Source organism: Corvus kubaryi, unplaced genomic scaffold, assembly GCF_017639235.1.
Source record: "Corvus kubaryi isolate FWS band 111438036 unplaced genomic scaffold, C.kubaryi_AGA036_p1.0 65027, whole genome shotgun sequence".
NCBI classification, from domain to species: Eukaryota; Metazoa; Chordata; class Aves; order Passeriformes; family Corvidae; genus Corvus; species Corvus kubaryi.
Window position 1 is genome coordinate 5,417 of NW_024581704.1, and position 129,994 is coordinate 135,410.

At 39.5% G+C, this 129,994-nt stretch overlaps 1 protein-coding gene and 1 long non-coding RNA gene across 5 annotated transcripts; both read right to left on the reverse strand.

Moving 5' to 3' along the window:
* Positions 1-41,243: 41,243 nt before the first annotated feature.
* On the reverse strand, positions 41,244-50,550 carry LOC121672888. 2 transcript variants are annotated; one of them, XR_006019074.1, is made up of 2 exons: positions 44,503-50,550; positions 41,244-43,012 (listed from the first exon to the last, which is right to left on the reverse strand). It is a non-coding gene; the product is annotated as an uncharacterized LOC121672888 (long non-coding RNA). The 2 variants fall into 2 exon arrangements; XR_006019073.1 differs by having other exon boundaries at positions 41,244-43,027.
* A 50-nt stretch (positions 50,551-50,600) lies between these two features.
* On the reverse strand, positions 50,601-121,374 carry LOC121672887 (CD109 antigen-like). 3 transcript variants are annotated; one of them, XM_042045789.1, is made up of 33 exons: positions 121,209-121,374; positions 120,715-120,875; positions 106,217-106,245; positions 102,392-102,622; positions 102,123-102,248; positions 95,610-95,649; positions 95,031-95,115; positions 92,596-92,692; positions 91,401-91,536; positions 90,456-90,565; positions 88,524-88,763; positions 88,088-88,189; positions 87,935-87,997; positions 86,268-86,444; positions 85,244-85,396; positions 84,439-84,513; positions 83,937-83,997; positions 83,283-83,415; positions 82,396-82,513; positions 79,554-79,667; positions 79,131-79,349; positions 78,311-78,455; positions 77,390-77,566; positions 73,253-73,334; positions 71,752-71,980; positions 71,071-71,236; positions 69,790-69,980; positions 67,275-67,430; positions 67,124-67,189; positions 61,900-62,036; positions 57,586-57,742; positions 57,061-57,163; positions 50,601-54,724 (listed from the first exon to the last, which is right to left on the reverse strand). In XM_042045789.1, exons 1-33 carry the CDS (start codon positions 121,274-121,276, stop codon positions 54,534-54,536), a joined length of 4,338 nt encoding a protein of 1,445 aa, XP_041901723.1. In that variant the 5' UTR covers positions 121,277-121,374; the 3' UTR covers positions 50,601-54,533. The 3 variants fall into 3 exon arrangements, with proteins under 3 accessions (XP_041901723.1, XP_041901724.1, XP_041901725.1); XM_042045790.1 differs by lacking the exon at positions 79,554-79,667; XM_042045791.1 differs by lacking the exons at positions 106,217-106,245; positions 121,209-121,374 and having other exon boundaries at positions 120,715-120,802.
* Positions 121,375-129,994: the final 8,620 nt, after the last annotated feature.

Genomic DNA, 129,994 nt, shown 5'->3' on the forward strand with positions numbered 1-129,994 from the left:
AATGATCATGGAAAGTACAGGGGTGAAAGTGAGAAAAATACTTTTCCCAAAGTTAATCTACTTATTTTTGGCTATTTATATGACAACAAAGTAAAACTTTTTCCCCCCTAGCAACGTTATATACATATTATATGTATATATGTGCACTGGTAACATCCTTGCATTGATTAGACCTAGAGTTTTGTTATTGATTTCATTAGTTTATTAATTTGGCCTTTAAAATATTTATCTGGAAGTTAGAAATATATCATATATATAATAAATTATCACATTTTAACTTGAAAATACAAACATCTGGAGAGATGTTATTTTTTCCCATCATTGCCTTTATAAGGATCCTTTTCACACATTCTTCTCACCCTTGTATAATTTTCTTCCCCACAGAAGTCCTAGATGTCCGACAGCTCTTCTACCTTCCTCTTCCCTCACTTCTCCTTTCTATGTCTGCTCATATATAGCTCCTTCAGCTACATTGCTGTCTCTGGCAGGTTTTTGCCTCTCATGTTTCCATTTCTGTCTGACATTCTACCCATCTGGATCACCAGACATTCTGGGTCCCCTATTTCCCCACTTTGCTTGTGGGTGATGGTCCCAGATGTTCAATTCCATCCTTCTTTCTAGATCATTCCTACCAACAGTCTCCTCCCAGCCTCAAATTCTTTTTTGCCAACCATGTTGACATTGCAACTGTGCCAGCTCATCCCAAAGATACGATAATCCATGATACTATTCTCTGTTGTCTCTCATATACCTGAAAGTCTCTGCACAGACAAGGGCCTTGAATCAATGTACAACTCTCAAACTATTCTTATCTGGAGAGCTCTTAGGGAATCACCACCAATCTTGATGTAACCAGGCATTCCCTCCCAGGAAATAAAGGCAGAAGCATCAGGCACCTGTGTTGCCCTAGACACCATGACTGCAAGGCACGCTGCATATTCACCTTGAGATTTCCTGCCTGTATGTGCTATATATATTGAACATGTAGAACACTCTCATAGAGCAACAAAGGCAAAGAAACACACATTATACAAAATTTTAGGTGTGTGGTATGCTTGATGCAGCTGGAGAGTGTGTCTTGATCATCGAGTGGGTATCATTAAAGGAAACTTGAGGGGCCATCTGATGGTTGTGGTTAAAGGAGGCTCAGAAGGGCTGACCACAGCTGCAAGACAAAAGCACAAACAAGCACCATGGCCATCCCTGCCATTATGCATTTGTTGCATCTGCCGACAAATGCAAACAAGAATGTGCCCAAGACCTCAGCCTTGAGAAAAGGTATGGCAAAACAACAGTTAAAACTATTTCCTTGTTGTGTGGCAAAACCAAGAGAAAATGTGATTAAGTCAGAAAGGGGAGAAGTTATGACTTCAGGAACTGGTCCAACATCCTGTAGACAGTAGCCTGGATAGTTTCACTGGTCTGATCTATCACCCACTGAAGAGGTCTGGATTCCAGGAAGGCCAGATTAGTCCTGATTCCCATTTGGTACATGACTTGTACGTACAGTTGGAGCAAAGTTGAGATGAGGACACAGCAGTCCCTTGTTTGCCACAGTTCATGTCTTCTTCCACAGATTTGTACTGAAAAACAACTGGGCTTTGCATGACAATGTTAAGTTTCACCATCTCATCTTTGTCAGGATCTATAGAATATAGATGGTACTGTAAATCCCATTTTTGCTTCCAGTTGGCTTCCAGACTCCATTTTTTTCCTCCATTGTCTGGTATAATTCTTTAATTTGTGGTCCTGCCCAGACTTCATTCTCACTCCTAAGAAGTGTCCTTTTGACCTCCTTTCCCAAACTGAGATATTCTCCTTACCCTCTTAGCTCCTCAATTGCTCCTAAGCTTTTCTCTAACCATCTCAGTAATCTTTCAGTGTTAGCTACTGTTACCTTAGCACCTAGAGTCTCTGAAAGTCTTTTGGGGTTTGCCTTGTCCAGTAATATCAAAAAAGTCATTTGGGATACTAAATTTCTCCCTGGTTTTCTTCTGTTTTCCAGAGACAGTTAGCTGAAGGGTTCGCATCTAGTCATTAGGTTATATGTTGGGAGTTTTCAGGATGAAAGAAGCATTCTTACTGACATCTAAAAGTCTCAGGATAAGGGAACTATTAGGTAACAGGTAAGCAGATTTCTTCTCTGAACAAAGGAGACAGGAAGTCTTAGTCAGGCCTGGATTCCTTGTTAGATCTCTCTCCTACTTTAAACCTCTGTCATAATATGGGAAGCAATTATATGGCATCTGATTTGGAAAGATTAGCAAATCATACTGCTTTAAAATAATCCTGAAACTGAAATTTTCTTTTTAAGTCATGTATGGAATTGATAGGAAAAACATTGCTTCTCTGTAATAGAATTAATTAGTTTTATATACTAGAAAAGAACAGAGATGAGAAAATAGTAATTTTCAAATGCTTCCTACTTAAATTTCACCATAAAGTTGGATAGACATATTTTAATATCCTGACACTATAAAGCTATCTTGTGCTTATGTTGGCCTTTTTTTTTTTTTTGTCATTGTCATGAAAATAAGTCATAAAAACATATCCATAGTCTTGAATTTATATTAAGATTGTAATAAATCTTAGACACCTCTATACTGGAGATGGAAAAACTGATGAGGTCATCTCATTGAAGTCCCTGCCAATGAAGGAATATTTTCTGCAGTGTAGTGTCCACTGATTTATAGCCAGATTGGACAAATGGCTTAAGTGATGGTTTCCGTTCTGAGAGCTACTAAGAGACCAGTAATATGAAATATATTATGGAAACTAACCTGTGCACATTTTCCAGAAGCACTTTCATATCAGAAATATCTAGTCAATCATATTTGTAATATATTGAGCAAATAGATTGCTCAATGTGTTGAAAGTAAAACAAAAGGACACTTACAAGGATGAATAAAAAAATGACCACAACTTTGATTGAAACTGAAGTCACTATTTTCCACTCAGTGGAACAGAGCTGTAAATCAGTTCTATCTCACAATCATCTGGGGTCAATATAATAATCTCTAGTAGTTTTGAAATTAAAGAGGGGAGATGGAAATTACTTACACAAAACACTCCTGGTCTCAAGATGACGTTGTGTCTGCTTTACCAGCAAACAATTCTGTGATGGGATTTTAGGGTTGGACTCCCTGTTCATTTTAAAGTCCCCTGTACACCCTCTCCTATGCACTGTGGTACCTGGTGGGATGGTTTGTGGAGACAGTCTGAAGATACAAACTTATAGAGTGTGTGTAGAAAAAACCAACAAGGCTCTTTACTCCAGGATTTTTTTCAATTTCAACAAAGCAACAGACAAGTTATTATTAAAAAAAACCAAACAAAAAAAAAAACCAAAAAAAAACAAAAAAACAAAAAAAAACCCAAAACACAATTGATATTTTTAATCTATTTCCTTTGTTAAACATTAAAAATTTTCACCGAACAGCTGTTATATACCATGTCTGGTTCCTCAGAGGAAAAAGTGTGACAAAAAAATGACAATAAATACTCACTTAAACATAGTAAATTTGCCAAATGAGTTCTGCCTAATGCAGTCTCAGAGTGGAACCCATGAACTTCCAGGATTTTCTTCAGATCTATTATTCATAGTCTTTTTGGCAAAACTTTATATACTTCTGCTTTGGAAAACTTCTATTATGGCTAATTCTAGTGCATTAAAATGAAAACCAATAGATGTTATCATCATTTGCTTTTAAAAAAAAGAAGAGGACCCAAATATATGGAAAATTATGTGAGTCCAGTTCAGGACCATTAGCTTCATATTCAGCTCAGAGACCAGCATTCTGTGATGCTATTTTTTTGTGAAACTATAAACAGAAGGAGGAAAATTGCAGAATAAATGTTTAAACTTAGTCATAAAAAATCTTTAGGAATAATTAGCTGGAATACACAGTCAGCTCCATGAAGTGAACTTGGAATATCAGCTGTACAAAAAATAAGCTGATTTAGATGAAGACCAATCACTGATTTTTGCCAACTGCATGGCTTAAACAGCCAAACTACTATGAACAGTATTGTTCTCTTCCTCAGGACCAAAAACAATTTCCCACAAATCAGGACCTTCTGGACACTTTTTTTTAAGATATAATTAATAAAGTCCATGCTCAATACGATGGCACTTTTTCCTAATTGTTCAAAAGTTGGGGATAACATGTTCTATTTATTTTTTAGTAGGAGTCTGATGAGCTGCTGTTTATGTTACTGCTCCCAGACCACAAACTTTCAAAACAGGCCCAGCTGCTCAGTGTCAGCTGTGACCTTCCACTGCTCATGAGCACGTTCCCAAGCCCAAAAGCTTAGAGGTCTTGGAAAGTCATCTTTTTCAGTCTTAGCAGACATCAGATGCATGCATTAAGCTTTCATGTCTCACCCACCCATTGGAGGCAAGTGAAAAAATCTGTGAAATCTGATGGAATTAGTCTTATTTTCATGTCTCCAAACAATTCCAAGATCCATCACCTCTATAAGAAACACAAAGCCTTATGAGAGGAGCCAGTGGAAAAGCACTGCTGGGATCTTTAAGGTCCCTTCCAACCAAAGCTATTCTATGATTCACACTGCTGGAAAAGCATTTAGGCAGCCACCATTCTTCATGAGCACAGCTATTTAATCAGAGACCACACCCTATGTTATTATTACTGTTATTAGTATTATCATTATTACTTATAATCATGTCTTCAACATTCAGAATAGGAAACAGGAAGACATAAATATCAAATATGCAGATGTAATTTGCCAAAGTTCTAGAATATCCGAGTAAAAGCTCTGAATTTATTCCATTTTATGAGGATTTTCTGCTCAGTATTTTGAATTCTGAATCTCCATTTAAACAAAAGTGATGGGATGCAAGAAAAATGAACACTCAGAACCCACATTATTTCTCTGCTGAAAAATCCAATATACATAAGGCTTGCAAAGATAAAAACAAGTATCACTCGTTTGGCACTTTTATTTCATCCTGTGAAGGAGACATTTTCCTTGTAGCCTGCATGCTGGCTGCTAACATTTCACAACGGCTGCAGATTGCCTATACTCTACAGCAGCTGCCATCCCTGGATTTCTATTAACCTCTTCAAATATCAGTTTAGTCCACTTCTATCCAGTACTTCAAAGTGGATAATTTTTAGTTCTATACTACACCTCACCTTACGCAGTGAAGAGGTCGCCTCCACAGAGGAAAGGAGCACAGGGGAGCAATGGCGAAGGAGGGAACTCCAGTAACACCCAGCCCCAGCTCCTCTCAGGCCCATCAGAGGAGAGCAGGCAGACCAGTGGAGAAGCCCAGCTGCTGGGCTACCCACACTAACAGACATTCTCCTCATCAGCCAGAGAAGGGAAGAGGATGGTGACATTGACGATTTTGTGTTTGTGCAGGTGACGAATGTCTGTGTCTATCTGTGTGACCCATGTGCTGCTTACAGGGACCCCTGTGTCTGTGTGCCTGCTGGGAATACATGCTCCGCCTCACTACCTGCTGGACCCAGGGTTTGGAGGTGCAGCAGCATCACCTCTGTCAGGCTACCAGATTCAGCATCTCCTTTATGTGCTATATAATCATCTATCTCCTTCCAGCAAAAATCAACTCAGTTATTCCATTTAAAAGTTCCCTTTCACACACTGTGCAGAGTGAAATGCCTCGCCTTGGCTGCCACATACAGTTCTATACAACATTTCTACAAAAGGTGCTGAGGTATGCAAATACCAATACAAAGCACATTCACTATCACTGTCCTTATGCTCCCACAAAGCTCCTGTTTTAAAATTGTGTATATAGAGGCTGTTTTACAGAGTAGATGATGTACAGATATGTTACTGGAACCCAAAGCAATGCTTGTGCTGGAGCAAACTTTCTGTCCAGAAGACAATTTTTTAACAAGGTTATCACTTTAAGTAAGAGTTTATTGTCACATTTCACATTTTTAACCTTGTAGCAAAACCAGTATATACCCTCCCTAGAAGAGATTTTCTTCACAGGAATATCCCATGGCAGAATTTTTGCTCCTTTCAAGCTCTAGAAGTCTTATTATTGCTTGGAAATAATAAAGTTGTAAAAAACATGAATTTATTTAGTAAATTTTAGGGAGCTGTGAGACAAGAAGGCGGAAGGCACCTGGAGGAGACTGAAGACTGACTCTGCTCTATAGGGACAGTAAATTATACAGATGGGCTGGGGACAGACAGGCTGGGAGAAAAGGATACTATAGGCTTGCTTAAGTTGAGAACAAAAATATTTTGGTCGACTCCAAAAACTGCAGAGGTTGATTACAAGATGGTAGCTCAGAGATATTCCCAGTTGTTGATCAGTCTTATTGAGGACAACAAAACTAAGAAAAATGTTCTCAGAAATGTTTTAATTGGATTTCAAATCCACTGAAAAACAACATCTTCTCACAGTGTTTGCCTAGTACATGATGAGAGCAGCATATTTTACATGTATATCCACTTCTGTGATCTAAGATTGAGTGAAGCTGGAAGATCTCTGATCTGTGTGGATCAGAGCAGACAGCACATACCATCCCTACTTACAGATTTGAGACCTCAGCTACAAAAATCTCAATTTCAGAGGTACTACATCAGAACTTCATTTCACAGATTCCTCCAAGGCAGTGGAGCATTAAGGATACAAATAGAATTAGCAATGTCTTTTAGCCATGGTTGTCTTTCAAAGGCTCATTGACCTTATAGTTATTGTTCTTCATCCTTGCTGTCTCTCCACAGGCTCAGTATAAAACAAGGCATATTGCCATGCTAATCCCCATCACAACCTTCTGGGACCTATTCCTTCACATGGATAAAAATTGTTGTTTGAGGAATATTGCGATTAACACATGGAGGCAGTCACTAGACCTTTCCTCAAAAGCTATACACATACACAGGAATACCCTGCAGGAGTTAGAATAGAGCATATCTTTTAAAACAAACCAACCCAAAATTATATAATACATGGTCTGTCACTCTGCTTCTCTAGCTGACAAGCTATTTATAGAGTAATGAATACTTTACTCTTGGATGAACCAAAAATATAATAAGTGTTGCAGAATTATCAAAGCACAGAAATATGTCTAATCAGTTCATCTTGTTTCCCTAGAGCCCTTTTAGTCATAGTGCTTTTAAGATCTTTTCCCTAATATGTTGCTTTGGATGCATTTTTGAAGAAAATGGAATTTTAAAGTGTCTGAAGAGCCAGATCAGGTTGTGATGTTTGTTTGGAAAAGGAAATGGTCCCCAGCTGTGTCTGCTATTTCAAATGTTTGGGGGGAATGATCTCCAATACACAGCACAGGTTTGCTCTGGCTGTTCTTCACATTTTCTGCGCTGCTAATTGAGGATGACCATGAAACACATCTCCTCAGAGCAGTTCACAGGAACCACTCAGAGAGAGGCTTCAGCTCCTCTATCACAAATGTGCCTTGGAGACTGTGTTTTCTTTAGAAATGGGTACAAAACACAAAAGCTGAGCCCTGGATTCAAGCACTTTCAGGTTTGAGTGTTCTAACGTTTGGCCAAAAGAGGTAACTAGCCTTTTATTTAGGCTCCATAAGGGTTATTGAGATGTATATCAATATAAAATTCTTTCTTTGGTTATTTTTCTGTTCCAGCACATGGCCTCTCTGAGCGGGAGATAGAGCACTACCAGAGCAAGTCAGCACATCATAAGCCGTGATTGAACAGGAGGAGGTCTTCACACAACCTTCACTCAACCTCTTAAACTAATTTCAACACAATGTCAAAAGTCTAGAACTATCGCACACATTCATGTAAGAGCTTTTAGTCAGGGACTATGAACCTGCCTCAAGCAAAGTAGTCCCAGACTTCTGGAGAGAAGATAACTGCAGGGAATGTCACTATCTGCCTGATATTTTTATTCACCTCTCAAGCACCTACTGCACCACAGGCAAAGGCTGGGTACAGCACCAAATGGAACATTGTTATAACACAGAATCCATATAATTTGTAATACAAATTGCTAAAGTGATTAATTTGTGTGTTGACTTCGCACAGATATTGAGGTATTTTGGAAAGTTCAGTACATTTCTATTTATCTTTCATGTCCAAAATACAAATTTACTGACATCAGATAGGAAGAAAACAAAACAGATTTTAAAATTCACAGGAGCTTCTCAAAGGTTGCTTGGATTTGTTCTGTATTTCTTTTCTCTCCATGTTTCACTGAATATTTTAGAATTCCTGATACTCAAGCATCCTTAGGTCATGTCTGTCTTGTGAAACTAGGTATATACCTGCTGAACATCATGATGTTTCAAGCCCAGCTGTATGCCTCCAGCATCAGAAACATCTACAAGTGCATAGGAAGAATCATGTACAGAATGCCTTCTGATAGACTGGGCTGCAGTAGTCCTGCCTTGTACCTACTGCATCCAAACAGCTGAGTGAGACCTTGGGCTGGCAATATGTGATCATGCCTGCCTGAATTCTCCTTCTTGAGGTGTCAAGTGCTTGAGCTAGGCCGCTTCTGTGTGTGTCTCTGTTCACATATTTACCCACGAAAGACAAATGATAAATGTGATCTTGTGAGTACTCAATGGTTCAGTCTTTGGGCATATACTAATCCCACTCTCGGTGCAAACAGCTGGCTTTAACTTCCCAGTTCATTCTGCCTGGAGGCTTCCTTTCTCTCTAGCATAATGGTGTATGTGTAATTCTTAAGGACAGGTGAAATAAATGGTTTATTGACACCACCTTTGTGAGCCCCTGTGGGCTGAAGCTGCCTGCGCTCTGAGATGACCAGACACAAGAGTCACATTTACTACGACTGTAGCGGTGCTTGCCTTTAAAAGCTCACAGGGGAGTAGACTGAGAGGGGCTGGGTTGCTGTTGGCACAGAAAGACAGTCTGCCATCACAAACACCAGCAGAGCCAACAACTCCAGGGCTGTTTGATCCCCATCGAGGTGTCAGATGCCAAGCATTTCTTTGCTATCATGTATTTTTTTAAGGATGTGCTGACTGTCCATACAAACCAATAACACACGAGTCTTTGCTGGTCCTTGTGGAGCAGGTGCTTCTGCTTGCAGACATCCACTATCTTTATCAGCTATTTGGGCTTTGGAAAACAGCACACATTAACAGAGAGATAGGGACCTCTTGAAGAAACAAAGTCATGGGCCTGAGCAATGGAGCTGTTAATAGTCAGTATAGAGATTGTGTTAGCAGAAAATTTTACATGCATGCACCAAAATCACCTTTTTGTACTACGAATAATAATTGAAATTTTATTTCTGCTGAAACTATTTTGTATTTCTGATACAAGCTGAAAAATTATTGGACAGATGTTGATCCAAGAATTACATATCCTTATAAGCAAATGTTTGCGTAACAACTGAAGGGTGATTTATGAACTATAATCTAAAATGTACATTATTTTTGAAATATTATAACATTACACCGTAGTGAAAAGAGTAAGGATGGTGAAATGCAGCACTAACAATCTTTAGCTGCAGAAGTCTAGTTTTGTATGAGCCAGCGTGTGCCCAGGTGGCCAAGAAGGCCAATGGCATGCTGGCCTGTATCAGCAATAGTGTGGGCAGCAGGACCAGGCAGTGATTGTCCTCCTGTACTCAGCACTGGTGAGGCTGAACCTCAAATCCCGTGTCCAGTTCTGGGCCCCTCACTGCAGGAAGGACATCGAGGTGCTGGAGCATGTCCAGAGAAGGGCAATGGAGCTGGTGAAGGATCTGGAGCACGAGTCCTGTGAGGAGCAGCTGAGGGAGCTGGGGTAGTTTATCCTGGAGAAAAGGAGGCTCAGGAGGGACCTTATGGCTCTCTACAGTCACCTGAAAGGAGGCTGTAGCTGGGGTTGGTTGGCCTCTTCTTCCAGGCAGCCAGTGACAGGATCGGAGGAACTGGCCTCAAGCTGTGCCTGGGGAGGTTTAGACTGGATACTAGGAAAAACTTCATTTCAACAGTAGAACAAGCCCAGGGCAGTGGTTGATCTGTTGAGCCGTCAGCCCCAGAGATATTTAAAAGACATGTAGACGTGATGCTTTGGTACATAGTTTAGTGGTGGGCCCAGTAGTGTTAGGCTTACAGTTGGACTTGGTGGTCCTGAAGGTTTTTTCAGCCTGAACGACTCCATGATTTAGTCCCTAAGTAAGACAAACCCAGTGCATAACTTGTACTGTGAAGACAAACATACTTACTCCTCGTAGCACCCTTTTCAGAATTATAATGTTTATGTATCTCAACCCCAAAAAATGCCATGAGACAGAGGCAAATGTCTCATGTTTAGGTAAAATGCAATTTCTGTCATCCGAGTTTGCATGTAAAATAAACTGAATCAATAGTCTGAATATATAGTGATTCTAACGTTCATCTTCTATTTTTAAAAAGTCAAATTTGCCTGCTGTGGGCTCTTACATCAGCCATTCTTTAAATTAATTAAATAAACATATTAAATAAACATATTAAGTGCACTAACATGTACATTTTTCTCCAAACAAGTAATACCAGACCCAAACACAATAGTAAATAACAGTAAAAGATAGAGAATATTAAAAGCATGGCTCTTGTGAGAAATGTCAGCAGGAGCCACAGACGTGGCATGGGATGGCATTCAGCTAAACAGGTTTTCCAGGATAATGAGGCCCATAAAAATACAGCTCCACAGTAAGTAAATCTCATCCTTTTTTTTTTTCTTCACGTGCTTCAATAATTCATGATTAATCCTTGATGTGTACATGCCCCTGCCTGCTGGCTCCAACACTGACTCAGCTCTCCAAATGGCCACCAAATTAATCCAAAAGGTTCCACATAAAATGCTTTGACATTTTCCAGTAATTGCTGTATTTTATAGTATGTTTTTCTCTTGCAGGTCATGTTGCCTGGTCAGCTCCAATTTGCTCTGTGTTTATCATTATTGCAGAAAAAGAGTTCAATGAGTGAAAAGTCAAATAGCACAGACACTCCCAGACTCAAACTATGTTATTTGACAAACATTCTCCAGCCTAACAGAGGCATCTATGGCCTTAATTAATCCAAGAACCAGCTATATTAACATCAGTATGAAATTCTGTTTGAACCTTAAAAATGCCAACTCTAAGCATTTATTCTGGAATGCTTGGCCATTTCAGACAATGACAACTTATTGATGGGAGGAAGGCAGGCGCTTTTTCCAGATGAGTGGAGCAAAACTTGGTGCTACTCATTGTTGTAACTGGATTTAAGAGTGCAAGCCTCCCTTCCTGACTTGTACAGACCAACTCTTCTCCCAGGTGATAGCAGACTGGAAAAGTGTGTGTGGATGAGGACTTGCAAAAGAGCAGAGCCTGGAGAATTCAGCCCTGCATCACTTGCATAGAATTTCCCAGAAAATTGTATCATCCAGATCTGTGCTTATAGAGGACAACAAGATAATGGCACAGAGAGGTAGACAGTTGTATTAGAAAAGGGTGGAGTCATCCTGGAACTGTGAATTAACTCATGTGACAGTGACAGAAAAAATATCTAAAAACAGATAGAAGTTGTTACTGAAAGGTTTCTTTTGAGAAAATAAAAAGTGTAGGATAGATATTGTGAGTTTGCAAGGTCATCAGTTTTGAGTAGTGCTGGTTTTTATGTATATGTATCAAGTTTTTAGTGGCTTTCCACAGTGGAACATTCTCTACACACTGGGCACACACCAATCAGTCTGGCTTTCTTCACAGCATTCTCAATGCAAACATGATAAAGCCTTCATCTGCTTAGTCACACTATAAACAACACCAAGCAAATAAATTATGATGTACAATAAAGCGAATTGGGATGAAGCTCATTTGCTGAGTAAACAACCACTAGAGCAGTAATAGCAGCCATTTATCCAATGTAAGGGCCAAAATCAAAATAGACAGGAGATTTGTTATTACCATAATCCTTGGTCTCCGCAGAAGCCCTAATGAAGTAATTCTTCTTGTGATTTTTGGCTGCTGATGTTTTTTAGAATTACAGCAAACATACTAACTGAAGGGTTCACAAAATAAATCAAGACCTTCAATACAAGCCTGTAGCAGAGGCTCCATTTATAAGCATGGTAGTGCTCTAGGTTCCAGATATTCCAAGCCTTCAGGCAGGACAAGCAGTCACAGTCTCCACAGCACCTTTTTGGCCTACACAAGCTCCCTTTCTGTGGAAAATAAGAGTTTATGGAGGGTACAGTGATGTGAGCTTGGGTGTGCCTGTAGCTGTACCAGGCACCCACAGCTAGAACCGTTTAGAGTCTTAAGTCTCACCTTTGGTTTGAGCTATCCAAGGCTGACAGTGCTGGAGGACATTGTGAAGCTGTCTTGTGATTTGTGGTGTGGGGGTTAGATATTCTGTGAGCCCCACCAGGACTGTCCACCCCTGATCTGCTACCTGCAGCAGCATGTGCTCAGTCTCAGAGAAAATGGGGAAATTCCCTTCCTCTCCTGATTCTCAGGTTTCCATCTGACAGCAAAAATGTCCTCTATCAGAAGTGTTCCGCAAGTCAGTGCTTAGCAGTGGAGCATCCACCCTGACATAAGAGAAGGTAGGGAGATACATGGAATTGCTGAGAACAGGGCTCTCTGATCCAGCAGAGGTGGTCTCCAGCCAACAAATACACAACAGCAGATAGAAGATTTGGGAAAAGAAAAAGAAGACTGGGATGGTATCAAACTGCTCCTCCAGGCTATGGAGCATCCCGACACCTGGAATTCTGCAAAAGTTCTATCATTCACAAAACTTGAGGGGAAGCCTATTTGCCCAAGAACTGCCTAGAAACAGGTAGGTACTTCTCAAAAGAGTGGCTAGGATATATAAATCTTATTATTTTTATTTTCTCTGGACTCTGTGAAGTTTAGTGATTTCTGAAGGAATAGGTTACAATAAAAAGTTAATTACACCTGTTAAACTGGATTCTCTGTTATAATTTATATGGAGTAACTAGGAAATTATAATTCTACAGTGGTCATTTGATCAACCAATAATTTATAAATACTTTCCTATTATTTTTTTCTGGAAAACATAATCTAAAAATATTTATGCCATAGCTAAGGCTTAGTCTAGTGAAAAAATTAACAAAAACTCCATTCCTAGAACTTTCATCTGTGTTTTCCCATACTTGGGTTTCCCCTTTTTTCTGTTTGGCCATTTCTCACAATTAAACCAGTCCTTTTATTATATTGCCAGATTGCCCTCAGCTTGTTTATTTTAACCTTGACATCATACATTTTATTTTATGATTACTCAACTATAGTATCCAAGATGTAAACTGATTTTTATTGTCTGGAAGAGGAAATGTAATATGAAACAGTGACAAAGAGAACCTTGTTAAACCTTATTTCAGGGAAACCCTTGCTAAAAACATAAAAAAGTGCTTTTTTCCCACTTCTGTTGCTAGCTAAAAATAACTATACCTCACTATATTTTCTTTTAGGCACAATGAAGTGCATTTTGGGCATTTCATTCAAGCAAGTGGAAAGAATTCTGAGAAGATGTGCAAAAGTCTACCAAAAAAAATTAAGAAAACACAACTTGAGAACTTAGGGATGTTTGGTTTAGAGGGGAAACCACCTGTTCTCTACAGAGCACGTCTAGGAGACATGGCATAAGGAGAGCACAGCTAAAGTGATTTCTCTACAGTCAAAACATTAGAGAGACTTGTTTTCTGGTTGTTCAGCAATAGAAATAACCACACTTCTTCAGTAAGGATTTCTCCAACGTTTTAACTTTCTCTTGCCATGAAGTAAAATACCTCTTTACTTGGGAACATTATTGCAACAGTAATTTTGTATCTCACTATGTGTTGCATATGTGGTATTTAAATAGAGCAGAGTATAAGGTTGTTGGTTTGGGTGGGGGAGTGTTTAATTTTGATAGGATTTGAAAATTAATCAGTGTTCATCTCACCAGTTAACCAGAAAAAGGATATATATGTGCACAGCTACAAAAAAAGAGTATCTAGAACTCTGCCTAAAAGCTGTAGGTTTGTTTTCTCTGTGGTACAAATGCACATGTGATTTTCCCTTCTTCTTTTTTTATAACCATAAAAGAAAATTCATGAGACTTGTTCTAATTTTTTTTCCTGTGGTGAGAAATCTTACTTATGAAAAATCTGAATTATTTTTTAATTAATACAATAATATTTTCATAGAAAAAGAAAGTATTTCTAGTCTCTACATTTATACATGCTGAAAATGAAGTTCCTGGATTTGAATCTACTCTGAATTTACATGTACACAACAGGATGAAATTAGGTCCTTCAATTGCAGACAAATTTTTAAGTCAAATGCTGTTGCCCAAATTACTTTCTGATTATTTTGTAAAATAAGAAATCTACAAGAAAGTTGCATATGTTGTGGCTTTTCTGTTTAACACATTCATGATTTTTAGGCTCCTGATGAGATGGACTAGGAATCTTGGAAATTAGAGAATGCAGGTCTGTTTCTTTGTGTACACTTTATCATACCAAAACACATCTTAGTGAGAAACAACTAATAGCTACGCAGGGTAAGTGCAGTGTAATCTATGTGATGACTACATCACATAATTTAGAACTCTAAATTGCAGTGCATGGGTTTACGTCAGCCTACACTGATTTTTTTTTTTCCCTTGAGCAATAATTTCTTTAGCAAGAGAGACAGGACTGGTTTTAAAATACCTTTTGATGTACCATGGGTCTATAAGCCCCACAAAAAGAAATTCATGGGCCAGGCAAGTGAGCCCCCTCCAATTCCCGTGTGTAGGGGAGAGCTAGGCATTACTGGCTGTATCTTGAAGGAGCCAGGATGCTTTTTTGATAACCAGAGAAACACTGTCAGATTCGCCCCCATTGAGGCAGGGATTCATGTGTCCCACTATCCTTTAAACAAGCCCTCTTTTGCCACCCATGTGGTGGCCTCTTTCGTTTCCAATGCAGCCATCAGTGACCCTGTCAACACAGCCTCACAGGGGGAGAGCTCCTCATGCTCGAGCTCTCAGCAGCACTGACAAGGCTTCCCTGTCTTTGGCTCTCTTCTCTGCCATTCATGACTTTGACCTCAACTCACCCTGGAGCTCACTGCTGTGAGCCCCTCCAATAGGTACTTCTGATAACCCCCAAAAGAGCTTAATTCAGTTCATCAGAGGAGCAAGTTGGGTGGTGAAGTACCTCATTTTATATGACCCTTCACTTTCCTGCTCTTTCCTAGAGAGACAGATCAGTTTGGCCATTGCTGAGTCTGTGAGTGGCTAGAATTAAGGCAAACCCTTAGGATCTTTGGTGAAGGAGAGATCTGGTCTATCTTTACTTGGCATCAGCTCAGTGATTCATAATAAAATCATTCATAGCATTTCTTTACAGTTGCAGCAGGCTGAGGTAAAAGCTGAAACATAGAAGGTGCTGCTTGCACTGCCCCTGGAAGCTGTTAACTTTATGAGTTGAACAAAACTGCTGAAATGGTGCCAATTTGCATGGTTACAACCAGTAATTCTTCAATGCCTTCCCTTTAGAAATAGGCTATTGTTTACAAGAGACCGACTAATCTAACCCATTGCATAGCCCAGCCTCTACCAGTTATCATCTATTAATAACTCATGTAGGGAAGTGTTTTCAGCTATCACACATAACGAACCCATTGAGATCCTCTGTGTCACCTTTCCCAGCCAGCGTGCTACTCAGCAGGGGATGGAGGGAAGTGCTGCCTGTCTCGATGGAGGCGCCCATGAACCCAAATGTTGTGCTGAAACAGAACTAAATGACAGGACTGATGGCATGTCCACAGAGCAAAATAAAACACCATGGCTAGTGCAGAGGAAGCAGCAATAGCACTTTTGTTCTGCTGAGGAAAGGAAAACAGACATACTTTGGCAGACCACATCATGTGAACCCAACAGAGCCCACAAGGAAAAATGCAATATTGTAATCACCACTTTCCCATGTGGTTTTCTACACAGCTTGTGTCCTAGCACTACAGTGTTTTAGAGTTCAATGCTGCTTTTTAAATTAAACTTCTACGTACTTTCATTAGATTATAACTGTGGAATGGAAACAGTGTCCAAGCTAACCCACACATGCTTTATTGTACCCTGGCTTTCACATGCACACATTCTGAACTCACACACGTACACACAGCAGCCTCATGCAAACAGTTTCTAAAGTACAATAATGAAGCTTAGTACACTTTAATGGTACCAAAATTACCATTAAATTCACAGACAACAGTCTAAATCCCTCTATTTTTCAAACACAACTTTAACAACCTCTTAAACTTCATATAGCAAACATTATATTATATAATTTTAAATAGTTTTATACCAGGAACATTACAGATTTCTGCCGGAATGCAACATGAGTTTAAATTTGGTGTTTGACAGGACACCTGCTTCATTCTGATTCAGTCTGTCTGGATAATTACTAACTGCTAATTCCCCCATAAATGCCACCTTGGTGCCAATATTTTCTGGCTTGTGATAATCAAAGGATTTGCATTCATTCTTTTATTATATCTTTCCATGTATCCACCAATTTATCAAAGAAATTAAAGGAGGGAAAGGATAATAAAAACTAAAATTATTTTATGTTTTACAAGCAAAGCTATATTTGCTCCTAGTAGGAGTCTTGATCATCCTGAAATTTTTCACAGTGGTGGAATGATCAGGTCAGCATTGAATATTCTTTAACACCCCACCTTCATTTAGAATTTATAAACTCTAGTACTGATCAAGTTTTCCCTTCAGCTGTTAATAACTTGCTAAGCTAGTGCCACACCTGAGAGATTGATCAATCTCTTAAGTATCTTTGAGCTACCTTCTGATAAAATATTTACTTTTTTAGTGTATGTTAATAACAGAGGTCGGTAAATGGCTCAACACTTTACTGATAGAGTGGAAACACCAATATTACCATAATGTTTAGGGACTAAAGGTCTAGGAGAAATTGATGGACATTGCCAGAAAATTTGATAGTTATTTCCTAATGACAGTATTTAGTTCTAATTATACCCAAAATATATTATTCAAAAATATCAGGTCAGAAAATTTAGGAAATTTAAGATTTATTAAATATGTTCTACACACACAAACAGATGATGAATACATCATGTCTCAGTGGGCAGACTGTGCCTGTGACAGAGATAAAATTCTTTAAGGTTTCTACCAGTAACTGTGCTATTCAGAATGCTCCTAACTACAGTCCATATGAAAACAAAAGGGTTCAATCAAAATGAAATTGATACAAAAGAGATTAAAGTGGTTTTCCACTCCCATTAAAACTCAAAAGAACACTTACATTCCTACCAGAAATAAACCTGAAATACATGGAATTTCTAAATCCATGCAAGACTAATTAATAAATATAATCCAGAACAAAAAAAAAATTGTATTAGTTAAATTCTGAGTTCTCAGAAGTTAATGCACTTAAGCAGCTTGGTGGGGATCAGCAGGCAATACCCACGGGGACTGATATAATGGAGCAGTAATCGCTGGATCTCTGGACTGTCCAAAACACTGCAGAAAAGGGCTTGAAAGTGCAGCTTTATTACATCAAATCTCTTGGTCCAAGCACTTAGCCAGCACTGTCTCTGCCAACTCCATTACCAAGTTAGTCACTCATATCACTCCCCAAAAAGGAAATTCTGCATAGCACTATCTCAAACTGTTCAGCACAGGTTTTGACAAATGATTTTATTTTCTCTGTCCTTTGCCATGTCTGCATGCACATTTTCATAAATAACTTGGAGATAAATAAATAATACACAAATATAAATAAATGCAACCACTAAGAAAAACTGAGACAATACAAAACTAAGAGTGAACTAAACTATGCTTAGATCCATTATCTAGCACAGAACATCCTGTATCCATGTTGCTCAACTTCCTTTCCCTCCATAATGTGGTGACCACATTTAAGGTGCCTTTTATTCAGCCTGTGCAATCTCTGGTCCATATCAACCCCGCCCATACTCAAACATCACTTAAGAAATTGTTAGCCAGCTTGGACCAAAATCACAACCATGACTGTTTTAACAGTTCATAAATCTCACAAATTATGGAGATTCTTGATACCAAGATTATACCTTGGCATGCTTAATCATCACATATAACTGTGCCTTGAGACGATTTATCAGAGATTAATTGCCAAACTGGAAATCTCAAGGAATTCTACAGGAATCAACAGTTGTTGCCCTTGTGATCTCAGTGATGAATAGAGCAGTGCCACTGAAACTGCAGGTGATACTGGAGTAGGGAAGTGTAGGTTACGGGTTTCGGGGTTCTGGGTCCAGTCGGGACGGCCGGACGTAGACGGATGGAGAGATCTCTATAGGCAGGTCTTGGGACACAGTCGGTTTATTGTAAAGGGCGTGGGTATTGGGGCACTGCTCAGAGCTGCTAGACTCAGCTCTGAGCAGGCCCAAGAGAGTAAGCAGGTGAGAGAGAGAGAGAGGGTGTAAGAGCAAGAGTGGAAGTAAGAGTAGAAGTGGAAGAGAGGAATAGAGAAGAGAGAATCAATCAGAAGTGAGAATGTCTGAAGTCCTGGTTACAATACAATAAATCATCTTCTGTACTGAATATTCTAATTGTCACTAACCAATCTAATACAAGATACAAATCCTATAGCATTTACATACAGCCTATAAGAGTCCTTATATTACCATAGAGTGTTACATCTTAACTTCTAAAAACTACTCTTTGGACCCCTTCTGCTGAGCTAGTAGGGTCTGCTCTGACCCTTGGACCTGTTTGCAAGCAGAGGGTATTGTTTCATCAAGAGGGGATTACTTCAGTGGCCATACCATTGTTTTCTAGTTGTTCAGTAACTAAGACCTGGTATTTCAAAAGTGGCTTTCATTTCGATGTTGCCTGTAGTTTTCATATTCCCAAAATCTTTTGTCAGGCAATCATATTTCCAAGGTTTTCCTGTTCCATCTTCCCCAACAGGAAGAGCTGAAATAAAGTTTGTGATAGGCAGAATGGGAATTCTGATGGATCTTCACAAAATGAAGAGCTGACCTCCCAGGGTGCATTCAGGCACAGCATTTCCAGCTGGGCAAGGGAGGGGATTGTCCCGCTCTGCTCTGCACTGGGGAGGCCTCAGCTCGAGTGCTGGGGGCAGTTTTGGGTGCCACAATGTAAGAAAGACATTAAACTGTTAGAGAGTGTCCAAAGGAGGGCAACAAAGATGGTGAAGGGCCTTGAGGGGAAGCCGTGTGAGGAGCAGCTGAGGGCACTTGGTCTGTTCAGCCTGGAGAAGAGGAGACTGAGGGGAGTCCTCACTGCAGTTACAACTTCCCTCATGAGGGGAAGAGGAGGGACAGGCACTGATCTCTGTGGTGACCAGTGAAGCAATACTGTTCAAGCAGATCTAGCCCTAAATGAGGTTGGACCACAAGAGACGCTCTTACTTGCTGCTTACTTACAAGCAGTCTACTTGCTGCTGAGAGCTATGAAGTACTCTGAGCAACACAGTTGCCCCAGTGACCCTTCATTTTTGTAAACAAGGAGCATGCCAAGGCTCACTAAGCAAGACAGGAATGAAATACACACAGTTTAGTTCTCAGATCACTAAAGAACCCTGTAAGTCAGGTGCAACTGTACCTGGGTGCAATTCACATACTCTTAAGATAATTAGCACCAAGCCTGCCAGAGTTCAAGAAGTGCCTGGACAATGCTCTCAGGCACATGGTGTGATTCTGAGGTTCTGTGCAGGGTCAGGAGTTAAACTTCAATGATCCTTGTGGGCCCAGTCCAACCCAGGATATTCTCTGATTCTGAGTAGAGCAAAGTGATACATGCTCAGAAACAGTGAATTATTTTCATTAAGCTTCAATCAACGCTTTCATGTGGTGTAAGAATTTCCAGGAGAAAACAATGATAAGCCAGAAGTTGCTATAAAATGCCACTCAAGTTTTGGAAAGTCCAACCTAAAAAGTATCACTCAAATATCTTTCCAGCAGCTCTGCCCTACCTAGATAAATTGTTTAAATTATATTGAGACATCACATAGATATAGTCTAGAATGCAGTAAAAATGGGTCTGTTTTTTTCAGTCAGCCTAGAAACAATGTAAGAGCTACAAATAACTTTATATTCTGAGGTCAGTAAAGCTGCTGGTTTCACTATGTCATTTGCAGCATAAGCTCTATTTGAAATGGAGAAATCTGTGAATAAAATTAGTAACTATTGCAAGAGCAACCATTTAAATTTTAAGGGCACCCACTCTATCAGAAATGGCTAATAGTGAAAATTCAAACATGTTAGTTGAAAAACATCACTTACATTCAGTTAACAATCAAATCCTGATATAGAATCCCTCTTCTTGCAAAGAGTGGTTTTGTATGAAAAAAAACCAAAACAAACCAAAAAAAAAAACCCAGGTGGAAGAAGGAGTGGAAATATCTTCAGTGTCTGGCACAGGCTGTGGCAATATACTTTAAAGCTATTATGAATTACTATTTCTTCTGATATATGGAATTCAGTGTTTTCTGCCTCTCTGTAAGATGACCTTATTTTACGTCAAATTGGAAACATATGATCTTCCTTGTATTATAAAAATAAGGGGTTTGTATGACTAATAATTCACATAATTCATACAATTTCCAGTAAAAATAGAACTTTAGAATTTTTCCTGTGGTCATTCAGAAATAAACAGAATACTTTACACATATCAGACTGATGACTACAGAGAATGTTTTCTTTTCTTGAAAAATAGACAGAGAGAAAAAAGCTGATTGAGATAAAATAGTAATAAGCATTCCTTCAAATTTTCAACACAGATGTCTTGTTCAATGTATTAGACTCTTTTATAGTGCTTGAGAAATCTACTGGAGAGGAATTCACTGATTCAACAGATAATTATTTCTTTCCATTGATGGAGCACACAGGACAAGGACTCTGACCCAAAAGCAAAGCTGGAATTTGTTTTTGAAAGGTTAGAAACAATTATAGTTGGATTTCTCATTTTGCTTTTTGTTCCTAGAGTGAGGGTTTAAATTGCCACAGCCCTTTAGGTGCAGCAACAAAACATTCTGTTCTACATGGGCAGAGGGAATTCTCTGGGCACTGGGATCAGAAACTGCTGCCAAATCTGCCAGCAACGTCAATCGATGCACTGCAGATTAGGGGAAAAAAAAGTTTTAAAGTCCAAGTTCATGTGAGCCTCACTGACATCTTGAGGGTAGGTGATGGCTCAGCTGGTATGTTTGGCTTACAAGCTGCCTTGAGAGCACCCTCGGTGTCTATAAGAGCAAAATCCCTCTGGTACAGCCGATGGAGCGCCAGCACATCTGCAGTACCTCAGTAGCTTTCTTAGCTTGGTTACTGCACCCTACTTTCACTACATGCCCATACAGCTGACCAGGTCTAAGCAACCCCCAGGATGTTACAGTGTGAAAATAATGTTTGGCATTAATTGACTTTCCTTGCTGGTGTTTTCACTGCTCACATTCAATAATAAAACTTCGAAATAGTATTTACTTGAGATATCACAGTGAAATAAATGCAATGTCCAGCTCAGACGGGGTCTGCTGCCTCTTGTGCAAATTGCTGTCAACCAAGAAAAACTTTGAAAAAAATCGTGCCTAGACAAATGCCACATCAGCATACCCAGAGTTTAAGGAAAATTGGTACTGATAAAACATCTACAAACTCTAAGGTTGTGATTAGTCAGATCATGAGGCCAAAAAAAAAAACATCTAAGTCACAGCTTTCAAGCATACACTTTGGAAAGACAGGACATTGCCAATGAAAAATACCTATATTTGAGTCTGGTTTTAAAGTCCCCCACTTCCCACTGAGTTCTCATAAATACAAAATCATCAATTGTGTAACTTGCAGGTATTTTCTTTTAAATACCATTTATTTAAGGCATATTTTCTGGCATCACAAAGGCAGCTTCCTTTGTTACACCCTCTTAAAACACAGAATATAAAGTGCATGTGTAAGTATTTATGCTTTACAATAATATTTTCATCTAAGTAGTCAATACATTAAAGATCGTACCCATTTGAGGGAATAGATGCTACAGAAAGATAAATATGATGAAAAATAAAATGTGACTAGGTTCTCTGGCCTTGTATACAAGGCAGAATTTCCTATATCATTTTATCAGTCTAAAAACCCTGTCTGTTTTAGATGAGCAACAATGTGTCAGAACAATCCCAGGATGAGAGAATCATAGAATCATAGAATCATCAAGGTTGGAAGAGACCTTTAAGATCATCCAGTCAGATCATCCACCCAGCACTGCCACTGTAATCCCTGAACCACCAAACCACGTCACCAAGCTCCAGATCCAGACATCTCTTAAACATCTCCTGGGATGGTGACTCCACAACCTCCTGGGCTTCAGCAACTGCAGTTTCAGAAGACTCAGCTCCCTAGTGCATCCATGGGAAGCTGGCATGAAAAGAAGTCTTGGAAATACCAGTGCAGAGCTAATAGAACTATTTTTTATCATTGTTTCAAGATATGGGTTTGGTCCTTAGATTCCCATTACAGCAGAGGTAGTGCAGAAATCTCTGAACATTTGGTCACGTGCCTCACGATGGTTTCTATAGCATGGCATGCGCTCTGCTCTGTCTCAGGTAGGTCCCAGCTGTGCTGTACTGGGCTGGGTTAGCTCACAAGGCCAAGAACAGCCAGAAAAGAAACTTAGGAAGGATTCCCAAAAAAATGGGAATCTTCTACATAATACTCATTTAGGCTTCTTGTGTGGTCAAAAGAGAACTGGTTTATGGTGAGTTGAGATGAAGTATTCTCTGGAGTCTCTAGCAACGATGAAGAGTCTGGACAACTGATTTTCAGTGGATACTTTTAGATGATTGGAAATAGTGAGATGCATCCCACCACTTGGACTGATCATTTGTGGCACAGAATTCACAATGACTTCAGCTTTGCTTATTGAGTCTGCGCAGGAGAGACCTAGGAGAGAGCTCAGGAGTGTACAATGGGACCCTACTAAATTCAGGATTCAGCTTAGAGATAGGAAGGAAAATGGAAGAACATTTAAGTAGCACATTCCCTTCTGCAAATTATCAGTCCCAAAGCTGAAATACAACTCAAGAGCATCACCAAGTGACTACAGATTAAAAGTGTATTTTATAACATAACTCCTGTGTATATTCAGATATTTCCTTTGCGTGTTTTTTGACATCCCCACTCATTCTCACTCTCTTTTGGATGGTTGGTATTTACACCAGTAGCAACCTTTCTCTAACCTGATCCCACACTGACTTCATTCCTCTAATAATATTTACAATTTATAGATTCAAGACAAAAAAACCAGAACACCAGAAGGGTTTTTCAACACATCACAAAAACCTTTATCTTGGTCCTGCAAGACATTGTAACACTGCACGCAGCAACAAGGCAGGTATAAGTTTGCCTTGTGGTTCCTGGAGAAATGGAAAAAAATTAAAGAGATACTTCCCAAATCTGAAAGAAACTCCCAGATTATTATTTTCTCACCTCTAACTAATTCTGCTTTTCCATATATTTTTTTGGCTTCTTTCAACGAGCAAAGAAAACTGACAGAACACTTAATGGAAAATCAGTGAAAAGCTGTCTAAAGCATGTGGGCAGTACAGTTTCCTCTCCGTTAATGCTACCTGTGGGAATCAGTTAGCTGCTTACTATGTTATGACTACATTGGAATCTCCTGCACTTGTACTGTGAGAGACTAAAACTTTAACATTCTGTTCTTAATGGAAATTACTCGTAGTATATGTTTGTTGATGAATAGTTACACGCAAAACTTAATGAGAACACAGAGCTATAAAATAACTTCATATATCTCTAATGGCAAGAAAAACACATTTTAGTTTTTCCAAGGTGTGCATCTCACTGTTTCAGATAAAAGTCTAATGTATTTTTCATTTTTTATATAGTAAGATCACTAAATAATATCACTTTGAAAATGTAGAGACCTGACAAGAAAAAGCTGTCAACAACAGCAAACAGACAAATATAAGGTAGATCAAATTTAATTTTGTAGGGTTCAAATCCTGCTGACCTTGTACTAAGCCCATAAACTTATTTTTCTTGGTTCTGCTAAGAGTCTTTGTGAACACATCACCCTTGCAGCAATTTCTGGGGGGGTTATGTCTGTACTACAAAACCCTTTATCACAATTATTTACCAGCTGCTGTCAGTCCTCATATAATCATATTTGAAGGCTGACTAAGCAAGGTTATACACAGATGTGAGAGAGGAAAGTAGCCACAACAAATGGAGGTGGAGGGGAGGACTGCTGAGAGGTGAAAATTGGGCTATTTAGCTCTCTGGGCAAATAAAGGTCAAAGCATGCTGATGGCGAAACTTGATGCAATATTCAGTCTTGAACAGTAGAACCCATATTTCATTACCATTGCTCAGCCGTCACAAGTATAACCCTGATATAAAACCCCCATTGTCTACAATCGTAACTCTGCCAGCAAAGTACAGAAGATAGCTCTCAGTTTGAATGCTGCAGACCTCTCAGGCTGCTGTAAAAGAGATTGAAGCTACACAAGAGTAACTTAAATTTTCCCCATGCTTAAATCATATCCACAGAATTACTCAGTGAACATGTAATAACTTGTCAAACTCCACCAATTTGGATGGTTGTCTGAATCCTAAGGTTGTTCTGCTGTTACTTATCTAGTCAGGCTCAAAGCTTGTGAAGAGCTGCCACACCTCTCCTGACAAAGATGTCACAATCAGAAGGGCATTACTTACCATGCAACTAAAATTGGGGGAAAATACAACATTATGATTTTTCTTGCATGTTCTAAACAGCTTACTGAGAAAATCCCCTGCACAAAAACCACAACTGACATGGTCTATGAAATCACTTGGTATCCTTCTCACTTCTGATTTAATTAACTCAGCTGGACTTTGCCATCCAAATATGAAAAATGTTGGCTTTCATATTTTGGAACGTGAGAAATGAATAAGCAATGATGTGAACTAGGCAAAGTGCAAGCAGACCTGGTCCAAACCTCTCTGCACTGTCCCAGCAACACTGACTTGCCACAATGTGCCCCGAGGCTGCCAATAATGATGAATTTTGGCATTCCCCTGTTATTTTTATATTGGCTAAACAATTCCATTCATTTCTTTTTGTGACCTTCTTAGAGCTTGTGTCACAATCCCCCATTCTGAAAAATCTCAGAAAGAACAGCTGATTCCTGGAGTATTGTTTGTAAAAAAAACCTTGCTAAACTTTGCCCCAGCAGCAAAAAACTCATCCCTCAACTATTTTTTTGCCCCAGACCACTCTTATCAAATTATATTCTTATTACATATAATTAATATAGACAATCACTAACATGTACACTAACCATCTCATTTCAGGCTATATCTCAGACCTAACACCAATTTAAATTCATGCCTTGAACACGAATCATATTTTGTCTGCCAAGCATTGCTTAGGGCAAGAACAATGCTTGAAAAAAATCTCTCAACTTTGTCTTATGCCTTTTAGGCATCTTTGATGTTCAGACACAAAAGTTTTCCCTCTCAGCCTGACTTCAACAGAAGGTTGCTGCTAGTCAGCCCCTTTCATGTTCCTTTCCAGCTGTCTAAAGGCAGATTGTCCTGGCAGAGCAGCTTGTTTTACTCTTAAACATCTATCCAGATATTTCTACATCCTTTTCTCAGTAAATTGATTCAAAGAGTTTTTTGTAGTTGGTATCTTAGCAGCATATTACTGCTTTTGCATAAAATGTTCCACTCCGCTCTCCCACCTCTCCTTTCTGTTTCCACAGTCTGCAGTATCACAGGGTCTGCCTGCAGGTACCTGGCATTTCCCCAACCTCAGGCAGCACCAGTTTGTTGTATTAGTCTGTCCAGCACCTCTGGACAGTGCTCTGCCATCATATTCCCCCACCTTCCCTGTGTTCTGCACTCTCACTCTGTTGCCACAAATGAGCCAAGCAGTGCAAGCCTGGCACTTAGGATCTCCTTGAGCTGATTGAGTCTTTTACTACATCCCTTTCAGCAGCTGCTCCAGCTCTCCAGCAATATCAGCCCCGTGTTTCTGCCCATCTCTCACCTTTTTGCTGTGTCCTACGTTTTAAGCAATCTTCTTAGTGACTTTCTTTCTGGAGTTGAACTGAAGAACTGCTGCTCCTCATGACTGCTTTCCTCTCTCCCACACCTATGCATCTCTTTGATTGTTCAGACTCTAGATTTAACCAGCATTTGCTGCAGGAGCATAACAATGGTCCAACCAGACCTTAAAGTTCTGGTCATTTTATTTACTGTCCCCAGGTGATCCATTGTGACATTCTGGAGGTGGGGTCCTGGCACCCTTACAGGTTCCTCTAGAGTGCCCAAACAAGTCTACCAGTTGCCCAGAAATACCTATTGCAGCAACATGAAGATCATGCGTCTCAGTTCAGTATGAGACTCAGTCACCTTTGTGTGCTGTAAGGAGAACTTTGACTCAGAATTTCCTGGCCTCCAAAAGAGGGTCCAGCGGTCAGCAGCTTTTCACTTAGGAGCCCTCTTGACTCTTCTTGGTCACCCAGGTTATCACACCAAGTCAAGATGCAGCATCTCAGGGCATTGGAGTTGCTCCCTAACTTCTCCTGTGGAGCAGATATCATTTTTTAGGGCTTTGTAAATCAACATTTTAGCTGCTGATCTAGTCTCTTCATTCACATTGTCTGCCAGTATGTAACATTTCCTAACTGTCATTTTCAAGAATGGTTTTAAGAAGGGAGCAAACCAATCTGCTGCTAAGTGGCTTCCACTGTAGAAGTACATTTCTCTTTCAGAAGACATAGTTAATATTCTTCTTTATGGATGCCTCCCTAGATTGACTGAAACTTCTCTTATTTTTAGTCACTTATTATCACCTTCCAACCAGCCACCTTTCTCCAGGGCAAGAGCAGTACTATACCTTGGTTTTCATTGTACTAACACTTTGGAGATCCATTCCTATTCATTTGAAACAGTTTGCTTTTTCTTAGGCTACTCTGTCTTTCCTCTGCTTCCTAGTGTCAGAATTCCCACACAACAGAATAATTTCTAAATAAATTGTGGAGAACATACATCCCCAGGAGGAAACACTTCTTGGGTTTTTGTACAAGGACATGATGATGGTTAATATTTCTATTCACAATTTGAAGGATCACTGGGTCCTTCAAAGAAGGATCTTTATCTGATCCTAAATCTTTCAACTATCTAAGCTATGGTAGCCTTACCATGAGCAAAAACCCACACCTCATAATTTCTAAGTCTGTGGGAACATATAAGCCTTTACATTATTTCAATGACATTTTCAGGGCAAGGGTTATTCGAATAAACCCTAAAGATAGGATTTATCATGTAGAAGGATTACTTGCAATACATTTCCTAGAAGATTCTTTCCACAAGTGATCAAACCAAAACAAAATTAAAAAACAACAGCCTTGGATTTTTTTTCTCTTGTTGTTACAGTTTGTTGAACAAACTTTGATGCCAAAAGCATTATTATTTCCCATCTGCTAGAGAGATCTGGACTATCAGTAGACGAGTTAAAGCTTTCTGGTGACCCTCTAAGCTAGGGCTTGTACAACAGAGAAATTGAAAGAATAAAGCAAGTTGTCTCCCTTGTTGTTTCAACTGCTTGATTACTGTGTGTTCCCAAATACCTGAAGAAATAATTGTCACCAGCAGACAGTCTAATCATCCTGGATCTGAGGAAAAACTAAGACCCACCTGAGATGTCACAGCTCACATAAGCTGTTTCAGTTACTAGGAAAATCCCAAATGACGATTTGAAGGTGTTAGGCTAGAACAAATTAAACAAGAGTTTTACAGTGAACCTCTTTAAATGGGAGGGTGTTCCAACTTATGAATAACTACAGAGGACCAAAGGTGTTGTATCATATCTTCCAGTACACATCATGTGTTAAGTCTCGATAGGCAGATTTATCCAATTTCGTTTGATATCTGCTGTCTGGAACATGCTACACCTGTGAGACAGACCCCATGTGCAAAGCATGACTTGTAAATGAAAGCCAAATGTGGATGGAAATAGTGCTTGCCAGTCAGAACATGTGTTTGGGGAAAGCACCAGTCAGAGCTGGTGCTTTCCCCAAAACTGTTGCTGCTGATCTCTTCAGGCTCCTTTTGAGAGAGTTGTACATGTATGGGTTTTGTTACTGACAATTCTTTTGGCACTAAGGTCCAATAAACACCAAGAAACTTAACTTATTAACTACCTTTTTGCACTTCTCTTATGCCAGCCACAAGTTTAATTTGTATAGCTCAGTCACAGCAGTTTCTTGGGCAGAAGATGAGACTTCAGGATTTCTAATTAAATGTGTTCCTCTCATTACCATCATAGGAATGGTGGCCAGCCAAAACTGTCCCTTGGTCTCTCCCACAAGCATTACTGTGAAGCATGGCTTGATGCCCACCACTAAGCAGAGCAGGAGGGTATTTAACACGAGGAGGTCTGTTTCTCAGTTTTCACTCCTGCATTCTCTATTTTGTAAGGAAAAGTGAGGCTTTGAAGTTTTATGACTAAGAGGGCTCTTCTTTTCTTTCCAGTTTTGTCTGGTCTTGCAAACACAAATCTGATACACACATTTTTTTCTTTTCCTAATTGACTGTCTCCCAATAATCTGGCGTTAAAAAGCATAGGAGCTATGTAAACCCATGGAATTCAGCAGCAACCACTGGGTGCAAAATAATCCTACCAAAAAAAATCTTCAGAAAAAAAATTACTTTTCTTAAGACACAGAGTTTCTTCTGAGAATGAGGAAATCACAGCTGATCACCAAGAAAAGTCTTCAACCCAGATATTCTAACAGATTCTGTATTTAAAATTCTGCTCAGGTGTCTCCATGTGCTATTCAAAAAAGCTGGCTTGTAATATACAAAACACTCCAAAACTGAATTGCCCTTGTTATTATATTTGTATGTGTATGTGAAAGGGAGTTTTGATCTCCTGAAGATTCAAATTCTAATTCAGCAGCAGAAATATGTGAGCAAGCCTCCTAAAACTAAAGTTTTGTATCCAGGAAAGAAAGTGCCATTCTGATCTAAGGGCTAAACAATTTCTCCTATTGCATTCCATGCCAGAGGTAAATGCTGTACATTTTTCTTGAAAGAGAACAAATACTGAAGAAGGTGCAAACAATATGGATGCAGACACAAGCAACAAAATATATTGAAACAGCCCACCACCCAGGCCACAATTTTTAGAAAATATTGGCCACATTTTCTTGTGATACAACTGTCACAAATTCCACTGAAGTCAATTCAGGGATGAAAGTCAATGAAAGCAGTTTACAGTATCATAGCATTTGTCACAGGTGGTTGTAGATACAAAAATGCTGCTAGCAAGGATTTTCTTGCTATTTTCTAAGTCCGTGAGAGACTTTTCTCTCTCATAGAAGAGGTAGCAGAGTTCTATAGACAACCAAGCCACCTGCTACCTTGAAAAGTCTTGTTTATGGTATAGTAGAAAAATGTTTTGACAATGGATGTTTTAGGATTTTAGCCAATCACCCCAAGGGGTGGCTGGTCCTTTGTCCAATTAGACTATGAAGGAAAAAGTCTATAAAAGAGTTTGTAAAATAATTAAATAAATCAATCTTGCTGCACAATTCCTGCCTGCTGTATCTTCTCTCCTCCTCCTCCTCCTATGGCTGCGGGACATGGTGATATATCCTAGGGCCCAGGCCTGGGGTAATAGGTGGTGGGTGGGAAGAATAAGCTTTTCTGTGGTCATTATCTCAAAGAGCTTTTATGGGCCTTGTTTGGAATACCTGAATCCCAAAGTGAACGATTGCTGAGAGCAGGAAAATCATAGAATATTTTTTTAGGACCTATGTTTCATAGAATGCACTCTGTTTTTCTTCATGTGTTGGTATCAGGATGAGAGGTGTTTGCTTCAGCTATTTAAAATATTGCAGAAAGGATTTTTTTGCTGTGTACCCATACCTCAGCTAAATAAAGTGCTTGTTTCTCTGTCTCTAGAAAATCTGCAATACCATGAACTGAAGGGGGAGTCATGAGTGGTGGAGAAGTCAGAGGGGATTACACTTTTGTATCCTTTTGTATGCTGTTCAAATGTTGCTTAAAAGTTTTTTAAGATCTGGGGACTCAAAGGTCAGTTGGGGGTTAGATGTGGTAGTGGAAAAATATCTGGCTGGCATAGTGCATGGAATGTGTTGCAACGGCCTTGAAAAACTCTGGAAATACAAAACTTAGGAATTTTATAGAAATTAAGGAGTTATTGGCAACATTTTTGACAGAAGACAGCTCAGTGGAAATATCCTCATCCCAAAAAACTCCTGATGACATTTCTGGCTCATTTGTTTTTATTGCATGGCAATAGACTGACATCTAGTGGGTATGGTCTTCTTAGGAATGCTGGGCCTAACCAGGACTGGGAAGAAATTGTCTGATCTAATAGGTTTTTTTTTATTTATGTTATAATGGAACAGTACATTTTTGACTAGACAAAGACTTTCCTGGAAATTTTTCTCTTACTTTTTCATAGGAAACCACAATTTTTCCATCATTTGCCATTTTTGGCTGAAAGCTAAACTGAAGTTTTCTTGGTTTTTTTAATAAAGTTTAATGTTTTCAGTTTCACACTGAAATTTTCCAAGCAGCTACCTCTCCAGTCTCTGTCCCTGTGAGACATCCATTGCTGCTCTACCATGTAAATCCTCCTCCTTTTTCTTACAGTTCAGGGAAACAGAATGAAGGCGTCACAGTTGCACAGCAGATTGTTTGCCTTTTCTTACCCACAAAAGCCATCTTGGTTAATATTCTTTTGGTTTGGACCAAGGACACAGCATCCAGCCTGAATATCTGTGAAAAGGGTGAGGATTTATCCCCCAGGGAGACGTCCATGGGCACAGCAGGACTACGAAGCTCACGTCTCAGCAGCTCCTGTGACGAGGTGGTGCTGGGATATGGCATTCCCTGTATGATCTCTGCTTTGTGGACCAAGAAAAACACATGAAAATGAAAGCCTCTGTCACTCTCCCTCTCCCAGCAACGTGGCCTTTCCCCAAGTGCTGGGTTTCTCTCTGAGTGATGACTTTATGAACCCTTGTAATAAAAGCCATCTTTTCCCTTTGTTCTGCACTTCCAATCTGTCATTTCCACCCCAGGTGTGATTAGTCCTGTTGCTTACTAAAGGGTTTTCCCTCTCAAAGCTCTTTTCTGAGGCAAGATGGGGGGCTTGGCTGTAACCCCCATCAGCCCTGGTGTGGCAAGGCTGGACCACCCCCACAGCCACCACTGGATAGGAGATCAACATGTGCTGTCGGGGCAAAGCTCAGCTTCCCTGACATCTGCAAACAGGAATGATTTGGGAGTTCTTGTTTCCCAGTGAGTATTTTACTGTGTCAAACCAGCGAGAGAGAGCTGCATGGTTTGGAGAGCCTCAGTGGGAGCCCTGAATTGGGGAGTACCATTCCTAAACCACAACAGCTGGTCACCCCTGAATAACTAAAAAAGCAGCAAGACTTTCTCTGTACCAGGGAAAGGACACCCTCGATATCCAGCTGGGATGGTGGCTCAGCAAGCCAGTTTCTGACAGCACAGGGCATGAAGCAGAAGACCTGAGTGCCTGGGTAAAAATAGGGGGAAGGCTGTGGGGACTGAGAGCTGTCTGCCATGCCCTGTGCCAGAGCCACAGGCAGCGAGCTCCGGGCACAGCCGCAGTGAGGGCTGCACTGCTTGCTGAGACACGAACTCCCTGAGGGCTCTTACCAGCTGCTTTATTCTTTTTCCCACTGCAAATGCCAGAAGTACAGATTCACTTGCCTTTATTTCACTGGGATCTCTTCTTGAAAGAAACAATGTATGTAATGCTGGTGTTGTAAAATATATGGACTCAGCTGTTCAAAAGTCTGAGCAAAAGAGCTTTATTCAGACAGGAAACTGGGAAATGTTGGTGAGAAGAGTCACTGAGTTTTTGCACTCCTCAGATTTATTCAACTAATAATTTTGTTCAGCAGACCAATTTGACTATAAGCTTGTGTTGTTTAAGAGTAGCTGAGACAATAAATCATATCATGTATAAGAATTAGCATCCTTTGCTATAGAGGAGAGTACAAATAAGATCTGTCTTAGAGGGAAGCACACAGACATTAGAGCAAACAACGTAGTAGTTCAACTGTTGCAGAAAAATTAGTCTGGAAGAAATAATTGCCAATTAAATTTGATTCAGTTTGGTTACATATTCACAGAAATTGCTGTGGTCCATGAGTCTTCTTATCTTCTGGTTTCTGCAATACAGCAAATATTTTTCCAGGCTTGTTTTGATGCATTTTTTATAGTATTATTTCATTCCTGGAACTAGAGGAAAAATGGATGAGGAGCAAATTTCCAGCACTGCTGCAGCTTGGAATTTCACCTTGATGGTGAAAAGCAGTTGGATCCAAGCTTGGATGGAGACCAGCAAGAGGTCTAACAGGTGCCCAGCCTGTTAGAATTTGTAAACCTTCTTTCCTGCAGCCTGAAAATACCCTGAATATATGTTGGATGTACTTTAAACCGTAAACAAATGTGATAACACTGCCATTTTTTCCTTAGACATTGATCCTGATAATTCAATGTAAGCCATTACATTCATTAGATTTTAATGTGATTTTTGCCCTTAGCTATAGTAGCCACAGTAACAGTTTGGATATCTTTTAAATATTGGAAGACCAAAGGTCTCGGTTTACAAATCTTCTTAAAATGACCCAGCATTTTCTTGGACAGAGGCAGGCAGTGGTGGCCGAGCAGGTCGGTACAGGCTGGCATGCTGCCTGGCCCCGGGGCCAGACGTCCTGCTAGCACTCAGATTGTCCTCCTGGCATTCCTCTCCAGCCTTCAGAGCAGAAACTCGTGTTTGATTGCATTCAAAGGCAGATTGTCTTTGTTGCTTGGCCCCAGTCCCTGCAGCAGCAGAATGTCCTAATGGCTTTTGCAGACTCAGAGCAGCGCTGTTCTGCCATCGCGGCGGGTTCTGATGTCAGGATGTCTGAGGGGCAGCACGCAGGTTAAATAAGGCTACTGTGCATGCTGAGAGCCTTTCTCTTCCAGGAGCAGCAGTGAATGTTTGCGGTCTCATCCTCCCTGAAAGCTCAGTGGACTTTTTACTGGTGGCAAATTCCTCAACACCAGTCTCATCAGGATCAAACAGAAACAGCTTTCTGGGCTCAGAAAAAAATAAAGACCAAACCCTGCCAAATGCTGTGTCTGGAGCAGTTCCTCCCTAAATCTCCATGGGAATAGGATGGGAAAACAAGGGAACATAATGCCAGTTTCTGAACTGTTTCTCCATCCTTCATATCTGTAAAATGCTACAGATAGAATCCCCATTTAGAGAGACATAGAAGAAACAAAAACCAGAAAAAGCAAATTTACTTTGTTAAAGTGAAAGTCTATAAACAGGAGATAAACTCACCTTTTTTTGCTTCCAATGCATTTAACTACTGATAATAAAAAGCATCCCCACCTGAGCTGGGCTCAAATCAGGCACCTATTTCTGGCAATCCATTCTGACATTTCCTTTTACCTGGGGACACAGCTCTTCACAGAAAATGATCCCTTCCTGATTAAAGAGCCAGGCCAAGAAGGTGAGTCTTTTCTGCTGCATAGCTCTTGCCTGGGCCTGGCTTCCCACAGGATGCAGTTCTAGATGGCAGAGCCCTGGCCAAAAGCCAGCTCCAGCCCTGCCTGCCTTGCCAGCAGCAGCAACCAAAGGGTCCCCCAAGACCCAGCCTCAGGGCTTGTCAGAGTGCTCCTGTCGCCCTGAGCTGCACCCCATGTAGCAAAGAAAAACAAGGAGAGCCCCAAGCTCCCACCTGCCAGCCTTGCTCTGAAGGCAGGTGTGTCCCTCAGAGCACTTTGAAGTAGGCTGGTTTTGCTGTTACCATGGACTGAAACCAGCCTAGCACTGCTTTCTTATTGATGGCATGGATTGTGGCTGTCAGGCACTCCGGTCTACCCACTCCTCATCAGATGCGTACTGGATCAAGCCCAGAGAGGGTCTAGAGTGCACTGAGCCTCACAAGATAAAAGTTTTAAGAGTCTGACTTCAGTTCACCATGCAGTGCATGAGGTGAGCTGGCAGGAGCTTCAAAAATAAACAGCACTGAGTGGGAAACCAACAAATGTCACCAGGGCTTTCATGTCAGGGCGTGGTGCTCTTCCCATGTTGCTTCTGTGCCTTGAGATTTTAGGATTTTCCCCCATTCCTTCAGGACTCATAACCCAGGTCCCTGGAGACAGGAGCCTAAATATTTCTTTTTAAAACAGGAGCAACGGTTCACTTGCTTGCTGCCTTTCCTTCTACTCCTCATCTCTGCCCCTCTGCAGACATGGCAAAAATAAAACCCAGTTGTCTCCTCTACTCCTCTCCCACCTCACTGTCCTCTTGCTGAGGATAGGATGCTCATAAAAGAGGGAATGAAAAGTTGCCCTGCCAGCATTATTCTCAGATTTGTGTAGCATCCACAACTCGGAAGGCACGCAGGCCACATAAATGAACAACCATGGGATGTGACGAGGACGATACACCAGTGACAGTCTGATTTAAAAGTACTGACTCCTCTGACTGGAGCTGCCAGCTGCATTACGTAGCATTTTGAGACATGAGGGGTTTGGCTCTGGGGAGGTGATTCTGGCTGCTTGTGCCGAGCAGTCGGAAGAGCCACGCTTTTGTCTCGTTTCCTGACAGGTGTGTGCCTGCCTTTTGCTGCTTGGATTTGCATCAGGGTGTCTGGTCAGCATCCCAGCTGCCAGGAGGAGATTAGCAACCTCTATGGCAAAGTTTGAATTTTCCATTTACCAGATGGCTAAAGGATTGCACTCTTGTATTTATTTTTTTGTTTGGATATGAACTTTGGAATGCAGGAACAGCCTGTGTCATCTGGAGATGAGGTGATGGTGCTGTGCTCTGCACAGGGCAGTGGTTTGGTTCTGCTCAGAGGCTGCAGCTAATCAGCTCAGTCTCACCTCTGATGAGGTATTTCCTTTCATGGACATACCAAATGAAGGCTCTCCACAGACTTGCACTGGCAATGAGCTGTCTTTCAGATCAGGTTTATAAAACCTGGCTTGGTAAGCCAGGCATTTCCCAAGAGACATCCTCTTTTCCTCACAGTATCTGGTCAGAGCTGCCTTAGCAATGTGCTGTTGCTGAGACCCACTTCTGCAGGAGCAGAAGCATAGCAGGAAATTCTCTATTAGAGCTCAATATCTTGGAAAATCTCCCCCTCCCCCACCAAATTTACATGCAGTTATTAGTCTCTGAGTGGGAATTGTATTCCTTGCCTGCAAGGAGGTGGGTGGGAAACAGAGGGACATAAAACTGCAGATGGCAGAGGGGTGAACTCATTTCCTTCCTTCTGATCTTGCTGTTTCGGGGCTACACTCAAGGAAATGGAAAGTGATCATTTTAATACACTTAGAGTCTGGCAAAGGTGCCAGAGCACTGGGAGCACTTTCTCTTATGAACACCTATATAAATAAAAAGCCTTCTATGGAAAGAAAGGAGAAGCAGATTCTCAAGGCTATCCTTGCTGCTACTGCGATTGGCAAAAAAAAATCTGCTTCTGAATGCATAGGTGAGAAACTGTACCTCTAATTTGTGTCAGTTTATGCAATGAAACTTTGGGGTGACTTTTTTTACCCATGAAGAGTAAAACATATCCCCAGTCCAACTGTCATCCCAACACCAATTTCATTAAAGGAACAGAATGGAAACTTTTGGGAGCAAGAATTCCTGCTGTTAGGCAACAGCAGTGGTCGAGGGGTGATTATTGAAGTGCAACACTGGTTTAGCTGGCAGACAAAAGCAGCACAATGGCAAATACAAAACTTCTAAGAACAAGTTAGACAAATGTCTATCAGGCATGTCAAGTGGGCATGAAAGCAATGGAAATAATGATCAGCTTAAGTTCCCAGCAGCCCTGATTTCTGTAATTCCTGGGATGTTCTGTGATTCTTTGGTCACAAGTACAGCAAAATTTTTAATTATGACTGTGGCAAATCTAGACATAACCAATAAAACAGTTAGGATTTTAATATTAGAGCTGTTTGTGCAGCAATTGGCTAGAGCTGGGCTGGGAAGATATGTGGGTAAGGGAAATACGTGATATACCGGGTGGTCTTTCCTCATCCTCCAAAAATGCCTTATGTTCCTAATTTTTTTCCTATCTCTATTAATTATCATATTTATTTGAAACAGTTTTAGAAGGATAAAGCATTATTCAATGGAAAAAATTACTAGAGGTCTGTTGGAATCTCTCCATGAACGTCTCGTCTGTAAAAATTACATCAGATCAAGGAAAAGGAAAGTGATCCAAGCAGAAAGGCATTCACAACAGGTGCAGGGAAAACTGGACAGCATGCTACTGATCCCATCTGCCAGCTATGGGACACACCACAGTGTGCCCCAAAGGTCTGTCCTCACTGATCTTGGACCACAGAGGAGAATGGCACTGTCAAAGGGTCCTGATGCCTTTCCTTTTTACTTCCCTGGGGCTCCCATCCACCTGCCTGTGCTGCTTACATCCCCAACAGCAGAGCAATAAAAGAAGCAGTGGTATTTCATGTGGGATCACTGAATGATTCCAAGCTACCCAAACTATTCTGGAGCTCATTTGTTCCCCCACTGTTATCTCTGAAGTGCAGTTAGATGGAGTCTCCATGTTAGGAGCATGTCTCTGAGCCACTTTTGCTTCTGCGCTCCCAGGAGCAGCTGTCCCACAGAAAGTGTGTTCATTCATCCTACAACAGCATTGAGCTGATGAGATGGGACAAAGTGGCATGCTAGGAGGAGACTCACTTCTGGATGGAAATGAAAAGAAGTGATCATGACAAACAACACTGTTTAATTGTTTGGTAAAAAACTAAGCATTGAAGAACCATTTAAAAAAAAAGCCAGTAAAACACACTGTTGGTCATCACCTCTTTGTGCCTTCTTCAGCCCAGCCCATATGCATAAAAGATAGATTATAGAGGCTAGATGTCAGAAGAAAGATCTGTTCTAATGAGCAGAATTATGTGGATGTAAGTGAGATTCCCAACATGGGGACTAAATGGAGAAGATGGTGGCAAAGTAGGCTCTCAGACTGTTCTTGGAGGAGTCCAGTCAGCGGCCAGAAGGGATTATCTACTGCAGCTGGCCTTGGGTCAATTATCTGGAAAGCCTCCTACAGGGCTGTGTCCCCAGCATCCTCTTGGCCTCAGCAAGGTCACAGGGATGCCTCACTCTAGTGCAAATCTCCACATGGTTGTTCCCAAGCAGACATGGACCAGGCCACATCCTCGCACCCCAGCCAAAGGCAGCAGAAGATACAGGAGGTCAACACTGCTGGAAACCTGGCCTTGAAGTCACCTCTGTGACTCCAACTGCTCTGGAAGCCAGCAGGTGCAATAGCTTTCACCCCTTTGTCCTTCAGAAATTAATCATTCTGAATATGTCTTCCTTGAAAATGCACTAACACTTATCCTCATGGGTTCTTCAGGCTGATTAGTACTAAAAAAAAAAAAAAGCACTGCATGCCTGACAAGTATTAGAATAAATGGTGTGAACAGTAGAACAGCGTGTGCTGGGAAAGAGAACATCCAGGAACCTTTTCAAGTTGGCAATTATGCAACTTAGCAGAGGAGACTGATGACATCCCAGTAATCCTCGGGCCCTCTTCACACCAAAAAAAAAAAAAAAAAAAAAAAAAAAAAAAAACCAAAGGTGAAACAAAGCCCACACCATTTCAGCTGGATGAGAGAAAAGGAACAGAGATTCATACTGTCAATACTTTCCAAACTCTTCAATTCTGAAGAGGATAGACTGAGCTCAATTTCTGCAGATGAAAGAAGGAAACTGGAGAATTATTGCAGATGTCTACTGAAAAATCCTAAGACTTGCATTATCTTCACCACAGATGGCAAAAAAATGAGGAAGACAAAAACTGTATCTGACAGAACCTTGAGAAATTAAAGACAACCGTCATTAAAGAACTGTTATTGGTTCACAGTACTTTGTATTCCCAGAGCAGGAAAATGAGCTAGAGAGAAAAAACCAGTGTGGTGGAAGAAATAAACAAAGATATGCTTTCCAATTATGCTCTAAAGAGAGTTAGAAAATCCACACAATGGAACTGAAAGGAAAGAGAAAGAGGAGAGAATATGAACTGCTGAGAGTATGCCAAAATATTAGTCATCCCTTGAGTCTACCCTGAAAGGTTAGTGTTGTTTTTAAGAACACATTCCTTTAAGGAAAAAAATAATTTCCTAGCAGAGGTAGTTTCTGGATGGTCATAAACTCTCTCAAGAGAAACGGAAACCCCAACAGTGAAGTCAACAAAATCGAGGCAGGAGAGGAGGAGGAAATCTGCACAGGAGTCCTCAGGACAACCCCAAGAGTGACCTGCTACTGGAAGGGAAGAGATATGGAAAAGCCTGGCAGAGAGCAACAGTTGAGTAGGTAAAGATCTGGGTGGGAAAACGTCAACAAGGAAAAGGAGTAGAAAACAGGTAAGTGTTTACTAGAGATCACCTCTCTAGGATAGATGACATTAGAGAAGGCTGACTCACTCTTGTCTAGTTAAGGTTTGAGTAATCTGAACTATATGAGATTTTCATAGAGATGGAGAAGACAGGCCAAAATGTTGTCACCTGCCCTGTGGTCCACAATATAGAATTTTTGAATTTTCAGGGTCTCTAACAACACTTAATGATCTAAGGCTGTTATAGAGGAAAGAGTCCCTCCTGCTGGTTCTATATCACGCTCTCAGCCCAGCAGTGTCTCCAGGTCACCTCATTTTGCACTGGAACCTGACCAGTGCAATAAAGAAAACATCACTAACTTTGCAAGTTAAAAATACTAATTTCTAAAAAAAATTTAACTTACTAAGAGGCTATATATTTCATTTTTCTGGAATTGTAACTGGCAGAATGTTGCCCAGGAGGGAAGCATGGTTCATGAGCTAGATGGCAAGTCTCATGCCTCCCTGAAAGGAAGACTGTGAACAGAGCTCATCAGTCTGAATAACCACTATGCCAGCACCTCATCTAGAAGCCTCAGAAGTTAAAAATTTCTGAGTGCTCCTAAGCTCCTCTGGCATGCCTGGGAATTAAGGGTGCCCAGAATCTCTGGATGAATCTCTGTGTACCATGACAATTTGATCCACTGTCATCTGGAGAACACACCACCCTTCCCACTGAGTGGCCAAGGCTGATATTTGGCTTGCTGGAACCATTTAATGTGTTAAACAAGTTTTATTGCTAGGCATTCTTTAACATTGGAAAAAATTAATAGACTCAGTCATTCAATATGTTATGAAGCAAAAATGCTGTTTTTCGAGGTAAGTGATGATACTTCATATGAGTTCAGGAAGAAAGAAAGAAATTCTGTAACATCAGTCTGTATATTCAGTTTATCAATTCTAAGCAATGGGTCATTGCTATGATCAACAGACATAAAGACTCCTGAAAAAAATTAGTTGCCTTTCATCACAACACTTGCAGCTAAGTTTTTCTAATGTGTTCAAGTTTCTTTTGCTATCTCCCTTCTTAACAGTTAAACTTTTCTCAGTCTGTTTTTCAGTCTACAGACAGCTGAAGTGAAGGACTATTTTACCAGACAGTGTGCATAGTGCCAAACCAATTTTCAGCACACTTTAAGTATATTCATATTGTGGGAGTCAGTGAGAAAGTCTGTGTGCAAGAAAATCCAGTTTGCTTTAGCAAATCCATAACATTAGTCCTGCAATGCGATCCATGTGATTACTAGCACGGATGGAAACATTTTGTTGTGCAGGGACTAAATGGAGTTAGAAATCTTAATTTAACACTACCTCATTCACACTCTCGAGAAGTCACATCATGGTGTTATGTGATATTGATACAAGATGAGAATTTAAACCAGTTTCTAACATACAGTTCATCAACAGTTTGACTGAAGCTGCTTTTTGACAGCAACATATGCATCTGCTAATATCAAAGGTGTTCTTCATTGTTTTATGAGTTTGGAGCCCTGAAACCGGAATTTTAAGAACTGATAAACACATACTAAGCCAAAATCAGCTGTTTCTCCTTGGGAGGTTTTGGGCTTAAGGTTTTGGTTTTCAGTAGCTCTTTTTTCTGAAGCAACTAACTCAATATTGCCTCTCACCAGAATCCAAAGCTTGGTTTTTGTTTGAATGCCACTTTTTACAATTTTTTATGACTTTGGTGCAAATCTTGATCTATTTGAGGCTTTTAGCAACAACAAAAATTTTGGTTTGTCATAAGACATGACTTTGGACTATATAGTTTCTTGACCCAGAGTCCAGAAATTTAAAAAACATTTTTGTGAAAAAATTTCATTAATCCTCAATTCAAATTTCTGTTCCATAGAAAATCACTCCATAAGAGGATAACTGTAGCTGCATTTTTAAGTATATATTGGAAGATGAAGATTTCATGTGGTGTAAATCTTAAAATTCAATCTTTTACCCAACAGGTGTGTTTAGGTCTCCATCATAGCAGACATTGTCTAATTCATAACAAGAGAAATATGCACTACCATAACTGGACTCTTTGAGGTGATATATTGAGAAAAATAGTATTTTTTTCAATATCATCAAAAGGGTTCAGGGAAGTACAAATACACACACCCCCCCCACACACACCACTCCTCCACCTCTGCCCTCCACCAAGGTTCAGAAATATCAAAGACTAAATCAGTGATGAGTTTTATTTTTCTTAAAACATTTTTATTAAATGAGGTCAGGAAGATCATTTAAGGAAAACCATCACAGCTCGGTGAATCTGGAATATTTGAGTCAAATCTGAAACTCAGCTCACTGAAATTTCCAATCTTCTGCTAGGTGAGTTAGACTTTTCTACAATTCCAGCAAAGTTTTATGGTCTTTTCCCTAGCTTTTTGAATTACAAGTTTTACAGAGTGAAATCATTGCCATAAAGTGCTGAATTATCACATTGCAAAGATATGTAGTGCACTCATCAGAAAACGCTCTCAAAACAGAAATCTCTCAAGAAAATCTTAGTTTGAAGGTTCACATTCAGCATCAAAACTGAAAGGAAGTGAAAGGCAAAACCAAGAAGTTCTGAGAAATTTCTGCAGCTATCTCCTAGAATTATATCAACATGATCAATATTCCTTCTTTTCTCCCAACGTGCTGGCAATAATAAACCTCGGGCCCAAACAGCTTCCTGAGCCATCTTGAATTCTCAGCACTGGAAGCTCAGGAGGCCCTTGTGCTTGTGGCTTTGCTTGGCAGATAAAACATCCTTTCTAATGTGCATTCACATCTTCCTTATTTTCCTGTTGTTTCAAAATTCAACCCTTTCAAACAAATGCTCAGCTTTTGCAACACTTTTTAATAGACCTCCCAGCTGTGAAAAAGTACAAAATTATCAAAGCATGAACTATCAAAAATACTATCTGCTAATTCCAAAGGTTCATACACACCACATACCGCATACAGAATGGTACATAAAGCATTCTGAAGTACAGCAGATAAGCACCTATCGTTTTTAGCGAGACGCCATTGTACGTAACTCGTAACTCAGACCCAAACATTTCCCACTATGGTTGGCTGATAAAGATTTTCCCAGTCCTGAAATACTTTGCTTCCTAAGGCCTTGCAATGAGGTCAGTCTCTTGGAGGCATCCAACTGTTGGCTTTATTCCAGTATTCGGCAACACACATGCCTAAGGTGCAGGAGCTCTCTGGAGCTAACTCCAAACTGAGTTGCTTTATCACCCCTTCTCAAGCTGCAAAAAGTCAAGTACTAAACCACTGAAGAAATTGCACTGTTCTGATATTTCCAAATTTCAGAAAAGAAGCTTGGTGACTTCAATGAAGTTCAGGTTTGATTCAAATTTTCCAGTGTTCTTAAATTTTGGATTGTTTCTGTCTCCTTACCACCCCCATCATTCTTCTGGACCTCCTCCATTTCTGAATCACCTTCTGCATGGCAAGGCAGTTCCAGAATACTGTGGTCATCCATTATATTTGTGAAGACAGTATTAGTCAAAGAGGAGATGGAGCCAGAAATTTTAGGGTGCTTTTAATTTCTTACATTTCTCAGGTTTTTTTGTGTGACTTTTTCACTCTCAGGTTCTGCACAAAGGAGATGGAACACCAACTATCCAAAAGGGAGAAAAGCTAATCAGGGTAGTGACACATTCATTTAATTAATGTTTTCCTTTCAAAAGCACAACAATTACATCCGCAGGGCTTTGACATTCAACTACATTAAAACCCTACTATTTTCCATGGAGAAAATAGAATGTAATGATGAAACTTCTTTTATGAATAGTATTTCTTTTTAAATCCATTTTAATTATATTTCCAGAATAACTATTTAGTTACATCGGGGAGAAATAAAAACAAAGGAAGGCTTTTTTAAAACATTTACAAGGAAGCAATCTCTCATCCCCAAATTTGCATTTACTTCAAAATTTTATGGCTGAACTCAAATCCCATCACAGTCCTTCCACTGAACCTTAAAATCAATCATGACACCACTACAGGTCCTAATCAAAGTAGTCCTAATGGTCTTTACATGCCTTTAAAGCACCTGCCGTGCAAAGCAGGAAAAGCCCCAATTAATTACACAGTAAAAGTCAGTTCATAGTTGTGGATGCTTTGTAGCTTTAATGAGATTCAAAGACAAGATGCAAGGATTTGGTTCAGAATTTTGTCTTCACCAGGGCTCTACCAGACACATACTACGAATCAAGATTGATCTCCCTGCTGCTTTGTAGTTGTCACACTATTTCCTCATGTCCCTTCATCTGTCCAGATCCTTCTGTGTCCTCCGTGTTCCATGTGTTGACAGGGAGTTTTCTGGAGTAGGGACAGTCGTTTTCTCCATGATTGAATGACACCTGGCACAGGTGGGTCAGGACCACTGAGCAGGACTTCTCAGGTGTCCCAGCTAGCACTCAATGCAATCAGTGGCAAGAGGACGTGCACCAGGTCCTGACCTAGCTGAGCATGCTAAAGTGACAATCGCTTCTCCACCACACTGTTCGAAATTGGACATTTTGTGCCCATGCCTGAAGTTTCACATTAGTTTAGCACCTGAAAGGTTTTCCAGAAGGTTGATCTGAAGCGGAACCTGTTTTCAGAAAATCTGTTTAGAAAATTAGTACATCAGTTACAATCACATACAGGAGATTTTTCAAAAGGGGAATTTGTTCCTCGTGGCATCTGGGGACTAAAATGTTTCCTGAGCTTTTGAAGATATTCTCTTTGTTTGCAAAATCTTTTAACAAATATATCTGGTATACTTTGTTGGATATGCTTTCCTAAAACCAGTTATAAATTCTATCTATAATTAAATTTAAAAGAAAAACCTGTTTAAAAAAGTCTTTGGGTACTGAACTGCATGTCCTTAATTTAATTAAGGGATATAATTTTGTATTAGGATTCTACACAAGACTTACTGAAATACTTGCAGATCATCTGGAAGATTGAAAGGAAACTTGGTAAGTTCCTGCGGCTTTGGAACCTTGTAATAGGACGGGTTAGGCATAGGATTCAGTGGAAACAGACAGTGGCTAAACATGTACTTTCTCCAAACTGCTAGCATTTTCCAAATAAGCTAAAAAAATGGGATTTTAAATCACAAATTAAATTAAAACCTCTTCTGCCTGAGCATTAACCTCCTTCATAAAAGATGGTGGTACATAAGCTTTGTTTGCTTTGCTGTAAATAACAAAAGAAAAAATAATCTAACAGTGTAGTAATTTAATTTTTCTACCTCCTTTATTTTCTCTGCTTAACTCATGTATGAAAAGACTTGCACAAAAACTGACTGCTCTAATAAAACCAGATAAAATCTAATACGGCATGCTGAGGGCTGAGGAGAACAACTAGAATTACACCAAGCTCTTTGTTGGCATCAGGAGAAAAAGGATTAAAAATACCTTTTGTCACCTGTTTTCAAACCCTGCCAGGCTCACCCACTAGGCATTATGTCAATAATGTTATGTCAATACTGTGTGTGCAAATTTTTTTCATTTTGCCTATTGGCAAATTTTTTTCTAATCTGAACTTACCAGTAAGCTCTTATACTTAGGTCACTAAAGATCAGTGAGCTCATTTTCAAAGGAGCAGATCATTTACAGCTCCCTGGATCTCAGGGATTTTCAGAAACCAAGAACTGAAACTCATCTGTATTTCTGATTCTGAAATATTCAATGTAAATACTTGAAGGCAGCCTAAAAAATCAAAATATGTACAGCTGGTGGACGAGCATTACATCAGGACTTTGAAAAGGTGCCTCAGCTGAGACTCCGTGGTGGCCTCCAAAGAAAATTCCATGCCTGACTCTGTCTGTGCTCTGTGTGCTGCAAGGCTTGCACTCACTTGTGCTAGTGATTACTGCCTTCACCAAGAACAAAAAATTTTTTAAAAAATTAATAGCACAGCAGCTGACTTTTTAAATTGATGCAATCAACTGTTTTCCCAGACAGTAAAGCTAAAATGACTCAAGGGCAGCATTGGCTGTATGGTATTTGCTGTGACCCAGCATCATGGCTTCTTTCAGAGGATCAGCACCCCAGAAGAATGGAAATACAGAAAGTATCAAATGAGTGTGCATACCTTGTCAACATTTATTTGGAGATGCTGAGATGAACTGCCAGGATATCAGACATACATCACTGAGCATTTCTGTAAATTGAATCTGCAAGGTGTAATCAAACATCACAGCTGTAACCAGCACAGTCACAAACACAACATTTAAATCTCTTTATAATGATGAGGAGCTGGGTGTTGAAATCTAGAAACCTAAGATATTATTTGGACTGACCTTAGGAACAGCCTGGGAGAACAGCACCTGTAGCACGTTTATGCAACTCCAATCTCTATTTAGGTTACCTGGTCACAATTATTTGTTTCTAGACAACCCCTAAAAGACTCAAAAATTCAGATCACTGTGTCTGTCAGCCCTTCTTACAGGACACCTGATCCTCTACTTTCTAATGACGCCTTTTCAAGAATTACTTTCATTCTGCACATACTATAAACCTTATTATAAATCAGAAATCAAATCAGTTACTTTTGGAGGGAATTATGGCCTAGATTTTCATAATCACCACATAACTCCTCTATAACTCCAGTAAATTCAAAGTTTTTCAGCACTTCCCTTAGCATCAGCAGAAAGTTACACCTCGTGCATTTCAGTAAGTCTCTTGTAAAAACTGTCCAGTGCTGTGTGATAGCAGTAGAGCTTGCAGACATCAGCTCATAAGAAAACAGGTCCAGGAAGGACATCAAGAGATTACTTATTCCATCTCCACCACCTAGACAGTCTCACACAGATCTGGGTCATTATTAGAAGGTGTTTGGCTAACTTGCTCTTCTTTCTGAAGAAAGAAGCAGGCTGTCTCCCACAGCAGCCTGCCCCACAGTTTGTTTCTCCTATTAGAAAAGTTCTCCCTGTTGTTTGAACTGAAACTTTCTTTCTGCAATTTAATCACCTGGTTCTAATCTTACCTATTATGGTCACAATTAAATAATTATTCTCCTTAATTTTCAAGGGTTTGCAAAATAGCTAGACATAGCTGAGAGAGAAATACCTTATCCACAGCCCGACCTCCCCAAGATTCAAGGAACCCTAATTCATTCAATCTTCCCATGGTGGCTGAGCTTCCTAGACAATTCTTGTTCTCTGCACGCAGAAGCCCCACAGCCAGAGCACTGGTTTCCTGTCACAGACTTCAACAAAGCACAGCCAGTAGCTTTGAAGGGCATCATATGTCTCCCAAGTGTACTCTTTGTTTATGCATCAGACTCTGTTTGCCTTTTTGCACTGCAGCCTGTCGTCATTGACTCTCTGCAGTTGTTTACAGCAGCGTGTTCTGCTCCTGAACATCCCTCACAGAGCCATCCACACTGCATGGGACATGGAGCAAGAGGTTTGTGTTCAGGCCAATAAAATGCAACTTGAATACACATAGGAATGTTTTGTGACCTGTGAAACAAGATGTGTACTGTCAGCCTGCAGAGTCAGTTTTGCTGCCCCTAGCACAGAATACTGATCTATACATTGATCCAGCACCAACAGTCCAACATTATTCTCAATAAAGTTTTGCTCCTTCTCCCGCTCTTGCCTTCCTTCTTCCACACAGTCATCTTTCCTTGTATCTCTCAGACAGACTCACATCCCACTGCCAAAGGTATGTTTTGGCCAGAGACCAGGCACAGAGGCTGGCTGCTTCCCCAGGTGGGAGACAGCCACTCTCGTCCCTGGGCGTTGGGGTGAGACTGTGCAAACAAGTGCTCTCTGCCAGGCAGTTCCTGCTCCAGGCAGCTGCCTTTGTTCACTGCCCCTCTCCTTGTGACCTCGTGCCTGATGCTTCCCAGTTCTGCTAGCAGTTCACGTAACTTGTTTTCAATCACCTCCAAGGAAAATGGCTATGTTCAAACCTCCTGCAAGCCAGATGTGCCCCACTGGCTGCCAGGTGAAATCTTTTAATCTAGAGGGACTTGGAGTTTAGGATTGCATTAGAGAGTGTTCCTGCATACAACCTTGTGCAGCATTATCCCAGCTCTACTTCTTGAAAAAGCAGAAGAATAAAGTCATTATGAATGAGTGGAAAAAGAATGAAACCAGAGAAGCAGCTGAGGCAGAGCTGTGTCAGTCACAACAGGCTTTGTTTTCCCTATAATGTGGAGTCTCATACTCCTTTGGTGAGATGTACCACTTTGAGACCACACGCTGAGCTTCCTCACAAAGAATTCACACCTTTTTTTTTTTGCTTCTCCTGTATCCTGTAATAAAAGTCTTTCAGACTGTGGTTGGTCTCTGTGTATTGGAAAAATGGTGGATGGAGTTGAGAAAGGAACCATGAAAGCTGTAGCATTCAATCTTAAGTGGAGCAAGCAGAGTATGTAGCAATGGGAAAATCACTCCTTACAACTGTCTCACTAAAACTTCATGTTGTTAAATAGTAAAAGTGTTCATGTTTTCATTATTCTAACTAAGATTCTATTAAAATCAGGAACAGAAAAACAAGACCTAAGCTGCATGTGAACAACTGATCAAGGACAATGATCATCCACACAAACAAGACACATTTATCATATTGACTCCCATCTAACATCCAGCCACCCCACCCTTAAATAATCACTACGGGGATGATACATAGTTCATGCCTGAAATCAAAGTGTGAACTATAAGGGAAAAATCATATGGCACCTCTCTGATACATGCTCTTGTACTGAACTTAGAATGCAAAGTACAGAGAGAGCTCTGGCTTAATTAGCTGCCCACTGAGCTAGAGTTGGCTGCTATCTATTTTCTGCGCATGAAAACACAGAGCTTTGTTAGTATATTATTTCCACGTGTTTATATTGCCATCCCTGCTCCTTGATCCAGCATTTTAAATGAGCATTCCTGTCTAAAAAAAAATATAACAGAATGTCTATCCCCTTACCTAAAATATCCCTCAGCTCAGTCCTCCCTTTCCATCAGTGTGAGCCAGAAAAATCCTCAGGGAAATCCATACAGTCTCCCTGGTAGGCAGCTGTTGAAAATCAGATCAAGATGCTCTTATGTCGTTTTATTCCTCTTTATTAGGGATATGATTTCTCATCCTTTGCTTCAGTCATATTAAAATCCTCACTTACCTAAGTAGCCGTGCCTAAGATCGTGGCTGATTTCAAGACATGGACACCCAGCTAGGGCCAGACTGGCGTGCGCTGCCACAGCACAGGGAGCAGGGTACTGCGGTCTGAGCGTGAGCACCACCACCAAGCACATCCTCTGCTCACGGCTCTTCTAAAGGTGTCCAAGGCTCAGGAGAAAGATGAGTCACCACTTATGCACTACTTACACATGCATCTGCCTGACACTTCATGTGTCGGAAGAGATGGTATGTCTGCACCGGTATTTACACTTAAGCTCTGCTTGCCTCTTCATTTTACCTAGTTGCTTGCTCCAAAACCACTACTAGAGACTGGTCCATCATCAGAACATCTCATGTTCCAAATTTGCTTTATTTAGGACTATTATCAATATTGAAACAGAAAAAAATTATGAGAGAAAGCCTTACTACAGTCTATCCACTGTTCCTCCTCATCCACACAGCCCATCCTCTTACCATAGAAAGCTATTAGGTTGGTTAAGGATTATTTCAGCTTCATAAATCTGTGCTGACAAGTCTTAAGTGTTTTTATTCATCCTGAGTTTGAGTTGATAGCTAATTCTCCATGAGACCAAAGATTTTAGTCTTTACAGGCCATAAAGGCTCTGAAGGAAACGGTAGATCTGTGAGACGTGGGAACAGAAATGGCTACTGAACTTACGGGCAAGATGGTGAGGGGACAGGGCAAAAGAGGTAAGTGAGGCTGAGCAGATCCTGACTTCTGAGTTGAAATGGGCCAGGAAGCTCTTTCAAGGGCAGGCAAGAGGAACAGCAAGAGAATTGTAAGGAAAATTAGGAAAAGACAGTGTAATGGAGACAAAATTCTAAACCATGAAAAACGGCTGTGGAAATAGCAGATCACCTGAAAAAAAGTTCTGCACATCAATTCAATTACGTTTGTGTAAAGTATTTTGGCATAAAAATTTCTTGGTGCTCTTTTACTTCCACTTCAGCAATTAGCTGTGTCTGAAGGATTTGCTCCTGTTCACACAAGAGCACAGTTGCTGATATTCTCCATGACCACAAGGGGCCTACCGGAACTGAGCTCATCACATAACATGATTATGCTACATCTGTTACAGATACCAGAGAACTTTGCAATAACTCCATGTTGAACAAAATAATAGACTTTTAAAATGAGTGACCTTAGTCACACAAGTCCCAAACAGTGACCTGCAGATTCACTGTTTACAGCCTGGCCAGGGAAGCCACTGCTGTAAAACTTTTGTAAAATTTTATTTATATTATTAAATTCTGAGCTTTAAAACACAGATGAGCCAACCTCTAAAAAGTGCTCAGGATGGGTAGTGGTCAGCAGTGCACAGAAACTGCGATCTACTATAAGTAGCTGCATTGTTAAACAAGCAAACATTAGACATATATTATTAAAAGTCATCTTTAATAGCATTTAAAAATAGCTATTGCAAACTTTATTTGAAGAAAAATAAACAATTCACTATCTTCTAAAGTCCTTTGAAACAGTCAATTTCCTTAACATTTGCTTTATTACTTGAAAAGAGAAGCTATTTGCATAGCTGGCATGTTAGTTCACCTCTGTTTGCTCAAAACAGCTCATAAAAGCTCTCTTTTTCTACCCTTTCTGATTTGATCAGAAGTGGAAATGTGAATGATGATCCTAACTTAGATCAAACTGGGTATCTGACTATGTCTCAAGGCAGTCAAGAATTTTAGTTCTAATTGTTTAAGGCTTGACATGGAAAGAGATGTGCCAGTCAGTAAGATCTTACACCTGCTTATGTACTTCCACTGAGCCAGCTTTTTTTTTTTCTTCTTCTTTGTATTTAGTATCCCACACAACCTAACAAAACTAAAAACCACAACAAAAAAACCTAGTTCATAAAAAACATTATAGGATCTAAGCAAGGCTGATGAAGTTTTTGGGTAGCTACTAAGAAATACAATGAATTATTTGAGATAAATCTTAAACTGGACTACTGGTGACTCAAATGCAGCACATAAGGAATTAATGCTCATACCTATCTGAAAACAATCTATCTATAGGAAAAACAATCATTAGATTAATCAAATACAGCACACTATCAGCCTTTATTGCCTAGAATAGCAATAGTGCAATGGCATTTCCATTTGGCACACAGAAATACAATAAACTGAATAAGAAACAACATGGAAGTGAAATATTTTGATAAGGGGGAAAGGAAACAACTGCTGTTGTATTTTATAAATAAATTAGGCATCTAATTTCAAAATCTTCAAATCACATAGAGATGGTTCACTGCATACAGACTTATGGTAGAAGAAATGTTATAACAAAAATAGTATTAGTCATTAGAATTAAAATTGAATCCTCTTTCTTAGCGTTTTAGATAGAAAAATTACACCATTAGGCACTAGCTGCTTTCTAATATATTCTTTCCTAAAAACAGAACATTACACAGCGCTGTTGGTTTGGGCATTTTGTGAAGATCTTGGTTTATGCACATACATTGCACACTGTAGCACACTGCAGCCTATAATGGCTATGTATACGCATATGCTTTCTGCAGGATTCAGCTAAAATCAAATATTGTCAATATGCATACCAACTTGAACAACATATTCAGTAATATTCCTAGGATAATATTTTGAAAACTGAGTAAAACCGACTTTTGCTTCTTAGGTTTGATTGTCAACAGTGATTTTCAAGGCAAAAGAGAGGCCTGTAACAGAAGGACATGGAATTGTTGGAGCAAGTCCAGAGGGCCATGAAACTGATGAGGAGTGGAGCACTTCCCCTGTGAAGACAGACTGGGAAAGTTGGGACTGTTCACCTGGAGAAGGTTGTGTGGCAATCTCATAGCAACCTTCCAGTGTCTGGAGGGGGCCTACAGGGAAGCAAGAGAGGGATTCTTTTGTCAGAAACTGTAGTAACAGGACAAGGAGTAATGACTTCAAACAAAGAAGGGAAACTTAGGTTAGATATTAGGGAGTTTTTTACTGTGAGGATATTGAGACACTGGAACAGATTGCCCAGGGAGGTCGTGGATGCCCCAACCCTGGCAGTGTTCAAGGCCAGGCTGGATAAGGCCTTGAGCAACCTGGTCTAGTGGGAGATGTCCCTGCCCATGGCAGAGGGGCTGGGACTAGATGATCTGGAACATCCATTCCAACCCCTTCACATTCTGTGATTCTATAAACACTGGATCTGGCCCTCATGCTTCTCCTACACCAGTCTGGCATTTCCCCCTTTTATCATGCCACTGATGTGCACAAGCCACAAGCTCCTGCTTGTGATGTGAACGGGAGCATGTGGTATGGAAGCAAACTGGGAATACCTGCACTGCTTGTGTTTGACACTAGTGCCAGGGGAGTTCTAGATTGAATATTAGGAAAAATTTCTTCACTGTTAAGCATCATAACAGGCTGCCAATGGAAGAAGCGGTGTCACCATCCCTGGAGGTATTTAGAAGGCATGTAGATGTGGCGCTTGGAGACACAGTTAGTGGTGGACTTGGCAATGCTAGCTTAATGATTGGACCCAATGATTTTAAAGGTCTTTTCCAACATAAATGATTCTATGGTGGTGCCATGCTGGGAACTAAACCAGCCACAGAGCTGGCCCAGCATGCAGACTGTGAAGTGCTCTAAACCTGTTAAGTAACACTCATTCCCTGTTCTGTAAAACAGCATCTAGTATAGATGAACTCTAAATGACACCCACATTAAAACCTGTAGAGGAAATCTCAGCCAGGATCATGGATGACAGCAGAAGTAGAATTTGGGGGGAATACCTTTAAAATGCTTTATAGTTCAGTTTTGGACTCAGTCCTAGCCCTGGACAGACCATGTCCACTGACATGGCTGAAAAGGGCATGGGAAGTACCAGAGCACATTCAGATTTCAATGAAACAGCAGAAATGTTCAGGCAATACAACATGAAGGCTTCACCACAAAACACCTTTACCTGACTGTTTTTAGCATCACTCCTTAAAGCTCCTTGTAGACCTTGTTGCTAAAGAGTTCAAAAACATCTTTTGCTACAAGATTTCCTATTAACTTCGCTGTGAGCATGGCCCCCCTAACATCCAAAACGGATGTTATGAAGCAATGGGGATAATAAATATGCTGAGCATTTGTGTAAAGGTTCCCACACAATGATGAGGAAAGAAAAGAAGTCACTATGCCAAATAATATTCCATTTCTGCTGCTCCATTCACTGCCAACACAGCATAAATTTTATCTTCTGCAACTCAAAGCACCAGCCACTACTGCAAAGTGACTGAAGGCACTGATGCAGGAATGTTAAAGGCCACCTGGTGTAAACATTTGTTTGAAGTCATACAATGTACATTGTTCTTTTAAAATAGCTTGATACAGATGCAGATTTGGATGTCTGCTATAATATGCCTGCTGTAGAGAAAAAAGTAAAATAAAAGAGGATGTTTATTCACTGACTCCAGCAATTTCCCTGACATGGTGCATTATGACTGATAGTTCTTAATATAGTGTGCAAGGAAGCCAAAAGTCGTTTAAAAACATGTGTTGTTTGTCTCAAAAACAAATGTAAGGGAATACTAGTAAAAGCTGCACTGTCCAAAACTCAACTAAGCAATTTAAATCCGTTTTTCTTGGAGGATATTCAGGACGATTGGACTGCATGCAAAACAGAACTAATTTATTCCTACTATCTACTGCAAAGGAGTAATTTATCTCCACCTTTATCCTACGATTAATCAGGTACCAATGTGCCTATTAGAAGCTCTGCTGGAAGTATGCGAGCTTTGGGCTCTTGAAATTATATTAAAGGGAGGCAAATGATGTGTCAAGTCTGCTGTTCTCAAAGACAAGAGAAGACCAACTTTCATAGGTCACAAGAAATCAAACCCACAGCAAAACACATCCCAGTTCAGATGAGAATTTTTTCCGTATCTTACACTTGGCACAGTTTGATCTAGGCTCCCATAAATGAATAAAGGATTTGAGATGCAGAGATGTTTTTTAAGTCTGTTATCTTCATTTCTCTTAGCTCTGGACCCACGTAACCAAGTTACATGGCTTACAGAGGGTGAGACCCTGCTCACTGACGAAGCAGTGTGTTTGGCTTCAATAAATACATTACTTCATGTGGGTTAGAGCAGCACACACTGCTCAGGCACTAATTAACTACTCAAAAGGCTAAATCCAAAACACACCAAGGACAAGTAAAACGCATTGAATGGGCCATGAATAACCAGGCCTAAGCGCTGCCTCAGAAATAGGACAGAACCCCAAGTTTGTGAAAAACATTGCAAATTCCAAAAACAGGTGAAGTAAAACAAATAACCCCATCTAAACTAGTTCTGCAGTTAAAATCTATACATTGGTATTAGAAGGCACTCGCAGTTCAGGAAGTTCAGGCCTCTTCCCATGCTACTATGCAAATTTTCCTTTGTGAACAATTATAGATGAGCATAAATACAAAAATATACATTTTAAGCAGTAGCAAAAATTGAATAAAATTAGAAATTTCTCAAGGAAAGTGGCTGCCATATTATTACATGTGCACAAAAACACACTCCGTCTCAAAAAGTATGAAAGAAAGGAAATCAATAGAAATTATAATTTCCACCTCTTTTAGTCAGCATGACAGCTATTAACTTCATTTTAGTAACTATGAGTGTAACAGCTTGGTTGCTTTATCAAAAAGAAGTAAGCATTAGATATTACAGGTAGTGTTCAAGAAGGACAGATTGGCTGCCAGACAGGGAAGGCATTCATACACTCACTCAGGGGCAATAAGCTCCCAAGCTCACACACTTCCGTATCCACAGAGATCTCTAATTCTCTCCATGTGCAAAGAGCAGGTTTGGGTGTAAAACTGCCTGCTACTTTTCACCATCCCTCTCCTCCATTCCATTTCAGCAGAGCACTTGAGCACACATAGATGCGCTTAAAGTTAAGCAAGCATGTGAATTGTTTGGCTGGACTGAATGCTTATGCAGCCCATGCCTCCTAAAAGCCTCTCCCACCACCAGCAACAGGGTGCACATCCAGGGCCACCAACTCACATGGCACTGAGAGCAGTAAACAACTGTTTGGGTTTATGCCACTCGAACTGTTGACAAGATGACACTGAAAGCGCAAGACAAAAATGATGCCCCAGAGTGACATTTCTAGAAGACATCCAAAAACCAGAACACGTTCAAAGCAACCTTCCTTCATCTGGCCATAAATATATGCCAGCTGACACCAGCATTCTCATATGGAAGAAGAATTGCATTTGTTTCTGTATAACCCTGGAAAAATGAAGTCTGAAAAACACTCTTTGATGCATTTACAGTAAAAAGCCTTTCAGAGTAAAATGCATGAGAACATCCTGAGGCCTTATTTTCAAGCAGGATTAGCTTAGGAATTGACAAAAAAATCCACCTTCTCTCTAATTATTAAAAAAAAAGAAGACTGACAACTTTCTGGAGCATTCAGCAGTTTGTAAATGCAGTACTTTTTGGCTCTTGGATCTGCTCTGAAGCCAGCTCCTCCTTTTTTTTTTTCATATTATGTCCCATGAGAGCACACAGAGAAATTCAGTATTAATTTTAAGTGTCACATCTTCAGAACAGAACAAAGTGAGCTCTGATACCAAGCTCCTATCATTGCTTATCAATACCCTAATGGAGAAGCAGATAGTGTTTTGGAAAAGCATGGTAAACTAACATGCATCCCTAAAAAACAAGCACAGCTGGGGTAAAAACAAAGTGGGAATATGGAGCTAAGTTTACATTTTATCACACTGCTTTCTCAGTAATTCTGTGCTTCTTCAGAAAATAAGTTCAGTATGAAACTACCACTTGGAAAGGTTTTCCCAGCAGACACTTAAAGAAGTTTTCTGGCACAGCCAGAAATTTACCATATGGGCCAGCCCAGTTCTCCCTGAACACAGCAGGAGTTTGGTCATGATAATCACTAAAGATGGGCTGGTATCTGAACATAAAATTTTCTTTGGATAATTTATGGAAACCTTAGATGTGAAACATAATCGGTTTCCTTTTACAGCACCCAACTGCACAGGAAGTTTACATGAAGGACAAAGAGCACACAGAACAAGGAGGCCAATGAAGAGTGCTGAAGCAAGGCTGCAGAACCATCTCGGTGGCAAAGGTTGCAGTCGTTTTCACAGAAGTCACAAGAGGTTATACTTTGCATTACTTCTGAATTATAGCTTCTCACTGCTCTTCTCCCTGTTCAGAAAAGTTAGTTAACGTTAGTTAATGAACTTTGAAAACTGACCAAGAACACAGCTTCAAAAAGGAATCACTTTTAAAGGATGCACTAAACTCTGATGCAGACTTCCTCATACTCTGCAAAACACTTCCCAGAGTTGGTATTTAGGCCCAGTCATTAAACTTTCTTCTTCACCCAGAACACCTCAATGTATTCGGACCAATGCTTGATGAAAGGCACACTCTCACAGACTCAATCGCAGCTATTAGACACATCTGTTCACAAACCTTGGACAAACCTTTTTAAAGGAATTTTGCCCCTACCTACATAACAAAGGAACTCAGATGCTTTACCTGGCAGTATGCTGGCTATAACAATAAGAGTGAGCTCTCTCCTAACTGATGCTTTCTCTCGCTATCATGTTTGGGAGCTTCCACTTCCTGAATCTGGGACTGCTTACCTCACCTAGGTCCTGCTCGTGTATTTTACTCTCCTGTTCCCCAAAGGGTTGCTACAGAGCCAGACTAGAAGTCTGACAAATCATACTCATTTCAGAAACATCACTGCATGGTAATTGCTCACAGAACAAGCTTTTGCAGTTTCCTACCGTGGCTTTTTTTCTTTTCTTCCTTCCAACTAGAGACCTTGCAACTTCTATTTTTAGTAGTAGCATTTTTAAACTGAAATGATATTCAGTTTCATTACAAGCCTCAGGATATTTAAAAAATATGTAATTTTATGGGCCAAAATGGTTACCCAACAGTGACACCTGACTACTTCTAAAAAGTGAGGTAAGAGAATACTGCTGTTCCGGCATCCAAGCCAGCTCTTACACCTATGCCAGTTGTGCTATCTGCCACAACGAAATCACATTTATCAATAAATGCCACAGCAGGAGACCTCTACACATTTCCTAGCTCTCAATATGACATGAATCTGACTGTCATCATCACATAAAATATATCCCTGTAGCTTGGGTCACCAACGACAACAGTGATGGAAAACAATAAATTAAAATCAAAGCACATGCCTGTATTAGACAGGATGGAGTTCTCCCAGAAGAACTCAGTCACGGCATACATATATATGTTGACCAATAATGTATCTACGCTATATAGTAATAGGAATGGGGTCTTGTAAACTAATACTTGCACAAATAATTTCCTTGAAGTTAAAGAAACTGCAGCACCAGTTACATAACATGAATTTTGGTCCTTAATATTAATATTGCTAACTGAGAATTTATGGACTGAATTTATTTAAATACAATAAAAACTTACCTGTGACTTTACAATACACATATTTATTAGCCTATCTAATAGCATTCTTATACAAGATGTGGCCCTGAGCTCTTCTCCTAGGAACTGCAAATTCATTTCGGCCATAGATTCTACATCTTATGTGTTTCTCTCAAATAAAAACTTGCTGTAATTTTTTAAGCCACTAGCCCTTAAAACATGCTCTAATTAATGGTGAGTGTGCTTACAACGACCAATTTCCTATTTTACTTTAAAATTCTGTGAATGAACAAGAATTTCAGCCTATATAGATTAAATGTGATCATCTAGCTAAAGTAGCACACATATTTGGTTGTCTTTTGTACTGTGCTAAAAAAACATGAAAAAATTGTATTGTGCTAAAAAAATGTACAACTTTCTTATGCCTTATCTCAAACCAAGCCCAAATCCTTCATAATGTACCAGGTGGTTCATGCAATGAAAACCTAGTATCCTCTCCAGCAGCCTGTAATTTTTTCTTGCTTTTAATTTTGCCAAAGACCTTTGTACACTGTTGCCCATCTCTAAAACACATGCTACACATACAAAATACCAACTAAAAAAAAAAAAAAACACAAAACAACAACCAATAAAAAAAAAAAAAAAACCCAAAAAAAAAAACCCAAACCCCCCCGGGGGGGGGCCCCCCCCCCCCCAAAAAAAACCCCTTTGAAACTGTTTTTCCAATGTACACCTTTTTTAGGTAACAACAGAAGTCAAAACATTGGCATTTTCTCCAGTGAAGAACTCTTAGTTTAAGTAAGAAACAGATGGTAAAGCTACTCGAGAGGTTAATTATTAACTTGGTAAGTGAATCACAGTGAAGTTCCTGCTTCATTTTGACAGTTTTGGGAACACACTGGGCCAGAGTTTAGAACAACTGAGGAACCAACCCATTAGGACAACAGGTATGGGAAAACACTACTACTTGTTAGCAAATTGGGCATGTTCATGTCCAAAAAGACTACAGTTCAATGCAGCTTTCTCTTCACTAAAATTTCTCCTATTTCTACAAGAAAAAACTTTCTTTTAAACTTCTGAATAATTAAGTCCCATTTGAAATGACTGACACTTACTAGGTTCATAGTAATCCACTACAGTCACTGAAGCATCTTGGATATTTGCCACCTTGAAGTCTCTCACAGCTGGAATATCCACACAAACCTGTGTTTCGTTTAGCTAGAAAAAAAGAGAAACACCCTGAGAACCCTGGGGATGGTGGCTTCATGGAAGAGGTAAGGACTTTTAGCTTAGCAGTAGTCCATTTCTAAAGGCTTAAGAGTCAGGATGCATAGGAAGATGCTTATCTCATTTGCAGTCTTTTGGTCAAATTACAGACTTCTTGAAATGTCTGCCTTCTTATGTGTGATTTTTAAGAGGCCTAATTCAGAAACCCCTTACAAATACAACTGAGTCGCACCTATCCAAGCAGTCTCACCAAAAAATAGAAGAACTATTAATTCAACATAAATAGCAGATGTTGATTTCCCCGAAGAATACAATCATAACGTCGTTCCAAATTTAAGCCTAACAATGTTAGAATCAAGATTAACATCACCACAAACACATTTTTTTGGTTTTTTTTGTTACTTCCAACTTACAGAGTCTAAGTATAGGTTGACTTTTCCATTGTCTTTTTCCGTCTTCTTAACTGTCTTGTCTAATGGAACAAAATCTGGTGACAGAGAGAAACCACTGAGTAAGCCAACCTCCATGAGGACCATACCACTTCTGGAAGCCGTGCCAGAGCCAAAGTACCTTTTCAAAGCACAGAGACAAAGATACTTTTAGTAGAAATACAGTAGCCCACTCTCCAAAGAAAACGTTTGATCATCTTTAAATCCCAACTAACGAAGTAATAATGCTTAAGAATATTTAGGAAACAAATGGAACAAAATACTACCAAGGAAATTTCTAATAATAAAGAGCTAATAATTAATTTCTCAATTATTTTGCCTGTTAATTTTAACCACATATGCAAAAGCTGGTTTAGCACTGAGAAAACTGCAATACATGAATCATACGAGAGACTACACCAACATCAGGAGGAACTTTCAATCGGCATCTATTACTACAAGTTTATATTACAAATACGCAGAAATTATTTCAATTAAGCATGTTTCTAAAGAGGCAATTAACTAACTGCTGTAGGAATTCTTGTACTGAAATATATATATTTCCTCTTATGCATGCTTTGTTTTGCTTTTATTCATTTTGGAGGCCAAAATACAGGTGTATACCCCAAAGAAGTCTCCCAAACCTTTTTCTATTTTCTTCATAGAGATTGATGGTTCCATTAAAAAGGCATCACCAAATTATTTCTCAAAGTTTCAGTTTTTAGAATGCATAGCCATGTTATTAATGCATATTTGGAAAAAGATTTAATAAGTCGAGTCCCTTCTTTTTTCCTAAATAACGCTTATTATTACATCTTCTTCCAATGTGAAAACCAGATGCTGGAGTAGAAAGGTTTGCTCTATTGAGCAAGCCTTGCACACTATGGTGCCTAACAGATGCATCAAAATATATTTATGGTGCTCTGTGCTACAAGTGTCACCTAAATGACCTGCAAAAGATTCTACTGCTTTAAATAAAGCAGGTAGCAGAGAAGTTTCCCCGGCCTTAGCATGGCAGGTAAATTGTTACTGTTCTGCCAGAATAGAAGCGTCTCCAATCCTCATTTCAAAACCCTGGCAGTATTGAAAGTAATTAAACTATTTCTTTGTAGAGCTGGGTAGTTAAAAAAATATATAAGAGAAGAGTTGCTTTCAAAGCAATGCTGTTAAGCCTGGCTGATTCAAGGCAGATACAACTTTGAAAGAAATACAGCACAATTGCTGACTTCAGCTGGCTCCTAAGATTAGAAACAAATGAAACCATCTGTTCGATGATGTGCTGTGCCAAAGTAGCTGCTATTGAAAACAAGTAACTGAATTGGAACTGGATGTAATTATTTCTGCATAATTACCAATAAGAGGGGAATAAAATACCCAAGCTGTCTAGCCAGCCTGGGGTGCTACTAAAACACCAACAGGCAACCAAACTACCTTGGTACTGTCAAGAAGTGAATTAGATATATCCCTAGAAGTTAAGAGGAGGATCTGGCTCTCAAAAAGGAGGAGAGGCAGCCTTGGGGGTGGGTTGTGGTACCATCTCTTCAACTCCACAGTCTCTTAAAAAAAAGGAGAAAAAAAAAATCATCATGCAAGAATGACCAGTAAGACAGACTTGAAACTTGTGCCTGAAGAAAACTCATAATGTTTTCAGTTGAACTTTATGTATCTGCTCTTCAGCAATATGAGATCAGGGTGAGACCCTCTCACAGATGATGCAAAGAAGAGAAAACAACACCAAGCTAGTGTAGGCAGAAAGCAGAAATGAGAGAGTAAATGGAACCATCAGTAATCAATTTCCCATGTCTGGAAAAGGTATGCAGGCAGTAAGACTGAGAAAAAACTGGCACTGCCTCCCAGAGAGTGAGCTAGCTCCTCTAACCAAGAACCACTTCAATTTGAATGAGGCATCACCTGCTCTAGTGTCATAAATTATACCCAGTTAAGATGACCATAGCCAACCACTACCAAGCTGGATGAGAGAAGGTGGATATTCTCTAGATTAAAGAAAGAAAAGAATTGTGAAGTTGAAGCCTTCAGTACCTGACTATGTACATCCACAGCTAGATGCATACCCATAGCTAGACTATACATACCCACTCGTTGAGATTTCAGCAGTCTTTCTGTATTTACCTCTTTTGGTTTCTCTACTAGAAAGCCACATCATGTTAAAAAGATCGTAAGTAGACCAACTTTAAACTAATTTAGGAATATAGATAACGCATATATTATATATACAATTTATAGGGAAAAGAAGAGGAAGATGACTAGTCTATCAAGCTAAGCAATCAGAGATGAAGCCGTAGCCTAAGCAATTTAAACAGACTTACTCAAAGTTGTATCAGTCCACTTTCCACAATAAGAGTTGATGGAACTAATGTTGGAACTAACTAAATGTTCCAAGTTGAGGCAGCTTTTTAATGTCACTAGATTTCCCCCTATTCTTTGAACACTTTGCAATTAAAGCATCATCACCCTAGAGACTTCCCAGAGAAATGGAGCACTTCTTCTCCATGTTTTTAAGTAAAAGGTCGTAGCTAGAAAGTCAGATTGCTCAGAAAAGACTTACCCCAAACCCAGCATGTAAGCCCTTTACATATCAGGAGTTTGTGCTACACTTTAGAACACTGTTGACTTCATAGAAAAGTTTAAAAGAGAACAAGCCCCTTCTGTTTCAAGAGCTCTCATGTATTCTAGTGTCTCTGCCCACCATCTGCGTCACTGAACTGGATACCAGAAACATATACAAACAGAGCTCTGGCTTTATGCCTGCTGGCTATTTCCTAAATTAAATCAATCCTCTGTACTGAAATCATATTCTCTATAGCTGATTATTTGTATGATGGTGTCACCTAGAGGCTCCATCTCCAGTCACAGCTCTGTTGTAGTAGGCAGAGTGTAAGAATAGTTCTAGGCACACGGTGCACAAAGTTTAAATAAATAGTAAAAAGAGGGCATGGATGAAAGGCATGTAACAGTAATCATGGTGGATTAGGTGGTACTTTGCAAATCTTGCACTTACAAGGAACCCATTATAATGTCACAAGAAAACAGTGTTTCTAGAGGAAGTATTCACAAACAGATGAAATCCTTAAATACAACAAATACAGTCATCTCAACAACATCCTTGTTGATAATAAAAGATAGAAGATAAAAACCATAAACATATAGAGAGAGATAAAATGCCCTATAGGGTTTCGTATGAAATATGCAGTGGTCTTTAACTTCAGTAGGACGTGCATACTGAAGAAACTGCCAGAAAATAAACACCTTCAAATATTCCTTTTAAATATGTGTATGAACACTTCCACAGCAAGCAAAATGGAGGCACAAAGCAGTCAAAGAAATAACTTGGTTGACTGGCTGACCTAGGAATATGCAGTTCAATGCTGCCTATTCTCACGTGATCCAGATTCTATCCAGGTAACACCAGCTGGCTGTTCTATGGTTCCCAAGATAATACTTGAGCAGTCTCACCTCAATTCTTAGTAGCTGATTACTGAACATGAAACATCATCCCAGACGCACACACTCTCCCATATCCTCCTGCCCCCCTCCCCATTGTTCAGCAAAAAGAACAGAATTAGCCTGAGTGGAAAACTCTTCACCTCTTTCAAATCTAGAATCATGTATTGTATTCTATTACCAAGTTCTTTAATACTGGTAAATGAAAGACCACAAAGTTAGTTGCACAATAAGGCAATGTGAGTTTATCAGTATGTAAATATGGATTTTGACTCCTGCTAAAATTGTTCTGAGCAAAGTTTATCATATAGATGACCAAAGAATAATTGCTTTACTTCATGGTGTTTTCAGCACTTCAGAACTTCCTTCTCTCTTTACAAAAAAACCTATCTACCTCTATATCAAAAGCAAAGGATTCTTTTCTTGAAAGGTAAGAGTAACAGGCACTTGTCCAGTTTGCTACTACAAGTTAGAATGTGGAAGATACTGGTTCAATTTTCAAGTCTGTCCACACTCATCCCTATAGCCCAAAAGTACTTGCACCAAAGAAACCTTTGAGTTTTTTTCTTGTATTTCATACAAACTTTTCCACATACCTCCATCTTTATGCATACCAGGAAAAAAATATCACCTGGCCAGAAAAAAGTGACTTATGAATTGCTTCTTAGTTTAACTACTACCATTTGTGCAAAGCAAGTTTTATTCTCTTCAGTTATACATTTACATCCCATACATTAGTAAATACATATGAACAAATGGATAATTTAGTTTATTTAAAGTAATCTAGAATTGGTATATACAAAGATGTGTATAAGATGCTCCAACTGATTTACCTACCTTGTGCACACATTCAAAGTTAAATGGTTTTTATCGTCTCTATCATCCTTTACATCAACATTCAAGTCAAAGGCTTCTTGATTTTGGACAGATCTGAGCCTCTGATCGGTGTGTTTTGTGTTGTACACAACATTGAGCTGTGGATTTCAAGTACAGACGTGAGGTGACATGTAAAGCAAATCAGAGTGTTTAAAAGACTAAGTTGCTAACAGTATAACACCAGAGAAGTGTTCAGATGAGAGAACACATGTGGACTCAAATCTGAGTCTGACAGTCAGACTCAAGTCTGACAGCTGCACATCAGGTCCATAGGAATTCTGTGGAAAAAATATCCTTTTCGAACACTTCAAAATGCAGCAGAACCAATGAATTAGCAGGACACAATTGAGGCAAACACAAGGGAGATGGAGGCCAACCAACAATTTTCTCCCTAGTAGCTGTCTGCTGGTTTATAGTGAGTTACTTCCTGACAGTGCGAAAAAGGATGAATAAAACCAGGTTAAAAGAGAGGCTGTATATAAAAGCAGAGCAAGAGCAAATACATAGTGTATGTACAGAATATGTCATCGGTCTTCATGTCACTGCATTCACACACTCAAACCAGACGAGGAATAGCATGTTACTCCAAACTCAGAATACCACAGCCTTCTTACAGTTAAATAGTTTCATCATTTGGTTCATCTGTACAAAGATAAAACTACAGATTTGGTCTATCTAAAGGACAGAGCTCTCAGCCTGTGTTTAGAGACAAGGATGCGCAGAATAGTGTTAAATGCTTTGTACGGGTCCAAACAGATGACGGCTGTTGCTCTTCCCACCTCTGCCAATACTGTAACCCTGTCGTGGAAGGCAAAAAAAATTTGTCAGGCACAGTTGGCCATTAGTGAAGCCATGTTAGCTGTCACAAATCACCTCTTCAGTTTCTTTGTGCTTTAGCATAGTTTCCAGGAGGATCCACTCCATGATCTTGCCAGGCACCAATGCAAGACTCACCGGCCTGTAGTTTCTGGGGTCTTAATTTTTTCCCCTCTTTAAAAATGGGTCTTATATTTTCCCTTTTCCAGTCAGTGAGAACTTCACCAGATTGTCATGACAACAATCATTATCCATTCCCTCAGTCATCCAGATAAAACACATAGCATGGTGAGAGGGTTCTTCTTTGATTTTGGTAGAAAAATAAGTAGAAAGAGGCAAAAATCCCCTTGCAAGACCCCAACATGCATTTTGCTTGGCTAAAGAAAAGGGAATGAAGAGTGCTTCTGAAAAATCACAGTCCTTCTACAATGGTTTCAGGTAGCAAACGGAAAACTGTCAATCCAAATTTAAAGGCATGATAGAGGCTTGTCCCAAGTTATAGGTTAGCTAGTCAATTATAGGTCTGTGCAAACAGAGGAGTCTTTAATTTCTGATTTTTGCTTTTGCTGCCATCTCTCTCACTTCTTGATACAAAAACTATGCTCCTTCTTTCAATCTCTACACATACTTCCCATTGCCCTGTCCAACACTGCTGAATTTAGCACGTTGTGTGAGTGTAGAGCCAATTCTGTACAGGCACTCAGGGCGACTGTGAAGATTTATCACGTACAACTGCTCCACAGGAGAAGGCAGTACCAAGGATGAAACCAACCTAGAAAGCCTGCCAGTTAAAGGCATGCAAAAAGCAGTGCCTCGACAATCTGCCATCATAGAAACAAAACAGTTTTAACTTTTGCCAGAAAAAGCTAATGAATGAGAATTTACTGCCAAGGCAGGATGTTCTGAAACCACATACTGAACAGGTCAATCAGCTAGTATTTTCATGGAGTAAGTTATTGCTGTTATGGTCTGAATTTCTTTTCCCGATTTCTCCTGACAATGAAGGAAAATGTTTTCACAACACAGAGTTTAATTAAAGCCTTCTTTTATATACACACTCACTTTGAGGACAGAAGGCTATTATACAGAAACTCACATTAAATTAACAAAATGACCAACTGCATTCCTTAACTTTTAAAACACAACTGCCAAAGCTGAAGGCAGAACTGGTCCAGTCTTGTGAATAGTGCAACCAGTTCTGGTGAGAGACCCAAGGAGAGAAAATTAAAAGCTAGTGATGCTTGTAATAGTAGCTGACACTATCAACTACCCTACACTTCTAAAAATATGGTACATTTATAGTGCCCTAATCAATGCCTATCCTTCTTCAACTAGCAGCATAAATGAGCTTGACTGAGGATGTGAATTCAATGAAAACATCTCCAATATTTTTTGTCCCTCTTTGAGTACTTAACATCCATTCAAATGGTAATGCAGAAATAAGTGTGCATTTCATCATGTACCTATTACAGCACCATCACACTAAATAACATTCAGTTCCCTGCATAAGCCTAGTAAAAACGCACTGAGTGGAAAAAATGGTCAGTGCTTCCAGTAATGAGTAACAGGGGATTCCGAGGGTTTTTCCTCACTCCCTCTCTACATCTGATCAGGAGATCAAGGAAATCTTGTTCACCTATCCACAGGTGGGTGGATACAGTATGGGTAGGGGTTCCCATACCCACCCTTGTTTGAGCCTGTCCACCCTCCCCTAGTTGGTAGTTCTGGATTTCAGCAGCATTCTCCTTCCTTCCAAGAAGGCATGGGCCCATGCCAATTATTTTAGTCATGCATCAAGAACAGTTCACAGTCATTCTACACAGCAGAGAGGTGCTTCTTTCAAGATTTTCAGCAGGCCTGCTAGGGAAGATTGCTTTTTTGACTCCTTTCTCTAGAGCCTCTCTCGTAATACCCCAACCCATCCTCTCCTCTCTCTTGCAGAGTCAGTGTCTTAGGTCACCCATGGTATATACTCACATAATGGAGAGATGAGCTAGGAAACTTGGTTGACAGCAGGACCAAAAAGCTGTAAATAAATGTCTGCATTTGCAATCATAATATCCAAAAATAAATACATTTCATGAGATCCTGAACGATCAGGACTGAATGCACTGCCAACTTGCACACACAGACAGTGAGATTTCACCAAAAAAAAAAAAAAAAGGTTTTTCCTAAGAATCCATTCTGTTGGGAAAGCAGACGTTTCCATTAATGGATTTAATCTTGTGTTGTGTGATATTTAAATGAATTACTGTTTTGACATGCTACATTTGGCAAGAAAGTCAAATCCCAGAACAGTGATTCTTACCACTGTACTCTGGCAGGCCCAATACAATGAAACACAGCTGAAGAAATGTGATTGCAATGTCATATGCTATCTGATTTATTAAATCTGATCCAGACCTAGCTTGCGTCCGGGAAAAAGAGAAATCTCATTCAATGTCCTCAGTGCTCTTTCTTTTAGAATACCAGACCTGCCAAAGAAAGCAGAAGGAAAGAACTGATCTCAGCAAAGACAAGGTTTTGGAGGAACTACTCCAGGGTGTGAAGTGCACTATTCGGAATCAAGTCACAGCATCTATGACTCAAAGCTTCAGGAAAAGAGGTGACAGCACAGTGACCTAAATGAACAAGGTTCATTAGCCTTGGTTCCTGAACAGCAGTTCTTTGTGAGCACACTTCCACGTTCATGCAACGAACCGGGAACTTAAACCCTGATGCTATACACCCCCAGGGAGTGCTCCCACCACAGTCAACTGGCTATTCTTGGTGGAAGACTTCTGCCCAGTCTTCACCAGACATGCTGGTTTGAATGTAAAATTTTCCTGCTGGAAATAACGTAATTGGAACCAAGGTGTTTTCAAAAAAGGTATGAAATTTCAATGTATCAGTGTCTTCCAGCAAGAAACAATTTGCTGAAAAGTTTTTGATCAGCTCACCTGACAAATTAGCTGACTTAGTATTAGGGAGTAGTTCTCAACAATTATTAGGGTTAAGTAGTCTTAACTGTTCTGGAGCTCCACTTTGTTACATTCCACACACACACACTGAAACCATAGATGTGGTAACGCAGTCCTGCTGAGATGTTCATTCCTATCTTGGCCTACAAACCTAAATCTAAATCATCCTCTGAAACTTTTGAACTTCACTGTAAACTTCATTTGTACTTCTGGGAATTAATAAACATGGGTTGTGATTTATGGCATTGTGTGTTTTGCAGACTGGTGGTGAATGAATGAGGTGTATGTCCAGCTTCTGTTCACTGCTGAAAGGCACCTGTGAAGACTTCTTTGAAAAGGTCTTTATCCCAAAGATAAAGATATTTACCAACCATCATCAGGCATTTTTTGCTTCCCAGATGCATAAGAACACTAAAGTGAAGGACAGATTGGATGGAACTTGAGATGGAATCTGACCTGGCATAAAACATGGAGACAATTAAAGGTGGCCTTAGATCAGTTTTCTCAAGTATGACTAGGAGTCCAGTAGGAACTCTGGTTTTGTGACACAGTCGGCAACTTTAAGTTTGCACTTTGAATAAAATGAGTCTCTCATGCTCAGAGACTAGTATTTCTGCATTATTTGTAGCTTTTCAAAGGCCTTCTCTTTCACCTGTGTGGTTCCAACCCATTATCATGGAGAGGGCACCAGGGAAGTGAGATCCACTGCTGGCCATATCAAGTTAGATCCAACACTGTTTTCTTCTGATATGGTATTTCTCCTTCCACTCTCGGCCACGCCCTCACTTTTGGTCGATGCTAAGTGTCTGTTATTATTTGTAGTTTGCAGGATCCCTTGACTCTGTTTTTCATGCTATTTCAGAACACTGTAAAAATTGCTAGAGAACCTGGCTGTAATAATCTCTTATTTTTAGTTTTTCTTGCATTCTATTTCAATAAAAGGAAAACTCTTATAACTAGCAGTGCAATCTTGTTCTCTACTGATCTGTGCTTTACTATGGTTTACCACAGGTTCTCAATGTGGCATTTCTGCCAAGTCCACACACCTCTTTTACTCTGAAATCTGTGCCTGCCAGCGTACCACTGCAGTCCCCTGTCTTGCAAATGGACATTGCAGTTCCGCAGGAGGAGAGGATTGCTTTGATACAGCTTTGGCCCATGGAAGTGCCCCAAAACTGTCAGTCATCCAGCATTACTTAAAAGGCCAGACCACTTGTCAGAATAATAACGTGAATATGTCCATATTTCATTCACAGTATTCCTCAATTAGTAAACTGCTTTGCTACTGTTTTAAGACATTTTGGAAGACTGTTCCTATTAACATGTTCTATAAAGCTTCCAAAATACACTTTCCTTGCAGAAAGCATATTTCTAGCAAGAATACCTACCTGATTGCCTGCATTGCCTACCTGAAAAACAGCAAATCCCATTCCCTCCGCTGACACTGTAATTGTCATTTGTTGTGCAGGGGGAATCTGGAAGAAAGATGAGTAAACCAGTATTTTCAAAGTACTTTCGGTCAGCAGACTTTACAAAAGTATTCCTCACTTTTTACAGTACCTCCTTGGCCTGAAGCAGGAAACGGTTTCGAGTATCAATTGAGAATGTTTCTGGCACTTCCAAAGAAGGGGCTGTCACTGTTATATCCATTTCTGTTTTGCTTGCTGCAGTGAGAGCTGCAAATAGACTCAAGGCTTGTAGAGCCACCACTGTGTCCTGTTGAGAGAAAGAAACCCTTCAGTATTGAAAAGAAGCAGCTGGCACAGCACACAGACTATGCCTTGGGGAGCTTGTAGTTCCTGCATAGACCCATTTGTTGATTATGCTGGAGTCTTCATGCAGCCATCTCCACATCTCTGGATTCCCCTGGCAGGAAGGTCCCAGCACAGAAGAGAGATAGCAACACAAGGCAAGAAGTTAGCTACAGTGGAAATGGAAAATGAGGTGGGACCCAGCTAAGGAAGTTTTCCTCTTGTGCAAGGTACCTGGAACACCTGACAAGCTGAAAAACACAAGAGTCAAGATTACACACCACACCAACCATGGAGAAAAACACAGAGGAAAGTAACGATACTGCTACTTCCTAGATTTATTTAGTGACTATGCATTAAATATTCAGTACTGCAGAGGAGTTGTTCAGGGTGTGTTCATCATTGACAAGCTACAGGTCTGAAAAATTATTAACATTTATTTTAAAAAAAGGCTGAAATTAATTTTATCAGACACTCAACAACAATTTCAAAGGGTTTCAGCCCAGTTTACACTCTGTATTTGATCCAAAGGTTTTGTGCAATTGTTTAACCACTGCAAAATATACTTACAAACACACTGGCATATATGTATCTAAAATTCTTTTTTTTCACCTTTGTGCGTGATTGTAGGCTTAGCTCTCCAGGTTTTGAACACAAGAGGTGGAGTTTGAGCATTTGGTCCAGCACAGTTTAGGGAATGAGAATTTTAACATCCACTATTTTCTGGGAACAAATACAGTAATTAAATTAATGTCTCTAATCTTCTCAGGGATTTTTGCTGTTCATGCAGTTCATTTTGCACTTACTTTTAACCAGTCAGAGTGAAGAAATTGGCCTTTCAGGCTTGACATACAGATACTTGATTTACTATTAGGCCACTTCTAGTAACAAAATTCTAACATAACAGGAATTCATTCCCTACAACATGGTGACGGTACCATACCTTAAGGGGCCAGCATGTGCTGACTTTTTACTCTAGCAGGTAACAAACCCACTCTCCTTCCCATGCCACATCCTTGTGTGAGATGACCTGCTTCACTGATTTCTTAAAATCCAGAAAGATCAGCTGATTAGCAACTCAAATTCCCAGTAAACTGCACCATGTATACAGATTATGGTGAATTACCACACCCTAACTCATAAAGCATCACATATGCAACGTAATACTTTCCTCCTTATTGTTCAACAATATATTAAGTTTCTTATGTAATAAACTCTTTTAAAGCAATCTTAGAAGTTAACTAAAAAACTATGGAGTCATTTCCACAAATTAAAAAAGGCATCTAGGAAGACACTGGAGTAATTTTGAGATCAAAACAGTTTAGACTATGGAAGAACAAAATGATTAAGTTAATTTCTTAATTTTACCCTCAAGGGTAAATGATATGTTGCTAGATTTTCAAACTTTTACGTAAAATAGGTTTCTGAACAATAAGATTTTGTTAACTCATTTAGTGCTTCAATCAACTTCTCCAAAAATAAGCAAGAATTAACACATTAGGAAAGCACTAATAACTCAGGGGAACCCACCTGGTTCTTAAATTGCATTTTACTCAGAACATATTTCTCTCAGATTAATACTAACCAACATCTGAAAATAATGAAGGATAGCCTGTACACCTTGGTACCAAGCAGCATTTTACTGTGACCAGCATTTGCAGTTAATTTAAAAGCTAGTTTGAACCAGTGCAATCCAAAGTACTATCTAATTTTTTTGGATGCCAGCACAACTTATAAGATGTGGCTTTAATAACATGGAAACCTCCTGGAGATAGTGAAGATCTTCCAAATTTCACGGCCCATCAAAAATCTATGCAATAATAAGGACAAAGTACATTATTAAGTTAAGACCAACTGCCAACAGAGGGATTAGGTTAGGCTGTTCTTCTAAAACCTACTCCCCTTAGTTAAACGCTAAGTTAATAGCCTTTCAGGAGTTTGAGGACCCGCACATGGTAAGAATAAAAAGAGGTTTCTCTCCTTGGAAAGAAAGTAAGCATAGATGTTTCACCATACTTATTTCAAAAATATGTTTAATTACTTTTCCATGGGCATCACTATTTCTTCTTAATTTGTTTTGTTATTAATACGTTATGTAAAGAAGGTCTCCCTCTAATTCTCTTTTTTATTAGACTTGCCAAAAATACTAAAACTGGCAGTCCAGGAGTAAGATGCCAATAACGCAGGCTTGTACGTAACCAAGGTAGCTACAGCAAAACAAAACTCAGTAATTACTATGTAAAAAATGGTCCTTTTTTTTTTATTTTTAAATATACACTGCTCATTTAGAAAGTATAGCAAAACCCCTTAAGACAAGATATTACCTGAGTAGATGAAAATCCCCCAAGGTGATTTCTTTGATGACTTAGCCATTTCATAATAGGGATCCCCTCAGCTAATCTGTCTTGATGAAAGTGAGAGAGCAGAGCGTATGCTGCAAGTTCAATATCAATGGACCGTGGCTGCCATGAGTCAGAAATTTCAGAAGCAGGTGTTACCCAGAAACGAAATTCTCCTGTAAAAAGAACCAATAATAACCTCAGATCCACAGACTGAAGTCTTTGGATTTCTGGGAAAGTCTTAGAGGAAACCTCTTCATTAATGCTTACACGTGGGCCCTAGCAAGGATCTATGAAATCAAAGTTTAGGCATGTGTTCCATGAAGGACTGACTTAAGTACTTCCTTAGCAATGTTTGACTCTAGATACTAAAAAAGCTGGAGTCCAAACAGTCACTCAATTGATTTCAGTGAACTTTACATTGATCCTTTCCTTGTCAGCCTGAAGTGCTCACATAAAAGAGCCCTTGTGAAAAGGCCACCTTGTTACAGTGCTCCTTTCTCTCAGGACTAGAGAAGGCACCTCAGGCAGCACAGCTGCTCACTAGACTCATTCTTGAGTGGATCCTTCCCAAAAAAATGACTTCTCGTCCCAGAAGTGACTGTCCAAAAGGCCTAATTCAGTAAACATAGAGGGACACTCAAGAGGCTCTGTTGCTAGGCTACAACATGAATTCCTCTGGATTTTTCAAGGGACAGTTACTATTTTGAGCCAAAAACTTCCATTTCTTATACTCCATATGGTCTGTTCCTCCCCCAAATTAGGAAGAAGAATTCAGCTGTGCTAAACTTGAAAGACATTAAACATACTGAGATGACAGGTCCTCAGGGAAAGTGCAACAGACCTCTGTATTGCCTTACAGAAGTCCAACACTTCACCTCTTCATTCTAATACTCATTAGCCCCCAACACCCTCCTGATCTCTCCAAACTACACTGGAATAGTTAACTTCATCCATCTACCCCTCTTTAACCATGCTGATCTTACGAGTGTGCATAACAAAATAGGAAAACTGACAAGTCGTTCTTCAACAGCATCACAGTACTCCTATCAGGAACACTGAGACTGAAAGCACAAGCTTTCTTGTGAATCGTCATTCATTTATGGACACTTCTCATTAAGGCTGTCTTAGAACTTCTTAGCTAATTCTCTATATCATACTCAGAACAGATCTGAATTCTGAATATACAGCTGTAGATATATGATAGGCATTTTTCAATTTGACAAAAATCTGTCTGTACAACTGAGTAAGATACTTGTGCAGTACCTTGGTGTTCTGCTCTCTGGTTCAGCATATTCAGTGCTTCCTTTGCTTTTGTACTTTTTGCCCAGGACAATGCATATGTCACAAGTGCCAATGTGTAATTATCTGAAATGCCTTCACCTAATTTATCTTCTAGAAAGTTTGTAGCAGTCTTGATGGCATAAGCATGCTGGAAATGAAGATAATATTGAAGAATATACAGTGAATAAAATAGATCTTGGAATAGTAAATGTAAAAGAAAAATTCGTATAGAACCAGAAAAATTATGACCAAAAAATAATGAGAAATCTCTTTGAGAGTCACAGACACGAACCTCAAAGGCAAGCCTTTTGATCTGGCACTGTCTTTATGAAAATGAGTAATTTCAATTAAATCAACTGGAATTACTTAACATCTTTAAGACTAGTTTCCCCCAAGAAATTTCTTTGCAAGTTCTTGGACTAAAGTCATGACAATATTCTTGCTAACAGAAACTGCCTTTAGATTTTGCAAATACAAAATTGAAGGGCTTAACACAACTTTGCATTGTTTTGAATAGTTAAGGGATGTTCAACAAAATGAGGTTAAATTTTGCCTGTGTTCAAATATCCCTCTATTTCTTTAAAGTACCAAGTGTTTGCCATGTACTATGAAAATTTATGAAGCATTCCTGTAACTACGAATCACACTTATGAATTCCAATACCTGTTTATCTGGGAACCCTAGGAGGGATGACATGATGTAAGCTGTGAGAGTAATTGGATTACTGGTGCCTCCTTGAAGATCACTGTGTAACACTTTCCCAGGCTCCTGGAACTCCCCATTTAATTTCTGATGACGGACAATCCATTTAGCTGTATCCATGAGTACATCCTCGTCAATATCTAAGAATGGACGAGCTTGAAGGAAACATCTCAATACAAAAGCTGATAACCTTGGGGAAAAGATTCATCAGGTAAGTCAAAATTAGCCAGGCATTACAGCTTCCTCTGTTTCAGATGATGTAAGAATACTGTAAAGCATAAGGTGTTCTACACACCCCTCCCAAGCAGAGTAAAATGAATGCCTCACCCAGATAAGCAAGTAGACTAAACTTAACACACCAAAAAATGAAGATATATCCTTGTTCCTGAAGATCACCCCTTCTCCAGCTGCTGTGCTTCAGAAATAAATACAGAGTATAGATTCTAAGTCTGCCAGCACATGTATATCTTTATTCAAAGGTTGCTCTCCTGCCTTCTGCTGCTAGACAGAAGTTATAGTTTACAAAGTAATGCAGTTATGAGTGTGATGTTAATTACCACCACTATCCCTGTAATGACATCCTTGAAACAACCTTTGTTGTTTTATTATTAATAATCCCAAATTATCTCTCGACTCCGTCTTTCCAAATGTGCATTCAGGTAACTTGTCACTGAACTATTTAAGTACTAGAGTTGCCAGTACTGGCAAATCCTGCTGATATCAATGAAAGATGCCCACTGACTCCAGAAGAAAGTCTCTTTCAGTGGCACAGTAACTGGGATGGTTCTAAGCAAAGACAGAAGCATGTACTGGAATACATAAGTACATCTAAAGTGAGCAAGGGTTAGCTGAACAAAGTGGTGGAACCTGTCTCCGTTATCTATTTGGCTTCCACAACTATGCTCTGTATGCTTCCTGGAGTGAAACACAGCACTGTAAAGATTTTTTCAGCTGTGTTTATAGTCTCAATAAAAGGAAATGTGAGAGAGGCAAGTAGAACAAAATTTTTACCACCAGTAACTCTGCTCACCCCCTACAAAATGTCTCAGTCAGTCTTCAGCCTCCAGTACAGAGATAACTGAAAATCTGCTTGAAGCAGGGATGATCACATAGCCCTAAATGGTTTCAGTCAAGTGCAAGAATAACTAATTCAATTGTTATTCTTCATTCTTTTGAGGAAAGCAACAGCAAAAACTTTCAGACTAAACTATTTCCCTGGTTAAAATAATTCATCTTTTTTTTTTTTTTTTTTTTGCAAAATTAAAAAGCCTCACCCTAATAATGGCTTTGACAATATGTTATCCAGCAAGAAAGACCTTAGAGTTGGCCTAAACACCTAATGAAAACCAGGCAGAAGGCTAATACAGCTGGAAACTTTAACCAGCTTCACAAAAACTTTTCAGATGCAGGGAAAATATCTAAAATACTAAAATTCCACAATGATTCTGGCAGAACTACTCACCATGTGCTCCCAGAGGGATCTTCATTTCCAAAGGCACTAAAAGAGCCATCATCCCTCTGGAAAAGCAGCTCTCTTTGGTAGCCTGAAGTGGAAAAGTAGAGACAGGTATTGAACACATTCCTCTCATGCGGGTTCCAACACAAACTGGAACTGAAACTGATGATATGAAATAAGGCACTTTCTAAGACTGAGAAGGGCAGAACTGAAGCTTCTATTTCTTAAAACACCTCACAAATATGCAGGAACACACAAGACCATGCAGAAGATGATGAGGAAGCAGGCAGCAGTAACACAAAGGATCCATCTACAAAAGGAGAACCAGAAACTCCTGCTGCTGCTCATCAGCCACTCAAGCAGTGCAGAGATGTGCCCCCAGACACCCGGGGTTCCAGGACCAGAGCAGTGAGAGTAGAGCAGAGATGCAGCTATAGTTCAGTGCTTTCATCACTTTGGGGATCTTGTGTACCTACAGAAATGCTCTATCTTTACAGCATAAAAGGAACAACAAGCAAAAACTGTTGTCCAGCTGGAAGAGCAAGGCTACAAGTGCTGCTGGAAAACCAGACCTCTTCTTCAGGTGGCTTTTGTCAAATCAACAGTCTTGCTATCAGAAAAAGCAAGTTGGAAGAGGCTGTTCTGAAACAAGAGAAAATTTTCAAAAGACCTGAAGGTCCTGAAATCCTGAGAAGAACCATTTCAAATGTTATCCTAAGATTTTTCAATATCCAGAACAAGTGCAGCTTTCTCCTGGCTACAGGACATCCAAAATAAAAGGGCCTCAAAGGCTCACTGACTGCTCGCAACCACCAGCAGCATTCTCACTCGTGGATGACTTCAGCACAGAACCAGGGGTTCATTAATGTTAGAAATGAAGAGCTTCCTATGATTTGCTAATCACAGTAGTTTCTGGTGTCTAAAGCCTTTCTTCCCTTACATCTTGCCTGCCATTTGTGTATCCAGAACAGTAACGGCATCTTTTCTTTCCCTCCACTTTGTCTTTTCCCTTAATTTTACTATTTTAGCTATTATAACTAAGAAAGTATACTCATTAATCAAAGACCTGATAGATATGCACACAATACAGAATCAGGCAGAAAAACTTTCAGGCAACCATCAGTAAGTCCTACACAAATGAATTCACACAAATACATCCAGTGAGGTCCATCCAGCTACAACCCTGTAAAATGTTCCTTCCTTTCATTAACCACCCACTTCCATACTATCCTGTCTGTACATAAACAGTGAGTGAACCATACCCCCTAATTACTGAGGAACAAATGGCCTGGTCCCTCAATCTAAGTGCCAGTGTAAGATGAATTCCTAATTAAGGTCTCTCTGTAATAGAAGAGAATGAGATATAAAGCTGGGAATCTGAACTGTTACTATAGTATAACTGGGTACCTTCCCATGTAACCCCAATAGCAACAAATTTTGCTTTTGAGTCTTCTTTAGAAGAGTTTGCAATCTAAATTTTTGCTTTACTATAGGTTTATTATGTATTTAGCATGATAGTGGGTAATTACATCACTAAAACTGGTGAGTCTTTCAGACACAGACATACCTGTCATCTCAGTTAATGATACTAAGTAAAACACTCTTAAATGGAAGGGGAAAAAAAGGAGGAACGAGTGCCATTTCTCTCCAAGAAAAGCAAAAGTCACTGTCAAAGTTTAAGCCTCCAAATAATGTTCTATGAGGAGCACAAACACATCTATATATACAAATATACTGCTCCTTCTTCAAAAGTATCTGACTGCAAGGTCTGAAAACAAGGTCTTCTGCTTCTTTGCAGAACTGGCAATGTACAGCAATAAGTATTATAATCACCATCATCCTACTGGTAGTGTAAAAGCACTAGAGTACAACTTTCAGCCTGCTTAACAAAGACTGCTGAGCAGCCCTTACACAGGCACAAATTCATCTCAGAATGTAAGACTGGGAGGGATCAGAAAGATGAGCAGAACCAGAGAGAGAGAGATCATCCAGCTATTTCCTACATTCTGTTTGCTTTCGTCTCAGCGCCAACACTGCTGCAGTCACGCAAAAGTCTCCCAACACAAGCGTATCTAACATGGGAACGCCTGCAGAAATGCTGGAACAGGAGGCCTGGAGGCTGCAAACCACCGCACTTGGTCCAACAGACACTCAATCACACGTGAAAAATGATACTTCAAACGTCAACACATAAAAGTGGGAAGGCAAGGAAAAGAAGGATCCTATTATGAAGATGTTCACTACTATTCCCAGAGGGTTGGCTGGAACCCAAGAGATGTAGGAGGCTCACTGAAAAGAGCTCACAAAGCCGAAAGAGGAATGTATAAAGATGGAAAGGACTTCAGAAAGATGTTCAAGACTGAAGGATCTTACATTTTAAACAGCTTGGAAATTCTGCTCAAAATCTTTCCCTCTTTGGGTCTAACAACAAAGCTTTCAGATGTATCAGGTGTTTTTCATTTCAGAAAAAGTGATTTAAAGATGGGATTTGTCATTACCAGAATTAAGAAATGTGCTTAAAGGGCAACTTTTCTTTGGCTTTGCCTTTGTTCTAAGTAAATAAAACTGCTAAAAGAAGGATCATATAGCAGTTTCTGCTAGCTATATGATCCCTTCTTCTCACAAGCATTTAGCCATAAATTAATTATATTTACTTCAGATTCTGAGGTTACTTTTTCAAATACTTGGTGAATTACGACATGGGAAATAAAGTATGTTTTAAATTAAACTTCATAACAATCCTTTCAAAAACTGAGTCTATAAAAATTATATCTTAAGCTAAATTTCAACTTGAAGATTACACTTAAAAAAATCGAGCAACAACAGAAAATAATTATTAAAATAAAGCAAAAATACCAGAATATTTTTTAGATTGCGGTTATTTTCTATCTTAAGGTTACAAGTATTTCAGCATAGTTATTGTTTTGGCACCTACAGTGTTAAAAACACGTACCTCAATTCAAACCCTCAGAAAGAAGTTAAGAACACAATACACTTTGTATGTAAGTGACATTTAAACATTTAAATTTCAAAGCATTCATTTGATTTGAAACAACTTAAATAAATCCACTATTGGAAAACTTTAGAAAATTATGATACCAAAGCTCAGTCTTAAAAGAGTGATAGATTGCTTACAAACTTCAGAGTAGCTGTTTACATAACACATCTCTTCCTCCCCACTGCAATTTTCAACTAAACCATGTAGTAGCAAGGGTTTAAAAAATAATAATAAAAAAAAAATCATTTAACTGCTTTGACAGAAAACTGGAATCTTGATGAAAGGAAAATTAATTTTGAGCTGTGCCTTTTCCAAGGGAAATGTCAACAACTTTAAAAAAATCAAACAAAAAAGACTTAGAGAGAGTAAACAAAAATTGAAAATGTCATCACGATGCTTTAGCAGGGGTGTAGTTCACACGGGGCTGGTGTCAGTGCTGTCTGAGAACCAGGCTCTCAGCATGGAGACTGACACGTGGCGCGTGTGGGACACCACAGTTAGATACTGTCTGATCCAAAAGCCAGAGTGCAGCTGTGGTCTCCAGACTTTGTGATGTTCTGGAGTATCTCCCCATTCCAATATACAACAATTTCCAACTAAAATTTTCCAGCTTTTGATTTCTAGCACAGAGTTCACTTCTGACCAAGTCTAAAATTTCTGTGGGTAAAAAAGCCAGCCATGAGAGCAAATGCCACTCCTTGAGCTCTACAAGGACATGTCAGGATGGTGTCATTGAAGACAGGGGATGAATGTGGTTCACTCTGCTCACTGACTCATTTTAAAGCTCTGTGCCTCAGGCAGAGATCAGAAATGTCTGCTCACATGGGGTTTTATCAAACAAGAAGTAACAACCATCTTGTAAATCCATATGAATTATCTTCTAAAATGCATTTGTCATCTGAAAAAAAGTAATTGTACAAAACCAACATTTTTTTTCTGAGAAAACTTGCCCTTGTAAACAAAATAATTTACTGTCTAATTCTGTCAGCCCAGAATAAAGAGAAAAAAAAGAAACAATGGTTTTTCTTCCAGTTCTCATTGACACAAATTGAACAACATTTCAAACACCAGATGAAGAGTCATAGGTATCTTTTTACTAGGAAGAGTTCTTAAAAATCTAACATCTTTCTTTAAGGCATACAGACCTTTTCTCAGAAACGACACAGCTTTTGATCTAATATCCTCTTTCAACTGCCTGGTTTTAGTCAAGTATTGCAAAACATACACATTTGGAGCAAAATTGATCATATTCTGTTCACCACAGCCATAAGGCATCTTAATCAATGATGACAAACCATGGATAGAAGGCCCAAGTAAATCACCTGAAAGATAAAATTTAATCAAAATAAACTAAAGCTTATTGCAAATAAATGCATACCTCACACATAAAGGGTGGTATACTCTAAACTGGGAGAAAATATGATATATTGGGAATGTTTCTACTAAACACCACTAAGCAGGCAGAAAAGATACTTCATCTACTGATCAACTTTATGCCCACTGACCCAACTCCCTACAGACCTTTCCAAACACAGAGCAATTTCAAACAGCTACCATTAAAAAATAAACAAAACAAAACAAACAAACCAAAAAAAACCCCACAACACCAAAAAACCAAAAGCAACCCAACAAAACCCCATAAAACTAAAATCTATTTAATCCAGGAAAATGTTTCAATAGTGGTATGTATTTGAAACTTCATTTATTTCTTCTCTCACCTGCAGTTATCAAAGCCCCGGTGTCACAGTAAACAACAGTTAGTCAGGTTACAGGTTTCATTCTGCAGACAGCATAACTACAACAGAATACCAGCAAACTTTGCAGGACCTTCTTGACTAAAATCCAATCTCTAACTCCGAAAATACCTTACAAACACCATATTAGCACAAATTAAATAAATTAAAGGAATTAAAACACTCCATCCATAAGGTCTCCCTATGTTTATCCTAATGCATGATGGTAAATTACTGTGACTTAATGCATCAACCTATTTATATTGCAGTTAAATAACAATTAATGCCATAATTAATTCCCTAATGATAGCAACAGAGTAAGATAATTCTTACCAACAGCAGTGACCTGCACTCTCTCACTGTCACTTACAACATCCAAAGGAAAAGTGAATTCCAAAGTTTTTGACACTGCTTGTCGTTTATTCCCAGTCAAATCCAAAAGGACTGTCTGAGAATATGTCTGTTCCAATCCTTCAGCCTATGAAGATAAAGACAGGGGGGCTGAGTATCCTTCTGTAGTTGATCCTGCCCTGAGCAGGAAGGTTGTACCACTCCCTTCCAACCTCAACCATTCTCTGATTCTATGATCTTGAGCATTTATTGTATGATGAGATGTACAACTGTCTACCACCTTCCACTGAAATGGAGCCCAACACAAATCAGACATCCAAAGCTAGGCAAGTCTTATCCGTGTCTGGTTTACCAGAAAGCCTGGAGGCTAAAATTCCAGCACCAGTAGCAAAATACAGAAATGTTCATCTAAAATAGGCTTTGAATGAAAGCCAGGTGTAAGGTAAAATCAATTGCACTTATCCAAACAGTTACCTGGTCTACTCTCCACAGGTTATTAAATTAGCTATAGCACCAGGGGTTCAGTGATACACAAATAGGTTTCATCTTGCTTTCAAGAAGCGTTGGACAAACTATCTGTAGTTGAATAGATCTATGTGTTCATTCCTGGAAGGGGATCTAAAGAATTTTAAAGGACAAATTATTTTAAAAGAAGTGTTTTCTACTTAAAGCCACCTGACCCCAAACTGACCACACAAAGCAAGAGGCAGACAAGTACACTGGGTTGCCTTTTTGCCGAACTATGTTGCCTGTTTTCAGGAACAATTTACATCAAGAACAAGCCAAGCTACAGGTTGTTTACCTTTACTAAAATTTTCTGGATGACAGCATCAGAAGCAACAGATGATATTGCTGTCACTTTGATAGGAATCTCTCCCAGATGTTTTGGCTTGATTGGAAATTGAACAGTTTTTCCATCTTCACTTGGTACAGATATAGACTGTTGATTTGCTGTAGCATTTATTTCATTGGATGTTAGAATAATTTCAAAAGCATCATTCATATCCAGGATCACAGTAACCTGTAAATACAGTAATATTTGCAATACAAAGTGTTAATTTTGAAAAGCTGCTTTCATAATCTGCCACCTGTTTTGTGTGTAGACAAGTAGGTCTGCCCACTAAAGAAAATACTCCAGTTCTCACAGAGAAAGGCATGGTCTTCCTCAGTGATGAAAACCCTGCAGTATCAAGTAACATTCAAAGATAAAGAGATTGTTTTTTACCTCAGCTTCTTCTTTCAAATAATTAAAGATGTTCACTTCCAAAATGAACTGCTCTCCTCTGATGATGGAGTATGGAAGGTTCAGGAAAATGAAAAAAGGTTGAAAAACTTCTAGCTGCAAAACAAAATCAGTCATGAACCCCTACAACCTAGACTAGAAACTAGAAAGAAAATTACTATACAACTTGTCTTCTGATCACTTTTAAATTCAGTGATAGAGTACGTTTAGTTGTACTCTACAGCTGACAAAACACATTACTGCGGGGCTGAAGCAGAGGGCAAAGATGCTTCTGGTCGTAAGCACCTTTAGAAACACCATTCAGACAAGAGCTGCTGACAGCTTTGACAGGGCAGCCCCAACAGACGCAACTGAATTAGGACTAAGAGTCTATCATCTTGCAAGTTTGGAAGCTGTGAACTGTCCTGAACTCTCATTAAGGTAACTGAATTGCTTTGAGTACACAAGTAATGAATGATTAAGACTCTGTAAGTTGACCTATTTTCATGTCAATACAATAATAACTAACTAACTCACCCAAATTCTGTAACTCAACACCACCTTACAGTGCTTTTTTTATTTAGTAAGATTAATCTTAACGTAAGTTCTTTAGTTATACTTCTAAAAATATGTACTTTATTAATTAAAATAAAAACTGCAGAAATATACCAGCAAGCAGTTTCTTTTATCTGCGAACAGAGCATTTTGAAAGAAATCTTTACCCTAAGAAATCAGTGTTAACGTCTCATCAAGCTGAATGGGATCAAAATTTCACTGTTTATGAACAGCTGTACAATAAGAATGGCTGGGACATAATATCCTTTATAAGCGAAATGTCAGTTAAAAATTATTTTAATCTGGTTTGCATTTAAAAAAATCTTCCAAGTGTTTTGAGTTTCAGAAACAAAAATCCCTCAGCTTTTCTTTTCTAGCTAGCAAATATTCCAATGCTTTCTGTAAAAAAAAAATTTGTTTGCTAAAGCTCTCAGTGTCATAAACTTCTTTAGATATTAAACATTAGAGAAGTTCTGATGGAGACTTTTTTGGTTAGTTCATAGTAAAGGCTTTCCCTATGCACCTATTTTTTTTTGTCTTTTTACTTTAAATAAAAACTGAAGTCTTACACTCAGGGATATGCCAGTATATTACAATAAAATAAAACTGAGTAAAATTATTGACACTCTGTGTAGGAGAAGTCAAAAAAAAAAAAAAATTATGCAAAGCAGTACATGACATAAAGCACGCAGATGTCACTTACTTCCTTCCCCCATTACATTTTTCATGTCTTTCTTTTAATTGCCTCTCTGTATGGTACTGATTAACATGTTTCAGCCATATGGAACTCTAAAGCACAACCTAAATGTCCCAACAATAGTGAAGTACTGAGCAGTGCATGGGGGTGATTATAGCTAAATTATTATCTCAACATCTGTTCTACTTGCAGCCTTCTCACATTTGAGGATGAGAGGCCAAGTGTGTATTTCCACACAGTTTTAATCAGAAAACTATCCTTTTTTCTGTCCCATCTCTGCCAAGCCAACCAAAAGAAACAAGAATAAGGATTCCAGTCTCAAATGAGCCTTAGCCACAAAATCCAGACTGGGCTCCAAATTCTGTAGTGGGGTTCAGATCAGGGTGTTCAAAGCACAAGCTCTGTGTCTGGTATAGAAGCCAACTGCGAAATCTCGACCTAGATCTCAGTTTGGATCTCAAAAGTTCTTCCTCCCCAAGAATTTGAGGGCATGAGAACTTAAATGGATAAGCTAGCTGTCTACAAGCTATGCTTCCCCTAGTCCAGGAACCAAGGTGGAAATCCACGGCCCACTGCTACAGTTTCAACCTTTCTAAACCTAGGTATGTGAGTGGAATTGTCTCTGATAGGAACATAGCTTCTCTAGGATCTTTACATAATGAATGGAAGGATTATTCTATGTATATAAAATACTAGCTAAATGAGACTTCATTAATTCCTGTTTTAAACAGGCTAAACAACTCTCTTTAAGCAGTGGTTTCCTTGAATACAGAGTGATCCTAGGACAACTGAACTTGTACACTGGGAATCTCAGGTTAGAGATCTAACCTGAGGAGTGCTGAATTTAGCTTAAACTGCTAAACTCCTCAAACACTTGGAAGCATGAAAAGAGCCTCAGGACACAGAAATTTGGGAGCAAGAAGAATCTCATCCCATGGCTAGCTCTCAGGGTCCACTCTGCTCCTCAAGCTAAGTCATCCAAAACTTAGCACCTATCACAGATCACAGAATGGTTCTGTTGCGAGAGACCTCTGGATAACATGTAGTCCAAGCCCCCTGCAAGTTTATCTAGATCAGGGGTACCTGTGTATTCCAGGACTGCTTTTGACAGATAAATTTAGTCTTAAATCAGCTCTCCTGTTCTCCCTCCCTGGGGTAAGTGTTAGCCGTAAGTGTTAGCAGAGCAGCAGACAAATGCCTCTCACATCCCAGCCACCTCTTCCCTGCATTATCAACTCATGGAATGCTCTCTGGGAAGAGCCAAGAAAACATGCAACACTGTTCCCAGATAGTCATTCCCCCTTTCTACATACAAAGATTTTGAAATGGGCACATCCAGGAAGTACTCTTCTCCAACAGAAATAGGCATCCAAATATCTGTGTAAAGTCTTAGATATGTGCATGAGCCGGAAGGGAAGGCAGATATAGTATCATACATGTCTTCAGTGATGATGTTTTCTTTACAGTTTGAATACACGTGGCCTCTCAGTCTCTTTATTAGTATAAGGAGGTGCTGCTGTTAGAACTAAATCAGAGTCCAGCAACAACCTACAGTGTTACCAGCCTTAAAGGAGAACTCTAGTGAGATGGTACCTCCACCGGGGCAGTTGTCACTCCAAGCCCACCGTTTTCAGAGATCACAAAAGCACTGGCTACCCAGGATGTGATGGTATCAGGTACAATGGCATCCATTGTGGTTTCTGTGTCAGATCTGATGGCAGAAGGGGAGAGCAGACTTTCAAAACCATCCATTTACAGACATCAGTAAGTTGTCTGATACACACGTCTAAAATACATGAAAAATTAAGTCCAAATTCCTGGAAAGAAAAGCTGCTCATTATCATTTTTCTTCTTCTAACCATTTAGAAATACTGTGATGGGATCAAAATTATTTTAAAAATTTAAATTATTTTAAATTACATGAATTGAAGGTAATTACACTGAATCACATTACATGTAATCCACTTTTACACGTCCTTTTAAAACAATCCCAGATGATGGTTGCTTCCTGAACTTCTCAGCTGTAAAAGAATACAAGATTTGTGCTTCACGATGCAGGTCATGTTTCACCATCATTTGACAGTTTGAACTATGCATTGAATTAGGTGCAGACAGCAATAATTTCCCTTTCTAGGCTAATCACCATCTTTTCATGTCCTGTAGAGAAAAACGCTAGGTGTCCCTATCTATTATGTCCCCATCTGTAAAAGCCAGAGTTTCTTTTGTCTCCAGGATTTTTATCTAGCTTATATTGAAACTCCTAGGATTTCAGTCAGCATAATCCTCTCTTGTGCAGTTGTACAACTCCTCATTTTTCCGATTTTCAGTCTCACTTGTGGCCTCTAGGTGGTAGCAGAATATAAATAATGCTACATTTTAAAGCAGTGTTCTTCAGCACTGGTGCAGAATGCTACTGAAACCTACAAAAAATAAAAAAACCTGCAAATGCAAATCAGTTTCCATTTGCTTCTAAATTATACCTCATTTCAGTGTCGATCCAAAGCCAAGTCTCTGGAAAATGTGTCCTCACATAGAGATTGCTGAAATCAGGAGGTCCATTTTTAGATACCGGCATATCACCGAAACCATCCTCTATAGGTATCATTCCACCATCTACAAAATAAAAAATACTGTCCTACCTACAAATATCTATATTTAGAAAACTCTAATAAATGCAATTAAGAAAATTCAAATTAATATACTGTTTGGACTAATCTATAGCTTTTTACATATGGTAAAACTACTGTGTGACACTAGGAGCTTTTTTATTTTAAGAATAAAAAAGTTTCACACCAATTTCTACAGGGCCTCTGTGGAGTGCTTATGAAACAGAGGCCATGCAGTTTGGCTACACATGACAAACCACTAAAACATGTATCAGCTGGAACTGCATATGAAAACTCCACTCACCCTCAGGCTTTTAAGGGGTAATGTCACTGCAGTGAAAAAGGAAAATTTCTAAAATGCTGATGGCATGAATTTTGTATGTCTGGAACCTTTGAAATGGTAATAGTTTGTAAGGCTGGATGCAACCTATATGCAGCACAGGAAGAAGACATAATAGGGGCCCTATCCCATGGACCTCCTTCCCCACTCAGTAAACTAGATTTGACTACATTTGTTGTATTACTTACAAAGAAAATGTTCCTTATCCTCCTCAAGAACTGCATCAGTTGATACCCAAAGGCTGCATTTCTGGATAAAATTTATACAGTATATCTCAATACAGGACATTCAAGACATCAACAGTGCTTATCTATTTTCTTTTTCTCTTCTTTCTTTTTAAGTAAATAAAGTCATAAAGCAAGCATAGAACTAAAGCAAATAATATACAGGAACCATACAAAATGGAGGTGATATGAATCTGAGTATTTCCATAATGACTGAAAACTTTTCAAAGTGAAGACTGTATCAAGCATAAAGCAACCTGTATTTATGGAAGTATAAATATATTCCTTGGCATTCAGAGTATTACATATTGACTAAATTCACACTTCAAAACTCATATAAGCCATGAAAACAGTACATTGTCTATAGTTACAAAAGTTAGAAAGTTCACTTTTTTCTGGCAAGTGATGTGCAAATCACTAAGCAGTAAAAAAACCAACAGCCTAGAATTATGAAAAAATAAAGTACCTGAAATACACCAGAAGAACCTCTGACCAGGGGGAAATACTCCACTGTGCTGTATAAATTGAGCTCATGGAGGACCTAAGAAAAAAATAAAAAATCATCCAAAGACTGAATGCCAACTACAGTTTTAAGAACTTTCACTGTTGCTAATTCATACAGCTGTACCACAAGCTGTAGCTTGCTTAGCTCTCATGCCAAAGAGAAGAGTCTGTGACAGGATGAAGGGGGTTAGGTTGCAGTGGTTTTACGATTAATGGAAGGGTGACCAAGACCATCTATACGCCTAGAACAGAGCCTACAGCCCATCGATATTTTATGGCACTTAGGCTACGTACTTCGAGCACTTTAGGAATAATATATATTGCAAGCTCTTTCAAACTGTAGATGCAGTAGAGCTTCTGCAAGTAAAGGTAATTTAAAAGTATGAATAATTATTCTGCCCTCCCAAGAATAAAAATTCTTCATTTTATATTATTAAATTTAAATAACACAAAACACAAATCATTAGGGGTTTTTTTTCCTAACTTCTTTGTCTTTTCTGAATGAAGAAACTGCCAAGTCTTAATAGTTTATCAAATGAAAAACAATGAAGTATTGACTGGAATTCAAAATGCTGTGTCTATTACCTTTTAAGCCTTACAGTCACTGCTGCTCATATTACTTGCAAAAGTAAAAAACATTTGCATAATTACAGCCTAAAAATCATGCTCAAAGAACATTACCTGTTCAGCATATAATCTGTAACATTTCCACAAACATACATATTTCATACACACAATAATGAAAACCTTTTTTCCCATATACTTACAGATTCTTCTGTTATGTCACTACCTTCTCCCAGAAGCTTTGCACTTCTATCAACAACTGAAAGTCCAATTACTGATCCTGGCTCTGTTGTACTGATTTTAAAGGAGACTTTCTCAGATGGCTTGACCTTATCTTTGCTCCAAGAGATTTTAATCTAGAAAAAAGTGAAACACAGCACTGATTTAAATTCTACTGTGATAATTACAGCTGTTAACAACTCTCAGAAAGTAGTTTTTTTAGATTATTTGGCTATAATTAAGACCCTGGATTTGCTTTTCCTAGAACATTTGGGACACTGGGGACCTCTGAGAGTCTTTTTCCTAGGACTTTTGGTAACTTGGATAAATCGTGAGGCAAATGGAGACATTTTTCATGCAGCAAGACAAACAGGCTCCCTACTGATGTCTGGTTATAAGTGTTAAAGTCTACAGACGAGAGAAAGAATTTGAACTTATCCAGGCTTTGGATGGTGCCACCTATAAAAAATTATAGTGAGGCTTTTATTTGCACAAAGGACCAAATCTCATCCTAGTAAATAAGCTTGAAAAATCAATTCATTGATGCACTAGGCATTTTCCCACTCTTCTTCAAACTTTTTTGAGTTAAAGCATTGACAGTCCCATGAAACACAAACACTGGTCACAATGTGACCACTAATTGGCTAGAACAAAGTCTTCATAAACATTTACAATTCTGCCCTTAGAGCACTCACGATACCTTGTCACTATATTAGCCAGAGGAATCTTTGGCTCAGTAATTGACCAAACTATTAAAAATACGAGGAGATGCTGTGCATCTGTTTATGTGGAAAACACAGCACCAGTAGAAACGACTTGCAAATATGCAAAAACTGGACCCTAACTGCACTGGTATTATCAAAAGTCTTTCCAAAGACTTGCACAAACCTCAGATTAGATCCTCAATGAAAAAAGTTTTTACAGTTACAATCCTATGATCTAAAATACTGTTTGCCACACAACACCCAGACAAAAACATGGTCTCAGACACAAGTTCAATACAATTACCTTGTCATCCAAAGCAGGCTGGATAGGGACAGTGAGAGCATCATTTACAACAACTCCAAGCTCATCTACATAGAATACAAGTATAGATATCAAAGGAGCCCAGGAATTTTCTGCTGTTAAAGAGAATGTTTCTGTAGCCTTTGTGCCAAAAGCCATAATTTGTTCCTTAGATAATACCTGAAGGAGAAAAAAATGTAACACTCAAACTGTTGGTATCCTCAATATGTCATAAGCTCAACAATTCTTTCTACAAGTAGCTGCTGGAGACACATAGCTGTGATTCATTGGGTTTTTTTTACTAAGTGGTAGACCAGTTCTGTGAAAATGGGCATGGTAGGTAATATAATATTTAAATAATAGATTTCTTTTAATAATGATAATTCTTTTTCTGTGTTTTAATTCCTGTATCACTACGGACAAGTAAAGAACTACAACAAGTGTACACATATGCTATGAGAACATAAAAATACAACAGTAATAGGGTTGGCTCATGTGGGTCATCTGTAACAGCATTTGAGTTTGGATCAGACATATAGTTTTAAAAGCAAACCTCCAAAACATCCTACTTAGAACACTTTGGTTTGCCTCACGGAGAGTGTGAACTGGGGTCTAGTAATCGCTCCAGTTAAAAGCAGGCATTCATTTTAACAGATCAGATTAGAGCTAGTATGAAGCTACCTCAAAATACCTGGATTTCAGATCCACAGCAACCATTTTTCACTCTAAATTTGTTCCTACATAGACTTACTAATAAAGACGGAGAGATGAAAGGCAGTTCCTTGCCTTTGGTTGCATAGACCTGATTTATATTAAACCTTCTAGAGAGTGTTTCTATTCTAGAAAATACATCAGAATGCCCAAATTTTACATGTATTTGTATATAGGTTTTCCTAATTCAGTTTACTGTTAAAGTCTGTGAAAGAAAAAGAATATAGCTAACATGGTCACTAAGATGCAGACTGTGAACAAGACAGGCACATGTTAAAGACAGGATAGGAAACTTATGATGGTATATGTAATAAATCTTTCCATTCAGATACTGGAAGATACAGTAGAGCAGCTGAGCAATTAAACAGGCCACTACCCAAGACATTTATTTTAAAATGCTTCCTGTGAATTTCCCTTGTTAACAATGCCACTATCTCCACTCAACCATCTGTTTCCTCAGCAGGCAGCTCTTCTCACCCTGTACCCACACGCTCAGCCTGACAGCCCCGAATCTGCATACGGGCTCCACCAGGCCCCTGCTTCCACCTGCATCTGCAGGATCTGCTGACAAAGCCACAGTCTGGGCTGCTCCTGGGACATCCTAGTCCCTTCTCCCACTGCAGGTGCTCTGCACAGTCAGAAACAGTATTGTTCTCACAGTTGTGCCTTATCTCACATCTGCAAGCAGAAATAACCCAACACCCAGATCAGAGAAGCACTTTTTCCAGAAGCACCTCCTTACAGTGCCAGGGGCATTCCTCCTAGGTAGAAAAATAGAGCTCTCTTTCATAAAGTACCATCCTAGTGGAAAGGAAGTTTTTTGAGCCTCCTCTTTCACAAAGGACAATTAAAAAATGCTGAATCTCTCTAATGTTTAATCACATTCCACTCACTGGAGTATTTCTCAAGTTGGTAAAAGTCACCTTGGATTGTCCCCATATGTAAAACCAGTAACTTACCAGATAGTGGTACTCTCTAACTGGCTTGTTGCTTGCAATACTCAGCTCAAAAGGCTTCCCAGCCTAGGAAAAGCACATTATTCATATGGATGAGTATGGAAAAACAATGAGTAACTTCGTTTTTATCATGGCAAGTTTTGTCTCAGACTGTACCTTTATATCCTGGCTCTTTTTTTTAACCTGGAGATAAGTCTGACTGGGGGAACTGAACACGTCATAAACACCTATGTCAGTCTTACTGCTGAGGAACTCTGCCTGTGAGACAGTGCAAAAAAAAAACCTCTTAACAAAACAGCAAAATCCGTGGTGTTCATGTATGTTGTACTGTTTACAAGAGCACGGCACCCATAGTAAAAGACCACTTTATGCTTGCTTTGGGTGTCTGGGTTTTTCTCTTTTGATATCTTAGTTCCCATTTGACAAGATCCATCAGTCTCTTTCCAGCTGTAACATATATAAAATATGAAGTAACAAAAATAACAATAGGTGACATGTCAGCTATTGCAGATACCAGGACAGCATATCACTGATCCTGGCTCACACAATTTAGTGTGGCAACACTCCAAAGCAGCATGTTACAAAGCATTACCTGAACTCTCAGAGTTTTTGTATCAGACAGGATTGGAAACTCAACATCAATTACTCCATTTTCTGGGACTGTGTAGTTCAGGACATGGACTGTCAGATTTCTCTCCTCTGTTGCCTCATTTTCCAGATGAGAAAGTGAAGAGTGATGGAAAAGCAGGTCTGACTGTTGAGCAGTGATTGTTACAAGATTCTGCCTCTCATCAGCTGTCAGCTGGTTGCTATCAGAACGTGACACCTTTAGCTAAACAAAAAGAAAGAAAACACTTATCAAACCCATCGAAAAAGGGTAAAGCTAAAATGCACAACACATAGCATATAACAATATATTTGCACTCACATCATATCAAGAAAAATAAGGTATCCTCAGACTTCTCACACATCAATAGCTTTATTTTTGCTCCCTATAAACACTGCAAGTAGGCAAGTCAGGCAAGAACAAAATTATTCATAACCCCAGGGAATAAAGAGTAAGATGGAACTGAAAGGAGACGTGACGCACTTCAGCTCTCCCAATTACTCTTGTAGTTGAAAATGTTTGTGTCTCAGGTAAATTATACATATCCCACCTACAGTCTGAATACATAACTTTATCACCACCACAAGAAAGGGCAACCTAACATTTACATCATGTGGGAAAAGGAGTCAGATGAGCAGAGCTGGTGCTGCGTCAGATGTGTTTATGAATTCATCAAATGAGTTGAAGACTGAAACCAGGCCGAAAATCAACAGTGTGCAACCTCTTCATCATACATCAATCAGCACTGCAACTTACAACCTTTATGCCCACATTCAAGCAGATTTTCATCCAGTAAAATCATTCTTATTCTGAACTATACACCACCAAAAAAATCAACTTTTACATTTAAAAGCACTGATGTTTCCCTTTTCAGTCCATAGATGTCACTGCACTACCTCTCCTCCTCAGCCATGATTTTCCTATTCTCTCTCTGAAGACCATATGCAGGTCTCCACTTATCAGTAACAGCAGCAGCTGCTCATTCACACTTCTTTGGGAGCATAACTGATACTTTCCTGTCTGCCAGCTGCAAGACTTGCCAGATGCCTCAGCTGTCTCTCACTCAAGTAATCTTTGGAAGAGGAGAAAAAAACAGGTGGATTCAAACTGGGATACTGTCAAGGAAAATGAAAAGCACAAAACCCAAAAGCCCAAATGATCAGGTGAGCATAAAGCTACACCTTGAGCCTACTCTTGAATCTACTCTGGAAGAGTATATTCAGCCTAAATCACTGCTATTTAGGTCTCACTTCTATACAGTAAAAGCTCAAGAATTGTAAAATGGATTTTCAAGCAAAATGCAGTGATACAATCTGCAACCTCTGCAAAATGTACAAATATTGAATGCAGATGAGGGACAGAATGAAGAACACGAAATACTTCTATGAGTGGACTGCAGCTGGCATGAAAAGGGACAGGAGGCAGAAAGAACACCTTCACTTGAGAGCAATGTGGTTCGACGAGTTTTAACTGAATTATGTAAAAGCTGCTGAAGTAGATAAATGCACTATATAAAGTATATATTTGTGTGTCTCTGTGTGTATATATATAAACATACACAGAGTTAGACATAAAAAGGTTTGGAACTCAATAACTAATCTGCTGTTTCAAAGCACAGTCACCTAATGGAAAAGAACCAGCTAGGGAAGATTTCTCTTCCATGAGAATGCTGAGAAACTATACTCACATATATCCTGCCAAGACTACAGCATTCCTTGCCACTTTACCCTTTTCTAGAGCAAATGCCTCCAAATTTACTATTTGCTGATATGTATTGTGAAAAAAAGAAGGAATTTGAAAACCAATCTGTAAATTACACTTAAAAATCCAAGGCAAACCTTGCCATATAAGCATAGAGGAGAAGTCACATTTTCTTATCCACAGATGATAATCAAGATGATAAACAAGAGAACTTACAGTAGCTATGAAGTTCAGAGAAGGCTTTATAACTCTGGAGTAGTCTAGAAATTCAATAAAATAGTCACTTTGCTTTGGAAATATGATGGTACTTGAATTTTGGGAGATTCCTGTAGAATAATTGTATGTGTTTAGATAACATGCACTTAACACATATATTACTTTAGCAGCAATACAATTTATTCCCCGAGTTTGAAATAATTCTATCCTATGTTTCCCCATTTCCACTCCTATCATTCTTCATCCTTCTAGCTGAACATCAGTACAAAGGTGGTATATGTTCTGGTACTGCCTGCTAGAACTATAAGGCTATGTCAGAATGACACAAGGAAGGAACTTACTAAATCCCAAATCAGCCAGCTTCACCTTGCCAGAGTTTCTACAGAAAGTCTGTAATGAAATCTAGTTTCAGGGACAGGCAGAAATTTTGTATACGGTTTTTTTTTCTAATGTGCAAGGTGCAGTGGAACATGAACTCACAAAAGCCCCTCAGTTTGCAAATCAGTCCATCTAGAAGGGATTAGACTGTGGACAACATAGGACCAGGGAACTCTTTCTACTAATGTGGCTTACAAATACCCAAAGTCAGGCAAGTTTATGATTAAACCTAAATTTGTAAAATTCAGGCTAATGCTAGCAATTCTTTATGCCTGCTCTTCTCATCAAAAAGGATCAGTTACTGACTTTAAGCTCTCATCAGAATGTATTTCTTGGCTATTTAATCAATCATTTAGCATAGAACTCTATTCAACTGAGTTAACAGCTGGTTAAACTATTTAATTTCTAGGCAAGCAATGCTCAGATAATATATCTGCATGTGGATGGTTTGTGCTGACATCAGTACGTGATACTTTTCTAGTGCTCCAAGCTCTTCCACACAGCAGTAAGGCCTTCCAGCCCCACCTACTCTGGATTTCCCTCAGCAGACCTCACACAGCCACATACCTGTGAGTGACTCAGTCACCACTGCGATCATTTCTATCGGCTCTATGTAATCGCTGTCACCTTGGTGCCACGACTGCTCAGCATTCAAGTTTTGCAACATAAGCTTGTTACAGGTTACATTCACAGATCCATTTATCTGCAATGTTGGAAAAAATAATTGTTGAGCCAGAAAAGCCAAGGGGCACCCTTCTGTCTACAATAGCTTATTTCTGGTTAAGCCCTGTAGCTCTCTCCATATACAAATTTTGGAGTGTCAACACCAGAAAACTATGAATGCTGACCCTTTATTTTTTTGCTGTCAGCAACCTTTTTATTGAATCCAGTAGAAGTTCACTACTTCTTTAGAGGCAACAATACTTTATGGAAAAAGTTAATTTTTTTTTCCTAATTTCTAGAATTATCCATTTCTACATGGCTAGCGCCATGGTACCTAAGCTTTAGAGAAAAATTCAATGAACAAGTTCCTGCCTGAGAAGAGGGGTACACCCTATTCAGCATCTGAGCTCAGAGTTTCTGTAGACTAAGTGCTGCTGAAGGCACGGAAGTCAGACAACGGCTAAAGTCAGCAAACAGAAAATTACAGTCACCTCATGTAGCAAAACTTTAACCTTTTTTAAACACAGTCCACATCTCAAAAGTAAAATATCTGATTTTTCAAAAAGAATGCAATTAATCTATCACCTCTTTTAAGTGCTCAGATTGAAACTGTATGTCGTTTTAAATTTCACACTTCAGGTTACAATTACTGCAGCAGCTCAAATGTAATTGCTGGCAATTAGTAGGCAAAATGCTTTGGTTTCTACCATGCTAGAGCTCCACCTAGACACTTGGAGCGTTCTCCTCTGGCCTTGTGACACAGAGCTCAGTGTGCGGCGGCACACGGCCAGGGAGCAATCCTTAGTATGAGTCCTCCAGCACCTATGTGGCTCCTGGAGAATTTTTTTACCAGGGTCAACTGGTACTCTCCAAAATAACTTCTAGGCACAGGCAAAGGGAGCACAGGTGCGAAGAATCATTCTCAACAAGCAGTCTGAATGTACATGCTTTAGGCTGGAAATTAAAGAGAGTTTAACACTCTCCATGCAAGTCACTCCACAGACCATGCCAGCTGAACTTGGCACTCAGGAATGGTCCCAGGTGTCACTTAAACCACAACAGGACACACATTTAAACAAACTGCTAAGAGATGACTCACCTCCATTGTTGTTGTTATATTTCTCTTGTTTGTCCAGTAAGAGACAGAAAGGCAAGTGACTGTTACAGTTCCCTTTACTGGCTTTCCATACGTGTACCTGAAACACAACAGGCAAAGTCAAACAACACTGCACCACCCTCCAGGGCCTGGGCTCCTGAAGAGCTCTCAAGGCAAAAGATCCTACTAAAATACTAATCTCTGGCCTCAAAAAATGGCTAGAACACATTTTTCCTTTGAAACATGGAGTTTGCAACACTGAGACCAGTTTATCAACACTAAAGATGGAAGCCCAAAACCTGGAAAAGATACACAGTGCTTCTCTTTCCTGCACACAAGCTGTACAAACCTATTAAAATTATTATGGGCTGTACAATGTACAAAAGTTAACTATCCTAAGCTAAAAGCTGGAAGCAAGTTATTGAATAGAACACTGATGTAGCATCATAACTAATATGCAGTAGAGTTAAAATGGGATGTGGGAAGTGTAAGTATTTTGTTTACCAGATACTGCTAACATGAAATGAGATATTTCCAGATATTTGTTAATAATTATTACTAATTATTTAGTAGTCACAGTCTCAAGAAATTATTGCAAACAATGTCCAGCTGGGGCAAATCTGAAAACTGTAACTTACTCCCTTCTTAGGATGACAGTAGCAACCTGCAGTCACTGAGCAGCCATGAAATAAAAATTTTGTATAAATGTTTCCAAGTCATACTTAAGAGAAACCATGACATTTTCACATTGCAACAGAGAAGTGAGGGCAGAGAGGAATGACATAGGGACAGACAGGACACCTACAATCATTCCAGTCCTCAGCAGTAATACATGCAGGTGTGATAACTTTAAAGTACTTTAAATCATTATGCAGCCACTTAAGTAATATCAAAGCTGAAAAGCAGACAGAAAGAAAAATCAAACAGCATAGTTACAGGAATAACTCTGATAACACTGTCTTGTATTTGAACTCAGTCTTTCTAATCAGACCTAATTATAGTCATAAGTTTCCATTAACCTTGAAATGATACTGCCATTGGGCGGCATCCCTGTACTTAATCTAATAATACTCCAGAGAAGAAAAAGGGTTTTATGACATCTGCAAGTGTAAGGGGAGTAAAAACTCTTGGTATAAATAAGCGTTATGTCTATAAAAACAGTCACCAGGAATGAAGTCATTCTCTATGAATAATTACGATGAATCAGGAAAACTTTGTCACTGCTGGGATTCAATCTCAGGTGATTCACTGCTGTCTAAGTATGAATTTATTGCAGCAGCCAGGTACACTTTCAAATACTTTATGAGTATACCAAATGAAAGAGTCAAGTATCCTGTGGAAGGATCCTGTGGAACAACTTAAGAAACCAAATATTACCTGGCATATAGTGGATTCCAAAAGCAAAGCAGAATGGGGGAAAAAAAAGGCAAGGGAAATGGTTTTTTAAAATTCCCCCTTAGGAGATTCACAGAATCATAGAATGGTTTGAGATGAAAGGGATCTTAAAGGTCCTTGCCGTGGACAGGGATGCCACCCATTAGATCAGGTTGCTCAGGGCCCCATCCAACCTAGCCTTGATAGTTTATAATATCAGGTTGCATGGATTCTACAAAACAAAGTGTTTTCTAAAAGTTCAAACATTTAATTTAAATAGCTTGCTACACAATCATTTCTGCATTTCACTTATAAATGGAGTGCTTCTTCAGAAGGTATGTATTTTCAGGCATTAGATAACCCACAAAAGACCCTTTATGTTGGTCTTGGATAGATATATCAAGTAGGTCTACCTGACTCTCATCTTCAAAAATAAAACTAATTTCTCTTTGAGATTAATGCATGGTAAATTTTTGTGTAGATATTTGCTCAGCTGAAAAATAAAATATTGTTTACACAAGAGTCTACACTGAAGCCTCTTCTGAATTTCTCAAGAGCTTTTAATTCTTTACCCATTTACAGGTATAGGTATTTTGATAGGAGAAACCCATACTCAAAATCCACAATGTTGATTTATTAGAACAAGAAGGATGTTCACAGAAGTTTGCCTAATCTTCCAAGTAGTCTAATAAAAATTAGCTACTCTACCTACAGACCTGAATGTGGTAAATTAGAAAGTACCATAAAAGAACTATAAGAACAAGCAAAAAGTATCAAAATACATATTACAAGCAAAAAACTTAAGATTTTCAAATAAGGTAGCTGAAAATGTATAGCTATACTCAAGAAGTGCTTACCAGACCAAAAGAACTTACTAGAAATCTGAAGATCTACTGAACCTTGTTACAACAAAATCCAGTTGGATTTTGTTGGATACTAACCAACTAATTCTGAATAGATGGGGCTCTGTTAGCGTTCTAAATATAAGTTTTACTTTGACACTTAGAGACCCGCAGTAAGTTTCTTAAGAGTGAGGGTGACAACAGTATCAGTGATTTACTTACCTTGCAGAGACAACACCAGTTACATCTTCATCTCTCAAAGAGTAGTATAAGGGTGTTGTTATCATGACATCAAATTTTGGCAAAACTAAAAAAAAAATTACAGAAAGGATTAAATTCACAGAAGGATTTTTTTTTTAAGTAATAAGGGTAGAACATGTAATTTGATAAAGACTTCTAGTTTCCTAAGTTTCCTAATATAAGGTAAGATGCATTTTTAACCCAATTCCCAGACTACGACTTTTTGTTGAAAGGAGAACAAAGCATCATAAAAGCAGCCTGCACATAAGCTTGTAAGTCTGAAATATAAAACATTTAGCTTATTCAGCTTTGACAGAATCATCAGCAAGCTTCACAACCACATACTATACAGATATTCTGGGATCATTAAAACCACCAGAGATAAACAGGGCAGCTGATAAGAAGGTATTTTTTGTCAGTCTCAGAGAAGCCAAAGATTTGGAAATTAAAAGTTTTTGTGAGTATTTAAAATGTTCATGCCAGCCAAGGGAAGCTAGTATAAATTAATAGAGGATCACTACTGATTCTGATCACTACTAAATGCCCTTAAATAACACTTACCATATTCCATCACTTTAAATCTTTGATAATGAACTTGACCCTATTGAAAAAAATTCATATGAGAAAATACATACAATTGTGGTTAAATTAGTAAATTTAACATACCTTCTTGGCCAAATCCCACCCATATTCAAGTTAAACTACAATTTCTCACATGGTGTGATTTTAAATCATGTCTCAATCACTATCAGCTCCTGTAGAGACCAGTAGTATACATTTGCAAAACAGAAGGACGCAGAAGCTCATGTGAAGCAGACCGTAAGTGTATCTAATGAACAGCTTGCGCAGCTTCCAGTCTGCAGACATCTACATATGCCTGGTTTCTGTATTTAAAAAAACTGAATACCTGAGCTAGCTAGCATAAAACCACCTAGCATAAGTAGTCACAGTCATCATGATAAACCGACTGACATACCAGCAGTACCTTTGTTAGCGTATCTTAACTTCTACAAACAAGAGGCTACTACAGTGTCTATCTAGTGGACTAGACTACTTCAAAAGCACATATAATCTTATGATTCTACATTTACTCAAAAGGGGGCTGCAAACAGTCATACTTACTTCAGCAGATACTCCTGTGTTATATCTTCTTGTCTCAGCTATTTATTACTTAAAATCAAGGAAAGAAATAAAAAACCCTATAGAATGTGCTGTTACTTGTGTTCTATTTTCCTATTTTTCTAATTTTTTCACTTATTTCCTGATTTTCTTGAAGAGGGAAAAGAAGAATGAATATGGATAACCAATTGTCAGGGTACATCAAGATGCATCAGATAGGAATGACTGTTTTTGGCAAGAGAAGATAAACTGAGAACTCCTGTGGTAAAAAACCCTAGGATCAGGACCTAAGCTAGAAACAACTATAAACTTTGGTTACCTGATCAACAACTTTGCAAGTTAAGCATCACAGACCAAGCCCTTTATACATCTATATTTACACATTTCCTAGCAAAATACTCCTGTCAAAGTAAAAATCAGACTGCTGCCAATTTCATTATTAAGTCACTGATCACCAAAATGACTGCCATATTTACATTCCTAGGTTTGAAAATATACATGCAGAACCAGCTATTTTCACAACATTTGTGCAAATCATAATACGTGCAACACAAAATGCTACAGCGTTGACATGCATGTATCAGCCTACAGTCAGATTACTATCAGGTAACCTCAGGAACATGTATCTTAGGAAAATGACCTGTAGTGAATTCATCTCACATCTTGCTCTCTGTACAGCTTTTATTTCCAGTATTAAGTATATATGTGACCCTTGCCATAAAGCAAACCCTGAACAAAATGTTACCCCAGATAGCATGGTAGAAAAGCATCTCCCTTGAAAATAAAATTTTGTTTCACATTATCTTAGAAGTAAAAAAAAAACCCAACAAAACCTACAATTAAAAACTAAGAACTGTTAAGTAGTAGAAAACAAGAGATTACAGTGAGACTAGCACTCCTGGCTGCATCTTCTCTAAAATGACAAGCTTTGTGACAGAAATGAAGCCATGCTTCATGGTTCAGGGAAAGGCAAAGACCCTACTTGGTCATCTTGATGATTTGAATACCAAGCCACATCTCCCACTAACACACTTTTCAGCCAAGCTGGTCTGAAGTAGGACAAGTAACAGCACTTCAACCACTCTATCATTTTAATTCATTGGGGCAAGGCTGTCTCTCTGGCAAACATTGTTCAAATATACTGAAATGGAAGTTGTTAAACCAGTTTCCAGGAACAGTGGCTTTTCAGACAAGCAGTCAGTTAGTTATATATGCACAACCCCAGAGAGATTTTTAGGAGTTTTCTTTAAGATAGGAAAACAACACCATGCCTATTCCATTTTTTTTGCAGAGCTGCTTTATTCTAGTACAGGTTTTGTCTTCCATGCCTTCTCCTGCTTCTTAAGTACACTCGCCCTTCTAGACTAACATTTTGCCCTAAATCATCATTTCTTAAACTGCAGAACACCTATTGCATTCTGTGTCCATCGCCCAGAGTAAGAAAAAAGTGCCAAAAAAGAGATCCACAGAAGCGTTCTGGGATGATAAGGATGAGCTTTTCTGCAGGAGAGCCTTAGACGCTGTGGATCCTGACATCCAAGAATCCCTAACAACTACAGTCTAGATTCTGCTCTGCTGTGATGAACCGCCCTGCTTTAATTCATTAAGTCTGATCCAACAAAAGTGAGGTCACAGGAACTGTTCTGCACAGATTTCTCTTCTTTGGCAATTGAAAGTCCCTGGAATGAATCGGATCTGGGTCCACTTTCTTATTTCTTTCTGACATTGACACGCATCGCTGTTAGAGCATGGGTAAAGACTCTGGGTGTGGTCCAGGGTTTTGCCCTGGAAAAGCGCAGTGCTGGCACCAGCTGCATTCCTGGGGCTACCTCATTGTCTCACAGGCCCTGTCAGGAGCACTCTTCCGCCTTAGCTTTGCAGCTAAATAAAACAGATTTTTGTCTACACAGGACTAACAGAAGCACTTCATGATCACTTCCATGCTTTGTTTTTGCATGCAGGAAACAAACTCCAAAATGAAATTCTGTTCAAACTCAATAGCACAGTCTCCAGAAACTAAACAGAGTCCCACCAGTGTCACCACTATTTACACTAGCAGATCCTGACTGAATATCTGTGCACATTTGCAAACTACTGAATAGTCAGCCAATGCCAAAAGTTTTATGTACAGTCTGATTTTGAAGAAGTGTGACACATTTTTAAGCAATTATATATACAACATTAAACTTAATGCATCAGATGTGAAATCCATAACTGACCTAGCAGTAAAACATGACAGAATTCACTGTAGATACACTGCAATATATATTAAACCTCAAAAGCTAAAAACTTCAATATGTAAAGTATATAAACATTCCCGGTTGATTCTGAAAGTTGCTTTATAGCTGAAGCTTTAAAAAAAAAAAAAGTAATACTCTTAAAAATATTTTGGAAAGCCCTTGTTGCACCTGAACCATTACTACTCTTCAATATTTGATAATAAATTTATACATAACAACTTCCATAAATTAGATTACAAAATGCTGTTTAACTAGAAACAACTTCTGGTTGGAGGTGTATGCTACTAAAACTCAGCAACTAGAAGTCTTTCGGCAACAGGAAATATAAGATATCCAACTAAAATACAAGGTAGAGACTTGGAAACCAGACTTTAATTACTCTGTCTTGAGTTTTCCTGGAACAGCTGTACTTACACCTGAACTTTTATTAAAAAATACTACAGGATGTTTAACAGCAGCAAGCAGCCAAAACCTGATTTAAAACAGGATTCAGAGGCAGCACTTCCAAAAATCAAAACTCAGTACACTTGAAAACTGATCTGTAATCACAAGAAGGGAAATTTTATTTCATCATTTAACAACTCTTTAAAGACAAGAGGGAAATCTGAGAAAGAAAGCCTGGCTATTTAAGTAGAAAGTTCAGGTCATGGCATCAGGATAGCTAAGTCATGCAGAGATCAGTCTGGGTTTGCCATATGAAGATGTTCCTAAAGCCTGAACAGATCCATAAGCTGTGCTGAATATCAAGCAGAGCCAGAGCTGGCAGTACTAGTTAAGGATAGGTAGACATACCTATTAAAAATCCCAGTCATACACTAAGTCTTCCTTAGCAGTAAATCTAAGTTATCAGTGACCTCTGTTATCACGAAGAGATTGGTGAATCTATGCAATTTTATATGTGACACAATAAAACCTGGATGTCCCCTTGAAAAACAGAACTGCTGCAGAAGAGAAAGGAATAACCAGGTAACAGCTAGGAATATCCACCAGGAGTCATCTACTCACTCACTAGCTTTCACTGAACACCAACTAAATCTCCACTATATCACCAACATAGAGACACCTACACAGCTTAATGTTCAAACTGAATCCCATCCCGTATGATCTTGTATTTCACTGCATAAACTCCCTTGCAATCAAGAGAATAAAGTAGAGTTTCCCATTAGAAAAGTTATTTTCTTTTATTCTGAAAAGTGTCTTGCAGGTCTCATTAATCCAATAGCTGACACAGTATCAGAAAAATAGGTCTGTGAGACAATACACTAGGCAGCCTTAATGTAATAGTGTGAATATTGCAATAGTCATTTAATGTATCTTGCATATGATATCCTTATCCAATGAAGATGCTGTGTAGGCACATGCTATAGAAATAATGCATAATGCTTTGTCATTATATTCAACATGGAATTTGACAATTAAAGCGGAGCAGGTGTAAACAAAAAAGGGCCTGAAAGTAAACATAAGTATTTCTGTGCGGGACTTGGGGTTGCTGTTCTATTCCCAGAGGATAAGCACTGTAAAATAGCCAGGTTTGTCTGGACACCAATGTCTAAAACTTTTTTAGAATAAAATATACTCTTCTTTTTGTCCTCTATTTTGATTTTAATTTTAAAGAGTTTAAATGTCAAAAGGAACCATTTAGCCTGATCTCCTTTTATCCCAGGTTTGGTTCCTTTGTATTCAGCTACTCCAGAAATCTGCACTGTTAGAATGCATCTCCCAAAAAGGCAATCATGAACTGTTAGAGAACACCTAGAGAACTGCATCAACCACAGTAGCCAGGAGTGACCCTGTGTCTTGAGCTGACACCTAAGGCCTTTTTAGTTATCAGTTCTCGATGGAGAGTACTGTGAATTTGTCCAGGCACTTTTTGATCCCACCTGAATTTTCAGTATTCACAGTAACTGCTAGTGCTGTGTTCTGCAGTTCAGTTATGATGTTTTAGTCATTTTGAAATCACTCTTTACCTCCTTTACCTGATGCCCTTTAGCTCTGTGTTGAAATAGACAGGAACAAAACGTTCCCTATTTACTTTCTCCTTGTTACTCGTGACTGGAGAAACATTCCCACTCTGACATATATTTTCCAGGATCATTAACCTTCTGTAGCATAGCTAAAATTTAGAATACCATCAACTACAGTCTATTAAGGTTCCCTTCACTTGTCTCACAGCTGTTTCATTAGCACAGATGAATTTACAAGGCATTTTTCTTTCAACTCTCCAATTTGTTTTTCTTTTTGGTTTTGTTTCAGGAGGGAGTGGCACTCATTCAGATACTGAAAACAGCTGCCACTGTTCCTTCATCAATTATCTCCTAATTTCACCATTACTCAAGCCTTTGCAGAAAGCCCAAGCAGCACATCCCACTTTTTTGCTTGGCAAGTGAGCTGTTGAAGGAGCCCACCACTGTCACCAACCTTCGTTTCCCTGTCTGAGCCACACTTCCCCAACTTCTGAAAAGCACCTACAATAGCTGTGAGTGGGGATGGCTTGACAGCTGGATCAGTGAACTGGTCTGGTCTAGGCAAAGAAAAACACAGATGCTTTTCAATTTGGGTCACTTCCCCACTGCACTTTAGATCTCAGCCTGATGGCAGCTGCTTCAGCGTGACTGAGAGGCTGCTGAACAGCAGTCAGGGGATGGGAAGGAGTGGCAGAGCACAGGGAGGAGCGCAGGAACAACTTAATACATTTTTCCCATCACAGACAACAGCAACAACTCCACACCCACATGACAACGTATTTGAAAAATCCAGTTCTGACACTCACTTGAGCACCACCCTCACAAACCTAAGCCTACAGAAATCTATCAAACACATAACCAGTACTGTTAAATATTACTCCCAAGTAATACATGATCACGTGAGTTTTTCTCCTTTCTACCCATCATCTCCCTCATTATGTAACATTAAGCAGTCCTGTTTATACTTGCTAAATGTCTCTGAACAGCCACTGCAAGCCAAATAGGAAATGCAGTTCCCAAATTATAGGTATTTAAAAGCAGGCTGAATAAACCTGACACACAAGAGTTTTGAGCAGCTAAACCTCCAGCTATTTTTGAAACATGTTCCATGGTGTATCCTTCCACAGCTTGAAGGATTGGCCTGAGAGAACTACTGCCAATAGCAACGTCCAACACAGACTCTTCCAGTTTTGTTACGCAACAGTTCTGTATTACTAGTCACCCCTTCTGTTTTACAAAGTTATTTTTTCCTCAGTAACTCATCAGTCATTGTGAATCACTGAAACACCCCTAAAGATCAGTAAATAGTCTTGTTCTTCAACCCTTGAGACACTTGACTGGCTGCACAGCTGGCACAGCAAATTTCTGTTTATTTGCTTTCAAAATAAACGTAAGAGCATTTCACTTAAAAAGAAAAAAAATTATACTCCATGAGATCTTTCTTTTATATTAGTATTACAACACCTCACTATTTTAATAACATTTTTACTCTGGAATCAAAACACAGACCTTAGGATAAAGTATGTATGTGGGTTTTTGTATCCTTCTCTACAAAACCATATACTACTGACAATCTTGTGAGGTTTGCATATTATCTTTGCATAGTATATTGCACAATATTTGACATGAGGGAAGGATTTGGTCATCTCATGAGCCATGTTTACAACTGTCTTCAGCAACGTAAGCACAATTTTATACACATCTAGCAGAAGAAATAAATCTCTCTGTGATTTGGCAATGTTAATACTCACGTTCACTTCAACCTCTATGGACCAGTCTCCTAGTGGAGGGTTCATTGATAACTGAAATTTTTTGGAAACTACACCCAAATCACCCTCCTCCATCAACCACTGCTGAATCAATTTCCTCCGAGGATCCTAGGAGAAAAGTCAAGCTGCATGTTAAATATGAGTTGCCTTGCTAGCAAGATTTAGGTAGCAATACATATGGTCTGTGTTTTTCACAAATTTGGAACATATGACACATTCCAACATGTCACTATGTTCCTGTGGACACTTACTCGGATATATATATTCAGAGACACCTTGTAAGGTTTAAGATCAGGGTAGACAGTGACAATCCGGAAGAGCACATCTTGTCCTGGTTTATACATAGATTTATCAGTCTGGATGAATACAGAGCTGCTCTTTGACATGTACATCAAGCTGGTCCGGTTAGAGAAGATGCGCCGGCCATCAGCATGGCCTTCCACCAGTAATTCGTAATTCCCAGAAGCAATGTTCAGAGGCAGCTTAAAAAGAAATAGTGACTCTCTGTTAGGTATCAAAAATATTCTTGAAGATACTGTTATTTAAAAAACATTTGACAAAAAGAACTAATATATACCTAAACTTGTCAATTTATGTATATTCTCAAAAAGAGAAAGGATTTTTTTCCATGGCTTTAATGCGTTATTTCAACAATTACCTGAAAATATGTTATCAGAAGCATGTTTTCAACAGACTTCCATCTAATTCAACAGATTTCCAGGTTTTCAACAAGTATCTATGCATTCATATGCCATTCACAGTCTCACACATACATACATTGTGGTCTCTCTTTTCAGTTGTTTAGAAATTTCCTGGGTTTGATATAACGGGCTAATACTCTTCTTCATCACTTTTTTGCCAATAAATTTTCCAAAAATAAAAGATCTGAAGAAGGTATGTGTAAGCAAGATGAGCAGGACTGTAAGAGAACTTTGCACTTGTTTTTTTTACAGTCTTTAGCTTTATATCCTTTGGGGTAGAAAAATCAAACACAGAATTAATATCTCATGAGGTGAGGTACTGTTTTTCAAGAGCAACTTCACAGATTCTGTCCCATTTCAGTTTAATGATTCATAATTACAGCACATACTGTGACTCATTTAGAAAGTAAAATAATTATTCTTCCCAAAATCTTAAGAAATGAAGGAACAGAAATTATATATGGTTAACTTATTTTGGACAGACATTGAAGGATTCTACAGTACAGGCAGAAAAGACAGATATCACTGGCAAGGAAATTTAGACCACATTAAGATCAGAGTAATCATGCACAGGTTTCTTTTCTCTCTCTCTCTCCGTGTCTTTCCAGTGCACAGCAGAAATCCAGAGCTTATCATTCAAATGCATCGCTTCATTTCCTAAAGTTAGCTGGGAGGAATCTCAGTCACAGGGGTTGAAAGGCTTAAAGCAGAGATGCTGCAGCGCATTGGAATTTTAGTTGAGCAGAGCCTTCACAGACAACCACTGACCCCAGGGACATCCCAGCCCAGATGCTGGCTTCTGTACTGCCAGAACGTCTCTTTGAAGAAAGGAAAGGGTTTTAACACAGCTAATTCCAACAAGCAGCCCTGCTGAAAAGCTTAAGAGTCACATGCTTCTGTTTGGAGTTAAAACTGTAAATCTGGAGTAAAACCTCTGAAGTTAAGACAACTAAAGCAGACAGGCTAGCATTTTTCAGCATAACATATGGAACTGAAGCACTCCTCTTGCACTGTAATGAAAATTACAGCTGTTAACTCACCAGGCACAGCACTTCAAAAGTATCCTACCAAGTCCTATAAAGAAAGGCTGAATTGCTGTCAAAGCTCATTTTAACAGCGCACAGTGAGGTAACAGGCATTCACAAACATGGGAAAATGTCACTGGGTGACAAATGAAGTAGATGCAAATGTCTGTAGAGAACACATTTCCTTCTCTGTGTGTTTACCTCTACAGAGGAATCAACTACAATTCTATTCCTCTCTGCTGACTTTCTGTTTTTAAAAACAAGCCAGGAAAAAAAAAATCAAGAAGGGGGAAAAATAAAAAGGCTCTTTTTCACCCATGAGCAGGCCTATGATGACATGGGAAGAAGACACTGCCCCTTTAAAATCTGCATCTAAAATTTAATTTTATAAATCCAAAGCTTCACACTGAAATGGATTTTGCATTTTGTTCAGCTGCAGGTTTTTGTACACACATTGCCAAGAACATATGATTCACATATTTCAACACCCTCCAGATTCCACACCAAATATTCTGCAGTATGTTACAGCCTTAGCTACTGCATCTGTCAAATATTAGCTTATTATTACCTCAAATATTCATTTATGAATGTTAGTATTTCTTAAAGAAGCTGTAATCCCTAAAAAGCATGTAGGATTCACTACAAGAATTCCAGGACACATTATAATCACTCAAAATCAAAATGGTGAAAAATAACCTTGTTTTGTTTCATCATTGCAGTGAACTGAACTTATGGCATTATTTTAACATGCTTGCAATTATTGTCTTTGATTTCTTCTTTAAAAATCTGTAAATGCAATTTAGAGACCTCATCTATTTTCCTGTATCTCTTTCCTATCACAAATATTGATAGATTGCGTGGGTTCCTCCCTAGATTTTTACACTTTTTGTATCTCAAAAGATCTTTCCTTCCCAAAACACCATAACAAAACTGCCTATTGTACCTTTCTTGATGCAAAGGTCAGACACAATGACGTTTGCATGGCCATGGCAGTGGATTAGGACAGCTGAGGTGCAATGTAACCCACCTTCTGTTTCGCACATCTATGCTACCAGAAACTGCACTAATATAACACTTCCACAAGGTCATTGCTACAATAATAGTAACTACTTCAGCCCCACCAACTCCTTTTCTAATATTTCTCAACCCAAATATGAGCAAGGCAGCTTTTAACACTAAGTAGTAGGAACTTGCTGCGAAAATAGTTTATCTTAGTCAAAACATCCCAAATGAATGGTATTACTATCCCCATTTTGGCACTCCTAAAACAAGAGAGAAAAACGCCATCTCACATACTTCCGACTACACCAACCACCATCACAAGTACGTCAGACAAAGCAGCTACTGTTTCCTCTGGAAAAGATGAGGCTGAATCCAGAAACGCATCACGCACCTTCTGCTACCAGCAAATTACACTTTGGACAAAACCTAAGTCTACTGTGGCTACACAAATGAGTAAAAAATCTTACTGTTAAAAAATGAGTCAGTTCATCCTTCAGATAGCAGCAAGAGAGGGAGGAAAGTACCCTGCCTAGTTTTAGGTGCTTGAACATTTTAAGACCTGCCCAGATTATATTAAGGCACTTGTTTAGGTTTTTTTTTAATGAATGGAATTTTCTACATTTGCTGTAGTTCATAGAGATGTATTTCAACCTAGTAATTTTCATAATGTTGAGCTGCTCATTGTCATTGATTATCTATCTATCAAATAGTTCCAGATTATTTAATCAGAGACAGTTTATTTGAGATCAGAACTTAATCCCAGGATTAAAGGATACCCAGACTTAAGGATGACTTTGGTAAAACTTTTTTCCTGATATAAGTACATAACTCTTTAGATTGGGTTTTCAAGATGAACGTCCAGGATCACAAATTCAGGATTCATACACAACACACAATTCAAGACACACTTTTGGGGTTTTTTTATGTACTTTTACTGAATTTGCATTTCCAAACCTTTACAAAGACTGTACATAAATGTATTTTTATTTTAGTATTTCTCAACTGTTGCTCTGTACAATTTTTTCAGCTGTAATTAGCCTTCATGGTGTGTCTAAAATACAGATGTAGCTTATCAGCCAGTAAAAAAAGCCACAAATCAAATTTCTGTGTTCAAGTTTTATGATAGTTTGTGTTGATGCTGGAAATCAGCTCCCAAATTCTGTAATTACTTCAAACAAGATGCACAGCATTTGATCTGAAAAATCCTTGATTTGGTCAGTAAATACATTCATCTGAGACTGTGAAAATAACTGGGATCACATGCAAAATATATCATCGGCACCAACGGATGGCAAGTTACAGGGAGTCAACATTTTCTAAGGAAGGAGGAAATGAAAAAAATACTCACTACTGGAAGAACAAGAGTCCCAAAGGTATCTGAACAAAAAAGAAGAAATACCACACTGTCAGAAATCTGTGAGATTAATTACCATAAACTTACCAAAACATCAACATTATCTTAGAAGAGCAGTGCTCCTCCCCCTACACAGCTGATGGAAGATGTGAGATACCTTTTGCACTGTGCAAACGTATAAACACCAGCATACAGCAACATTACTTCTCTGTTTGGTGGGGGCTGTTGTCCATGTTCACTGCTTGAACATTTTTCTTTACATTCACAGAGACTGAAACACTTTTACGATCCATTCAACCCTCTATGCCACCCAAGTTATTTTCCATTGATTCTGCAGCCCAGGTAAAGGCTAACATTTTTAAAACAATGCACAGGATTTATCACCCTTAAGCAAAGGAGCACCCAGAATTAACCTCACTGCATTACGTCACCATGGGAAAAAGTAACTAACATATCAATATATTTGGGTTAATATAACACTGCTTTAACTGTGTTTTTAGGTAATGTGGCCTCAAATATTTTTAGAATCCAAGTAAATGTCCTGTTAAACTCATTACATCATGAAGCCATTAGTGCCACAGCTCTTATCTTAATTACATAATGTATTATAGAATAGAACAGAACAGAATAAAACAGAACATGCCAGCTGGAAGGGACCTACAATGATCTTATGGTCCGACTGCCTGATCACTTCAGGGCTCACAAAAAGTTAAAGCATGCTATTAAGGGCATTGTCCAAAATCCTCTTAAACACTGACAGGTTCCAGACATCAACCTCATGTCTAGGAAACCTGTTCCAGTGGTGGACCACGCTCTCAGTAAAGAAATGCTTCCTAATGTCCAGTCTGAACCTCCCCTGGTGCAGCTCTCAAGCATTCCCACACCTCCTACCACTGGATACCACGGAGAAGAGATCACACCTCTCTCTCCACTTCCCCTCCTCCGAAAGCTGTAGATAACAATGAGAGTGCCCCTCAGCCAGATTAGAGAAACCCAAAGTCTTTAGCTGCTCCTCACAGGATGTGCCTTTGAGCCCTGTCACCAGTTTTGTCGCTGCCCTCTAGATGCACTGAAGGACTTTCTAGAACTGTGGGGCCCAGAACTGCAGAGAGTACTAAAGGTGAGGCAGTACCAAAACTGAACGCGGTGGGATAATCACCTCTCTCGATCAGCTAGGGATGCTGTGCTTGATGCACCCCTCAAGTATGTGGTTCCCCCTTTTGACTGCCAAGGCACACTGGTGACTTGTACATGTTTCTGCTGATTCCATTCAGTTAGACCTTCTTATATCTCCTAAAAAGCAATGGGTTTATACCTATCTTTCACTCAACTGTTTCACAGAGTAAGCAAAAAAAATTATTTATTTATTAATGTCCTTCTTGATCCTGGACCTAAAGGCATTCCAAGATGAAGTAATCACTTGACCTCTGAACTTCAATAAATGTTAGTTTTAGAAGTCAATGTATTCTTTCCTTTGACAGTGGCAAACAGAAGAATCTCAATGAACTGAATACAGGTTGTTCTGACTGTTGCCACACCACTAAATGAAAAATGCTATCCAGCATGTACCATCTATTCAAATTATAAACTGGGTTAAACCAAATGACTCACATCCCACAAATTATGTTCGTGGGTAGCACACTGCAATACTTCATTCTGGTATTCAAAAGCTTCAAAGGCATGGGCAGTACTGTGCCTAAGGAACACAGTTCTTTCCACAACGTGTTTAGGTTGCTGCTAAACCTGTATTTTTTTTTTTTTTTGTATCATCATTCTCTCCATTTGAGAAGCAACCATGCAGTCATTAACTCTTGAGGAACCCCACTGGCCTTTGACGTTTTCCAGACAGAAGTGTCCAGCAAAACACTTTTCTAAGTAGCCAGTGGAGACTGCCCCAATTCACAGTGGCAGGGAGCCCCCACACTTGGCCAAGGTTGCTTGGCACACAGGGCTACAGGACAACTATCAGCTACAGGAGAGGAAATACAAACTCCTGCAGAGTACGTGATCCATAGGCAATGTAAACACCTCTAGGTGCACTGATATATTTATTCCCAACATCTACCCAAACAACCCCATGCCCAAACAACTGCACTAAGATATATGACTTTAGTTAAAGGAAACTTACGGCTTCCTAACTCAGGAGAGGGTAAGTTATTGTTAAGTAGGAAGAATTTTTCTTAGGGAATTATATTTCACTGTAAAAAGAGCAAGATGCACAGTAACTAGCAACAGAAATGGTACCAAGTTACCTCCTGAAATTTCTCTCAGTTATACACTAAAACTCCAACCCTTCTCTTGTTTCTTTCCATGTGTGAAGTAAGGCTGTGCTAAAGCCGGGGTCTATACAACTACAACCCATAACACTGTGTCACCAGAAAAAAAAAACCAAAAAGACAAACCTTTGTCACTGCTGATAACTGGTTATTAACAAGGAATAGAAACCATTTATCACATGTGTCTGAGTTCTGTATGTATGTATCACATGGTTAAGTTCTGCTACGCTAGCTTTAATGTAACCCACACAGCTAATTACAGCAATGGCTACAGGAGTGACTTCAGTACACTGGGAGACACCAACCACAAATCTGGTATTTGTACCATAGCCCACCCCACGGGGTTTCTATTTCCATCTTTTCCCCACCAGTGCAAACACACTCATACCCACACACTGCAAGGGCAGAGTGACAAGGGGAACAGCTGCACAGTGTCCTGTACAGCATCTTCCAGCTTGCAAAGCAACCTTAACAGGGCAGGCACTTCAAAACTTTTTCATCAGGGTAGTGCCTGCTTGCCTCCACCTGTTTTGAGCACAAGTGGCATGCAAAAACCCAGAAATCTTATGGCAGGTTTCTTTCCTGTTCCCAAGGCTGGGAGATCTAACATCAGGTCTGAGCTGGGTACAGCTGTGATGCAGATGGGGAAGGAGCTGGGGGGGAGGGAGATTTATATCACAGTTGCATTTGTGCAACTCAGAAAGGATTTACCTTCTGAGGCAGTGCTAGGGAGCCACAGCCTCCTTGGCTGCTGTGATAAAGCCCAGAGCGCTAATTCCCAGCCAGTGAAAATCATAAAAGAGGCTCCAGGGCATGAGGTAATCTTCCAATTTATGTCACTACGTAATTATTTTGCTAGGAATTGAGCAGCCTGGGCAGATCTGAAATTCTTTAGCATTGCAGTGGATCCCCCTGTCATGCAAGATTTTCCCATGTTCTCAGAGACTATCAAGCTGCAGTCAATTCCCTGGAGCTCTGCTCAACTACACCTAGGGATGACTTTGGACATGCTCAAGCAAGAGCTATAGGCAAAACGTTTCCTTTATGCCAATGCTGAATAGCGGAAATTCACCAATTTTTCTCATCACTTGATGAGATGATTAAAGTTGTATTTAATCATACAGCAATTTCAGGTTTATAAGGAATTAACCATGGTCCAGCAGCTAGCATGCAGCACTGCCCTGCTGCAAGCCCTGCTATCATGCAGCTGACTTTTACCCACACGCAGTGTGTAACACTTCCACATGAGATCAGTCAAGTCTGGTGTCTACTGTCCCCAGAAATGGCAACAGTCTTCTGTCTTCTTCAACATCCCTGCAAAGAATCCCTTCAGTTATGAAATACAGGTAACTAACTCCAGGCAGAAGAAGTAGGTTTAGAAGGGAGCCCAGAACAGCTAAGCCACCTACATCAAGCACTGCAAACCACAAAACACTTCCTCCTGATTCATTCCATCTGCTCTCTGCAGCAGCAGAATCACCAGCACAAATGCAATGGGACATAGCAAATGGGAACGACCAGGCAAGCGCACAGGTCCCTGTTACAAGAGATTAGTTACTGAAAACTTCCAGCTGGAAACCACAACTTGGTTTTAGGGAGAGACAGGAAAAATTCAGTGGACTGTTCTGGACTAATCTTGAAGACGGTTAAAAAACAAACTACCAAAAATCCCAACAGAAGCCACATGAGCCTTCAAGAAAAAAATCTCTTTCCTCATCATTTGCAAAACCATTTCTTTCACAGAATTCCTAAGGCTTGTACTGTATTTCTTCAATAAATACTGCATTGGAAAAATACATGGAAATACAGTGGAAACAAATGCCACTCTCTCTTGCCTCCTTTTCCTCAGAATCCTTGGCATTTAGGATTTTTCAGTAGAAGAGGAATCAAAGACAGTATGGGAGTGACATGTCACCAGTATAGATGGCAGGAGGAAATCGTCGTCTTTTTTAAGTATTTTTCTACCCTGCCATTTTTTGTCAGTCTAACAGTATTATTATCGATAAAGCAAATAGAAAAAATTCTATGTAAACACATGCATGTTTTTTTTAGACTTATGGAGAGCTGCACAAACAATGGTATCTTAAATTCTTCCCACTTCATGGGCCTGACCCAAACACAGAAACTTATGCTACCTCTTCTTGAGATGACACCACTAGGAATACTCATAAATGTTCTAGCTTCCACCCCTAAAAAAGGACAGAGGTTTGAGAAAAATGACTGTATGGCTTGGCACAGTGAACTAGAGCTTGTGCCAATATACATCAGTAAAGTAGCACTTCAGTCTCTCATTTACATAAAGTCAGCACTGACTGTATATTCTAGCTCATGTGGCAGTTATTGCTACAAACAAATTTTCTCACTTAAACTTTTCTACCTATGTCTTCAATCCTTCTTAGTAATGTGTGAGAACAGAAAAATTATAACTGGAATCACTTCAGATTGATTTACTGAAACGATGCCACATCTTTGCTCCAGCAGCTGTGTTCATATATCTATCCATGCTTAGGAAATGTTTACAGAAAAACATTTTCTTTGCAGTGGCAAATGGAGTTATTTTCTACTGCTGAATCTATTTCAAAAACTCACATCATATAAATAAAAATTAGTGTTCTTCAATGTCCTTCCAGATTTTTTTTCCTATCCAAAATATATACTCTTTTTGTGGTTAAAAAAAAAAAAAAAAAAAGGAAGCAGTAATGCCAAGGCCTAAGCTGTCCAGGAAGTAAAAAACACTTATTCTTCAAAGAAGAATCAACCTGCAAATCTATTGAGTTCGCAGTTTGCTTTAAATACATTATATTCCTCATCTATCATGCTAAATCTATCACCCAAATTAGCACTGATTAGCTATGCAAATAGCCCAAATACAGAGCTTGAGCCACTGCTGTTAAGTTATGGCTCAGTTTGGCCCAGATGACAGACGGAGGGGCAATACAGCACTCAAACACGGAATAGGGATTGCCAGGGGACGTCAGCATTCAGGCTGACATCCAAAGCCAAATGAGGCCAACAGGCCTGTAGCAAAGAGGTATAACTTGCTCCAAAAAGCCTCCTAAGGCCTGTCTGCCAGCACTACAGACATTTCCCTCCACAGCCGCTTCCCACCCTCCTATTTCCTCCACCCCCTATCCTTTTCAAACGTTTTTGCAAACCTGGAGGCTAAAAGCACTCCGAAATTGTAAAGGGGGAGAGAGAGGGGCAAGGTAGCCGTGCTGCCTATGGAGAAAGATGTAAAGGGACAGGAGGAATAATCTAAACTGGACCAAAGTTTATCACCTGAGGGCCTGGTCAAGCGACTGGGCATCACAGCCCTAGAGGACAGAAGAAAAGCAGAAGAGGCGCTGTCCTTCCTCTTCTCTGCCCCCTGACCACAGCATTCTCTGTGTCTTTCCACCTTACATGGCAAAGGAGTCATGGTACCCCCCTGCTTGTCCCTTCTACTGATTCAGCCATTTTTCTCTTGTCAGCACTGTCAGATCTACCCTTGAGGAAAACCACCATCTCCCACCCTCTCAGACCAACAGATACTGCCTATGGCTGGGCACCTCTTCCCTTGCCCTGCCACATCCATGATCCCTTCCCCAAGCAAGTAGCATGTTTCCTGATAACTGGCCCTTTTTAAACCTAAAGCACAATTCAGACATGTGATTCTTCAGTCAATCTTCTAAAGTCAACCAACCAACTCCATGGGTTATACTATTATTACCACTTTCAGCTGAGTAGACAAAGACCAGCCAGTTGCAAGAACACGGTATTTAGAAAACATTCTCTGGTTTATCCAAGACACTGCACACTGGGTAGGAAAACAGAACAGCTTCATATTTGCAAAACTAAATAATCTTTGTAATCAGAGACCTTCTGAGAGCTATCCAGGCACTACCATTGCTTAAACTCAAGTACAGCCTCTTTTCAACTTTTTCCCAAGACAAACCTAAGAGCCGTCCATGGACTTCTAGTCATGCATATGACGTTACCACTGCCTACCATACCGTAACAACTATACTGCCATGAATAAATTCACAGCTGTTAGGAAGGCAATTCTTGGATACTACACAGGAAACGTTCTTGATATCAGATCCAGTCTATGAAACTACACAGACAATTCAGAATAATCTCAGACTTAAGCCTTTTACACAACTAAATGTGAAATACATTTCATCCCCTTGGTGACTATATACAAACACACAGGCATCTGCACATCCTGCTTTCAAGGCACTACTGGTCACCATTACTATCCACTCTGATGTCCATGAAATAAACACAGACAAAGCCACTATTAAGGCAATTTAAAGCACCTGCAGTTTTTATTCCAACTTAAAACACAGGAAAATCACATTAAGACAAAATATGGCTAAGCCTGTACATGCTACACATTTAGCAGTATTAGTACTACCCTCATCACATCAACTGCTGTAATTGGAGCAAAATTTCAAAGTCAAGTCACTTCTCAAACTCATTCACTGCAAATAATGCATTCAGAATCTATTGAAATTTCTGCTTAGAGGGAGTGAAAGGAAGAGGTTTGTTTTCATATTGGTTTTCTTCCATTTTCTGGAACACATTCAAAGTTAGTGATGACAAAGCCACATAACTTTCTTGAGGCAACAAAATTATTTGAATATATAAAGGTATTACCAGAGACTTCCTTCATCAGTAAATAAAGGCAATATAAATCCCTAACCATACAAAATAAGCACCTGGACCTCACAGCTATACCTCCAGGAAGCTGAAAAAGCGGTCTGTCACTATAACCATGTTTTCTACGCACATACTTACTTAGACTGCAGTGAATGTAGGTGAACCAGCACCACCTCTTGACACTTGCTATTCAGTCTCTGCTGACAGGATCTCAACTCTGCCTTCACAAACAGGCAGTCATGGATAGCACAGCATGGAAACCAGCAACACTGCCAGTGCTGACAGACATGAGGGTCTCATGAAAAGAGAGGTTGCCTCTGTATAACTGGAAACTCCTGAATTTCCCAACTGCTTGCTGCCTCCGCAGGTACTTCTATAACTCAGTACTTCAGCTTGGATCTCCTTCTAACTAGACACCACTAAGGACATCACCTTAGACCCATCTACTGTTAGCTCCCACTCTTTTCTCTTTGAAGCTACTTTTAATGTACCTAATAGTACATAACAGGTGTATAGCACACTTCTCTTGATACTTCACCCCAGTTCCTCCCATCTCTCCTCAGATGCTTTCCAGAATGCATAAGAGACTCCCAGGGTCAAACCAAAGTCTGTCTGGCTTAAGGTCCCATTTCCAGCAATGGTCAAGTGTGGATACAAATATGCAGCTAGCAAGAATCTTTCTTGCTTCTTTCCAGTCCTGTGAGATATTTTTCTCTCTCACAGAAGATATTAGTAGAGTTCTATGAGCTATGAACACCTGCAACCTTGCAAAGCTTTGTTTACGGTACAGTAGGAAAATATTTTGACAATGGATGTTTTAGGATTTTAGCCAATCACCCCAAGGGGTGGCTGATCCTTTGACCAATTAGACTATGAAGAAAAAGGTCCATAAAAGAGTTGTAAAATAATTAAATAAAGGAATCTTCCTGCACATTGCCTGCCTGCTGGATCTCTCTTCTCCTCCCTACCACCGCGGGATACCACGACAGTCAAGGACAGACATCTGAAGAGCGTAAAAACCAAACAAGTACACAGTGACCCTTCCTGGGTACTCTTCCCAGCCTATGCAATGTGTGTGTCTTTATACTGGGCCAACCCTTCATGGACTTTTGTCTTGTAAATTTGTGCAATTGTGTTTTCCATCCACAACAACTGGGACATGGAGTTTCACAATTTATTTTCATCTCACGTGAAAGCCCATCTTCTTCTGTCAGGTTTGAACTTGTCTCCTGAGAGATCTCCGATCCTTCCCTCTGCTTTCCCTGGCATTTCTCCAGTTGGTTCACAGGCTCGATGATGAGTGCCAAAAATCAAGCACAGCATTCCTCACGATGCCTAATTAGGCTGTGAAGATTACTAGAATAATTTCTCATAGCTTACAGAAAATACTTCTGTGTATACCTTTGAGTACAATATTCACCTTCTTTTTTGAGCACCACAGTATTATTTATAAGCCTTCACCTTCTGTTACCTTTAAACCACCACCCCCCCTATACACACATCCCCTTTCCTGCAGGACTGCTCCTGCACCTTGTTCCCCATCCAATAAATGCATGTTCTTTTATTTGTCAACAAAAGCAGAATTATGCACTAGTTCTAGTGATCACACTCCAGTTTTTCCCCTAATCATTTCTGGTATTGCCAAAATGCATTCAAAATCTAATCCTTTCTCCCAGTGTCCTTACCACCCCTTCACTAACCTAATAAATATTCTCCCTTTTTAATTCATGTCAGTCATACTGAACAATACAGTTTCAGGGCAACTCACTTCCTGTTTGAGAGTGAGCCACTTAGACTTACTTGAAGACTATTTTCCATCCAGCCACAAACATATTAAATAAGAATTTCATGCTGTCCCTGCCTCCCCAGCTGGCTTGTCAGAGTGCCAGGCCAGACTATCAAAAGCCTTAGTAAAATCAAAATCTAACAAAATCCTGCTTCTTCTCCACGTACAACCTTTGCCAACCCATGGTGCAATACATTTTATTTGCAGGTTTTCAATCTTCCAGAACCTCTCTGTTCACTCACGCTCTCAAAACTTCACTAGCAGATTTAAAATTATTTCAGTCAATTCCCCAAATATTCTACAAGTAATTTTATCAGGCCTAAACACCTACTTTACCAAAGTACTCTTAAAACTGTTCCTCCCCTTCTGTTATTTTAATTCTTAAGCCTTTTCCATGACAGTTGATCTTCTTAGTGAAGCCTGAAAACTTACTGCCTCTCAGCATCATTAATCATCAGAGTAGCAAGCCACAGAAGTAGCAACAGTTCTCATAAGAGTAGCAAGCCACACCCTTTGCTAGCTTTGTTGCTACCAGTATGTTATTTAAAAACCCTGCCTTACTATCCTTCACATGATTTCATACTGTAGGTTTGGCCTTACCAGTTTTGTTCTTAATTACCCATGTTACTTCTTTAAGTTCCTTTGTAAACTGATTTCATTTACAGTTTCTACATACGGTTTTCCTTCTTTGTTTTTTTGGCCAGTTTAGATCATGTTTAGTTACTTCATTTCTTTCCTTTCTGCTCTGTTAATGTGTACTTATCCTTTTAGTATGAATCCCTCAGGAATTTTCACCCTTTGCTTCTCTTGTTTCTGACAGCATGTTACCTACCAATTCCTGTTATTAATAGTCATCACTTCTTTTTTCCCTAATTCACAGCCTTTAGTTTGCTCTTCTCTCTCCTCCCTTTACTAAAAGCTGCAAAGCCCCTCCAGTTCACAGTAGCAACAGGGAATCGCACACTAGGACATGTATTCCCTCGTCTGTATGAGTTGCCCCACTGTCTCCATTTCTATTTTATCCTACCCTTCTGAAGGTACTGTGAAACAGCCTGTAGTGCTCAATCTGCCACACCCTCCCTGGCTGGGTCTCGACAAAGAACATGGTGACCAGAAAAGCCTCATGTACCAACATGTAAGCCTTGAGTAACAGAAGGACTCTTTCCCTCAAATCTCAAACAGCATCCAAACAATAAAAAAAGCTCAAGTACTGGGTGGGATCACTACTCCTATATTTCTGCAAACAATTAATGGGCCTGTCAGCAGGATGGATTCAACAACAGGCACAGAAACCTGTTGGGTTTTGTTATGTTCTTGGGTTTGTTTTGTTCTTTTATGTACTCCAGCAATCTGAAAGCCCATAAGAGAGCACCTTGTTCTCTACTACCTGAGTCATCTCTGGGTCCAGCCCCAACACCTCCTTCCCAAAAAGTTTTCCTTCATTCTGATTTTGCATAGGTTACGTGCATGCGCTGACTATTTAACAACTTATTTTTCAGGAGGCACAGCTACACATACTTTTGGATATGGAGGTTATGGATGCAAGATCACTGCTGCAACTCCTACTCTCTCACTGTTTGGCTTTTTAGGCATTGATGAAAAATTAGGCAGAAAGGAAATGTTCCACTAAACTGCGAGCAAAACCCTTCACCCCACAGATTATCAGCACAGACAGCACAGTCCCCAATAACTAAGTTTATCCTGACATAAGGTGCAGAGACAACTCAAGGTTACTAACAGGGATTGGCGGTTTTAGGCCATTCATTCCCATTTAGGTGTTACTTTACAACTTACTATTCCTAGTGTTTCTCACTGTTTCTCACACTGACATGGTCAGAATCATATTATTAAGTGTGTAAAACATGCCTTCTGGTAAAAGGAGATTTTCCATTGTCTATATGGAGGATCCCTACATGTCTGAGCTTGACAGACATTCTCAATATCATGCTTCATAAATCCTAGCTGAGTATTTACCATGCTCTAGCTCAGTAACCTCTGTTAACAAGTAAATGTACTCCTCTCCAGAAATACAGAAAAGCAGCATAAATTAATTAACACGTACAAGTAATTTACAAACTGTGCACGTTGCTGTAAACCAAATTCTTCAGTAAGTTCACATAATTTTCACTCAGCATGCCTTAAATACATTACGTTGTACCTTAAATACCAAAAAGCTCTAACTAATTAATCTTATTCTTTAGGATTAAAAACATTCACACTGTTGGGCAAGTGATGACACCTCACCACACGTGAAAGCTTTTATGAAAACAAGTTTTGTTTTCCAACTTATATGCTACTTATTCTTTCCAAACCATTCTAGCACCAACACCAAAAATACTTTTCAGAACCTCTCGCAATTAAGGTATAAATAAGGTTGCTCATACACTAACACACACGGCAATGTCTGGGTAGCAAACCCTGTAAGAAAACACCTCCTGCCAATTCATACTACATCTTTATTGTTAATGACTGGATAAATATGCATGGCAAGAGTCACCCTTCACTGCAATCACTATAGATCAAGCTATTCATGCAGGGAATTTAACTTATCCATCTGCTATCACCATAATTTCTTTTTTGCTATTGTTGACACAGAAAACCCAAGAGCTCCAATTGCACACCAGCCATCGTTACCCTCCTTTTCAATCAGGGCGAGGATCTTTCTGATACCGCATCTCCACAGAAAGTGTGTCAAGGCTTGGTACAGCGCACACAAACAGCTTCAGTTAGTGCTTTGTGTTCTCCTGGAGTCTGCTCTAGGCAATGGAAACCTGTTATCTCCCGGTGACGCATTCTTTTTTTTGGATTATGCTTGCTCACACAAAGTTTACCTGTAGCAGCAACCTCCCCCTTGCAAACATTTAGTTGGTTTGTTTTCACTATATTAAATGTAATTAACTTAACATCTGTACCAAAATATTGGTCCTAAACAATCTCCTTTTCTATACGGTACATTTGGATTCTGGAATACCGAGCCAAGCTCAAAATATCTTTAAATGTACGTGCATGCACACTTTCTCCTTCACTCCAAATATCCTCTAGCCAGTTATTAATATTTATTTTCCCTTTGTTATATAAAAAGCACAATAGTGATGGGAACCAACCTCCAATGCTGAAGTGTTCCTCTAACAATTTCCCAAGAATCACTCAGATATAAAAATTTCACTTCCAGCAATATTAGAACAGTAAATGTTTTATCAACCATCAGAGGGCAAACACTCTATTTCTTATAAAAAGCAAGAATTATATTATAGAAATTAAAAACATCCATGTCTCTAATACAACAAGGTCTTCTCATGGAGCTAACTCAGAAACTTAGACCAGTATATGCATCATATTGAGCCACTGGCTAGAGAACCGGGCTGAATCATTAATTTAAGGCAACTGCAGAAGCATTTGCCAGACAGGTATGTAATACCTCTTACACTTAGGTACTTGAATGAACTTGGCCTGCCAGATTAAACATCCCTAATAAAAACTGTGTCCTCAGCCTGTCCTATGTCTCCAGCATCCGATTTCCAATTCAGTTCCATCAGCACAAACATTTGCACATCGAACCAGGGAATCTGTCTGCCTAAAAAAACATCCAAACAAAATAAAAACTTTATTTTTCAGTCAGATCAGTTTCTCAGAGCAGTTAATCCCCTGCTTTTGCTGTCACCATGCAAGGAAAACTACAGAGCATAATTGAGCCAGGTTAGGCAACAGTGCCACTGAATGTGCAGCCTAACCTAGGTAGGTATTCAGTGACAGATAAAGCAACATTTTCTGGGCACTAATATATGCAGCAATTATGTAATTTAAAGAAGATTTTGTGTGCCTGGAGATATGTTTGGGTTTTTTCCTTCAACTGCAACAGCTGGCTTGAAAGGCTTTAACAAGCCATAATAGTCACAGCCTAAGCTCAGCTGTAACAATACCACTTCATACTTTATTTTAAGATTGTTGTGTTCTTCAATGAAAAATTTAAAGATTTATGTTCTTATTCTGACAAGCTGCTTTTGCTTCTCTCTGACAATTTGCTTTCGCTCTGAGTCAGAACTGATCCACACCTGTAGCACCTTTGGATACACGTCTTCAAGCCCACATCCTCTTTTACAGGGCAGTTCCCTTGCTCCTAGCCCTTAACAGTTTTGCTTACATATTAGTTCACAGAAAACAACTGACTAACAGATTATATAACCTGACTAGAAAAGAATTGATGGCCACATACTAAATGTTAAGAATTTTGCAAGAGGAAATACACGGTATGCTCAGCATTCTCTTCTGTTTCACTTACCAAGTAAAAAAGAATTGAAAAATTAAAGATATATTTAAAAGACAGGAAAGTATTAGAAGTTAGTAATGCACTATAGCACATTTGTCCTTTTTCCTCAGTGTATCCAGTCTGATACAGTATCATACCTGTTCCTGATAACCCACCATTCACTCTGACTTCAGCAGCTCCCAGTGTCAAGTACTATTCTGTGTGCTCAGAAGATAGAGACAGCCACATACTTTCAGAAGCTTGGAATTAGCAGTTGCTTGTCTGGCTTTTAATGTTGAGAAGGACAAAAACAGACAGGTTGAAACTCATGCAAGGCTCACTGAATTCTATGTCAAAGCAGAACAGAAGCAGGAAATAACAGCCAGTATAGTTAGTGGAAGAAAAGGAGAAGGCAATTTATTTTCTTTTTAAAACTTTGGCTTTCAAAAGAAAACAGCAAAAGTTAGTTGGTTTAGGTTTGTTTTGGTTCTCTATCAAAATTTTTTGATCTGCTCAAATGCACTCCATCACGCCCAAAGCCTCAATCTCCTCTACAGGCTGTGAAGGCTTTGAAATGAAGGTGTGATGCTTCCAACTAAGGCATCTACATTAAGACATTAATAGAAGAATTACACAAGCAGTAAAGAAAGTGTCTTATAGCAGGGTAGATTTTTCAGTACCTCATGCTGCCCTCAGACTTGCTACTTTTAACAAATAAAAAGCAAGAGTTTAGATGTCATTTTTATTGCCTCATACTAAGAGCAGTGTGAAAGCTGGACTATCCATACAAAATATTTTCTTTCTCATGACGACAAATCTCAGGCAGGACATCAGTATGCTTCTGCTGCCAGCTACCTTTCTGAAAAGGAACATTGGCCAGGATATCTTAGCTCTTCAGAACTCCCACCACATCCACTACCCCTGCTTGGTGGCATAGAGTAAATCAGTCTCTTCTCAGGTCTACTTATCTTCAATTCCCAACCTCTCCATGATTCAATTCCTGATCCTTAAAAATGCCTGTTTCTTCAAATGCATAGAGCTTCCAAGTGTCTGGCAGAGTCATCTTCACTTTCCTATGGTCCTCAGGTTGTTTTTTTCTTACGGCATGAAGAAGCAGCTCCAGTTGCTGTACTACCTTGTTTTTTCCACCCATTCCATTCTCCCACATGCTTCTACTTCGCACCTTAACAAGTTACCAGTAAGCAACTCTTCCTCTACTACTAAAGTGGCCCCACTACACTGACCAGAGTACTTGCTGGTACCTCAGAAATCCCACATCCATCCCACTTTGCTACTATACCATGATTTTCAGAATTTACTGAGAGTTAGCACACCGAGGCAATCACTCATATCCAGCTCAGTTGCCCAACTCCAAACAGAGCCAGCAGTGTGCAAGGCTGTTTTCCCATAGCGACTCCTACTCGGTAAAATAAATTCCCTATTTTAGTACCATTTAGAAGCTGTGATATTTTGGGAGGAAGAAAACATTTCTGTGAGAAGGCAAACTGAAAAACTTCCAAACCAAGTCCATTCTTTTTCTTACCTTTCTCGAAGACCATTTCCCTGCTCAAGATAGTCTCGTTATCTCTGATCACTTCTCCCTTTACGGTGACCTGTGCTGGGCTGTCCGGCAGCAGAGCTACCCCAACAGTAAGGTTTGCTCCAGGCCTGATGTTCCAGGGAACTGCCACAAGGAACGTAGGTCTGGAAAGTCCAAACAGGCAGAGGGAGAAAGGGCAGGGAGTGAAACACACTCTCAAAAAAAGTAAGCGCGTCCACGTAAAGACATACGACACATGTCACCAAGGTCCTCTGCTGCTCTCCGCTACGGAGGCTGGAAGTGATGCTCACCCCCGCGTGCTGCGGGTGCGCAGGACGGGGCACGGGCAGCGCTGCTCTGCCCGCTCTCGGCACCGGCTGCCAGGCGGGCGCCAGGGAGCCCCGGGAAGCGCTGCGCTCCCCGCGCAGCCCCCGCGCCGGGCGGGAGGGAAGGAGGGTGAGGCGTCCCGCGCCCCAGCCCGTCCCGGCCCCACGTACCCGGCCGCCGCGGAGCTGCAGAGGAGGAGGAGGAGGAAGAAGCGGACATCGCCGCGGGACCGCGCCATGGCTCTCCGTGCGCGCTGCCCGGTGAGTCCGCCGCTGTGTGCAGGGCCGGGGCCGGGGCTGTGGCCGGGCGGGAGGCGCCTCGGCGGGCGGGGGAGGGAAGGGAGAGGCGGCAGCTGCCCCTGTGCCAGGCACGCTCCGCCGGCGGCAGCCGCATGAGCGCCCGCAGGGCGTTCCCGGGGCCGGCCGGGGGAGCGGGGGGGCGGCCCGGCGGCAGCACACATCTCTCTACACAGAGATACCCACGGGTGCGTCCCACCTCCTCTCAGCCAGCGCTGCCCTATTCTGGGGCTGATGCAGCTGGGAAACGGGTGAGATTCTCAGAACACAACGCGCTACGAAAGCAACACCGAGAGCAATGTTTTCTGCCTGCAGCTCGGAGCAGAGCGGCAGCCTGTTACGGGGAGCTGCCTGGTTAGCGACTTGGAGAGCCCCGGAGAGCCCACTGAGGCAAGTTGGCCTGGGGCTCGGGCTCCGAGGCGAGTCGGGAACGTCTGGGTCTGAACAGGGAGAAGGATGCTGGCAGAAATTCAAGGAGCTTCGTAGCTAATTAAATGTGAATCGATTGGTAGTGCAGCTCTGGCTGGACTGTCCTCCGTGCCCAATATATGCAAAATAAGGTCGTACCTACTTATAAATCGTAACTTATCTTTAGAGTTCAAAAAGGGCACTGAAAGCAGCTTGGGTAAGATTCTGTTCCTTTGGCATGTTCATTGTAACTGTGTAGACTAGACACGTGTAGTGTTTGATTTGCCCAAATTCTTTCATCCCTGCACAAGTCTAACGCATTTAGAAATTATACCCAATTCTTGATGTGTGCCTCTTCAGAAGTGCTGGACTGGCATCCTCTGCATTGTGGTACACAGCCAAATGCAGTCAGTTATAGTCGTAAACAGAAGCATGTTCTTATGAAAATCATATATAAACAGTAATGTGCATAAACACTGTGCTCTAATTGTATGCCAGGCAGTCATGCAGTCTTTTCACATCTTTTACATTTGATTTTCTAGGTTTTCATACATCTGCTGATTCTTTTTGGAGCACCACTCTTTGTGGAGACAGAAGAGAGGGTGCCACCTTTGTAGACCTGGGAAGGGGTGATCGAACAGCAGCCAACTGATGATTGCAAAATCAGTCTTGGCAGCTCCTCACCTGCAAAAGGTGCGTGATAAGGCAAAGTTTGAGAGATGTTTGCTGTTGGTTTTAGTAATTCCTTGTTACTTGTGAGAAATAGCCAGGCAAGATGAACAGTCACTGTCTCTCCTTTTATTGAAGATTGGGAAAAAGAGCTTACAACTAGCACTGCATCGCAAGAAGCCCAGCCTCAGATGGCAAAGCTACACATAGTACACATGTCTCCATTCCCTGGCACTGAGCCAAACTGGCATTCCACCGTACCTATCAAAACTAATCAGCTCTCTCAGTCTCCAAAACAAGGTGGTCACATCCAAACTTCCTATCAGGTATAGTCCATGCTAACCCCAAAACAGCAGGACAAATTGTTCAAGAGAACACTGTAGCCAGGGCAAAACCATGCCAAGGTCAACTTGAGGGTAGAGACAATCAATTTCCAGTCCCAAGAACATTTGCTGGCACTGTTTAATTCATTAGCATGAATGTAGCCTGAAAGTTCATTAGTGAAAATACTTACAAATGTCACAGATTTTGCCCAGTTGTGCAACAGTATTATGGACTCCCATTTTCCCTATTTTGTCCTAGGGGCTTACTAGTTGAAGATACTTTGGTATATGTATTTGATCTCTTCTTCTACAAAAATGCCAATAAAGGAATTCTACAGCAGAAAGTAAGAGAATAAATGGATTGTCAGTATTAGGGTTCCTTCTGTCCTGAATAGATTTAGAACAGATAAAAAATGGAGGAACAGAAATTGTTAAATTCCATTCTATAACAACATATAAGATAAGCTCTCAATTTCTTACACATGTATTCATTCACTCAGGGATATTTTCATAATTTCATTTCCAAACAGGATATACTACACTATAGGTACATGTAGAGGATTTTCATGGTTAAACATACCATTTAGAAATCGTGTGGTATGTAAGGATTCGGTAAGTTCCCAGTTGGCAGAAAACTTAAACACATATTAGCCCATTCAAATATAATGTCAAGAGTCATGTCTTACCAGCATCTAAACAAGGTCTTGATTTTCAAAAGTGCTCTGCAGCTGCTAATTTTCATTGTAATACAAGTTCTGGTTTCCCCAAAACACCACTTTAAATCCTACATTCTTTTATGAAATGTGGTCCTTCTTTGGTGCCCAAACACTAACTACTGTACGTGAACAGGGAGCAGTTTTACTGTGTGATGGCTCCCTCTCCCATTCTCCATTCAGCACCTCCCAGCTCTGCAATCCACAGCCCTCCAAACCCTATTCTTCAAAGCCTGTTCTATACAGTTCTTTCTGGAGAGAGGTTTACAGCTAATGCAGCTCATTTCAGTGGCCCTGTTTGCAGCACAGGCCCACAGCCCCAGAAGTGTGTATCAGTATAGGATGTAGATTAAAAACTATGGAGCATGGGCAGATAAGAAACAAAGAAAACTTCCAGCCCTATACCCAGTGACTGCCTATAACTATACCATGTATCTCAAGCATACTCTGCACTTTTCTCTGCACACAAAGAAAAAAATTGGATCATGTGTAATTGGAAAATTAGCACAGTTGGAGAGAATTGAGCTAAACTGGTATCCCATTCATGCTCACTAAGTGCTAAGCTATTTGTTCTGTTGGATTTGACTTGGGTTTCAGGTAAGCATAACTGATCACACAACCCTACTGGTTGTAGGACTGTTACATTCCCCAGCACTCTGTTAATCTGCTCATTTCCACTGACAGTTGTCTATGCTAGGGTTTTGTTATGCAGTTATGTGTCACTGTTTGATTTAGGTCAGACTGGTAACTCAAACAAAAACAGTCACTGCTTCAGTGTGTGCTAAACTGGTCAAAATTAAACTTAGGGGTACTTAGTTATGACAAGCTTTTGCATACCCACTGGGTTCTGTTATAGAGCACGCAATATTCTCAGCTAAAAAATTCCTGTCCATCCAGAACAAGCAGAAGGAACAGATCACATTAGTAGTAATTAACTGTTAGGACATCCATGTTTTAACTAAACAAAAGACCTTAGCTGGTCTACACATTCAAGCCTGTAGAAACAACCATTTGTCATCATCTCAGACCTAAGTATGTTTTAAATGCCTCTTTCTGACAAACACCTGAAAGACTAATTTGTGCACAAAGATGACCATGCAAGGAAAATTTTTTTTGGAATATTAGGAATAAATCTGAAGGAGTATAACCTAGCCTGGAAGGATTTAATAATCTTCAACTGCTCCAAGCCAGTCAAGTGGATACAGTGGAGACACAATTTGGGAGGTAAAACAGGTTGCTCTTGTGTTCAGCATACCAACCAGAGAAGCTAGTTCCCTCTCTGTTCAATGTTCACATTTTGGAGTTAAACAGACACTACCAGACTCAAGTTTTACACCGATCTGTGGTATGTCATCATTATGAAAATTCCACTTTTACCACCTTCACTGCTACTCAGGAACCTTATTTTTCTAATCCTTCATAGTGTTTGCAGACTTTACTGGCTCTGTTTGTCAAACATTATCTACAACACTGGCTGTGCTAACAACTATACTGTTACCTGTTTCTATACAACTTGATTTTAAGTCTAGCCAGAATATCTGTACCAGTACCAGCAGAAATCACGTCTCTGAGTTGCAGCCTAAGTATAGTCTAAATAAAAATGTGTTTAAATAAATACAGAAAACCAGAATGGTTTCTTAATGAGTCCAGCAAGCAACTTCTGCCTTGGTCAATTAGAAGGACCTCAGCACCTAGCAAGCTCTAGTAATTGTATGAAGATGGCTGGAAACATGCACAGCAAGTCTCTTCTTCGCTAATATCATGTGTAAAAAACTACTGTTATGGTAAGGGTAAAAACCTAAGCACTACAGTACTTAAAATATTGGGGAAATCTCCACAAAAATTACAGCAGTGAGTACTAGAATGGTCAATGCCCTGTGTCTGCTTTTAGCATTAGACAGTGAACTTGGATGGTCTGATATTCAACTGGATTCAGCAGGCACTCCAGATTGTGGTGAAAACAATATGTTTCCATGAAATGAGGCAAATTCAGGGAAATCTGAAGAGCTGTGTTATGTGGAAATTTGAATCAGAACATCACTACAGGCTCTTCCAGCATAATATTCTCTCTTCAAAAGCTTAGCCAGTTGCCTTATGCATCACTGAACTCAAGGCCTGCAGCAGAGCTCATTTAGGGGATGGATAAATTTTTATCAGTCTCAATAGGCTTTGGATGAGGTCCTAGCAGAAATTGTGATTCAGCAGTTTGTGGAACTAGGAAGGAAGCAATAGTCTGTTTTATCACTCATAGTGAGTGGACAAGAATTAAAGTGAATACTAAAAATAAGTGTGTGGAAGATCATTTGTGGTAGTAGGCGGGCACATTCCTTGCTTGGATGTAAGCCTGAAGAATTTGTATTTGCTGGAAAGTACTGACAGGAGCAGAGGCTATAAAGCTCTCCCAGAACACCTTTGATGCTGTTTCTGATGATGGAATGTGTCATAATGTTTTACACTACACTGTCAATGGGTGTGCCATGCACTGAAACTTGCCCTGAGCTATCAGGGTGGAGCTTTATGAAAATCTGGTGTACACTACAATTAAGAATTTTTTTTCCTAGTAGCTGAAGACATTTTCACCCTTGGTGAAAAATGTTATTTGTAAATTCTCTTCCAACTTGAACTGTTACTGCACCCAGAGTAGTAGGATTTACCTGATCAAACATGGACTGTGCAATTGCCTATAACTGGTTATTTACATTCACTGGATGAACAGTGGTGTTGGCACTTTTCAGAACAGATTTGTGTGACTCATTGAAATACCAACATTTGAATGAACAGACATTCAAAAGCAGCCTTCTAGACCTATCAGGTGAATCCCATTCTTAAAGGACCAACTTCTATTACATTTCTAAACAGGAAATCAAGACAAGTAGTTGAAACATCTTGTTATCTCCAGAGCATGTAAGATGACTGTATCTTAAGAGTCCTCACTGAGTATTCGCCTAACCTAAAGAAAGACATTAATTCTAACAAGCTTTGGATCAGGCACTGTTTGAAGGTATCAGATTTTGTTCAAAGACTGGCATAAGAACCAGCAAGCTATGTCCAAAAAGGTGAAAAGCTTCTTCTTTATTAAAAAAGCACAGAAAAATCTTAAGATCTTGGAATTATATACTTACATTTTCATAATATTTTAATTTTTAAATATCTTTACACTTTTTAAACATACCCATAAAAATATATGTGATTAAATCAGCAAGTACTATATTATTGCATTATATGTAGTATTATATACGGGCTTTGAAAAACCCCAACAAAATGAGGGACCTCATGGTTAAGACTTCATGAAGTTTTGAGAGATTCGCTTTTAAAAATGAGATTCGGAAAGAAAAGGGAATTAAAGAAGGAACGACAAAATTATACAATGGGAAATGTGAAAGTCTGAGGAACAAATCTACAAGTGATACACGTAGGGATTCCTCATCAATAAAGATAATCCTCAATTACCAAGTTCCCTGGCCCTTTTGAAATAACTAAGCAGTGCAGAAGGACCATAATGGAATGAAAATGAGGACCTTGGCCCTTGTTTTTCCCAGAACAGTAGCTCTCGGCAGTTGATGAATCTCACAGAACTGTAATGAATTACTGTGAAATGACCCTATGTTCTTATGGCTGATGTGCAGAAGGTCCTCCAAAGTGTGAGTGAACGGGATAGTTGTAATAGGATTTTATGTGTAGCTTCAAATTTCCACTGTAGGCAGCCTCAAAGTAGACTCTTGGCTTTATAGCAATCAGTGGCACTGAAATCACTGCCTTTAGAAAGGTCAGGACTCAAAATTGTATCCTCCACCTCACTCAAATCTCTGTAACTTTGATAAAGAACTGAGGGGCTTTTTCATTATTTGCTGTATTTAGCCCCTTAACTTTGAGTGATATACTGCATCCTATCCAATACATACATGCAGAACATTTAGAAAGCAAGCTCATGTAATGCCATTATTTTATTTTAGAATTATTCTCTGATTGTAAAATGTTCAACCATACAGTAGGGGCATGTTAAAACATGTACAAACATGTCCTTTCTGTGAAAATGAGAGAAGTTAAAAACCTATATAAATGGTGACAGGTTGTCCTCAAAAATCTATTTTCCTAGGGCAGTATTATTTAAAATTATATGTGATGAAATGAGATTTACCAAGCTCCATTAATCATTTTACCTTAGTGACCTTATTCCCTTTCCTCTGAGGATTTTCAAAAGGTCAGTGTAACCCGTCTTTGTTGCAAATAAAGCCAAAATAGCCAAGAAAAACCTTATTTTTATTAAATAATTTAGTGTGGATTAACACTATTTGATTTTAAAGAAGGTAAAAATTCCCTGAGGATTTAATTATCTTAAACTATAGCCTATAATTAAACTGTAAATTTCAATTACAGGTTTTTAAAAAGGAACTTCTAAACCCAGTGTTTCCATAATGTCATAGACTAGTACATCACAGCACTCTGGAGTATGTGCATTCATACGCTGTAACTTCACTTTAAATTAAGGACATAAAAACTGGCAGATTTTGTAATGAATGTGTGTTTCTGTAATAGCTTTTATGGCATTCATGTACCCATAAAAAAGGTGATGTTAGTACAGCAGTTATCCCTGTAGGCAGAGGCAGCTTCCTTTCAAAAGCAGACTCACCTGAGAGCAATTCATAGTGTAGACAAGACTCATTTCCCACATTTTACACAAAAGTAAATCAAGATGTGGAGACAATGCCCTAAAACAACGGACTAAAGAGTTGTGTATTTTAATTCACCAGTCAGAGAAGACTGAGAGTTACCTTCATGACACTTCTTTCTTTCATAGAAAGAAAATGCCAGGTGCTGATCTATGGTAGAAAGTGTAAAAGGAACTAATGGTCAGGCAATTAAAGTCAATCAAATGCAAGTTAGAGAAGAGGCACATACTGTCAACAGAGTTTATTTTCCTGAACACACTGCTCAGGAAAGCTGTGGTTTCTGCTTCTTTTTATGTCTTCCAGTTAAGCCTGAATGCCTTTTCAAAAGTCTAAACCAAACAATGAGGCTAAATAGAGGGTCAGCTTGCTGAAATTCTGTATTCCATAACATAGAGATCAGGCTAGGCGATCTCCAGGCAGCTTGGCAAAAATCTGTGAGGGTGTTCTTGAGTCAAGGGACCAAAATCCTTTAGAGATGAATGTGTCCCAGGAAGGACAGAGCAGGGATCTGCTCCCAAAGAAATTAAACAGAATTGTCAAGAGGGAAAGAAAAGCACTTCTCAGTGGTGTAGACCATACTATTTCAGTCCTGGTTTTCTCCATCTTGTCACATCCAGAAAAGGTCAACACCGAAAAAAGAAAAGAAGACAGGATTAGAAGCAGCTGTTAAAATGAAAAGTTGTAGGATGTGATCTCTTGCAGTACAACTTTTTTTATTCTAAAAATAAAACCAAAACTTTCTGCTTGGAAATTGGTCAAAAGCTAAAACTGTGACATTTAAGTTTAGTTTGTCTGGTTTGGTTGGTTGTTTTTTTTTAACCTAAAAATAAAAAAAAAAAAGGAAAACAAGAAATCTTTGCCTTTCCAACCCACTCCACTGTGGTATCAAGAAAAAATAGTTAGAGGTATGTAGACCTTAATTATATAGGTAAAATCTCTTAGAAACTCCATTCTATTTTAGATGACATCTATTTGACAATCACATATCATGAGTCAACCTCATATTACACAAATTGCCCCTTACAAAATCAGTCCCTGTAGTAGCTAAGATGGCTTCTACAGACAGAGCGATTAAGAATTATTTTAAAAACACACTCAAACTATTTATAAAACTTGCACAAAACTTTGTGTTTAGTTTTGACATAGGTAAACACCAGTTATCTCTCCCTGAGGAGTAACTCTTACCACATACAGCCTACAAGAAAAGAAGGGAGGGTGAGGAGTCTGATCTCAGCGATTAAGAAGGAACTGAGTAAAAGTTTCATGTTTCAAGTCACCAAATGTGCTACAGTCTAAATAAACTTAGCCCTAGAGTAATGCCACTGTAGGGTATTCATTCACACTGTCCAAAAAGCAACTGTTTGTTCCACTGCCAACCACCCACAGCAGCACTCGTGTTTATTTAAATGAAGAGGGTGCGGACCCAAGAGCTACATCTTTCCAAACCTTGCTGTAACAACCGAACGTTTGGACATTGCTGTCATATGTTGGACACCTTTCTAAGGTCTCCTAGCCATGTTTTTAGGCTAAAGACTTGCCCTGTGATTTTGCTGACCACTAACAGCAGTTCTGGGAGGCTTTTCTTTTCCCTTTTCCCTTCCCTTTTCCCTTTTCCCTTCCCTTTTCCCTTTTCCCTTTTCCCTTCCCTTCCCCTTTCCCTTCCCCTGCCCCTGCCCCTTCCCTTTTCCTTCCCTTTTCTTCCCCTTTCTTTCCCTTTCTTTCCCTTTCTTCTCTTTTCTTCTCTCTTCTCTCTTCTTTTCTTTCTTCTCTTTTCTTTTCTCTTTTCTCTTTTCTTTTCTTTTCTTTTTTCTTTTCTTTTCTTTTCTTTTCTTTTCTTTTCTTTTCTTTTCTTTTCTTTTCTTTTCTTTTCTTTTCTT

What these genes read in the sequence shown, in the direction of transcription:
- LOC121672887 (XM_042045789.1), bottom strand. Translation starts at nt 121,276, where the DNA reads ATGGCGCGGTCCCGCGGCGATGTCCGCTTCTTCCTCCTCCTCCTCCTC. An exon ending in TAGGGTTCCCAGATAAACAG is followed by an intron (nt 71,237 to 71,751) that starts GTATTGGAATTC and finishes CTTCATTTCCAG; the next exon opens with CATGCTTATGCCATCAAGAC. An exon ending in ACTTTGAATGTGTGCACAAG is followed by an intron (nt 57,743 to 61,899) that starts GTAGGTAAATCA and finishes TGCTTTGAAAAG; the next exon opens with GTACTTTGGCTCTGGCACGG.